This window comes from Theobroma cacao, chromosome 9 (genome assembly GCF_000208745.1).
Source record: "Theobroma cacao cultivar B97-61/B2 chromosome 9, Criollo_cocoa_genome_V2, whole genome shotgun sequence".
Lineage (NCBI taxonomy): Eukaryota > Viridiplantae > Streptophyta > Magnoliopsida > Malvales > Malvaceae > Theobroma > Theobroma cacao.
This window is the reverse complement of record NC_030858.1, coordinates 587,856-708,616: the sequence shown is the minus strand read 5'-3', so window position 1 is coordinate 708,616 and position 120,761 is coordinate 587,856. Positions and strand designations below refer to the sequence as shown.

The 120,761-nt window shown below is 36.6% G+C and overlaps 24 protein-coding genes across 27 annotated transcripts; 14 read left to right on the top strand and 10 right to left on the bottom strand.

Annotated features, from left to right (window-relative positions):
• On the bottom strand, positions 538–4,165 carry LOC18587687 (ubiquitin carboxyl-terminal hydrolase 22). The gene is made up of 3 exons (XM_007011623.2): positions 3,075–4,165; positions 2,388–2,506; positions 538–1,874 (listed from the first exon to the last, which is right to left on the bottom strand). Exons 1-3 carry the CDS (start codon positions 3,836–3,838, stop codon positions 1,096–1,098), a joined length of 1,662 nt encoding a protein of 553 aa, XP_007011685.2. The 5' UTR covers positions 3,839–4,165; the 3' UTR covers positions 538–1,095.
• LOC18587686 (lariat debranching enzyme) lies at positions 4,571–8,276 on the bottom strand. The gene is made up of 9 exons (XM_018127263.1): positions 7,761–8,276; positions 7,465–7,622; positions 7,172–7,293; positions 6,737–6,930; positions 6,413–6,595; positions 6,214–6,332; positions 5,907–6,046; positions 5,397–5,507; positions 4,571–5,012 (listed from the first exon to the last, which is right to left on the bottom strand). The coding sequence occupies exons 1-9, from the start codon at positions 7,881–7,883 to the stop codon at positions 4,918–4,920; spliced, it is 1,245 nt and encodes a 414-aa protein (XP_017982752.1). The 5' UTR covers positions 7,884–8,276; the 3' UTR covers positions 4,571–4,917.
• Positions 8,419–11,023, top strand: LOC18587685 (protein TIC 55, chloroplastic). The gene is made up of 3 exons (XM_007011620.2): positions 8,419–9,047; positions 9,561–9,663; positions 9,767–11,023. Exons 1-3 carry the CDS (start codon positions 8,614–8,616, stop codon positions 10,883–10,885), a joined length of 1,656 nt encoding a protein of 551 aa, XP_007011682.2. The 5' UTR covers positions 8,419–8,613; the 3' UTR covers positions 10,886–11,023.
• On the bottom strand, positions 11,225–21,170 carry LOC18587683 (dynamin-related protein 3A). Its single transcript, XM_007011616.2, has 20 exons — positions 20,647–21,170; positions 20,243–20,525; positions 20,123–20,151; positions 19,902–20,003; positions 19,452–19,520; positions 19,295–19,354; positions 19,068–19,181; positions 18,558–18,606; positions 18,033–18,142; positions 17,821–17,913; positions 17,620–17,712; positions 17,384–17,521; positions 15,365–15,451; positions 14,747–14,842; positions 13,982–14,024; positions 13,097–13,239; positions 12,825–12,968; positions 12,673–12,725; positions 12,111–12,210; positions 11,225–11,848 (listed from the first exon to the last, which is right to left on the bottom strand). The coding sequence occupies exons 1-20, from the start codon at positions 21,028–21,030 to the stop codon at positions 11,633–11,635; spliced, it is 2,406 nt and encodes an 801-aa protein (XP_007011678.2). The 5' UTR covers positions 21,031–21,170; the 3' UTR covers positions 11,225–11,632.
• Positions 22,243–25,249, bottom strand: LOC18587682 (zinc finger CCCH domain-containing protein 22). The gene is made up of 4 exons (XM_007011614.2): positions 25,037–25,249; positions 24,610–24,930; positions 23,825–23,885; positions 22,243–23,351 (listed from the first exon to the last, which is right to left on the bottom strand). The coding sequence occupies exons 1-4, from the start codon at positions 25,160–25,162 to the stop codon at positions 22,360–22,362; spliced, it is 1,500 nt and encodes a 499-aa protein (XP_007011676.2). The 5' UTR covers positions 25,163–25,249; the 3' UTR covers positions 22,243–22,359.
• Positions 25,340–27,323, top strand: LOC18587681. The gene is made up of 5 exons (XM_018127947.1): positions 25,340–25,567; positions 25,668–25,763; positions 25,885–26,010; positions 26,427–26,466; positions 27,030–27,323. Exons 1-5 carry the CDS (start codon positions 25,427–25,429, stop codon positions 27,101–27,103), a joined length of 477 nt encoding a protein of 158 aa, XP_017983436.1. The 5' UTR covers positions 25,340–25,426; the 3' UTR covers positions 27,104–27,323.
• On the bottom strand, positions 27,811–29,893 carry LOC18587680 (chaperone protein DnaJ). The gene is made up of 3 exons (XM_007011612.2): positions 29,290–29,893; positions 28,297–28,446; positions 27,811–28,162 (listed from the first exon to the last, which is right to left on the bottom strand). The coding sequence occupies exons 1-3, from the start codon at positions 29,530–29,532 to the stop codon at positions 28,085–28,087; spliced, it is 471 nt and encodes a 156-aa protein (XP_007011674.2). The 5' UTR covers positions 29,533–29,893; the 3' UTR covers positions 27,811–28,084.
• LOC18587679 (VQ motif-containing protein 31) lies at positions 31,671–32,734 on the top strand. Its single transcript, XM_007011611.2, has one exon. It carries the CDS (start codon positions 31,863–31,865, stop codon positions 32,448–32,450), a length of 588 nt encoding a protein of 195 aa, XP_007011673.2. The 5' UTR covers positions 31,671–31,862; the 3' UTR covers positions 32,451–32,734.
• Positions 38,619–42,926, top strand: LOC18587678 (monogalactosyldiacylglycerol synthase, chloroplastic). The gene is made up of 8 exons (XM_007011610.2): positions 38,619–39,371; positions 39,636–39,808; positions 40,169–40,330; positions 40,412–40,553; positions 40,866–41,090; positions 41,436–41,498; positions 41,578–41,652; positions 42,639–42,926. The coding sequence occupies exons 1-8, from the start codon at positions 38,853–38,855 to the stop codon at positions 42,873–42,875; spliced, it is 1,596 nt and encodes a 531-aa protein (XP_007011672.2). The 5' UTR covers positions 38,619–38,852; the 3' UTR covers positions 42,876–42,926.
• Positions 42,908–46,626, top strand: LOC18587677 (thiamine-repressible mitochondrial transport protein THI74). Of its 2 annotated transcripts, none has more exons than XM_007011609.2 (8): positions 42,908–43,608; positions 44,053–44,448; positions 44,788–44,897; positions 45,229–45,299; positions 45,411–45,512; positions 45,699–45,816; positions 46,051–46,186; positions 46,361–46,626. In XM_007011609.2, exons 1-8 carry the CDS (start codon positions 43,528–43,530, stop codon positions 46,421–46,423), a joined length of 1,077 nt encoding a protein of 358 aa, XP_007011671.1. In that variant the 5' UTR covers positions 42,908–43,527; the 3' UTR covers positions 46,424–46,626. The 2 variants fall into 2 exon arrangements, with proteins under 2 accessions (XP_007011671.1, XP_007011670.1); XM_007011608.2 differs by having other exon boundaries at positions 44,683–44,897.
• LOC18587676 (ER membrane protein complex subunit 4) lies at positions 47,172–50,165 on the top strand. The gene is made up of 6 exons (XM_007011607.2): positions 47,172–47,441; positions 47,525–47,581; positions 48,399–48,552; positions 49,026–49,123; positions 49,258–49,323; positions 49,821–50,165. The coding sequence occupies exons 1-6, from the start codon at positions 47,313–47,315 to the stop codon at positions 49,854–49,856; spliced, it is 540 nt and encodes a 179-aa protein (XP_007011669.2). The 5' UTR covers positions 47,172–47,312; the 3' UTR covers positions 49,857–50,165.
• On the top strand, positions 50,705–51,309 carry LOC18587675 (probable steroid-binding protein 3). The gene has a single exon (XM_007011606.2). It carries the CDS (start codon positions 50,806–50,808, stop codon positions 51,109–51,111), a length of 306 nt encoding a protein of 101 aa, XP_007011668.1. The 5' UTR covers positions 50,705–50,805; the 3' UTR covers positions 51,112–51,309.
• Positions 53,031–55,083, top strand: LOC18587674 (peroxidase 46). The gene is made up of 4 exons (XM_018128395.1): positions 53,031–53,508; positions 53,691–53,870; positions 53,983–54,148; positions 54,451–55,083. The coding sequence occupies exons 1-4, from the start codon at positions 53,272–53,274 to the stop codon at positions 54,861–54,863; spliced, it is 996 nt and encodes a 331-aa protein (XP_017983884.1). The 5' UTR covers positions 53,031–53,271; the 3' UTR covers positions 54,864–55,083.
• On the top strand, positions 55,321–58,369 carry LOC18587673 (putative pentatricopeptide repeat-containing protein At3g25970). Its single transcript, XM_007011604.2, has one exon. The coding sequence runs from the start codon at positions 55,373–55,375 to the stop codon at positions 57,521–57,523; it is 2,151 nt and encodes a 716-aa protein (XP_007011666.2). The 5' UTR covers positions 55,321–55,372; the 3' UTR covers positions 57,524–58,369.
• On the top strand, positions 62,857–66,351 carry LOC18587672 (aspartyl protease family protein At5g10770). Its single transcript, XM_007011603.2, has 3 exons — positions 62,857–63,237; positions 64,758–65,195; positions 65,279–66,351. Exons 1-3 carry the CDS (start codon positions 63,039–63,041, stop codon positions 66,103–66,105), a joined length of 1,464 nt encoding a protein of 487 aa, XP_007011665.2. The 5' UTR covers positions 62,857–63,038; the 3' UTR covers positions 66,106–66,351.
• Positions 67,541–69,606, top strand: LOC18587671 (aspartyl protease family protein At5g10770). Its single transcript, XM_007011599.2, has 3 exons — positions 67,541–67,794; positions 67,991–68,437; positions 68,635–69,606. The coding sequence occupies exons 1-3, from the start codon at positions 67,569–67,571 to the stop codon at positions 69,471–69,473; spliced, it is 1,512 nt and encodes a 503-aa protein (XP_007011661.2). The 5' UTR covers positions 67,541–67,568; the 3' UTR covers positions 69,474–69,606.
• Positions 70,181–71,957, top strand: LOC18587670 (aspartyl protease family protein At5g10770). Its single transcript, XM_007011598.2, has 3 exons — positions 70,181–70,384; positions 70,482–70,904; positions 70,997–71,957. Exons 1-3 carry the CDS (start codon positions 70,225–70,227, stop codon positions 71,821–71,823), a joined length of 1,410 nt encoding a protein of 469 aa, XP_007011660.2. The 5' UTR covers positions 70,181–70,224; the 3' UTR covers positions 71,824–71,957.
• LOC18587669 (aspartyl protease family protein At5g10770) lies at positions 73,865–75,699 on the bottom strand. The gene is made up of 2 exons (XM_018126701.1): positions 75,387–75,699; positions 73,865–75,287 (listed from the first exon to the last, which is right to left on the bottom strand). The coding sequence occupies exons 1-2, from the start codon at positions 75,520–75,522 to the stop codon at positions 74,089–74,091; spliced, it is 1,335 nt and encodes a 444-aa protein (XP_017982190.1). The 5' UTR covers positions 75,523–75,699; the 3' UTR covers positions 73,865–74,088.
• On the bottom strand, positions 79,574–80,935 carry LOC18587668 (protein ENHANCED DISEASE RESISTANCE 2-like). The gene has a single exon (XM_007011596.2). The coding sequence runs from the start codon at positions 80,709–80,711 to the stop codon at positions 79,758–79,760; it is 954 nt and encodes a 317-aa protein (XP_007011658.2). The 5' UTR covers positions 80,712–80,935; the 3' UTR covers positions 79,574–79,757.
• Positions 83,357–85,788, bottom strand: LOC18587666. The gene is made up of 3 exons (XM_007011594.2): positions 85,410–85,788; positions 85,217–85,311; positions 83,357–83,717 (listed from the first exon to the last, which is right to left on the bottom strand). Exons 1-2 carry the CDS (start codon positions 85,500–85,502, stop codon positions 85,252–85,254), a joined length of 153 nt encoding a protein of 50 aa, XP_007011656.2. The 5' UTR covers positions 85,503–85,788; the 3' UTR covers positions 83,357–83,717; positions 85,217–85,251.
• Positions 86,836–93,249, top strand: LOC18587665 (uncharacterized protein slr1919). 3 transcript variants are annotated; one of them, XM_018127606.1, is made up of 14 exons: positions 86,836–87,076; positions 87,388–87,511; positions 87,642–87,888; positions 88,166–88,207; positions 88,631–88,702; positions 88,823–88,958; positions 89,137–89,294; positions 89,602–89,686; positions 90,132–90,334; positions 90,487–90,648; positions 91,183–91,332; positions 91,872–92,132; positions 92,280–92,558; positions 92,797–93,249. In XM_018127606.1, exons 1-14 carry the CDS (start codon positions 87,019–87,021, stop codon positions 93,049–93,051), a joined length of 2,232 nt encoding a protein of 743 aa, XP_017983095.1. In that variant the 5' UTR covers positions 86,836–87,018; the 3' UTR covers positions 93,052–93,249. The 3 variants fall into 3 exon arrangements, with proteins under 3 accessions (XP_017983095.1, XP_007011651.2, XP_007011654.2); XM_007011589.2 differs by having other exon boundaries at positions 86,848–87,076; positions 87,385–87,511; XM_007011592.2 differs by lacking the exon at positions 91,872–92,132 and having other exon boundaries at positions 86,848–87,076; positions 87,385–87,511.
• LOC18587664 (probable protein phosphatase 2C 59) lies at positions 94,953–99,320 on the top strand. The gene is made up of 9 exons (XM_018127605.1): positions 94,953–95,160; positions 95,298–95,596; positions 96,744–96,871; positions 97,515–97,613; positions 97,710–97,868; positions 97,995–98,081; positions 98,206–98,297; positions 98,567–98,641; positions 98,799–99,320. The coding sequence occupies exons 2-9, from the start codon at positions 95,517–95,519 to the stop codon at positions 98,955–98,957; spliced, it is 879 nt and encodes a 292-aa protein (XP_017983094.1). The 5' UTR covers positions 94,953–95,160; positions 95,298–95,516; the 3' UTR covers positions 98,958–99,320.
• LOC18587662 (zinc finger protein CONSTANS-LIKE 4) lies at positions 104,158–105,742 on the bottom strand. Its single transcript, XM_018128194.1, has 2 exons — positions 104,889–105,742; positions 104,158–104,792 (listed from the first exon to the last, which is right to left on the bottom strand). The coding sequence occupies exons 1-2, from the start codon at positions 105,576–105,578 to the stop codon at positions 104,475–104,477; spliced, it is 1,008 nt and encodes a 335-aa protein (XP_017983683.1). The 5' UTR covers positions 105,579–105,742; the 3' UTR covers positions 104,158–104,474.
• LOC18587660 (protein GLUTAMINE DUMPER 5) lies at positions 110,940–111,780 on the bottom strand. Its single transcript, XM_007011584.2, has one exon. It carries the CDS (start codon positions 111,713–111,715, stop codon positions 111,179–111,181), a length of 537 nt encoding a protein of 178 aa, XP_007011646.2. The 5' UTR covers positions 111,716–111,780; the 3' UTR covers positions 110,940–111,178.

Sequence of the window (120,761 nt, the reverse complement as noted above, 5' to 3'; positions counted from 1 at the left end):
ACGTTTGGTTGATTAATCAACATGTCGTTCAAAATTTGTGAAGCAGTTGGCTCCTCGGGTTTGATGACAAAAACCTTGGGAACTTCGTATTAAGATGTCTATAGCAGCAGGATCTGATTATTTTGTTAGTTGGATTGGATTGGTTCAATAACTTTGAATATGGTACTGTGAACTGGCTCAGGATGGAATCTTCCAACTTGTTGAACAAATAATGTTAGACCATGTGTTATTCATTTTTCATTTTATATGGTTGAGTCAAAAGTAAAGTGAGTTGCCCAGCCTGCAATACCATGTGGAGGATCTCGTCTGCATTCATTGAGCTCAAACCATGTCATTTCAGGTAACTACCAAGACATGTTGGCATGGTTGTTTTGGGTTATATTTAATATCAAGAACAGCGGATTTTGTAGGACAAACCTAGTTATTTTGGAAACTTTCTTTGTTTCACATGAGATTGACAGTGAAGCGTTGATATATATATATATATATATAAGAGAACTGTCTAATTTGCAAGTACAAACTTTGGATGAGATAATCTAGCAAGAAATAAGGCATTAAGGCCAATGTAAAACATTTCCCATCTTATCATTAATACTTCTAAAGATGAGTGAAGAACAGTTGATAGAAGAAAAAGAAAAAAGGAAACCATGAAGAATATGGCCTCCAGGAATTATAGCAGACAAGGGTAGATAATGCCGTTAAGTAACTAATTATTCTGTTCATGACTGACCTGCAGTCAAAAAATTCAGAGCAAGAATCTTGTAGAGAGCTTTTGGGAAATGCCATCATGGAAAAGAATTGATTCACTTCCTTTTTGACCGAAATCTGTAGAAGCTTACTGTAAGAACACCCATCAAAAATGGATTGGTATTCGTAGAGATTGCTATATAAACATCTGTCCCAATGATCAGCCTTTTGAACTCAAACCATAAACCTCGGAGAACTTTGGCTTTTTCTCTGGTTTGATTCTGAGAGAAGGCTCTGTCAAAGAATATTGTCGCTTTGATACTCACTGGCTCTTTAGCTGGCCTTGCATGAGTATTCTAAATCACCCACACTGACAAATTTCTGCTGGACTCAACCTAGACATTCACATTAGCAGCAACCAGCAGTAGATACACATGGGTCTCTGCGTGGGGAAATTCGCATGCAACTTAAATCTTCATTTGATTTGTAGTAAAGCATTTTCTGTACATAGAACAACATATAACACTGTGAAGCTCTGACTGTCCCCTCATCAACCTCAGAAATCCAAGCATCATCACATTTGTACCACTGATTCTTTAGGCGCAGGTAAGTCACATAATGGCCTGATTCCAGCATTCCCGAATGAGCAATCATAGCAAAAATCTCATATTCTGCAGAACTATCAGAGTTGTCATATTCAAAGGCAAACAATCTATTTCCAAATCGACTTCTAACAATTGAGGATGACAAATATGGAGTCATGTCCAATGAGAAAGGGAACTGCAAATATTGATCAATTTTCCTTGACATTTTTCTGACTAAAGAGTGCTCAAATCTCTTTATATGTAAACACAACACTAATGGAAGTTTTCTAATAGACAGTTGCTTTGATGAGTCCCGTAGTTCTTGACAATTCTGACAATAAAGTTTCTGGTCAGAACCCAACCTCTCTGCTCTAGTAAACAAATTCAAACAACCTGAAAGAGTAGACAGACCCATCTTCTCATCTGTTTTGATAGGTTTGTTAGCTACGTGTGACGAAGAAAAGTTATTTGCTTCCAAGTCGAGTGAAATATCAATACAAGGATCATAAGTTGTGGAAGTAAATCCACAGGTGATACATGTGACATCAGATCTTAACAATCCAGAGAATGCCCTATGAGCAATGCATTGGCAGTCTCCATCATCTGTGTAAAAGAATAACAGTAACATGAGTAAAATAGAAGAACTGCACTGCAGCATGCAACAAAATTCTGTATCTTTCAATCCCAGATTACAACCATATTTTCAGTTTGAGTGCAATATCTATCAACACCCAAACACTGCTAAGATTCTCAGTATGTTTCTGACATTCATGAGTTACTCCACATAATCTGTGGCAAAAACGAGAACACTTCTACTTATATCTATAGGTATGTTATGATTCTCCAACTCAAGAGTCATAGAATCAATTCTAATTGTCTCCCACCTCTTCAAGATATGCATGTCAACATCAATATCCCAAACTATCTCTGACAACTTATCAAATCTCTTATTCAGCCTCTCGGCTTGGTGCCCTCACTGCATGCATCAGGAGCACAACTATATTTACAACTATCTGTTACCAACATATGAGATAGAGAACCATTACCACCTTTTGACATCATAATCGTACATATGACATGAATTTGAAGCAAAACATCATCTCAGCATCTTATTACCTTTGCTAGAGTTTCTTACTTTGCTCTCCTTCTCATGGATCCCATCTAAAACTGAAATGAAGAACTCATGAGCATCCTGCTCTTCATAACTAGCTAAATTTGACGAATGTTGCCACCAGCTACAAAAACAACACAAATCCATCATAAAAACAGTCGATCCATCTTCAGACATTTAGCAATCAAAAAAAAAAAAGGAAGGGAGAACCAAATAGACCAAACACCACATGCAGATTATCCAAATTGGATCTCAACAAACAGAAACAATTTGTCATTTTCAGCTATAACATAAAGAATTTGATTTAAGACTAATCTTAACAACCCAGAAAACAGAGAAAATGGCAAAGCCTAACCAATATTGAACCAAACTTTCAATTTAATCAAAAGACTTCAATAAAGCAACGAGGGATAGACCTACTTCTGTTCACATTATACTCATTCAATTAGATAGGCAGCTCCCAGCGTTGTAATATTTCACCTCCATTTAGTGTTGGTTTCTATTAGAAGCTGTAAGTTGATTATGAAGTGATTAAAATTTTACAAACAACAGATCTCGGTTAAACACTCCTAATTGCTTAAAGCACAGTATATCTAATGCGAGTCGATTACCAAAATCATTAAGTCACGAAATATAACTATGGAAACATTGCTCAAACACAGGGTGCTGACACACACAGAATAATTTCATACCTGAAAAGAAACTGAGCTGGACTATAAGGGGTGCGATCACCCGAAAACATAGCTGAAGAAATAGCATCAATATCACAGAGCAAGCATAGCTTTTCACCAGATCTTTTCCTGCATTGATCACGGTTGTGCCGATCACTCAAAAAGTAATTCCTCAAAGGAGGAGCATGAAGCAAAGCCTGCAACACGGAATTCATGAAACAAGTACTCCCCAGATTGTTCAATCCCCTCAATCCCAATGGATAACACGATTTTGCTCTCCGATCTCTCATTGAAATCAACTGTTTTGACTTCTTCAAATCTAACTCTATCCCTGAATCTAGTCTCCTTCTCTTGCTTGATCTCCCAGAACACACCTTAAAACCATTACTTTTACCCCCAGGCAAGTCCCTGACTTGTTTAGACACAACAACCTTGTCAAAATCAGGATCATAGACCTGATCACAACACAAGCAACAATAAAGCTCTGATCTGTCGATGTCGAAAGCCACCTCATGGCCGTTCTCAGATTGGGTATGCAAAAGGACGTGGCTTGAACAGGATATCGAAGAGCACATCAAACATTTATAAAGTCTACCTTGATACCCATTACAAAAACTGCATCTGGGTATTGTAGTATCGTGTTTATCAACTCTACTTCTTCCATATGGGGTGGTTTTGAGGCAATTTTGGAGGGAATTATAGCCATTGAAGCCACGTCTGAGCTTGTAATCAGCTAGGTGTTTGCAGGGTTTGATGTTAGTGTACAAAGAGTTTCTTGCGCACATGCTGATATTGATGGAAAGCGGCTTCGAATTGAGATACGAAGCTGAGATTTTTATTAGAATAAAACGGTAAAATAAAATAACCGGTAATAACTATATATGATATATTGACAAGAAAAGAACTTCTGATTTTTCAGGAAACTATTGAAAACGAAAGATTAGAAGAAGAATATCAGATAAGATTTGGAAACTTTGCTGCAGAAATATAAATGGCTCTCAACTTCTTCAGTTTGATTGATGAAATCGAGAGTGGAAACAGGGGACGCGGATTGCAGAAGGTGCTTTGAGCTTCTTTTTGGACTATTATTCTATGTTCTTATTAAAGAAAAATGAATAGTGACCGACAGCTGACCATAAAACTTTCTCTTTTATGGTCAGAACCGACTACAAGACCTGAATGTATAAAAATTAGAGTAAAATAAAACTCATAATATAATGTATATTTCTAACACGATAAATACATAATAATTTCATCATTTACTATTACCGAATAACATTTTAATTTATAATAATTAATCAATCATTAATAGTCATGAGAGTTGATTGAATTTTTTGCGAGAGTTGGAATTTGAATACTTCCAATTACTCTGTTTTTCCTAGGAAAAACAGAATCAGAATTTCATTGCCAGGTTCTATTGAGACTCACCTGCACAGTTTATATGCCCGTGAACAACCTTTTCGTTTATTATCCATTAGAAATGGGGTGACTCTTATTTTGACAGATATCTACCCATGAAACATCTCAATAAGAATTCTTTATCATGGAAAGAGAAAATAGCACTGGACAACTGTTGGGCTGGTTGCAGTGTTAAATGAGAATAACAAACAATAGAAAGTCAGTTACACTAAGTTGGAACAGCAAAGGGGGCATTAGACTAAATTGTCAATTTCAAAAATCGCCAGAGCCTCATGGAATGGCAACATAATGACTGCGCAACCTTCCAACAAAATGAGTAGAATTTCATCAGTCTTAGCACTAGTAAAACCTCTTCATTGGAGAATTCACCAGCCTTAGCAATAGTGAAAACCTCTTCATTGGAGAAACAAGTGCTGTTGGAGTCAAACATTATTCACATTCATGCTTACTGGTTCTCATTGTCAGTTTCTGTATTATCAACTTCTGCAACATCTTCGAATTCATCCTCATCTTCAATGGGAATGTCTTCACTGTAATCATCTAAGGAACCAACATGAAGAATGCTGAACTCATTAATCACCCTAAGAAAATCTAATGGATAGTTTAATCAAACAATACGAGACAAAGTTATCACTTTATGCCACAGTAGATCCACATAGGATCCATGCAGATGCTCAAAAAAGTGGGGACACCCTGAATTCTACCTTCAGTTCAGAAAGTTGTCGAACAGGATGAGTGAAATTGCATTAGCTATATGATAGAGCATTACCCCCATATTGAACATGAGAAGCAAAAGGTATTCCAAGAATCATGTGGATTCTAGATTCGAAATGCACCACAATAAAGGGTGAAGAAAGCCACCAAATACCATATAAAGGGTCAGTGTACCTAAACCAACTGGGACAAATTATAGAAAATTCTTACCCCTGTGAGTCAATGAAGCAGGACCATCCCTGGATTCTGATGCATTATCAAGAACATATGGAAGCTCTAGAAATTCCAAGAACGATACAGTCTGAGGATTGCGGGGATACCCTACCAAAAGGGGGAAGAAACAAGCATTAAAAAGAAATGAAGCACAAATGAATTTCAAAAGTCACAACCATGCTATTTGCAAACCCAAAATCAAAAGGAATGCATGCTAACCAACAACTAATTTAGCTGGAAAAAGAACAAAAATGGATGATAGTGAGTAGGAACAATTGTGATAGTAATATTAAAATGTCCTATCCATAATAGTAAGTGAAAATATGCAAAGATATTTACTAACCGAGTTCTTAAGTTCTAAAATCTAGAAACTGGTATCTAGGAAATTTCTTAATTTCTCTACATGAATGAGAGACTTTGCTATGTTATTAATAGAGGTCCCTTTAGCATCTCATAGAGGAAAAGTATCACCATAAGATTTATAAGAGTGATACACATAAGTTTTACCAGAAAAAGAAGTGTTTGGAACTGGATGGGAGGGATTGTAAGGTGGAACAGTTTGTGAAAATTCACAAGGTTTGGCTCCCCTCTCTTCCAGCCTGCTTCTAACCCATTGACGACAATCTTGCATGTCAAGCTGTGTACTCCTACATATTAGAACAGCAATTGTCAGCCACTGGTTCTTGTAGAGTAATAGGACTTCCAAACAGTCCAATTAAAAGTTGCACATTTTTAAATAATCCACCAGTCCCCCCCTCCCAAGAGAGGAGAGAGTAAGTGGCATGGACAACATAAAAATGTCATATATACACACCCAAAGTTTCCGCGTTTGATGGTCAAAGGGAAGACACTGTTGAATTTCCGTGTTATTGCAAGCCATTCTTCATCATATCGAACCTCATAAGGTCCTGGATCCGATTCAATATCAACAATCTAAAAGATCAGAGAGAGCCAGAATTCATCTATCAGCTTCCAAAAAGACCAGAGGAAAAAGTCAGACTTATGATAGATACCTGTAAGAAATTGCGCCCTGGAAGGCACTTATCAAGTGCAAGAAATTTTGTCACTGAGCCACCACTTTCATGTTGAACAAGAGCGGCAAATTTACAGTGCAAGTGAGCGGAAAACCAATAAGACGGTTTCAGTTTTTCGAGCAACTGAGCAGCAGCCTTGCTTCCAAGAGTTCCTTCTTGAATCTAAGAGATATTTTCCAAGAAGCAACCATGATACGTCAACAAGAAATCTGAATAAGCTTGATATAAGATAATGCAACAAAGGCAGATAATGAAATAATTTCTTTTACATTTATTTATTTCCAGCAAATCAATGATAATTACCTCATCTTTGAAATATTTTTTGCGGCGAACAAGTTCCTTCCAGTTTCCAAAATCAGTGATGCCAAGAGGCCAATCATGTGAAAGAAAAATATCGATCGGTTCCTCTACTTGCATTAGTTTGTGAACATCATACTCACGAATGTGATATACAGACCTGACAGTCCTGTCATTATATGGTGGCCTTTCATGGTGTCCTGCTCAAGGGAAATCTAATTTGCTTTGGTTTGAAAGGTTAATCACCATATATAATAGCAGCAGTATTATCAGTTAAATACGAGAATTATCTTTTAAACTTCTGTAAGAACAAAGACTCAGCTCTAAACAAAGATGCAACATAATAAGTTGATAGGATGCTTACTATCATTGAATACATAATCACTTTTTTGAAGACCTCTAAAACAAATGCAAATAAACAAGTAAACAACTTCAACCAACCTAAATGATAGTGGCGTGCGTTGTAAATTCCAGAAAGTCCACCGATACGGATATTGCCAAACTTGACAACCCCAGCAAGTCCCAAGAAGTATATATTAGGTGCTGCCCATCCCCCATAATACCTATTGGAAATTAAAAAAAAAAAAAAGCCCACACATTTTTATGACACAAAGTAACATTTCAGGGCCTTTTCTAAAAGTAGCAAAACCCCCAATCTAGCATATTTATCAAACTTAAAGACCCAGAAAACATAAAGGAAAGAACTTCGAACCAGCTTGAAAGAGGTGACTTACAATTCCCATAAATAATTGGAAGCTTCATGATTTCCACCGATAAATATGGTGGGAACCGGGGCAACCTCCTCACCCGAATAGTATTTCCAGAATGACTTCATCTCCCTATATTTTGGGGGCACACTAAGAGACTCCATATCTTTTTCATTCCTAACCGCCTAAATCCCACAAGGAAAATTAATCAAAAGACTAAGTTTAATCCCAATTGGGTATTTAAAAATACTAATATTTGTGTTGAAAACAACAATTTCTAGTCAGAATTTAAGCAGAAACTGATTAAATTTAAGTGAAAGAACCTGAAAGTCACCACAGCAGAGGAGGAGGTCGATTTTGATGTTGCGTGTGGTTTCGATGTATTTAATTGTTTCGTAGACCTTGTCAAGGTCTCCATGCATACACCCTTCCACTGCTATCTTCATTCTTTTGGTTGCAGACTGGACAAGGAAGCTGTTTAAGCACAAAACTAACTGCTCTCGTTGTGACTGTCGCGACGTTGAATACACAGACCCGGCCTTTTCGCCTTCTGGTCTAGCTGCTGTTGTGATCGAAAAAAGAAGAAGAGAGAAATGGACCGAGGAGGGGAGGGAAGGGGGAATTTCTGTGAGTCGCGCGGCTTACAGGGAGAATAACGGCATAGACTTAAAAAAAAGGAAAACAGGAAAAGAAATTTTGGGTTTATATCGATGAATGCCTTGGGCTTTTCCATGTCTTGGGCTGTTACCTAGCATTCTCATTCATTTAAACGGGTTTGAGCTTTAAGTGCTGTTGTTACCTATTTTGCTCGAATAAGAACGCAGCACAAGTGTAATTGTGGAAAGAAAAACAATGTTCCAAGGGCTATTAATAGAAAGAGTAGTCGAATAGGCAAAGGAGTCAGTATGGTCCTGCTAAAAAACAAAAAAATTAGCTGAAAATGTAAATATAATGCTACAGGTGTGAAGCTAGTGGAGCCAAGGCTGGGCCTTTTGTCGTCTGTTTGACCTGTGTTTTCTTTGCGGAAAGAGTGTGTGGCTACCATTAGAGCAGCCTTCCCGCAAGCAACAGCCAATATCCAAGTTCATAACACTGTTTCTTGCTTTTCCTAACCAGTTTCCCTCTCTTACTTTTCCTTCTTCCTTCTTCATTTTCCCAAACCAGAATTGCTCTAACATGGCTCTATCTCTGAGTCCATGTCTTCCTCACACCACTTATCTAACTAAGCCGCCTCTTTCCACCTCAAAACTGACAACAGCAAGCATAATCTGGAACTACCCATCAGTTGGTTTCAGACCAGTAAACCTGAGAAACAACCACACAAGGTGCCATGCAGTGACTGATTTGAGGAGTGCACCTCCTGTTGATCAGGGCAAAGGGGAAGGTGATGATGATCATAAGGTTCTCGTGGGTCCATCAGGCGAAGAGGAAACCAGAGGGGATAGGATCGTGGCAGACTATGACTGGACAGAGGAGTGGTACCCACTTTACCTCACCAAGGATGTTCCGGATGATGCTCCCCTTGGTCTCACTGTGTTTGATCAGCAGCTCGTCTTGTACAAAGATGGCAGTGGAGTTCTTCACTGTTATCAAGATCGATGCCCCCACAGGTAATCTTTGCCACTTGTTCTCTAACATTGATTCAGTTTTTAGCTGCCTTTATTGTGACATGAGTTGATCTCTAGAGAACCCGAACTAGGAACCTCTTATTTTAAGTCCTCAGGATTGTTGGTTCTGCACTAAATTTCTGTTATTGCATGTAGTGAGATTTGCATTCTGCATTTCATATGTAAACTACATTTCCATGGAAATTGGTCTATTTTGAATGATACTTGGAATTAGCTTGTGATGGATGATTTTCACAGTACTTGTAATGAATCTGTTTGTTCAATTCCATGAACCTGATATGCTCTTCAGATTTGTCAGTCTTCATTAAGATTTCCAGTTTCAGGATGCATGAACCTACCAATTCCGAACAAGTCTGCTGCTATGTGAAATTCCATGTCTTATCTTAGTGTCCGTGTATGTATGGATGTGCATGCAGTAAGGCATTAGAGTCATTTGAGTTGAAATCTTCAACTCCATATTAGAAAACTGTTGACCTTAGCTCTTCCTGGTTCAAGGTTAGCCAAGCTATCTGAAGGTCAGTTGGTCGATGGAAGACTTGAATGCCTGTACCATGGTTGGCAATTTGAAGGCAGTGGACAATGTGTCAAGATACCGCAGGTCTGCATCTACTTTACATTGTACCTAAGTTCACCTTTTAGGATACAATAATCTTCTTTATTATTCTGATTCATGGATTTTGATAAGCTTAATTCTGCAACAGCTTCCATCTGATGCCAAAATCCCTAGGGCTGCTTGCCTCAAAACATACGAGTTGAAAGAGTCCCAAGGAGTTGTATGGGTATGGATGTCGCACAAGACACCACCAAAACCTGAAAAACTACCATGGTTTGAGAATTTTGCCAGACCAGGGTTTCAAGACACTTCAACCATCCATGAGCTTCCCTATGATCACTCCATTCTCCTCGAGAACCTCATGGATCCTGCACATATCCCAATCTCTCATGATAGGACTGATTGGACTGCAAAACGGGAAGATGCTCAGCCACTGCTTTTCAAGGTAACAGAACGTACCGATAGGGGATTTGCCGGCCGGTGGGGTAAAGAAAAAGATGGATCCATGCCCAACTTCTTACGATTTGATGCACCATGTGTGCTTCAGAATAACAGAGAACTTGTTGATAAAGATGGAGAGAAACACTATTTCACAGGTCTCTTCCTTTGTAGGCCCACTGGACAAGGAAAATCTATGCTTATTGTTAGGTTTGGAGGAACAAAAAGATCTCCATTAGCAAAGCTTTTCCCCGAATGGTATTTCCATCAGAATGCAAGCAAGGTTTTCGAGCAAGATATGGGATTTCTTTCATCCCAGAATGAGGTATTGATAAAGGAAAAGGTTCCTACAAAAGAGTTGTACCTTAATTTAAGGTCCTCAGATACATGGGTTGCTGAATACAGGAAGTGGATGGATAAAGTTGGGCATGGAATGCCTTACCATTTTGGCCACAGCACCATTTCTCCACCCAAAGTACCCGCTGTAGTAGAACATGCACCGGCCGGACTCATTGCTGGAGTTTCAGCATCTTTGCCAGCAAAAGGTGGGATCTCAACAATGCATGCTCCGAATTTGGCCAATCGATATTTTCGCCATTTAATCCATTGCAAGGGCTGCAGCAATGTAGTCAAAGCTTTTACGGCTTGGAAAAATGGCCTTAGTGCAGCTGCCTTAGTGTTCACTGCTTTGGCAATTCTAGCATCCAGCAGACAATGGAAGACATTTCTCCTAGTATCTGCAACGTTGTGCTTGGGTGGAGTCTATGCATGCTCGACTGCCATTGCAATGAACACAACAAACTTCATTAGAGTACACCGGAGACTCTGATTTCAGAACTGGCAAACAGTATCTCATATGATTATAAAAGTCACATCCTTTTATTTCCGATACAAAGTTGCATACGTCCATATGTACTTATAAGATGTAGATGTTGATTTATTGAGATTGCCTTTCGTTCTTCCACAACAGTCCACACTTAATATTTGATTGCATCAAATGGTTGCTGTTTTTTCTTTTCAAAGAATAGAAAGCAAATTCGGCCTCTTTCAGCTGGTACAATCGTGGCTAATAAAGCAGCCAAGGTTGTTACTTGATGCATCTGAATAAGGGGAAGGGTGGGAAAAGAACAGAAAAAGGAATAAAAACAAGATAAAAGCAGAGACCAAATTACTCTGCCAACGCTAACTCGGCTGCACTTGGACAAAAAAAGTACCTTGGACACAAAATTTTGGATAATCTATACAAGGCAATATATCTAGCCTGCTATTTATACACTGTACAACCAGCCCGGATCAAACTCAACAGTCAAATAATACCTTCCCTTTGTGTAGAAAAAGAATATCAAAATAGCAAACCTAATTAGCAAAGTTCACTTTAATGTATGAAACTTCGTAAACGAGGAATAAGCCATCATTAACGGGATACATTGATCACCCTACTCGTGCAAACCTAATGAGCCAAATTTCACTTTAATTTATGAAGCTCTGTAAACCAGGAATAAGCCATCGTTCATGGGATGCATCAATCACCCTACTGGCAGCTAATTCAATCAGTTGGGACATGCATTCCAACCACCTAATAGTTAAGTTTACCACTAGAGTTGAGAGACAATGATGGCTCTTCTGAATATAGCAGTTTCCGAGCTCTGGGCTTACTGGATGATGATAGATAAGATGAACTGTTCCCACTGTTGGTTACATCTGGAAACCTTGGCAACCCAGTACTAACATCAGGACCTGAGTTTGTAGTCCTATGTTGGGACTCCACATCAGAGTCAACTTCACCAAGCATCTAGAACAGGCAAACCGATATTTTCAGTCAAAAAGAGACAAATATGATAAATGAAAGCTCAAGAGTCAACAACTGACAAGAAAAAGATGTAATGCAGGTATCTCAATGTAGATCTCCTCATACTTAAGAAACTAAAAACATATATAATAAGGGAAACAACTTTAAATATTAAAGAAACTTCTTTCAAATCAAAGAAAATGGCTGGCCACATATATATAGAGGTTCCTCCTCAATGATAAACAAAATTAAAGTAACTACAAACCTTAACAGCTTGCCGCAAAACACGCAACATTTCTTGGGCGTACTTTCTTCTTGCAACAACCTCATCCTGCTCCTGTAACAGTTCTTCAAAAAGGTTCTCTCTGCATATTTCACCATACCAGACATGCTAAATTTTCAAACCATTTATACTATGACTTGAACTGGATGCATACCAACATCCCCACTACAAGAACAATCAAATGGGGGGAAAAAAAAGAAAACTACATTCATATGAAATGCCAGGATTTCATTATTTATACTCTGCATGTGAATGCACAAACACATGTACCATGCAGACATTCCTGAAGATTCAAATTTGAAGACTTCAGGTAATCAGAATAATTCCATCATTATCCTCTTTCCTTTCAACACATTTTATTCTCTTAATGAGTTGAAACCTAAACTAGACGCTAGAATTATTTTAGGAGCTCATACCGGAAAATAATGCCAGGCACAACTACTGAGTGACAAAAGAACTTTTTCCATTTTGCCTATTCTTTAAATTGAAAACTAAAACATGATATACTTTAAAACACACCATCAACCAAAAGCAAGAGACATACTTGTACAATATTTGTATAAAAGTGTTATGAAGGTTCCTTTTTGTATGATTGACCTGGCACATTGATAAGAAGGGGAAAAAGATTATTTTTATTTAGATTTATTAGAATAAAAGTTTAAAATTGACCAACTGGACAGGAAAAAAAAGTATTACCAGAAAGTGCATTATAGCTTTTGGTACCAAGTCTTGAATGTTCTTCCGGACTAAATCAAAGTAGGATTGCACGAGTAATTTAGTGATAATGATTTCTGTTGCTTCATTCTCTGACATTTCAAGTGGTCTTAAGATTGAGGGAGGCTGAGAATCAAGGGCAAAGGTAAAGGAACTGAAGTTAAGCTAGATAAATTGCTATGTAGAGCCAAAGCACTCTCCAGTCTCCACTATCTAACTCAAAAAGATACATATCTCTTGAATTGTGTATATACCTCACTCAGTTGGATTGTCGATGACCTCTGTTCTACTTCATGAAGAGTTTCTATGCTAGATCCATTAGCTGGACTCTCTACAGATGATGCCTTGCTCCCAAATATTGATGAAATACCCCAAGTCCTTGCAGATGAACTACCACCTACATAAAAGTTACCAAAGTTAATGTTCATGTAATAAACAGCCTTAGAAACTGCTTATGTCAAGGCCTAAGGCCATCATCTATGTCCACATCATAAACTTGCTCAGAAAATTCAGAAATAAGGGTAAACTTTTTGTGTAACTATACACCAAAGTTTAACTTGGAACCACCCTCTGTTCTCAAAGCTACACATACTATGCTTCAAAAAGAAAAGCTACAAATATTATATTAATGACTTTTTCTTTTAAGTACATAACACAGAGGAAGGGTTAGAAACTCCTTAAGTGACATTAGCTATGAGATGTATCAAATGTAATACAAAATACACCGATCTTATATAATATCTTCTGCCAAGTGGAAGGTTATCATACATATTATACAAATCTATATTGCAAAACGTTCTTAATACACTGAAACATTCTGACACAAACCAATCACAAACACAGAAAAAGAAATTTCATATTTTCTTCTCAAAATATAAAAGAAAAATCACCACAATTTCACCACTGCACCCAAACTTTCCCTTATCATAAAAGATCAGTTAATCAGTCATAATAAGTATCATATGAGAAAGCAAAGAAAAATAAATGAAAGACAAACAAACTTGGGCTGATCTTCACACACGAGCATTTGCTTATTGGTAGGTGCATGATCCCCTTGCCTAGAGAACAGGGTTCGAATCCCCCTTCCCCCCATTAAAAAAAAAAAAAGTTGAACTGATCTGCAAATTAGAGTTAATTACCAGCTGACGCAGGTCTCTCATTATTTGACTGAGGACGATTTCCCTGTCAAAATGCCAGCATAGAATGAGTACTCCCAAGGTAAATGGTAAGCATGACACCCCTTGAAATGAACTTTCTATATTGTGATTTCTATAGTTCTTTCCTCTTTTTCCTCTTCTTTTCGTCAAATGATCCTTGTTAAATTTAACCCAATTCTATCATCAAGATGTCACCGTAGTTTGAACCATAATGCAACAATTGCCCCTAGCTTAAGATTGTTCCTCACAAAAATTAAAGGATCCCCATGTGATATGCAGCACAATGGCATTTTCATATTGCATTAAAAGGGTTTTAATCACATGTACAAACACTGGTAGGCATGATGCATTCAAGTCCAGCACACTAAGGGTACATTCTCATTCAAATACTCTAAAATATATGAACTTGACAAGTTGAGGATATGCACCTCATATGATGAAGGGCTTAGATTGAGACTCTGTTTTAAGACTTCAAGGAGATGAACCTAAGGGCCTGGATGAAGCTTGTTTGTTATGGCGCTCAACAAGAAAATTCACCTATTACCAACTAGGAAAATGGATACCACCATATGTTGGCACTAACAGATAGGAAAACTAATATATCATAAAATAAATGCCTGAAGCTTGGAGAACTTTATGGTTTAGCAATTTCATTTTAGGAAAATTTCCCTTCTTCTTTTTGTTCCTTCCTCCCTAAATGCAGTTGTCTTACCAGAAAAAATAAAATAAAAATTTAAAAACAGACACCTGGTTAGGCGCACCATTCACAACCGGTTTAGCAGCAACAGTCCAGGATAGCTGGCTCCTTTCAGACATAGGTACCCTTTCAATATCCACTCTCTCCTGAATGATACAAAGATGAAGTAAAAAAGGTCTCTATCAGGTAGAAAGTTGACAACTAGACATCTGCATACCCATTCTTTGCTGTAAAAATCATATAATAATGAGAATTGGGAAACCATGTAAGAATCATATAGTTGTAAACATAGATTTGTTGTTATTAAATTCAAATAGATTTTATTACATTGAATCAACCTTAGAGACAGATACCTTACCAATCACCAATCATGTGCTATTCAATTCTGTATAATGGAACAAATGTCACAAGGTAAGCTTTCATAAAATATTTAACTCTCCATCCCTCCACATCCTTCAGATTCAAATTCAAACTTGACTTGTATCTTCCATATTCAGTCTCACATGTGAAACGAATGTTGAAACAAAGAGAGTAACCTAAACCTACAAACTCATGCTAAAGGGGTAAACCTCTACCCCACAGCCATATCAACGCATTCAAAAGTTAAGCTAATTCATTAAACTGCATGTTTCATTGGTTGATTAATTCAATTGATGTTGCAGCTATACCTGTGATGATCTCATCTGCTGCACAGCAAGCTCAACAGCTTTGTTCCCACCAATAAAACTTGGATGTGAAGAATTTATATAATCCATCTGATATTTTAAAAGGATGAAAACACATAAAATTTTATAATCATCAATGATAGAAAAAGTGAAATACATGATAGCCATATAAGACATGGTAGCTTATATCTTAGTAAGTGAATCATAAAAGGGTGTGTAATATAAAATTCAGCATGCCAAACTAGTCAAACTTGTTGACCAACCAAGGCACAGTTCCTTTCTATGAGACACAAAAAAATAAAGGACTAAATTGCTTTCATATCAAATGGAATTAAAAGACCAAAGCAAACTAGTTAAACTTGTTGATCAACCAAGGAACAGTTGCTTTCTATGAGAAACACAAGAATAAAGGACTAAATATCAAATGGAATTAAAAGACCAAAGCAGAAAAATTCATACCCACCAAGAACTGCAAAAGACTAACAGTTGGTGCTAAATTTGCTATGCTAAAGAAGGTGCTAACAGTAGGAATTGGCCATTATTTCCCCTCCCAAATCCCCTCTCAAGGAAAATGCAAATGAATGGCAACTGATTATGTTCAAATATTAACAAAGACATTAAGTGCATGTTTGGCCTAACTTTTTTTCAGCTTATTTACCTCTTAAAAGCAAAAGCCAGGCCAAACATGATCTTTTGAGAAGTTCTTAAAAAAAAAAAAGCTTTTTTATTTTAAGAACAAATTTTTTAAAAAAAGAGCTTAAAAAAAAACTCCAGAGAGGAGCTTTTTCTTCTCTTCTTTTAAAAGCACATTAATTTTTAGGAAATACCCCTCTCTCAATTAATCTCCCTCTCTTCTCTTTCCTTATACAAATTACCATTCTTCAACGTAAATCACGATTTCCCTCTTCTCTACCTCTCTCTACAAAAACTAATAAAAAAATAAAAGACCCAACAACAGAATATCAAAATCTAGAATTTTTTTGTTCTTACAAAGATTAAGAGAAAAAAAACTTAAAATTTAAAACTGCATTCAGATACTATTTAAAGATTTTCCCTCTTTTTCACCAAAAAAAATTTTAATATTAAATACATCGTTTTCTCTTTTCTCTTCTTTTTTAGAAATTGAAGCATCATGGTCCGATTGCTTGTTAGATCAACAAAAAACTAATACTATTGCTACTATACAAGTTTGAAAGTTATTCCTTTTTTTTATTGATTTCTTCGATTTTAACATCTGAAATTATGAATAAACTTGAAGCATTACATTATAGCTTATTAGGTGATTAAAGATGGCATGAATACCCTTTATGATAATTTTAACCGAAATTAGAGCTTACATAATTTATTTTGTTAAACAGTTTGTCAAACAACTTTACCTTAATTCTAAAAGCTATTATTTTTCATAAAAGCTTAATAATAGCTTTTAAGTTAAAAAAAAAAGCTAGGCCAAACAGGCTCTAAGTAGCAAAATACCATAAGAGCATTACCCAAGAAAATTTACATGCAAACAATGACCAATGTGAAACTACACAATCAACAAACAGACCCCAACAAGCTTTTGGATCTCTTAATTCATATAGGGCTGAATCATCAAAACTCAACATTTTGATCAAGCTTTTCAGAAGTTTGTTCCGTTTCTTACTAGTTATCTTTTTGACCCAGTGGATATTTCCATAAAGCATTCACACACACGTCATACACGGAAGCAACTACATGCATATCCACATATCTTCCTAGGTTTTTAGGAATTCCTTACCATGTCATGTTTTTTATGGCACCCATTCTTGATGGCTTCATCTTACACGTGATCAAGTGTTTCAACAAATTCTGGGGTCTAAAATCATTTACTTTCTGTGATTACATAATTGTTTCAATAAAGGCAGTTACATGCTGTAGGATTGCTATTAATTAAGTGCTCCACCACAACCTTTGCCAAGCATATGTCAACCTACATGAACATAGGCACTAATTCTAACATTATTGTAGACATTATATAAAGAAAGGAAATGAGAAATCAATAACCTCCATCTCAATGAGGTTTCCTATCATACTCTCAGCAGGCTTAGCAGCAGCATCTAAAAACTTCCGTACAACTTCATTTACACGCCTTCTTAAAGATGGGAACCTCTGCAATCCATTTGATTCACAAGCCTGGCTGATCTGTTGGAGAAAATTTACTTTATTCATCATATCCGCATATTAAAATCATAATTTCATTATGTTAAAGATCCCAGCACTACAAGCAGCACTGTTCTCACCTTTATCAGTTCATCATAGACAATCCGTAGACATTGATGACAAGGGTCTGACAACTGAGCTATTTGTCTTCTAACCAAAACTTCAAACGGAACCTGAAACCCAATGAAAAACATTCTTGTTAAGATCCACTGATTTCAACAATTGGAAAGTAATAGGAATGAGAGAGAACATGTGTAATCACTAATCACTATTGTACTCACCTCTGGCACAAATAGAACATTTCTTAGACCAGAGGAATTTCTAATGGCATATGCAATATCCTCGTCAGTCAGACTATTACAAGGGTCCATTTCCTACAAAACGCAGTTAGTCACCTGGTCCTTAAAAGGGAAAATTCCACAAAAAACATAACAATAGAGCATCAATCACATCATAACTTCAGAAGAATGAACATATCAAAATCAATCATCACCTCTAAGGGCTTCACAAACATTGACTGAAAAAAGTAGCGGATCCTGGCTCCCCCACACAACTCTTTAGTTGACATGTCTTGACTTTTTCCATCAACCGTAGCAGAAAAATCTTTCCAATAATGAGAACACATAAGAAACTTGCAACAACAGAAAATTTTTTGAAAGAGAAAAGTAATATATAATGAACTTTAACAAAAGATGCCAGCTAAAACTAAAAGACACACAATATACAATCTTGTATGCAATTATTGGTAAGGTATAAAGAAATAATTGCAACAGAGAAAAGTTGGATAACAATTACCACTAACCCCATCCCCCCCCCCCACCCCCACCTCTCCTCCCTCCCCTNNNNCCCCCCCCCCCCCCCCAACCTCTCTCCTCCCCTCCCCATCTTTTACCAAAAGAAGAAGTGACACAAAAGTCCTATATTTTAGACTAAAAAGTTGAATCAAGAATGGAATAGAATACACACATATACGATATGCCAAAATTAGAACTTATAATAAGGAAAATAAAAACCTCACCATCACAGTATCTTCTAAGAATGTCCAATAAAATTGCTCCTTGTTCTGCCTGGATATGGACATGAGAATAATTAGAAAGAATAATTTTAACAAAGCTAACAATCCCAAGAAAAAAAATCCATTTTGTCTAAGAAACATGCTCAGCTTTACTACTGCAAATTCATGAATATGAGGGTATATGGTTAAGAATATTCAAAACAAGAAGCAGCCATCACCAAATGGTAAGGACTATTGCTTAGACCTCAACAATCAGCACCAATAAAATATTTGTTCACTGTCATACAAAGAAAACAAGATATGTGGTAATGTTTAACTCCCCAACGATAACTTAGGCCTCATGTAACTTCTTGAATACATTTTACAGTCTATTAAGCATCCAGCCTAAAATCAAATGGTAATACATGGAGAGGTCAACCAGAAAATAAAGCCACTACACCAAACTCAAACAATGTAAGATAGCACCACTTAACATTGTCCAATAGAAGAGATTGCAACACAGTGACAACTTACCTTTGATTCCACAACTTTTCCATACATCTGCAGCTCTTTCATAACTGCACGCATACGAGAGTTTAGCTCAGCCTTCAAATGTGGGAGATCCCTTCTTATATGCTGCTCTAGGATCTGGAAAGAGACAAATTCATCACATAGAGACAAATATAAGAAGTGCAAAATAAAACTAAAATATATGATTGTCAAAAGAATTAGGGGTTCAATGAATGCGGTCATAAACCAACCTGATTCAGCTTGTTCGCCAATTGAGGAATGCCACAACGATCAGAAACACCATTATACACCTTCAATACATATGTTTCAAGCAAGAGCAAAATGTTCAGATTATCTGTGAAGTAGGTGACCTTGAAGTCAAAATTCTATTTGAGAGATGAAAAATACAGGATGATCATGGAAGAAGCGTTCCTCGTACGCAAGTGCTTCTTGAATGCTACGGTTTTTGTTAATATCCTGTAACAGACAACAAAAACAAATATCACCTCCACCTCACTTATTCAATGAATCTGTAAAGGAAACCAAAAGAAAAAAAAAAGTGACAATAATTAATTTAAAAAGCACTCTGTCTCCCCTTGCATTGCCATTTAGCAACATCCTTACCCAGGTCATACTCATTTTGGAAGTATATTGTTAGTCCTAATCACCAAAAACTGGTTGCTGCAAAGTAGCTAATTCTAAAGTAAATATAAAGGAAAGAATCCACAAAAAGTACTATGAAACAGAAACAAACACATGGGCACACATACACACACATAGTATAGTTATCCAATAACATAGCAGAATTGCAGATAAACCATTCTGAATCTGCCAACTGCAGCCTTTAATAACTTGTACCTCCTGGCAGCGATTTACAACACCAACATAACCAAGTTTAAGTGGAACCACTCTACCAAGCAAAAAGTTACAGGCATTGGTACCCCTATCCATTATATCAAGCTGCACAGAAAGATTGCAACAAATACGTAGTCATTTGGTGAGGACGACAACAATAACAAGGGATGAGAAAGATTAAATCACTCATTAAATTTTACTTGTAAAAGAGGAATAACACAAACCTTGGTGATTACACCAACTGTCCGAGAACCTGAAAATGTATATGTCAGTCCCTTGCAATAGGTATCAAAGCAAAGAACTCATACATACCCAAACATAAAACCACAGATGTCGCAACTTACCAGTTGGATCAGCTAATTTAGCTATCTGTAGCGCATCAGATGTAGCTAAATCAGAATTTGCCGGACTGACAGCCAATATGATACAATTTTCATTGGTGATATATGCCATTAACATTTTTCTAATTCTTGCTTCTATATCACTAGGTTGATCTCCCACAGGAACCTTGGTAATGCCAGGTAAGTCAATAAGTGTCATGTTAAGGACATTCGGGGAGTAAATCTTTAATCGAATCTGACTTTCTGAAACCCCTTTGTTACAACCAGCTTCTCTTTCAGTCTCAGCCTACACAAGGCAGTAACCATTTCCTTATTTGACAATATAGTGAGATTTCAATAAAAATTATCTATATATCAACTCAAAAATAGTCCACAGAACTTGAAAGATAAATGGAGATAAACCGAACCTGAATTTCTCGACGAATTTGGGAAAAATCATAAAAGCGGCGGCCGGGTAAGTGGCGAAACTCACCCCATTCACTGCTTTCGTCACCTGAATTTGGAGGACGGTTCTCTAACATCAAAACCAGTGGTCTTCGAGTACAAATATCGCAGCCCCGAGGCAGGAAATCACGGCCAACTAGAGCCTCGAGCACGCTCGATTTACCGCTGCTCTGGCTGCCAACCACCGCCACCTGCGGTACCGAAATATCGGACAGTTCGGTACCAGAAGAAGCAAGAATGTCTTGAAGCTTGTTGATCACCGGAATCAACGACGACCCGATCGTTGGCGGCGGAGTTCTTGGAAGAGTTGGCATATCGTTGTTTGGGGTCACTACTGCTTCGCCCATTCAAAAGGAAAAAGAAAACAACAAAAAGTGGAAGACCTTTTGCTTTTGGGAGAGTGAAAGAAAGATTTAGAGTCCTGGAGAAGAAGTACCCAACAAAGAAATGAATACAAAGGAGTACTAATTAACGGCAGACGGAGAAATTACTTGGAGAGAAAGGTTTAAAATTATTTTTGTATTTATAATTATTGCTAAATGTATAAAAAATAAATTTTTATAATTTTTTTTAAATTTATTAAAACATTAAAATTGCTTTAAATTAAACACTGCTAAAGTGGTGCCCTGCTTCGCGTGTGAGTGTTGAATTTTTTATTAAAAATAATGTTAAATTTAATAATATTATAAATGAAAATAATAATTAATTTTAAATTTAAAAAATATTATAATAATAGTAATAATAATAAATTAAAAATAATTATTTTAAAAAAATTAATATTTTTAAAATATTTTCTCATGTCTTACTAAGTAAAATCTTTTTATTTAAATAATTTTTTTTGAAAACACTTGATTTTTTTATATTTTCATATATGTTAATATTGACATAATAATATTTTGTTAATTACATAACGAAATAATATTTATATTGAGAAAATGTAATATATTAAAAATAATTATTGATAAGTTACATAATTTATATAAAAATTATTAAAATAAAATAAATATTAATTATACTTATTAAAATTTTTTAAATTTAATTATGTAATAGAAGTTGTTACTGACTTGACTAAAGGACAAAAGAGATTTCAAAACGTGACTTGACTAACTCTCCTGCAAAGTTTGACTGACTCATGGGTTGAGAGACTAAAAACATGTATAGTAATATAGCAACGAGAAAGTTACTTTGAGGTTTTTTTTAAATATGTAGTAGAAGTTGTTATATTTTTATTATTTTTTTATTTTTTAAAATGTAAATAATTTAAAAAATTACTTTATTATTAAAAAAAATATATGCTGAGTATTTTAAATTATTTCACCTCTTTGTATAAAGTCAAAATAATCATATTTTTTACTTTTACATGGTAAAACACATAATTAATTATTTAGTTTTTTTAAATTTTGATACAACTTTTTATATTTTAGAAAAAATATATATTATATATCACTAGAAGACTGGAAGAGCATCAATCTACAAGATTTTTTTTTTTTTTTTTTTGTTAAAAGAAGATTATTCTATGGAAGAACTGGTACCCTAATCTTCTAACACTACACAAATGATTCATGCAAACTGCAAAGGAGAAACAACGGTTTTCTTTTTTTTTTTTTGTGTTGTGTAAAATCTATCACCAAACCATGGATAGTTGTAAGTATATAACAATGTAAGGATATTACATATCAAAACTTTAGCCACTTCTTCTCTTTTTCTTTGCTAACAACTGCATTTGATGCGGATGCATGAACTGCTTCAGCGTCTGCGAGTGCCTTGCGAGTCTCATTTAACTTCCTTGTGGCAGCCTCATAAACAGCTTTTTCCTTTCTGTTCCTGCTCACCATTTCCTCAAGCTTTGCAACACGTAACCTTAGTTCCTTCACCTCATCATCGTAAGCAACCAATGCCTTCCTATCAACTTTCTTCTCCTCTCCGGAGCCTTTATTTTGCTGTTTCTTTGTTGACGCAGCATTTACCGCATCATTATGCATTGCGAGTTGGTTATTGATAAGACTAAAAACATCTGGTCTCGATTCCTCTTCATCTTTTGCAGCTCGAGCTGCTTCGGCGAACTTCTTCTCACGCTTTCTCTTGCCACCCCTGCTTCTTTTCTTCCCTCGTTTCTCTTTACTCTCGTCACTTTCATGAGACTCCAGTGCATGATCAAGACATAGCTTAGCAGGAAGGACTTTAACAGAGATTGGGTCCAACATTCCCTGCCCAGATGCGCCTAAACCCATCCCCTCACGATAACCCATATTGGCCATCATCTTCGAAGCTACACCCCTGGTATGATTTTCCCACTTAGCAAAGATGGTAGTTTCTGTCTGGATACCTCTCTGTAGAGCAGTGCTTTCAAGAAAACCTAAACCCCCCGGGCTCTCCTCTTCATAGTCACTAGAATCAGATTCTTCAGAGCTTAGTTCACTTTCTTCTTCATCAGTCATTTGTGCAAACTCAGACAACATCAGAGCTTCTACCCCAAGCTCTGCAGAGCTTCCATTATCCCGGAAAACAACCTTTCCCATTCTGAGTAGATCATTCCATGATTCAAGTTCAGCTTCCCTCCAGATGCCAACTTTACTATCAGAGAGTGCCCAAATACTGGACCCAACCATCGACGGCTCCCACATGGTTGGGGCATACTTCTTCAGCAAAGATAATGGGACATCAACTCCTGTGAAAGTACAAATGTTAACTCTAAAATATTAGAAGCAACTGCAAGAAAAGACAAAGTGAAAAATGAAGCTAGTGTCCCAGATGCTCTAATAAGAAATGAGGGTGAAAATGCCATGTAAAAGGCTAGGGCTAATAGTCCATGGCTCCATGCCAAAACTAATTTTAAAAAGAACTGGAGTTATAATATACTAAACATAGCCCTTGGAGCATACAACATAGCAGCACCGATCTGTCGTTTAATTCTTATCGTCAAATAAGAGCCAGACACAAATAGCCTATGGCTGAATTGAAAGAGTAGAATGTACATCTAGGATTATCTGTCATTTTACATGTTCTTCATACGGAACAGAAGTCTTAGCTCTCCATCAAGAATGAATAGGGTTTATGTAAAACAACAATTCTTTTTGTCTTTATGATGCTTTCCATAATACAAGGTGGATGTTATCCACACAACAGAAGACTGCAACATACCATGCGATAAGCGGCAATTAGCACCAAATCGACATCGTTGTTGCAGAAAGAACTTGCATATCTGCACTCAGGTGGTCTAGCATTAGTAACTAGACAAAAACAAGTGGATTTTACTTTATAAGATTTATTAGCATCATTTTCAGCACTGGAAAGGTAAACGTTGCTTAGTTAGCAAAAGAGAATAGTTCTTCATTCCTTCACAAAACTACATCCAATTTACAGACAACTACAACAAACAAGCAACATGAGAGAGTAGAAAAACTCACATAGCAATCACAAGACAGCCATCACTGACTACCTCACTCAAATAATACGCGTATGCAGTTCTTGCTTATCAGCTATATCAGCTAGACTAAAAGATATCCTATATTTGCAAGTGCATGACACATAAAAAATCAAGTAGAAGTTTTTCCTTTTAACTTTTCATGGTTGCATGAGAAGACTTGTACTTTACTGTATTCCGAAGGCCACATTATGAAATTCAAACCAATCCATCAACAAAGAAGGAAAACTCATTCTAAAGGTTTTTTAATCCCATTAAATTTCTCTTCAGCACTTTTCTACTGAAATGCTTGCTTCACCAAGGGAACTCCAATGCCCAGGATGGAATAACACATTCCAACCCTCACAACCTTATTGCATCATTTTATGTTTCCCTTTTCAGAAAAATTCATAACTTTCTCAAGTTTCCAAAAGCATTACAATGGAAGATTTACATTTTCAAGTATTAACTTTCCTACAACCAAAAGACATGGTACCAGATAGAAACTCAAGCTTGTACATACCAACATATTTTCTGAAGTGGGTGTGAGGAAAGAAATCTTTGCAGAATCAGAACCGTTCAATGCAACAACTTGACCGTCATACCACCGCCCGTCATTGTAACGAAATCGACATTTCGACCCGACCCGGTAATTTCGTTCCTTCTCCTCCTCCAGTGGTTCCACTTCTACATCACTCGGCTCAAGAGCCTCCGCCTTAACCTCTTCGTCGGCTTGCTTTGAAACATTAAACGCTAAATCAGCTTCTCGAAGTAAACGTGCACGCTTGAGATTCAGAAGCCCCTCCTCTGCCTCTTTGATTGCCACAACAAGCTCCTCGTGAACCTAAACCAATCAAAAAACAAACGAATTCAAAAGAAAATTCAAATTATATATCGCGAGAATCGACGATACATGAGAGGAGAAAACAGGGATGGAAGGAGATGAATACGGCGAGAAGCTCGGGATCGGAGGGGTCAGAAGCGAGAGCATCGTTTAAGGCAGAAAGTGAGTCTCTTTGCTCTTTCAACTGAAGCTCTAGCTGGTTCTCTAGAACTCTCTCTTCCTCGTCCGCCATTGTTGTTCTTTCTCCAGCGTCGGAGTTCGATCAATCAATCGATAAGAAAAAGAAGAGTCTTTGAGGTCGATTCCGCAAATATGTTAAAAAGCAGGTGGTGAAGTGAAATTATGGGAAAGAAAGAAGCCCATAAATTGCACGCTCTTAACAGGCGCGTGAATTTAAAAATAAAAAAGTCCTACACTTTAGTAGCAGGCGGCAAATTTCATAAATTCAAAAGAAGAAAACCCTAATTGGGGTGTGATTGCGGAAGAGAGAGGAAGGATGGGTCATCGGAATCATCAGGAACAAAGCCATCATCAAGCGGCAGATAATTTGGTGAATTTGTTCAGCAAAGCAAACCATGATTTGCTCGTGGTTCATTACAGGCTCGAGAAGGAGTTTCAACAAATTTATCCTGATAATGTAAGCCAAAATTCTACAATTCCCATTCTAGATTTCTAAATTTGCATTATGGGGAAAGTTTTTCAACTCAATTGAGGTACTTATGGAGTGCTGATTGCAGGCGAATCCTATGAAGTTGGTGTCAAGAATAAAGAAGATACAGGAAGAATTATCGAGCTTGACAGAGCAGTGCCGTGAGCTTTTATCTGCCAAACAGGTTTTTCTTTAAATCTAAAGAATCTTCAGAGGGGTTTCGTATTGAAAGTTTAAATTTTTTGAAGTTGAGAGACATGTTGGTATATGGAGTTGACCCTTTGTTTATTGATTTCATTTTTCAGGATTTGATTGATAAGGCTAGGACAACACTGGTTGGGAACAGAAATTTACTCCAGCATATGCAAGCACCAATGGGCATTCCCGTCACCAGTGATTCTGATGATCCGGCATTCGCCAACTTCAACCAGGTTTCCCTCCATTTCTTTCCTCAATTCCAAGCTGTGTCCGTTTAGACATTGTTACTGTTGTAATCAGTGGAAGCATACGGTTATGACATAAGCATGATGGTTACCGGTGATGATATTGTTCAATACTGCTAATGTTTAATGCACAATATGTTAAGGTTGCCTATTTTCCAAGTGGTGTCTAAAGTGGTTGCACCACTTGCCAGCAAGCAACCTAGATCAAACCATTGGTGGGCTCTGCTTAAGATAACACCCATGCTAAGATGTTTTGTGGGTAGTTCACATGGTCTTTATAAAGCCTACAGAAACTTAAATTTGTCATAATGTTATGCACTTCGTTTCTGGCATTTCACATACACTCAAACATATATGATTTAGAAGAAAGCTTTCTCACCACTTTGATGTTTCGCCTCATGCAGATCATTGAGGAGTGGACAGTCCAAGTTCGATCAAGAATAGGTATGTTTGTTGCTTTTCTCAATGATGGCAGATACCATTCTTCATAATATTTTCATTAGAAAAAAAGAGATTATGATGGGGATGTAACATTTCGGATTGGAAAGGTGAGCGTACATGATTGGTTCACTATGTTGGTGGCCTGAAGTTGCTCTAAACGGACACCCAGAAAAAGGCGTTGGGAATTAGAACCTCATTTTTGTTCCCTATAAGATTTGATACGCAGATGGTACAGATTGACTTTTTGTCCATTCTTACTAGTGTATTCTATTGTCTCTTTTCCGAGGAGCTAATCCACCATGAAGTCTATAAAATATTGAGTTCTAAGGGATATTATTGATGGAGTTCCTTGAGCTTGTTTTAATATTTATTACAGGAGTTTCTGAGTGGGACATAAGGCCAAAGTTCTCTTTCCTGTTATTCCTGGACTTTAGGAGTGAGGGTATTTTGGTTAAGGTTCCTAAACCTAACCCTATGTGGGAATAATTTTGAGATACAATCTTGTCTGAAGGAATTGGTTTGCATTAACGTTTTCTTTTCTTGACAATTTTGTAACACTGATGTAGGAGACGAGACACAAGAGTCAAAGTCTGAGGATGTCAACAAATTACTGTTCTCAGCTATTGTTCAAAGCAACTGAACAACTTTCACCAGGGACTCCAGGGATGATGAGTAAAGAAATCCACAATGAGTTGAACATTCTAGTTTTACCAAGAACTTTGTGCTTATGAGGTGTTGTGTATTCATGTTCATTGAGTTGATTCACATGTGAACTGACAAACATTAAATCTTGTATATTCATGTTTTTGTAATGTGAATGTGTCATATTCTTTCATTAGCTCAAATGTTTTTCAGCATTAGATCATTCTCCTTTTCCATTACTGTGATCATTCTCTTCTTAGTTCTTACTGTTGGAACTATGCTCTTCAAATTTCCTTTTTGTTTAAATATGCAAGTAAAATTCTCATTTTCCAAAAATGAATTCCTTCCTTAACAGAAAGCAAGATTGCAATATGTGCGAAGTAAGAATGGTTTATGCAAGCTAATTCATGAACAAAAAGCATGAGCAGGGTTCCCATTTCTTACCAAAATAAAAAAATCTCTGTTTTCGTACAGTAAAGAAAACAAACATACAGAATGAGCAAGGCATTTGTCTTCCCATCAGTTAATTACAAGAGAAGTACAAATTTGTACATAGCAAGGATATACTGCATGTAAAAGGAAATAGCAATTCCAATTTGCAAGACCATTTCAGGCATTGATCAGTCTAACTTGAAGAAATTGTCCGTTAGTGCTCTGCATAATTCACCATTGTTCAATTTTGAAAAGTGATTTCACCTTGCTATGTATAAAAAAGTAAGACTTTCTTCTAGATAAACAATGAATTATTCTACATTCTGACAATTTCAATCAATAAGTAACAACTGTTGTTCTTTCTCTCTTTTGTAAGGAGACAAGATTGTACAAGTACATGAACAAAAAAAATACATGGTATGATTTATACTTTGGAGTCAAAGAAGCTATGCTGTATTCATACTGGACATAGCAAATAAATTTTATGGTGGTTTTGCAGCGTACAACATTTTAACTTGGCAACAGGCAACAACTGAGAAACTATCCACTATTTGGAAATTGGAGGTTCACCCAACCACTTGGCACGAAATCCAGTTCCTTTGCAGTCAGAGCAGCACTTTGATCCCTACAATAACCATGAAAGGAAAAAATGTTTAAGCAAGTTGGGTAGTTGGCTGTATAGCAAGCGCTCTAGCTTGCTAAAGAACGAGGATATGCATAGGTACGTGATATAGAGATGCCTATAGTTTTAATATGTACCTTCCCAGCACAAATTACACAACTGGTATTTCTAGAAGGAACTTGGCAGAGCATATTATCGCCAAGGATAAAGAAGCCTGTACCCCCACACCACTTGCATTCAACGTGCCCCTTGGCTTTGCATGAAGAACAAGCAACTGGCCTTGGTTGCTGTAAAATCATGAAGGATGAAAAGGTTAGGACCCAAAAACTGTAGAGAGTTTGGCTTTTAGCCTTTAATTAGCTCAAGGACTCAACAAGTTCCCAAAAGTGTCTTACAAGAAAGGAATACAATCCTTTTGGTTGAGCATGAACAACTATCCATTTTTCCCCCTGCTAAAGCAGGATGTAATCTCAAAATCCCATCTCAGATGCATTTCAATAGCATCAATATTATCTTAGAACCTCTTTCCTAGAGCATTTCTCTATGGAATGACACTAGAAACAGCGGAAACTGAATGGACCAATGGGAAATTGAACATTCTTGCCATGTCATAGCACATATATATGCTATGTTATATAATTTTTCACATCAACCGAATGAAGTATCAAACCTGGAATTAATGAAACTACAATAGAGTTGGCAAGTACCAGGGAAATGATACAACCAAGTAATTAAATATATACAAAATTAGTAAAGAAAAATATCCACTCCCCAATTTACTCAACCAGAGACTTAATTCAATAAGAAAAGCCATTGATATAGATAAATTTGTTTCCCATTTACATACAGAAATTCTCCAGAATTTAAATATCTAAGTTGCATTCAACATCAACCACCCAATATCACATATTACAAAATTAAAAAATAAATAAATAAACCATTCTACATAAATCCAATCAAATTCAATCCCTTTTAGTTCGAGAAACGCGTTTTAATGCACAAATTTGCAACAAATTTGAAATTCTACCATCATGGAAGCTGAATCATTGATAGAATTGAATTGGGGCACCCAAAACTAATAAGATTTGAAATTCCAGGCCACAAACAATAACATTAAATGAAAATTGTACCTGAGAGATGACCCAAGCTTTTTCCATACGCTTAACGAAATCAGAAGAGCTCTCATAAGAATCAACAGCAGAAGCTCTCACAGACAAACCCCTTGAACCTTTGGACCTTGCAGTCGTCGTTGAACCTTGGGGTACAACCCCAGCACCGAACGCCACTCTATTTGTTGATACAAAGCTCATGTCTTTCTTGTCAATCGACTTGCCCACGATCACCGGGCCGTAACAGCTCGCACAACTCTTCATTTCCACCCCTCTGTTACTACTATTTTCTTCTGCAAAGATGCTAGCTTTTTGTTTATAAAAGAGAAAGAAATAGGTGGGGAATTTGGGTTTCTGGGGATGGGTTTTCTTCCTTGTGGCGCAAAACCAACGAAAGTTTCCCTCGTTTTCAAAGAGAAAGAAAGGAAGAATGAAAAGATAATCTGCGAGCTATAAGCTGTTGGCTAACTATATCTACGGAGGAAGGAAGCGCCCCACGTCTTGTTTGGACCGTGCAGGAAGAAACCAAGAAGAAAAATCAAAACTTGATTTTTGCAATTGTTGGTTGGTTCAAGGCTTGGCCTTTGCCTGTATACAAGCTGAAGACTCCTGTCACATTTTTTTTTTTTGTTAATTCAGGGGTTTATCTCACAAATTCATCACTTTTAACTGACAAAATATACTTATTATAAATAAAATAAAATCTTTTATTTATAAATTCATTTCATCTTTTACTAACTAAAAATTTATAACAAAACAGAAAGGAAAGCATGATTTTCCTTATTCCCATGTCTGAAAAGGAAGACAATAAATTCAATCTAAACAATAAAGCATGATTCAAACAGGACTTGTTTTGATCGACTTTTTCTTCAATTGAATGGTTTATTGGCATTTTCTTCGTTGTGCCATGACAAGTTTTACACTCAAATCTTTTTACATATTTATAAATTTCAAGAGAATATTCAAACTTTATTTTTAAATTCAAAATAAATATATATATATATATAGATAACAGTATCAGGTATTGGGTTGGCCCTACGAGAAGCCCATCAAGCGGCCCATCTTTCCAGGCCATAATGGATCAGCTAAAAAAAACATTTATATAAGGCAATTTGATTAATTCGGTTAAAAATATTATAAAAAAAAATTAATCGAATCGGTCCAAATTCAAGTATCAATTTAGCTTAGATTTTTGAATTCATGAATCTTTAAGTCATTGAAGCCCAACTTTTTTAGTTTCATTTTCTCAAATTATAACATTTTAACAACATCGTAACATTAATAATATTAACAAAAAAAAAAAAGACACAAACATGATAAGATAATATAAGAAAGCAAAATAATAATAATACTTGAGGTGTTAATGAAATTCTTTTGCCTTAATTTGATTACCTCTATTAGATGAAATGGGACTTATCATGCTTACCTTTGGTTAGTCATATTCAAATCCAACCAAAAATCAAAAACTATTAAGTGGAGCAATCATATATATCTAGTTGTCTCTATACACTCTACCTGATCATCAGGTAAGATGCAGTTTTTATGGGGTCTAATCCTCTCTTAGCTTCTTTATATGGCAAGCAAGCAGTACCTGTTCCTATATATTCCTCCAAAGCCTTCTTCCTGATAAGATAGCCAGATTAATTCTCCCTGCCCTTAACAAATGGATTACAAGATATCGTTGTTGGGCATAGGGTTTTTAGTGATAATATGTAGGGGAGGAGGGACAAGAGATGTTAACCTAATTAAGCCAACTTGACAGCAACCACTTACCCTTCCGTACCCAATTTTAACAAAGCAACTTTCAACTGTTTCAAATCATTGTCGTATATATTCATTTAATCTCCTTGTAATCATCAGCTTGATAGTGAAATCCAAATTTGAATATGGGTTTTTTTTTCTATAAATAATATAAAATAATTTTTTTTAAAAAGTCAAGACTCTTGATTTCATTAAAAGAGAAAGAATACAAACAATAGAAATCACTCTGGATCCATCTCGGTATTCAGACACACTTAATAATCATCATCATATGTCTATGATTTCCTTGCAACATTCCATATAATCTTATTTCACCATAGTAATTTTAAGTTTATGTTTGATATATATATATATACTGTCAGTGTATTAACGATGTGAAAATATTTGACCTGCTAATAACATACAGTGATGCATGGGATACATATATATAAACCCATATAGAGTTCTGCTTACAATACCACCAAGTATGAAAGAGACAGGCAATATTATTATTATTATTATTATTATTATTATTCTATGTAGTATATAGTCTTAACTTTTAATTACATCAGATATATTTATTAACAATAATCTGAAATAGCTGTCAAGATCCTGATTAAAAGTAGTATAACTTTGAGATTTGGGTTACAATTTTTCTTCATAAAACAAATTTGCTTGGTGGAAAGAAAGGGAAAGCCCATGCCCTGGTTTTAGCCATACGTATGCCCATACACAAACATTCCATCAAACGTTCTCTTTCTCTTCCTCCCTATATATAAAACAATCAACAAGAAATTTACTTTGTTGTCTTAAGCCAGTTCCCTTTTAGTTCCTGTTCTTGCCAACTGCTTCAAATGGAAAAGCACCTGAACGCCATAGCTTCATCATCACCTGCGACGGCGCCAACGCCGACGACTTTTGTTCAAGCCGACGCAAACACCTTCAGGGACCTGGTCCAAAGGCTTACGGGAGTCGCCAGCGACGTGGAGAAACTCCCTGTTACAATCCCTGGAAGGGTCTGCTCGAAACCTTCCTTACCTGTTGGTGGTGGTGACCCGACAGGGCCACGCCGTCGACCACCTTTCAAGCTCCAAGAACGCAGGCAACACACCATGAGAAAGCTCGAGATCAAGCTTGGTCTCACCACACTACGCAATTCACCTAACAGCCAGCATCAGTACTGTTCTTCTCCAGGCCAAGCTCGCAGGGTCGAGTCGCCGGTTCCCAGTCCGGTGACTCCTCTGGGGTCTGAATCACTCTTCTACTCGAGTCCCGGACCCCTGTCACCATCATCTCCAGTGGTTTCTGAGGAGGAAAAGGCGATTGCCGGGAAGGGCTTTTTCTTGCACCCATCACCATTAAATACCCCTAGAGGAAGCAACCCACCGGAGCTCTTGACACTTTTTCCACTTAGCTCACCGAGTCAGGAGAAACGAGATTAGGGTTCTGTTGTTCTTCACAAAAAACAAACAAAAAAAATGGTAAAAAATTTTTTACGTCGTCTTTCTTCGTCTTGGGGATTAGATCATTTGTGGGTTAAAAGTACTGTTATTGTTCTTGTATCGTTGCATGGTTATCTTTTATTTTTTTTCTCTTTCTCTTCTCCTTTCTATTTTCTCCTAAGATGCCATGAATTTCCCTGAAGATCAAAACGAGACCGACAGTATGGCCACCTTGCCAACCTGATAATGATTGGCATTTATTAATTTTAAATATCATTTCTTGACTTTTTCTTTAATTGGTTGATGAAACTTTGTCCAGACAATCATCACTTCTCAAACTGGTTTATCCTCATTATTAATTTCTTGCACTTTTTCCATCCAAAATTCTCTTCAACCTTAACTTAATGCCATCTTTCTCGAATAAATAACATTCTTCTTTTTACCAATGACAAATTGATTAATCAAATAATTTGTATAATTATCTTAACAATTACTTATTACGTAAGATTAACAGTATGTGAAGATATTGAGTATAAAGTGTGGGATGAAGGGAAATTAATATTTTAGGTAAAATATCTAGACATTTTCAAATTTTGAATATAATAACACGATAATTCATTAATTTGAGAAATAAATATTCTATCCTAAAAGTCTTTAACACTGTTAACAGAAAAAGTGAAAAGATTAAAATATTCTTTTCTCTTTCTCTGAATTTTTTTCTTTTTTCAAACAATTTGACCAACCGACTACGTTCTTTTACACAAGTCGATCACCTTGTGTTCAGATCTGACACTTCTTGACGTCGACGAGTGCTAGATTTAGCGCGACCTCAAGCTCCAAATCACACCTCCTCAAAGAGAGGAGCCTAGATCTAGTTGAAGAACGCTAGATCCGATTGGAGAAGGAAGGTAAGTTTTTTAAAATGAAAAATAAAGGTTTATATAGTGTTATAATTTTTAACAAGAGTAAAATTGTTTAAAAAAATATTACCACGTCAACAAATTAATGAAAACCTTAACGGTTAATTAATGGTTAGACTTATGTATCCAACAACAGATATTTTTTTAAAACGTAGCGTCTATTTCTCAAATTAATATAACTCTGTATAATTTTAATCAAAATTTGAAAAGTGTCTAAATATTGTATCCTAATGTTTTCAATCTTTCGTTGAATGGCTAAATTCCTATTAATTTTGACTTTAATATATATATATATATATATATATATATATATATATATATATATATACTGTTTTGTAGCCAAAGAAATAATGATGAATTCATTAAGTCCTTGGGCTTGCGTCTTAATTTGATATATCATTTATCCACAGAGTTTGCAACTTTGTTCACGCGGTTTTCCCAATTCCTCTCTGCATTATTGGCGTTGAACTTCATACGACCCAAAACGAATTGTATGGTCTAAAGCAAATTTGTTTGGATTCGTATTTTTCCATATTAATTTTCGTCTGTCCAATTATTGCATCTTTTATTCTCCACTTTCTACTTTGGGTTTGACTTAAATTTGGAAAATGGCATTGCGTACACAAACACCATCAACTATTCAAATAGACCCAAAAAAGAAAAAATTCTCTTTCATGAAGAAAAAAATTGTAACAAATCTTTTTACGTAACCAAGTTTCCCTAGTAATCTTGAAAAACAAGATTCGAAACTTAGAATGTTACGCGGATTGAAGGGCAACTAGACGATTATGAGCTAGGGATTGTGTCGGTGTTAAAATGGGATTGTTTTGATATTATAATTCATTGTGTATCCAATCTTCTGTGGAACCAGAAGATCAGAGATTTGATCGGTGTTCTTGTAAATTCCTGATTCTATTCATGCCAATTCAAATACCATTGATTCGAATGATTTACACCTAACAGTGAAAACACGGTATTTTTCCAGTGTGGAACCACACTTGATGCTTACACCATGGCATATCCTAGCTATCACCGCAAATTAAACGTGTGGGTCTTCCTAGACATTGGCGTGATCAGATTGCTTTAGCTTGTGCTCCATATTAATTCTCCTTATAAACTCATCCGAATGTTCAAAATAAATAAATAAATGAAGACAAATTACTGTCAAGACAGATCCTCTTTGGTGCAGCTTCATTATTAGTCAATAACAACCTGTCAAGCAAAGCTGCAAACTGGGTCTCGTCTTTCACATTTTGAAGGGCAAATTACGCCCTTTTTGATAAAGACTCGCAGTATTACATTATATATATATAGTGTATTAAGTCAAGTCATCTCCTAAGAAATATTCGAACCTAGGGCCTTGGCGTTGACGAGAAAGTTGATGCAATTGTGCGTGTCGTATGGGGACTCGAGAGCAACGTGGATTGTTTGCTTTCATTTAGTCTTACAAGTTACAAGGAAGCAATTTGGGTTAACGTGCATGACCAGGATGGGCCATGGTGGTGGTGAAGATCAAGCTTATTTATTTTCCCCTTCTATTTAAAATATTACATATAGAACTAACTAGCTATGTCTCTTTCTTCATCAATAATTATAGTTCTTGACTAAGATTAACAAATCAAATGGGCAGGTTATATGATTAACTTAATCTAGTTCTATCCTTAGCCTTAATTTGCCTTATGGTTTTACTTTTACAATGGGATTTTTGTTTAAATTATGAGGTTGGGGAGAGTTAAAATCTTCAAAATTAGCAAGCTAAGAGAAATAAGAACATTATTTTTGTCGATTCATCTTTAATATATTGAGTTTATTTTTCTAACTATGTTTGAAGGATAAATACAAAATTCCGTTGTTATAACTTTTTCAATATGATTTCGAGGATATGCTTCTCTTTAATTAACATCATTAATGCAAGAGGGGGGATAGTGTGGTGAAACAGTACATTTGGCCCTTCAAGTTTTGAAAAAAGAAAATGTGTCATGTCTGCCAATAAGTGAGTCTTAAGCATAAAAAGTGATTAACGAAACCCCTCCTAACAAAAAAAAAAAAAAAAGCCAGCATACAAGGAGTTTCATCACCCAATCCTCTTTTAACAAGTCTTCCAGGTTCTGATTAATTTGAGGATTATTAGCAGCCTCTAGAAGCCCAAATTTCCATAGACAAGAACATCTAGGTAAGGCGTTTTCTCATCCCTTTGAGGCACACAAAAGTCAAGCAAGATATCAAAATATGCCCCATTGAGAGAAACATCCATGATTGTTAGCTGAACATCAAAGGGCTGGGGTATTCCTTTGTTATTGTCATTCGGACAAGACAACATTTCTGGCTTCCCCACTTTATGATTAAAGCCTTTGACATTAGTTAAAGATAGTGGCCTTGAGCATATGGAAGGAGGGAGGGGGAGGGGGGCTGAGTGATGATGAGAGCATTTTCCCAAAAGCTAGAAGCACTTTCTTGCATGCACTAATTTTGCTTTTTTTGTGTGTGAAAGAAGGAAATTTGAAAATGCCTGAAAAAGTTTTACATGTGTGTGTGTGTGTGCGCACCCTGTAAAATCATTTCCAAGTATGAGAAGAAATTGGACCACTCAAAGATTCATTTACCATTATCATTTTTCTAACCCCACTCGTGCGATATGCTTGTCTTGTTTCTATAAGACATGTCCTATGACCCAGAGCCTAAATCTATTCCTTTTTTTTTATTGCTTGAAGCTCAATGTTTCAAGCATGGATTCTTGCCTTCGATGGTGATGTGATTGGCGTCCTTGCTCTTTTTTTTCTTTTCTTTTTCTCTTTTGGTGTTGTAAGCCAAAGGGATTGTGAGGATGGTAAGGAAAGGAAGAATCTCACTCACTTTAATAATTGAAGGATTTGTTTGTTTGTTTTTTACTTCCAAAGGCAAGAAAATAAACAAAAACCAAAAAACCCAATAATTAGAAATATCATAAAAATCCCTAACACGATAACTTTAGGTTTTTGTTATTCCACAAGCAATTGAATTCGTCTTTCTAAGAATATGTTGGAAAGACAAGCCCAAGATGCAATTCATCTCAATCTCATATGTTTCGTCCTGTAAAGAACAATTGATATAATTGTTTGCATAGTGAATTGCATTCTTAGAGTCATTTTCAATAACCAAAGAATCCAGTCTTGACGTGTAATTAATAAATATGCATACACATTCAATAATTGTTAAGATAACAAACATTCAATAATTGTTGTTACCCATTTCTATCTTTATCTTCAATCACATTTAATGTGTCTACAGTATGTAGCTTAGCTTAGATAATTAAAGTAGAGTATAAAGTTAGAGATCTTAATTAATGATGAGAATTCAACTTCTCTGCCCATTTTTTTTTTGTCAATATTATCTAATACATCAATTACTATTATTTTCCAAATGCATAGAACCATTATTATAAATCATGAGTGTATAGAATCATATTATATCTAGAAAAAGTGCAAAAAAAAAAAACTTAATACCTTCTTGCCCCCTTTTCATACTATTGACTTTTTCTGTTGGAAATCATAATGCCTTGTTTTGAATCTTTGTATAAAAGTTTGACTAATGAAAAGTTGATCATCCATCATTGTGAAAGAATATTATATAAATATATATTATTATAGGATATATTATTCAAGCCCAAAGACACAAAGTCTGGGTCTCTTCGTCAAAGCCCACAACCCTTTTCCACTATATGGCCTGCCCATGGCCAGTGCCTGGTTTCAAGGCAAAACCTCCTCCAAGTTTATGGTTTGGTCGTCTCATGACTCAAACCCATTTTGACAAACGATGTTTCCATTGAATTTTTTCAGATGAACAGGATGAAAGAAAGGTGACATACAAACTGGTAGCATAACAACAACAAATGGAGTTCAAAGAGGCTTTAGCTTTGCAAGCTATGTGGCAAATGACGAAATTTCATATCCAAAACCTTAGTGGGAGTTCCACCAAAGGATCGATTTGGTGGACGGAGAGGACGGTGAGGACGGTGGGGTTCTCGTCGTTATCATGAACAATTGAATGTCACATGCTCGCACAATAATATAGACTAAGTTTGCATGAAATTCACATGCTTAATTGTTTCTTATACATTTCAACAACAAATCTAACATAATTGTTAAAGTTTTTGGCAAACTTTGAATGCGTGTGACTAAAACGAATTGTATATCATTCTTTTGATCATGCTTCATGCTTGTGACTATGGTGATATGAACACCTAGTGGCCGGAGGTTTGGCACCACCTAGGTTTTTTTGTGGTCAACTTGGCAAACTTGAGTCATATTAAAACAAGGATAATGTGAAAGTTGAGTTTCTTTTTATTTACTTATTTTATAATGTGAAAAATATAAAAATAAAAAGAAATGAGAAAAGTGATCTTTCTAATAAAAATAAATAATGAAATCAAGATAGAGAGGAAGTAATCGTTTTTATAAACAAATACTTTTAACTAAAGATAAAAAGAGTAATATTATCCCTATCCCTTAATCATCCTCACTCGTATTAATTAGTTGGCATTTTTAAAAGTAAATTTAGATTTAACCCTCATTTTTTAATTTTTTCTTTATGATTAAATATTGGAAAGGCATGTATCCAACTAACATAGACTCCACCTTTTAATCACATGTTTAGATAATTTTATACATGTGACTATTTTAATACGAAAGCGTAGTTACATGTCAAAATATTTAATCGATTTGTATAGTTTAATTTTAAAATTTAAAATAAATAAATATATGATAACTTAAAAATATAATTAACCCTGATAATAAACTCATAATCAAAGCAAATGAAAAAAATATATGTTGACTTAATCAAATTTCGAGATTATCCATTGGTTCGATTTTAAAATTTTGAATGAGAAAGTATGTAATGATCTAGAAAGATAATGAACCCAAATTGATGATAAGCCCATCAGCTAACGCAAAGCACGTGAAGGAAGATGGTCGGCTCGACCAAGTTTGGGAAACAAAATGGAAAGTGGTCAGGGCCGCCTAACCCCGAAAGACACGTAAATGGGTCAAATGGAATGTGAATGCTCTGTAATGCAAAAGCCGGAACATTTTCTTTTTTTTGGCATAAATTAAATCGTTTGGTTTTGATTATTTTGAGGTGGACTTTGATGTCTGATGTGGCTCGTAGAGTGCGGCGAGGGGGACCAAACATGAAACTTGTGGACGAACCAAACCGGAGCTAACTTGGCAAACCCAAACCCAACCCAAGAAACGTGGGTCTGGTTATTGTCGAAGGCAGAGAGAGAGAGAGAGAGAGAGAGTGAGCAGCAGCAGCAGCAATAAAGCATTTTTGGTTTCGATTCTCGGTATCTACTTACAAAATCCTAACTCTGTGGCTACGGAAACACCATTAGATTTTCATATAAATAGATGAAATTTGGTTCTTATTTGTGATAAGGACTAGTATGGATTAAATTGTTTTTAACTTATTTCTCATCGACTCTGCAACTAGGAAAAAGCTTTCCAAAATGCGAAACCCCTCCGCGGTTACCCAAGAATCGAGCCCTGCTTTCGATCTCGTGACTCAATTCGGTCACTTAGCATTCAACAAGAGTTTTTATAGCTCAAATTCAGATGGGTTCTATTCGTTTAAGCCAAATTACATGTATTTTTCGGGGTTCGGAGGTTCAGTTTCTCAGAGAAGGCGTAGAGTTACAGCTGCTGCTTCACTCAGTTTGGGTGCTCGGAACAGCGTTTCTTCGAGTGTTAGGAGAATCGTGAATGAGTTCAATAGAGTGATTAAATTTCACTGCGATAGAATCCCGATTGGGTTCGCTTCGGTTCGGGTTGGTTCTGAGGATAGCAACGGGTTGAGAGTAGATGGTGGTGGTGGTGTTTTGGAGGTTGAAGGTTTGCCTTTGAATGGAGTTGGAGCTGAGACCCCCAAGAAAGTTTTGATTTTGATGAGTGATACTGGTGGGGGTCATAGAGCCTCCGCTGAAGCTATTAAGGCTGCCTTTTATGAGGAATTTGGAGACGATTATCAGGTCAGTTTCCTTTTATTTGGTGGCAAAGAAAATGTGGACAAAATGCATAAATTAAGAAGGTTTACTTCTTTTATCAGTACTTTTGCAGTGTTAGTGTTGTTTTGATTAACTGGGACTACATTAAAGGAGGTTTATTTCAGTTTTATTTGTCTTTATGTTTGTACAATTCTTCGCAAGTGGTTGAACAATTAGGGGATAAGAATTACTGGGTGCGTATGTTGTTCATTGATCATTGTTATGTATCTTAACAATGGCGTATTGCAGGTATTTGTTACGGATTTGTGGTCTGAACATACGCCCTGGCCATTTAATCAATTACCCAAGAGCTATAACTTCTTGGTGAAACATGGATCATTGTGGAAAATGACGTATTATGGAACTGCTCCACGGGTGGTTCATCAGTCTAATTTTGCTGCAACTTCAACATTCATTGCTAGGTGAGAATTTGTGGTCTTCTTGGTATAGATGCATTTAGATTGTTTTTCTGTAGTGCTAATTATGCTGTGCTTCATAACAAAGCACCATTCAACAAGTTTTTATCAATGACTCTGTCAACTCTTTTGATCTAATGTGAGAAGATATGTGAATGAAACAGAATAAAGATTGTCAGCCTTGCAAGAAATTAGTATATGATTTGTTTTACCATTCTCGTATGACTCAAGTTATTAACTTCTTTTCTTTTCTTTTTGTTTGAGCTTTGATTTTTTTGTGAATGCATAGAGACAGAAGGACATGCATCTGTTTTAGGGCATGTACTTATCTGATTTTGATTTTGTTATTTTGTATTCTTATCGTAGAGAGGTTGCCAAAGGGTTGATGAAATACCAGCCAGACATTATTATCAGCGTACATCCACTGATGCAACATGTTCCACTTCGTATTCTGAGGGCAAAGGGTCTACTAAAGAAGATAGTCTTTACCACAGTGGTCACAGACTTAAGCACCTGTCATCCTACATGGTTAGTTCTGCATCTTAGTTTCATACTTCTCAATCCACTTATTCTTGGTGTAATTTCAGTCATGTATGTAATTTTTTTTAGGTTTCATAAGCTTGTAACAAGATGCTATTGCCCAACAGCAGAAGTAGCAAAAAGGGCATTAAAAGCTGGACTTCAACCATCCCAAATTAAGGTTTATGGCCTTCCAGTGCGACCTTCTTTTGTGAAGCCTGTCCGGCCAAAGGTAATTACCTTTCAAACTAATGAACTATCATATTCTCTATGCCAATCTGACTTTTATTCTTCGATGTAAACTATTGTCGCCAACTTTTGCACACATGGACAAAAGTCTTGATGCTACAAGTTTATTCAATTCAGTTGCCGCAATTAATTTTCCTTTTCACTTTGCAGATTTCTGTTTGACCAATTTTTGTTTCATGTGCTACTGCAATTATGATTGAATTTATTATCTCCATTGAGATCTCTATGTCTGTTCATCTTTCTTTGTCTGATTGGATCAAAGGATACTGAAAAATTTCGTTTTTGATAATTGTAGATTGAGCTGAGGAGAGAATTAGGAATGGATGAGGATCTTCCTGCTGTTTTGCTCATGGGAGGAGGGGAAGGAATGGGGCCCATTGAGGCTACTGCTCGTGCACTTGGAAATGCATTATATGATGAGAACCTTGGGGAGCCACTAGGTCAAATCCTTGTGATTTGTGGCCGCAACAAAAAGCTTGCCAGCAAATTGCTTTCAATTGATTGGAAAATTCCTGTCCAGGTATTGATTGTTCTTCAGTTTTTAATATGTAAGGGTACTTTGGACAGCTACATCTTCTTCTAGACTTCTACTTATAATTCCTATGCACATGCCTTTTTCAAGAACCATGAGAAGACTTTTGTTATATTCTCCTTCAACTAGTGTAAATATATGATAAACTTATTCTAAATTTTTACAGATTTCTATAGCATATGTCTATCTGCATTAAGCATGCCAAACCATTTCCCAACTTTTGTGATAAAAAGAAGGTTCATATAGGCCATATGATGTTCCTTTATATTCGCAGATACATATGCACAGACTTACATGCATATGATATTTTTCTGAAATCGCGCAATCTTATAGGTCAAGGGATTTGTCACTAAAATGGAGGAATGCATGGGTGCTTGCGACTGCATTATTACAAAGGTAACTTTCTGATGGCAGTAATGATATATGGATGCCTGTAATGCATTTTCTTAATCTTGAATGACTTTTGCTTCAATAGGCGGGCCCAGGGACTATTGCTGAGGCTATGATACGAGGTCTTCCTATAATTTTGAATGACTACATTGCTGGGCAGGTAAGTTTTCTTTTTTCTTTCTTTTTTTTTTTTCACTTTTAGATGTAATCATTCTGAAGTAGATTAAAAAAAGGTTGGCTTTTGGGGGGAAAGAGGCAGGTATTCTTCCTAGCTGCATTTTGCAATTATTATCTAGACCATATTTCAATTATCTAAATACTGTACTTCTGTTCTTAGTCTTGCTTAAGATGAGTATCCCTAATTTATCAAATGTAATAAATAAGTTGACTACAGTAAATAGCTAAACTAGGCTAAAACATATTGAAATCTAAAAGGTATTATAATTTTTATATTTCCTGTTTCTTGTGCACCCATATGATTTACTTATCAGCTGTAAGTAAAAAAGGAAAAAGAGAGTGTAAGCAACTAAAGTTTACACAGAAGATGGTCTATAGGTTTTTTTGCCCTGTGTATACTTGAATGTCATATACTTTTTTGAAGCAAATGACATCTAATTTAATGCCATGCCTTAGATGGTATAGATCATCACAATACACAAGGTTGTATTTGTGACTGGAAGAGCCAGTAGCATATGTGCAACTTTGCCTCCTCCTAGAAATCTTTCCTATGGGGTTGGCAAAATTACCTTTGCCAACAGATTCTATATCTCACTCTCTTGAAACTATGTTTTACTGGTACAACTTGCCAGGTGATTTTCTCTATAACTTTCCAGATCTTGTAGGAAAACCGTGTAGTTTGACACACCTTACCTTTATGAGTAGTTTGCTTTAGCCATCGATATGGTATAAGCGGAAGGAGAAATGATGGGAGATCCAGAACAAAATGTTCCTAGTTCTTACACCCCATCCCCAACATTAAATTTCTAACATTTTTCCTCACTTCTGTCTGTACTCTCTAGTCTCTACCTCATAATGTTGGGTTAAATTATATCAGAAGATCAATGTGAGTGTTGAAATATAACTTTTGTATTGGAGTTTTAACTTTTGCCAAGAAAACTTAAGAAAATCTTGTTTTGGCTTTTACAGGAGGTTGGAAATGTTCCTTATGTGGTGGAAAATGGATGTGGGAAATTTTCCAAGTCACCAAAAGAGATAGCTAATATTGTTGCCCAGTGGTTTGGACCCAAAGCAGATGAACTCAAGGCCATGTCACAAAATGCTTTGAAGTTGGCAAGGCCTGAGGCTGTGTTCAAGATTGTCCATGATCTTCATGAGCTTGTTAGACAGAGAAATTTTGTACCCCAATTTTCCTGTACAACATAATTCCAGTGGGAAAAACAAAATCATATGATTTAATCATTCCATTAATTTGCTGAGAAAATATCTGCTGTTTCCTTATCACTACAATGTTCCAGGCAAGGACAAACTGATAAAGCATTAAGATCACAGTCAAGAGAACAGAGTAAGGGGCTACTGCAAGTGTCTTGCCACGTCAAAGGGCTCACGTGTGCTTGGACCATTGACATGGCTCGAGATGAATGGGACCCACAGATCCTGTGACCGCTTCCAGCTCCCCCTTCTTAAAGGTTCCGCGGAGTTAAAACGCCACGTCATCGGCTTCAACCCCCAGATTTTTAACGATCCTTTCGTTGACATGAAACCACTTGTCACTCTCACGGTCTTGTCCTGCTGACTCTAACGGCAAAAACAAAATAAATAAATAAATAAATCCCATTAAAAAGAAAATAAAAAAGAAAAGAAAGCCGATAACTTCAATTGAAGACTTATACCTTGTCATTCACGCACCAGTTGGTTACACTGATTCAAAATTGTCCCCTGATTCAGCTCAAAATATTTGAATGATACAAAAGATATAGCTTTTTAGGATTTGATATAGCAAATTCAAGGCCAATTCAGCTCAATCTTTTTGGATCAAATTTCCAGTGTCTAGCGTTTTGGTTTGGTGTTTTAGGTGATGGGTTGGAGGTATAATGCTGGGTTAGGTTTGATTGGCACCGTTGTGTTTATATGGGTTGCATCTGCAGAGATAACACAGGTTTGTTGTCTATTTATTATGCTCTGTTTTCCTTAAGCTCTCTGGGAATTATTTGGTTACCAAGAAATGTTTGGAATTGAAAAGAAAAACTAAATGAATTGTGTGTTCGAACGTGACAGGAGCTAAATTATTGCTGTGTTTCTTAATGACTATTTCCTGTGATATATAGCTCATTGATTCTCAGTACTCCATGCTTTCTAAGAACATTTTGTTTAAAGTTCTGAAGCTAGGATTCATGTTAGGTCCTTTTGAGTATCTTGATTGATATTTATCTTTGGGTAGTATTGATTGAAGATTAGATATTTCATTTGATTTGCCTCTGTATAAGTAGCATCAAAGAGGTTTGTTCAACTTTTCTTCTTACACAGCTTTCCTGGACATGGTCCTTCTTTTGTTTCTATCTTTATCATAAATTTTTAACTTAAAAGTGATTACTTGTTTCAGAGGATTTTCGCTGAGTACAAACAACCATTTGCACTCACTTACCTTGGTGTGTCTCTTATGGTGGTTTATATACCCATAGCAGTTTTAAAGGATTGGATTTGGAACTTATTTGATGCAAATTTATTTAGAAACCTCTACGAAGGCAGCTCCGTAATTAGCACTTCGATTGGGCCCGATATTTCTCTTAAGATCAATGACTTGCCCCACAGTGCAGAAGCTGACCTCAGAAGCTGCTTGATAACTGACAAGGATCTTAGTGAAAGAGAAGAGGGGCAGCCTCTCAACTCAAGTAATGAGAAAGATGAACCTCAATTGCCTGAACATGGTGGTGGACTGAGTTCATGGGAAATTGCCAAGTGCAGTTTATATCTAACTCCAATATGGTTTATAACTGAGGTAACATCATTTTATCTTAATCTTCCTGTTAGAATCATTGGCTGTCAGGACACATTCGTGAGGGGGCTGATTCAGGTTATACCGAAGCAAGTAGTCTTGGGATATCTTCTTGTGGACATCTGTTGCCTAGTTTGAATTAGTATATAATCTGAGTAATCTGAACTGGATAAGATTGCAAGCATGGTGCATTTATCCGAATGCATGACTAATATATGGTTGCTTTATATCTTGCAGTATTTATCAAACTCTGCTCTGGCAAATACTAGTGTTGCTAGTACAACTGTCCTAACCTCTACTTCAGGGCTCTTTACACTCTTCTTTGGGGCTCTTCTTGGCCAGGATACTATAAATGTTGCAAAAGTGGTTGCTGTATTTATTAGCATGGCAGGTGTTGCCATGACCACGGTCGGCAAAACATGGGCGTCAGATGAAATGCTGAGCGTCTCTGAGTGAGTTGGGTCTTTCTTAGCTAGTTCTACCAAGAATTTATAACATTTCTTTGCCGATACTTCTTTATTCCTTTATAATACATAAAATATACTAGAGATGCATAAATTAATGCTGTGTAATGTTCAGGTTGCTTATAGGAAGCACCCATCAAATTGATGAATATTGAAATGCCTCAGACACTCTTCACATAATCTTTGCATGCTCCTTCTTCGAGAATTACTTATAGGCTATGATTCCTGCAATAGATAATAATGCTGCTATAATGGTTTTTGGGTTTTTCTTTCATGATCATCTTCTTTTATGGAATCATGTTATGTTCATGTTTCCCAGGACTAGAAGGCACTGCATCACAGGAGACATTTTTGGTCTTCTTTCAGCGATTTCATATGGCTTATTTACAGGTAGGATCTCTTGATGTATCTAGAATCAACCATGATTATAATCAATTTTATTTGGTCAGATTGTTTCCGTGCTTTTCTACTCTGTATCCACCTACTGGTCCATTTATGCAGTTCTGCTCAAGAAATCTGCTGGATCAGAAGGAGAGAAGGTTGATGTTCAAAAGTTTTTTGGATACATTGGTCTCTTCACTCTTCTTGGCCTTTGGTGGCTCGGTAAACAATCTATTAATCTCCTTATATTTCAAGTAACTTAAGTGCATGTTTGTTCTCTCGTTTCTCCCAAGATGTGAGGGCTTGCGTTTGCCTGTGCTGCTGGAATCTTCGGTCAAATGCTCATCTTCAGCGTTTGTGCCAACAGTTTTTCTTTCGAATTCACACAGTTCTGTCATCTATGTGCAGTGTGGCCACTTAATGCTGTGGGGATAGAACCTCCATTCTCATTTCCACATTCGGCATCTGTCGGGGAAGTAGTTCTGTTTAATGGCATTGTGGGGAGTGTTCTGTCAGACTACTTCTGGTATGTAGAGCAGCCTCCTTTCACTTCTGAACTAGTTGAATGCCACCATGACTTGAAATCATGAACCCTTTTCCCATCCCCTTAATCCATATCCAAGAACAATGTGAGATTACGGACTTGGCTCATTGCTTGGATAGCTGTTGAACCATAATAACTCGACCCAATCAATCCCAGACATGTTGATGTTGTTGTGAAAATGTGTTTGAAATTTTATTATGTTAACAAATGATGCAGGGCCCTCTCTGTGGTTTGGACAACTCCATTAGTTGCAACACTAGGAATGTCATTGACAATTCCCATAGCGATGTTAGCTGACATGGTTATACACGGCCGTCACTTCTCTGCAGTCTACATCTTCGGCTGCATTCAGGTAGCTTGCTTCTCATGTTCGTTCAAAACCCAGTATGCTGTTCCGTTTTACTCGGGGGAGAAAACAACCGAAAGTTCCTTTCCCGGTGATCAAAACATGGAACTATAATCACTTTTCAGCCCTCAACTATCTTGATCTTCTTTAACTTGTTTTACCACTTTTCTTCCGACACAGGTCTTTGCAGGTTTTGTTCTAGCCAACATTTCGGACAAGTTTTCCGGTAAACCGGAGTTGTAGTAGTCACTCCTGAGTTTCAGAGGAGCTAAACGTTAACAAATAACAATGTAATAGCATGACTGTAGGAGCTTGGATTCCTCGAGTGTTCTTCGTTGTAATTTGACACTATTTACATGAAAAAAAAACACGAACAATACTAGCTTAGCCAAAGATTTTAATTAAAGATAAAATAATAAATTAGAGCTGTTGAATCTTGGATCTTTTCCCTTTAAAAATGTTCTTTTATTACAAAGATTTGATGAAGTTTACTTTTTATCAATCTTAGAATTAAGTAAAATATTAAAGATCAATAATAAAAGTTTTTTACTTTGGTATTTACGTGTGAGTAATACTCGGTTCAAAACAAAATAATGATTAATTGACGGAATTTAGTTAATTTGGATCCCTTTTTGAATATTAATGGGTTAAAAGGATGTTTTGTTCGATTATTTTAGTTGATTTTTAGCATTCAAATTTATTATCAAATTATTTAAAATTCATGATTAATAATATATTTTTTCATTAATATTATTAATGTTTATAAAATTTATCTCGAAATATTTTAAATATATATTTATATAAAAAATTATTAATATATCTAAAAATATACATCAAAAAATGAAATAACAATTAAACTTATCGAAATAAATCGATTTTGATTTTTATTATAATTCAATTAATTTTGATTAATTTTTATTACAATTTGATTAATTTAATTTTTAAAATTTTTTAATCTGAAGTCAAATCCAAAATGAAGTAGCCCAAGCCCAGTACCAAACCCGCAACGCAACGCAACCGGTCTGGTAGGGGGCTCTCTCCCTTTCGCCTTTCGGTAATCTTAACTGATATAAGAGCTGCTGTAGCAGTGTCCGTCACGTACAAATAAACAAAATAGAAAAGACAGACAAAGATGGAGAAGGGAAAAGGAGTGATGGGGTCCGGCCGGAGATGGGCCGTTGATTTCTCCGACAATTCAACGGCTCCTTCCTCTCGTGACATCCCCGATCCTCCCGGCTTCTCTCGTGCCTCTATGGATCAGGTTCCCCTCTTTCTTTTCTTTTTATTTTCTTCTTAAATGAATTATCTCTCAATTTTATTAGGTTAAACTTTGTATTTTGGCAGGACGATTCGGCTGTCAGTCGCCAAAAGAAGGATGCTGAAGCCAATTGGAAAGCTCAGGTACCTCCCCCACCTTTTTTTTTTTCTTTTAATTTTCAAATCTGTGTTTTAATTTTCCATATAGTCTACTTGGTATCAGAGAAAAGTAAGGAGATGATCAATTAAGGAATTAAATTGATTTCCTTTTGGATCTTAAAGACTTGAAGTTTTCAACTTTGTGAAGATATATGGGTTGATTATGGAGAATTTGGACTACTCTCTAATGAATTTAACTGAGAAATTACCATTGCAGATCGTGAATAAGTGTAATAGATGTATAGGCATATGAATTCGTCGAATAATGTGCAACAAAGAACGTTTGGAATTGAGTTTCAGCATCTGAGTTTTATCTAGTAAGACATGGCGGATTCGCCTGACATTCACTGATAAGTGTATATGAGAGTTCATTTATACAGTTATATCCAATGCAAATGTTATTCGTAAAAGAACGTGTATAGGTCTGGGGCAAAGCAGCAAGCCAGAAGCTATTTTGACCAGAATGCATGGATCATCAATGTTGTGTCTTTCATGTATGTGCGACCCTAAATTGCATTTGAGTTTAGCTACTTTAGAGTACATCGAGGTGAGGGGAAAGCAGAGATGTCTTCTCTTGGTGCATGGTTGAGGTCTAGTGATTGATTGATGCATCATATTGAGATAGTAGTTGTTGGGAAGATTGAGTATATCCTTGAATTTGTTATCAGGTTTAGGTGTTCCTTTAGGTAATAGTTAAGTTTTGGCAATTAGGTTCATAAGGCAAAAACAGACATATATTACTACAAGATGTAACTGATCAAAATATGTTATTTAAGATGATATTTCTTTTATTTTTGAACAGAAAGCTTGGGAAGTGGCACAAGCACCTTTTAAGAATTTGCTAATGATGGGCTTCATGATGTGGATGGCTGGAAGTACAGTGCATCTATTTAGCATTGGTATCACTTTTTCAGCACTTTGGCAACCTATTAGTGCTCTTCAAGGGGTTGGGAAGGGTAAGCTGACCTCTAGTATTAAATTTTCTCTTATCCTGTATTTTTGGCTTATTGTTGTCTTTTCTTATGTTCTTTATCCTTCATGACTTGTTGTATTTACTTTGTATTCAAGATAGTGGTGAAACAGTCAAAAGTAGAAAGATTAAGGTGGGTAAGATACCCTAATTGAGAATGAAATACTTATAACCATAAGGTACTAATGAATGCCACTTAAGTATTCAAAAGAAACCTATCTAATTTGCTTCTATAGAATCTTCAATGTTTTTGTCTCCATATATGCTTGGCATTTTTCTCCCTTTCTGTCTAGGCTCGATAGCTGATTTCCCTCTTGTAAAGTATATAAGATACATAAGAAAGGCAACCTGCATCCGTCCAAATGCCCCCAAAGGCTAGATTTTATTTTTTTCAGATGTTAGGGTTGTGCAAGTTCCACTTAAAAGTTGATTCATTCAAATTTCACTTTGATTTTGCAGTTTTTGAGCCTTACAAAGACAAGAAAGTAGATCTTCTTGGGCCTAAGTTGCTTTTCATTGCCCTTAATTTGGGTGGTTTAGCACTTGGTGTTTGGAAGGTGAGATGCAGTTTCCTTTTCTTCACTTCCTAATGGATTTTCACCTCTAAAGATTATTAGACAGAAAGAAAGGGGACAAAACCTAAGTTATCTAATATTTGCATATTCCTCTTTGATTTCTTTGGTCTTGGCAGCTTAACACTTTGGGGCTTCTTCCAACACATGCATCAGACTGGGTGTCATCCTTACCCCCTGCTCAGGTTGATCGGTTCTTCCTTTTTCCTTCTTGCAAAGTTTATGTTCAGTTCAGTTCTTGTTCCTAAAGAATTCAGGACAATTTGGCAATAGGATTTTAAGTGAAAAAGAAGGGGGAGGGGAAGGGGCAGGACTAATGAAATATTTCATCAAATCAAAAGTAACATCTGATGATGTTGGATTTGGCAGATAAGAATAAGGCTATGCAAGTGCTAGTGGCTCTGGATTTATGAAAATTCCATAATTAACATCTCAAACCATCTTAAGCAATTATCATTTGATATTTCCTGTGATTATTTCATTATAAATTTCATTTTAGTGGGGAGAGAAGGTGCTCACTAATGCCTTTTAATCCATGTGCCTAAACTTAATAAAACTGTTCATATAGTATTTAACTTATGTGGATACAATTTTCATGAAACTGTGTCTAATGCTGTCTCTTATCAATGGTTTTATATGGATCATTTGACTAATTCTAGCTTTAAATTGATCAAATTCTCAGGAGGTAGAATATTCAGGTGGGGGTATTCCTCTGTGATAAACACGGTTTGTTCATCTTCGATTCTCTGACCAATTTCTGGAGGTGGCAAGCGGAAGTAACTTATGAACACTGGCGGAACTTGGAAGTTTATATTGATTTCTTTTCAAGATAGAGAACACCACCACCTTAGATTTTATCTTAAAATTTTATGAACTGTGTAGCTGTAGTATGGCATGATTAAGAGACTTAGCTTTGTTTGTATTTCAGATGAGTTGCTAGTGGATTAACATCCAAAATCTAAAATTATGTTCAAGGTAACAATTTTTTTTCTTGTTATTGGGGTGATATAATTCTTCTTTCTCCAAACCACAAGATTGGGCAATTTTTGAGGATTCTGAATCTTTGCAAATTCAACAGTTTACTTAGTTTTAGTTAGGAATTAGTTATATCCTTGATGGCCATTGAATTATTTCGGTCAAATAAAATGATTGTACCAAGGACGCTCGCGCCCTGTCTCGGTCTCTCTGCCACCATGTTGGCAAGTTTAAGTTTAGTCCCATGCGGTGCTAACGTCGTGAAAGAATGCTATTATCGAAATAATTATTGTACCAACAAAAAAAATTCTGTAAGAGGATAATTTTGCCTTTTCATTTTATTTTTGGTTGGGATAAGAGGATGGCAATCAAATATGTTTATTATTATTTGATAATTATATATTTCAGCGTCTTCGTTGAATTATTTAATTAATTAATTTATTTATTGTATTGATGTTAATATCTTGTCATTCGAATCATATATTTTTCTAATTGTTAAGAATTTTAAGATATTTTAAAATGAATTCTATTTTAATATTATTGTAAAATTAAATGAGCATAAACGAGACACGTGTCAAGCTTGACTCGAGTATATCGGTAACCAAAACCAAAGCAAACTAGGAGCAGCAAAAGCACTCTGGTCTCCTTCCTCTGGTTTCAGCTTCGTGGTCTGCACACCTACCGAACCTTCAATGGATTTGACACCCCAGCAGCTTAGCCAATTTAACGGCACGGACCCATCAAAGCCCATCTACCTTGCAGTCAAAGGCGTTATCTACGACGTCACCGCCGGCAAATCCTTCTACGGTCCTGGCGGCGCCTACGCCTTGTTCGCAGGCAAAGACGCCAGCAGAGCACTTGGAAAGATGAGCAAGAACGAAGAAGATGTCTGCCCCAATATCGATGGCCTCTCCGATAAGGAGATCGATGTCCTTAACGATTGGGTCAAGAAATTCGAAGCTAAGTACCCCGTTGTTGGCCGCGTTGTTGTCTTTTGAATTTGCAGCCTCTCGTTTCAGATCACTTTTTGCTATGGGAATCTATCTGCTACTTTTATGTGCTTAATGTTTTTCTGTCGATTTCTTAGCTTATGGGAATCTTAGTATCTGCTACTTTACCTTGTACTTGGTATTTTACTAATTCAGAATGTTTCAAAGTTAAATACTAATATATGTTAAAAGCTGTTTGATTGTGTTTGTCGCTGCTTGCCAAGTTTGCTTCTTGGTCTTTAATGGTGATGCTTGCATTACTTTGGGTTAGTGAACATGTATAAAGTTCTTGCATTGCCCTTAAAGTTGGGTGCTTTAAGGCCTAAGGGCGTTGAGTTAGAAGAGTTAGAGAAGGTGCATAAATCAATTAAGAAAATTCATTTGGATCTTGTGACATTCCTTGGTTTACCTCTCCAGGATGGTGAAACTTGGTTTTGCTAGTCTTAACAGGATCCTCTGATCTCTAGGTATCTATTATTTCGATCAAATGTGGCATCCTTGTTTGACAAAGATAACAACAGCAAGTACTCCTAGAAAGTGATTATACTGGAAGTGGCGAATTCTCTGCTAAATAGCAGGGGTTAGTGTTCTTAAGCTCAAAGCTTTTAGCATTTTGAAGACCAGATTTAATCCTCTGGTTCAGTTCTTTTGTGGTTTCACTTCCGAATGACTCCATTTTTCCTGTTAGGAAGTACTAAAAGCATAATACTAGCAAAGAATGGTCGTATCTTTCAGTCTATACGCTTGTATTTACAGCAGCTGTGGCGGAGCTGTGTTGTCATGGTCAAGATTATCCGAGAAATGAAAATTTTCACTAGTCTTTTTGTTGGATAACCAAGTAATTTCTCATACCTGGTTTAATATCCTGCAAGAAAGATGGCAAAGAGGAACTGATCCATATCCTCTGGTAATTCATAGAATTCCAACTTGGGGAATTATCTATTATTTTCTGCCAAGGGTATGATGCAAACAGAAGAAAAAATCTGCCCCAGCTCCTTTTTCCCCCCGAATCAGTGGCACATGCCTCCACCTCGATTGAATCGTGCTGCTCGACCAGTCCCAATCGATGGATTATATTCTACAGAGAGCTTCCAATGGTTGCCAAATCTAGGGAGATGCAAAATCAGTTGCACCATGCTTACCATCCTTATGTAAGATACTGCCAGCAAATTGTCAGCAGTTGAAATTTCTCTCTGGAGCCCACCCTTTCATGATGCTAACACTGCGAAACGGGGGAGGAAGAACTGGTTACAGGTTAAAATTTTACCAACGAACTTAGAATTTATTTCAACTTTAAACCAATTTTGGATGGAATCCTCCAAACTATTGATTTTCTAAAACATGATAATTATCCATTTATTTCCAGTGGTATTAAGAGCTTTGAATTTTAGGAAGTGTAATCCAGGAAACTGATCTGTTCATGAAAATAGTACCATCAGTTTAGGAATCGGCCAATCAAGCAATGTTTGTGGTGGTCACCGACACTCCTTTTGCAGTCGTTTTTGGTTAATCCAATCTCCAATTTACTTCTGCATTGAGATCCTTTGTAAACAGTACTTCTTTCTTTGCTTGAGATCCAAACCCACTCTCCCAATCCAGCTCATTTTCTCAATCTGTCTTCCATTGTTTGAGACTTCGAGCATGTATGAGAGACTAAAACGTGTAGAAGAAACTTGGCTAGATGGAGGGTGCAATGCATACATTTTTCTGTTTAAATCTTCAAACCAGAAACAGTGCTTGCAGGATAGTGATATCAACTTATCAACTGTACAGGCTGTTACGAGAACGGAAATCTTGTATTTCACACTGTACACGCCGTTATGAGAATAGAAATCTTATAAATCTTATAGTGTTGTACAGTATCGTGTTCACAAATTATTAACTACTATAATTGTTTAGTTTTGGTATCTTTTATTTCGGAGAATGCCTGGAGGAAGTTGCAATGGTCTTAAATGATCCTCTGAAGGAGCTTGGCGAGACGTTACTAAATGCATCATCTACCCATCTGACAGCAGCTAATCCCATAAATGCAGCTTTAAATAGAGGAAATTCATGGAGCATGACAACGTTCGGCCAGTTGACCGCCACTTACTCGAAATGTATCAGTATGAAGGACCAAAGGCCAACGCAGTAATAGTTGTGCACTTACGCTAGACAATCAGGGCCTCGATGGAGACGAAAATTACAGTCTTTTCCTCAACATCTAATCTCTGCACTCTTCTCATACTTGTCGTGTTCTCTTTTGCTGTTTCTCCTTCCCACGCTAGCCTCTCTTTCAACTTCTATGCAGTTTCATGTCCAGGTGCAGAGTTCATGGTTAGCAACACAGTGAGATCAGCTTCCTCTGCCGATCCAACCATCCCTGGGAAACTACTGCGCCTGTTGTTCCATGACTGTTTCGTGGAGGTCAGTCCAATATTGCTTAAAAAAACCTCGTCACCTTGAAAGTTTCTTTTTTTTTTTTTGGTTTAGGAGAAGATGGATTCGAAATTTACTTTTTAAGCAAGGATCATGCACCAATCAATAAATCAAATGGTCTACTGCCTTATAACCTTGAAAGTTGCATGATGTATTTTTCTCATGTTCAGGGTTGTGATTCGTCAGTACTATTACAAGGAAATGGGACAGAGCGAACTGATCCAGCTAACACCTCTCTCGGAGGGTTTTCAGTTATTGATTCAGCTAAAAGGGTGCTCGAAATTTTCTGTCCAGGAACTGTTTCTTGTGCTGATATTATTGCTTTGGCTGCAAGAGATGCAGTTGCAATTGTAAAATCTCGAGTCCCCATCTTCATTTTTTACTCTTTAAATCACTGTTCCCTTGACTTCCTTCCTCACCGTCTTTCGGTTAAGTGATTAATCATGGTGATCCTGGAAACAGGCTGGTGGACCTTCAGTTCAGATTCCAACAGGAAGGAGAGATGGCAGGATATCCAACGCTGCAAATGTCAGGCCCAATATTGTAGATACAAGTTTTACCATGGATGAGATGACAAAGCTCTTCAGCTCTAAAGGCTTGTCTCTGGATGACCTGGTTACGCTATCAGGTATTTAAATAATGAAACCTGTTGCAAGCAGCACAAATTTATGTCAATAGCCGTTATCCCCTTTCTTTCTTCCCTCTTTATTAAATTATAAATGCAGACATAAACTAATATCTTGATATATATATCTAACCAAAGACAAAAGACTATATACTCTTTAAATTTTGCTGAAAAGTTTTCTTAGTTTGGGATCTGAAGAATGGAAAAATGGCACCGACACTTGAAACTGTAAGATAAAAAAAGACGTGACTGCTGCTTTCTGTTTCTGCTAGATGCTTTAATGGCTTCATGCTTTGGCTTTACAGGTGCTCATACAATAGGACTAGCTCACTGTAATGCATTCAGCGATCGATTCCGACAGGACTCCAAGGGAAAGCTGACGCTGATTGACACATCCTTGGACAGTACCTACGCAGAAGAGCTTATGAAAAAGTGTCCAGCAGGTGCAAGCACATCTACCACTGTCAGCAATGATCCCGAGACAGCCTTGGCGTTCGATAATCAGTACTATACCAATCTCTTGGCCCACAGAGGGTTGTTTCAGTCAGATTCTGTTCTTGTAAAGGATGGAAGAACGAGGAAACAAGTGGAAGCTTTTGCAAACGATCAGGAAAGCTTTTTCCGGAGTTGGGGGGAGTCATTCTTGAAGCTCACAACCATCGGAGTGAAGACAGATGATGAAGGGGAAATCCGGCAGTCTTGTTCATTTGCTCATTAATGGGTGAAGATATAAACCCAAAAAAAAAAAAAAACTTTGGGTATTGTTCAGCATGCATCAAAACGATATTATTCGTCTTACTGTACAAATAATGGCTCTTATGCTTGTAACAGTGTCTATATACGTATAGTGTTCATACAGTGTCAGGTTACATATGTTAATTTGATGTTGGTTTCGTCTAGACTTATATATATTGGAGAAATCTAATCATTTCCTGGAACTAGTTCGATCAAATTAAAAGGAATTCCTTCTTCTTCTGTTAAAATGAATCTAACTCGGCAGGGAACAGAGAAAAGAGCAGGATTAATTCACACCATAATCACATCCAGAGCAAAGTTAAAGGACATGATCTGGCCCGAGTAAGAAAGAGTCGGTCGCTGCAGTGCAGGCCCAAAAGGCCAAAATAAAGCCTAAAGCTCGAAGGGCTGTTTGACCCATAAAAGGACCTTGTCTCTGCTCTGTCCGCTTGAGGAACAGTTTATCGGTAAGAACAAAACAGTTACCCATGTATGAAGAGGCCGTTGAACTCACTCCTCGAGAGCTCTGCTTACGCGTTTTACAAGGTTTTGACAACCCATTGTTGCGCTATCAAGTTGGGGACTCTCGCCGATGTTTACACTGCCAACAAAATCTTAAACGCATATGCAAGATGCAAAGAGTTACATATTGCTCGCAAGTTGTTCGCCGAAGTTCTCCACAGAGACATCGTTTCTTGGAACACGATGATTGCTGGGTATGTAAATTGTGGGAACTTGGAGACTGCATTCGAAATTGTGAAAGACATGAAAAGATGCGGTTTTGATTTCGATGGCTATACCTTTGGGAGTTTACTTAAGGGTGTGGCTTCCGCTTATAGACTTGAGGTTGGCCAACAGCTACACTCGATGATTGTTAAGATGGGGTATGAGGAAAATGTGTATGCAGGGAGTGCTATTTTGGATATGTATGCCAAGTGTGAGAAGGTTGGAGATGCTTACATGGTATTTGAATGCTTACCAGAACCTAATTCTGTCTCATGGAATGCTTTGATTGCTGGCTTTTCACAAATGGGTGATCGTAGCACTGTATTTTGGCTTTTAGATTGCATGGAGAAGGAGGGAGTGAAGGTTGACGATGGCACGTACGCTCCACTTCTTACTTTGCTTGATGATATTGAGTTTTATAAGCTGACAATTCAAATTCATGGCAAGATTATAAAACGTGGGCTGGCATGTGATAATACTGTGTGCAATGCGATGATAACTTCATATTCAGAGTGTGGTTCAATAGGAGATGCTAGAAAAGTGTTTGATGATGCAGTTGGCATGCGTGATTTGGTAACGTGGAATTCCATGCTAGCTGCTTACTTGGTTCATGAGAAAGAAGAACTTGGATTTAAACTTTTTCTGGATATGCAAAGATTGGGATTTGAACCAGACATCTATACTTACACTAGTATCCTTAGTGCTTGTTTTGAAAAAGCACACAAAAGTCATGGAAAATCTGTGCATGCAGTAGTTATTAAGAGAGGATTGGAATACTCTGTGCCTATCTCCAATGCCCTGATAGCAATGTATCTCAAGTCAAATAGTACTTCCATGGAAGAAGCTTTGAGTTTATTTGAATCCATGGAATTGAAGGATCGTGTCTCTTGGAATTCCATTTTGACTGGTTTTTCCCAGATTGGATTGAGTGAAGATGCCTTGAACTTTTTTGGGAAAATGAGAGGTTTCATTGTGGAGATTGACCACTATGCCCTTTCTGCTGTCCTAAGATCTTGCTCAGATTTGGCAACACTTCAATTAGGTCGGCAGGTTCATGTCTTGGCAATTAAATTAGGCTTTGAGACAAATGATTTTGTGGCAAGTGCATTGATTTTTATGTACTCCAAGTGCGGGATTATTCAAGATGCTCGAAAATCCTTTGAAGAGACTCCCAAAGACAGCTCAATTGCTTGGAATTCAATAATTTTTGGGTATGCACAAAATGGGCAGGGCAATGATGCCCTTGACCTGTTCTTTCTGATGAGAGACACAAAGGTGAGGCTTGATCATATAACATTTGTTGCAGTTCTAACTGCATGCAGTCATATTGGTCTTGTAGAAGAAGGCTTGAATTTTCTAAAATCAATGGAATCTGATTATGGAATTCCACCACGTATGGAGCATTATGCTTGTGCAGTAGATCTATTTGGGCGGGCTGGGCGATTAGATGAGGCAAAACCCTTAATTGAATCAATGCCATTTAAACCTGATGCAATGGTGTGGAAGACTTTGTTGGGTGCCTGTAGAGTTTGTGGTGACATTGAATTAGCTGCCCAGGTGGCAAGCCATCTGCTAGACCTAGAGCCTGAAGAGCACTGCACTTACATTATACTCTCTAACATGTATGGACATCTGAGGAGATGGGGTGAAAAAGCTAGTGTAACGAGGTTGATGCGGGAGAGGGGAGTTAAAAAGGTTCCTGGTTGGAGTTGGATAGAGATTAAGAATCAGGTGCATGCTTTCAATGCTGAAGATCAATCGCATCCTCATTGTAAAGAGATATATCAAATGTTAGGGGGATTGATGGAGGAAATCACATGGTTAGATGCTGACACAGGTCTAGATGCTTTGACATCTGATTTTGATGAGACATATGGATGCTGTGATGTAAAGCTGCTGAGTGCAGGGAATTTCTGAAGGATGCCCAAGAAAAAAGGAACCTCTTGCTTATTCATCTTTAACTCAAATATTGGCTATAAGTTACAGCTGTCTCTGGCCAGAAAATTTGGTGACTTATAGTTGCCATTATCCAAGCAGTTCTTCTAGTTCAATATGTCCTGCTCATTAGATACTCATTAGTATTTTTCCATTGGGGCCATGCTAGAGTTCAGCTTCATGTGCTCAAAGTGTGCGATAAAGTACTTAATAGGACAACCAGGAAAGTGATGAGGAAGTGCTGATGAATCTGCAATAGAAGGAACTTGTGGTGTTGCATGAGTATCTTGGCCTGTTTTCATGTGATTCTTTGTTCCGCAACTGAAGAATGATCCCATTCTTTCTCCTTTTGTTCTTGAACTAGGTGTGAAGACCAATCTGCTGGGGTGAGTTCTTATATTCCTTTGGGAAGACCAATGTTTTTACAAGTTAAATTGTTTTGAGATGCTGCATTCATGTATTTCATTAGCCAGTGTCATTAAGATCCCCACTAATTAAGGAAGAATTAAGGGAAAAGATCCTTAGTTTTGGCCTAGTTATGGTTAATGTACTGGCAAAGCAATGGCAAATTGTTACTAAAAGTGGTTGCAGTACTGGGGAAAAGAAGGCAAATGAATACGAAGGTTTTGAGCAATTCCACATCATGAAAAGGACCACCAATTGAAGTGTTGAAGCTTGAGAAGAATGATTACTTCATTGCCTTTGCTTAGGCGCCGTAGGGCCAAAGACATGATTCAAATATAAACTTTTAACCTTTCATAGTTTGTGATTAGGGACATTGTATACTTTCTTATGTTCAGTAGTTCATGATCCGATTATTTTGCTGAATTCCTATGCTTTTCATCTTTTTTTAAAGTTCTTGTTGCACAGTCACAGTCAAAGCCACTGTCTTTCTTACTTATGGAAGAGAAAGTAAGGATAACTCTATTACGTAAAGTTATCTTATTGTATTTTAAGTGATAAAATAACTAAATTTTTTGAGTTTAGGTAAAATTTTTAATAATTTTTTTAATTAATTAATACGTGATTGAGCTAGTTTATTTCAAGTTATTTTAGTTGATTTATATGGTAAAAATACCTACTTTTAATCATGACTGATTTAGTTCCTATGCTTTTAAGGTTTTCAAAAGGGAAAAGATCAAGTGATAAGAAATTACATAAATTAGTTAAATGCAGATTTCACCGAGCATGTTACAGTATTTCAGACATAAGTTGAGTTACAAAAGTTCAATCAACGTTATTCTTGAACTACCAAAAAACTAAGAGAAAGGGTACAACTTTTATATTTATCACTTGACTTAATTCTAATAAGGGCATGGTCAAAATCGCATAAGAAGCCGAAAGACTGCTGCAGACTACATATAGCAGCACAGCATGTTTGGAGCCGCAGCGAGTTTTCATTTTTGGCTGCAGCGCCAAACTCAGCAGCAAATTGAAGTCTCAAAACATAAAGTTTGGCACCGCGGCCAGATTCCATTACGGCCGCAACGCCAATTTCAGCAACAACAAGTGCCTAAGACAGAAAGTTTGGCGTCGCGACAAGAATCCATTCTGGCCGCAGTGCTAACACAAACTCTTTAAATCCTGATCATCCAATTTTTCCATCAGGTGGCTAAGATTGGGGATATCAAAAGGGGTCTTTTTAGGGCTAAAAAAAGGGGAGATTCGGAGCAGCTTTCAGCAAAGAAAAAAAAAGGCGGCTTTCTATAAAAAAAAGAGAATTAATATAAGTATAAGAAGGAGAATTAAATCCAAATGAAAAGTAGAGTAATTTCACAATTTTAAGCTTTATTTCACTGATCCTTTGGCAATTATTAGCATTAATTCATTAGTTTAGCTTTGTTTTTTTAATTTCAGTTTTAATTAATTTTCAAATTAAATTGATTTGGATAAGATTAAGTTGTCAAATTTTAATATAGCAAGAATTTAGATATAATTTTTTATGGAAACAATATCTGACTCACTGGACCATATGCGATGTTTTTGGTAAATTGAGAAAATTTTTAAGGTAAATATCTTAGTCATTTAGCAAGCAACAAGTAGATGAAGACACTCCTACATGCCTATTGGCTTTGGCTTCTTGGCACCCACTTCCTTCCTGGAGAGTGATAGCATGTTTCTGGCATGAAATTTTCACAATTACTAATGACAATGATGGGCAACAAAATCTTCAATGCATTGCATATCTAGTATGAATGGATTCTGCCATTGGTTTCACTATAAGTAGAAAAGACAAAACATTACGGTATTTTGTAATGGGAAATGTAGGTGGCTAAGTAGAAAGAGCAATCTTGTTGTGTGAACTTGAGGAAATATTTTAAAAGTTTTGTGGACTTTGAGGATTCTGTGATGGATTTTCAAGGACAAAGGAATTTCAATACCCAGAACCCCCCATGATGGGATGCGCCTTACCCACTAGATAAATGGTCTCTTTTAATATTGGAAAGTGAGGAGAAAAATGTATGCTCCTTTTTCTTAGTAGCCAATCACCTACTTTCATTCAATTCCCACTGAAACTTGAGTGCTGATTTTTGTATACTCCTAATCCTACGCCTACCCTACCTTTCAAGGCATACTCATAGATATTTTTATTCCTATTTTTTATAGTTGGGATGCATAGAGTATATGGAGGATTGGAAGTAGATATACCGCACTAAACTCCCTCAGTTCAGTTTTTTTCCAATGCCAAATCATGGCCAAAAAAGAAAAAGCCATTGCCAAATCAGAGCATGAACATCTCTATTCACTTTCTTTTCTTTGCTCCAATCCATGGAAGTTAAATTGTCTAAAATGCAATTATAATTGGTAGTTATTGAAGAGCTTGCATAACAGAAAACTGCAGATGAATTGAACCCACACCTAACTCCCTTTTTGTTTTCCTTTTTTCTTGTTACTTAATCAAGTGTGATATTAAAAAATGAAAAATGGGGCCTGGACAAAGAGTAAAATGGACCCAGTCAGCAAAAAAAAAAATAATATGGAAACTTTGAAATTTGTGTATGATGATAAGTCCTTAACCCATCAATCTCTCACTTCCTTTGGGGACAGAAAGATTCCAGCTTTCATCCACCACCCACTAGCAAAGGTTGGCTGGCTTATATCCAAAGAGGATTGCCAATGATCAAAATCCCTCTTTGCCGTAAGAACAAGGTACGAACAATTGTTCGTACCATACTGAAGATCCTACTGCCTCAATTCTTACTAGGCACTGATAATGTTGTGCAGAAACTTTGAATATTCATGGAATTTCCTAGTAATTTCAATTGGAATAATGGATTTATCTTCCCTTTTGAATAAAAATTTTCAACATCCCTTTACTATCTCGTTTGATGTTCTTTTCATAATTTCACATCACATATTTCGATCGAAAATTTAATTTTTTAATATAAAAAATTTATTAAACACGTAAAAACAAAATTATGAAAAAAAACATCGAGCAAGTATCAATCAAGACAAAGAATTTTTGTCGTTCTCTTTAGCCCTCCCCCTCCCAAAAAGAATGGAGCTAATTCTTGTCATGACAGAAATATCATCTGTAATAACTATGGCTAGGATATCTCTTTCCAACAATTTATGCTCATCTCTTCAGGAAAAACCTGAGGACAGAAGAAATTTCATAGATTTGGTATTTATCACTCCTTTTTTGTCCAATGAAGAAAAAAGGTTATCAGTCTAATCTATTGAGTGTAGCAAAACATACTTTCTTATGATAAATTATAATCTTTGGACAGGTTAAGTAGCACTGTCACTGGCCATTATTTTAAGGTTTCTTTGAGATCTGACGTGGACTCCTCAATTATTTGTTAGGTGCATGTTTTGGTTTGGCTATTGCCCATTTTAGCATTAGTGCTTGGGATTTCCATTGGCAGCCAGCAGGCAACTATATCAAAACTAGCACTAAAAGAGATACTAAACCAAGAATTCTTACTTGATCCGGTCGAGTGGCAATTACATCAAAACTTCCACTAAATCAAGAATTCTTACTTGATCGGGGTCGAGTAATGTAAGATATCAATTATAAATATTGGCAGCCATCATGCAATTATGTCAAAACTTCCATTATAAGAGATATTATTTTTATTTTTTTTTTTGTTAGTGAAGAATCATTTCATTACATTTACAATCAATGTAGATATATGACATCCATTTGTGGAAATCCTTAAAGTAAGTATGAGATTCGAATTGAAATATAAAAGGATATGCATTAGATTTAGGGATAATGGACAATCATGCGCTATAAAAATCAACTCTGTTTCAATTTCTATTCAATTATTTTTATCATAATTACTTAAAATTTTGCGGTTCATTAAATATAAACCCTTCTCGAATTCCACAGTATTGCTCCTTCATTTTCTAAAAACTCATTGATCAATATTAGAGCCTTAATAAGGTAAGGAGTCGAGATTGAATTTTAAGTAATTTTAGTAACCTCACGCATTGAAATAAAAAAAAATACAATTACTAAAAGATGAAGAAAAGAATAAAGCAAAATGAGTGACTTCAGAGCTTGATCATGGTCCTATAAAGCATAAACAAGTTGTTTGCTTGAAATTTTTTTAGATCACGTACCATGACCTAAAGCTTCGGCTCTTCCCAATTCGCTTCATTAAGAAATTCATAATACAAAAAAAAATAAAAATAAAAATACGAACGAATTTTTTTTATTCTAAAATCGATATATTAATTAGAATCTATTATTATTCATGCAACACGACAGAAAAAAAAAGTTAAAAGGAATGCTAATAAAGGCAATTGAATTTTGGGGTCCTAGCCAAAGCACACAGCTGTTATTTGAAAAGGAAATTTCTTTGTTTTCCCATTACGAACACGAAACACCATCAGGGTATGTCCAAAAAAGGAACACAACAAATAACAATACTTTGCTTCCAAACTATGACAATGGCCAAAAACTTTTGTCTTGTCACAGTTCATTTCCAAGAATCTCTAATGGCTTTTAGGTTGTAGCACAAGGGACCCAATTTTCTTGTAAGCATCACGCAGACCTTACATACTATAAACCTGTCTGTGGATTACAATTCCAGGGTTCATATTGCTGCCGTGAAGAAGTTTGCTGATTTGATGTAGCACAGATTGGAAGCAAAGATACCAATCCTGAACAGCATACAGCTTTAAGCTCAAGTGGGGAATAAGCATGTTGTTGCTTTGTTATAACTTGGAAGTCTGAGGATATCTATGGTTTCTTTTGTTAAAACTTACAAGTGACAAGAACAATAATACTCGAACAAACTTTTAACTCCATGTACCACAAATTTTTTTAACTTGTATTCGTGTATATAACATTAAAAAAGTCCATTGGTGGGCAACGTGTTGATTGACTATTGGTGGTGTATTGCCAAACCAGTAGACGGTGCCGTGTGAGAATGGGTGATCCATCGTGTCTTTACTCTCATACCTTACATAGGGTAAGCATGTTATATAATGGAGAGTGCTTGGAAGCTGAGAAAAAATAGTTATCGAGTGAAATTGAGTTAGGAGCATGGGCGCCATTACCATTTCCTCCACCTTGCTCTCTTCTAATCTTCTTCTTCTTCTTCTTCTTCTTCTTCTATCCCTTAAGCAGGGGTATGTCTTGGGACGAAGGGAAGCTCCGGCAGACAGCCACCAACTTCAGCATAGCCATACCGTCCATGTCAGCTCTCTACTACCCTCCTCTGTTTGCAGCCCTTCTGCCAAAGGTTAATTTCCTCCCTCCCCCCCCCCTCTTCTCTCTCTCTCTCTCTCCCCCTCACACACACACACACACACACACACAACAAAGNCCCCTTCCTCCTCTCTCTCTCTCTCTCCCCCTCACACACACACACACACACACACACACAAAAGCAAACCAGGCCTGTTGATTTTCTTAGTATTATATTCTAAATGATTATTCTATTATTGCCTATGTTATCTGCGTTGGGATTCATGTTATTAGCATTTTTGGTTAAGCTTATGACTAAACTCATGTCATCATGTGTGCTGCCGCCCTGAACTCTCTCATAGCAGAAAACATTTGCCAATGGTGAGAAACACAGTAGCAAGTTAGCTAGCTTTCCTTTTCTTCCTCCCAATCCCATACAATGCGTAGCTGTTGAAGGTTATTTAAGTAATCTCGAGAAGAAAATATACTGACTAATCACGAAAGTTGACTTACTAGGAATAAGCACATATATATTTGAGAATTTAAGAGTTTACCTAGACAATCTGTTGACCCAAAATTCTCTGCCTAATAATGATGACTTGTCTTAATAGTAAACAAAGATTTTTTTTTTTTTAAAGATTTTAAGTTCAAATTTCATTGTATGTAGATTTCATTTAATGTAATATAAGATATTTATAAAAATTATTTGATCATAATTAAAATTTCTTGTAATTATAACTTCATTAATACTAAAAAGATATCCTCAAAACTTTATCTTTTCCGACATCCATAAAGTATTGTAGCAAAGTTTGGTCATAAAACACTATCAAAAGAATATATATTCACCACCCGTAGCTTGTGGCAGGACAATGGCTAAGGTCATGTGTGGTTGGTGGTTTGATGATTGAAAGATAGACCTTTTGAGGGGGTTTGGCCTGCCCTCTTGTCCATGATTTCAAAAATAAACACTATAGTAATGTCATTAGAAGAACATTTGGAACTAAAAGTTTGGTATTTTTTTAATATTTTTTACCTTAAATAGTCACTACTATATATATTCCAACATTTCTCCAGTACTTTTCCAAGTTGTTTATGGGTGTTTGGCAGCCACGAATTTGAGGAATATTGGGTTTTCTTTTTCTTTCTTTTTTTTTTAAATAATTGAAAGTTTTCGTGAATATAAAAGAAACATATTTATATAAGAATCACTTGTACAATAAGAAATAATCTTGATTCAATCTTTAGCTTATTGCATTGTCTGGGAGTCACTTGCACTTTTTAAATAACCAATGAACAACAAAGATGTGAAACCAATATTAATCCAAAGTCTTTTCCATCATTAAAATTAATTAAATAAGGGCATTAAAAAAATTTATTCCCATCAAGGAATAAACTTCTTGACCCACTGCGTGTCTTGGGGTCTCCCACTCAAACTTAACCTTGTTCTTCCCAAATTTTGGAAAAAAAAACCCACCTTTCCAATCAAAGCGTTTGAGTTGTAAATCGTTTATCTTCCTGTTTTAGTAGTGGTTAATTTTCCTAAGACTTTATCGTATTGGAATTCAATTTTTTCAGCTTTGGACAAAAAGTCATCTTTACAAGTTGTCCACAAGCACGGCCCATGCTCTCAGCTCCATCAAGATAAAGCCAATATTCCAACTCACGCCGAGGTGCTCCTCCAGGACGAAGCCCGAGTCAAGTCTATTCACTCGAGACTTGGCAGGAAGCCGGGATCCAGCGATGTGGATGAGACAGATGCCGCCCAGCTCCCCGCCAAGGATGGTAGTGTGGTGGGCTCGGGCAATTACATAGTCACAGTGGGTCTTGGCACCCCAAAGAAAGGTTTATCTCTCGTGTTTGATACTGGAAGTGACATCACATGGACGCAATGCCAGCCTTGTGCAAAATCTTGTTATAAACAGCGGGACCCAATTTTTGCACCTTCACAGTCCTCGACATATTCCAACATTTCATGCACCTCGACAGCGTGCAGTTCACTGACTTCTGCCACAGGTAATTGATTTACTTTGGTCACAGATTGTCCGAACCGGTCGAATCACTAAATTACCTTTACTGAACGAATACTTTGTTTTCAGGTAACTCACCTGGCTGCGCATCATCAGCTTGTGTCTATGGCATCCAATATGGGGACTCGTCTTTCTCAGTTGGATTCTTTGCTAAAGAGAAGCTCACCTTGACACCAACAGATGAGTTCGATAACTTTCTATTCGGTTGCGGCCAGAACAACCAAGGTCTTTTTGGTGGCTCAGCCGGTTTGCTAGGACTTGGCCGAGATCAATTGTCTTTGCCATCACAAACCGCCTCAAAATACAAGAAATTCTTCTCCTACTGCTTGCCGTCATCTGCCAGCTCAGATGGTTTCCTCGCTTTTGGCTACGGTGGTGGAGTCTCAAAATCCGTGAAGTTCACCACATTGTCCACAGTCTCCCAAGGGGAATCCTTTTACGGCATCGACATCACTGGAATAAGCGTCGGCGGCCAAAAACTATCGATCTCAGCATCCCTTTTCACCACCGCCGGCACCATCATTGACTCCGGAACCGTCATCACGCGGTTGCCACCGACTGCCTACGCGGCACTGAGGTCTTCATTCCGACAGAAGATGACCCAATACCCAAGGGCACAAGCACTTGCAATCCTGGACACATGCTATGACTTCAGCAAATATTCCTCAGTCTCCATTCCTAAGATAAGCTTCTTCTTCAGCGGGGGTGTTGAGGTCCCAATCGACGCCAAGGGAATTCTGTACGCTAACAGTATTTCCCAGGTGTGCCTGGCGTTCGCCGGAAACAGTGATGACACTGATATTGGGATCGTCGGGAATACACAGCAGCAGACATTGCAAGTGGTTTACGATGGCGCTGGAGGGAGGATTGGGTTTGCTACAGGGGCCTGTTCCTAAGTTTTTTTTGAGCTAATTTGAGAAGAAAAAACCTCGAGTTAGCTGTTGAATCATAATCCATATGATAGCAAGAATGGGTTAAGATTGAAATAATCGATAAAAAAAATAGTGAAACTCAAGAACTATGTATCCAAATTCAGGGGAAGTAACAAATCAAAGTGTTTGCTGCAACCCATCATGTACGGTGATAAGCTTAGGCTTGGATTCCAAAGGCAATGTTAAAACCTTGAAATCATATATAATTAAGACACCTTTCCTTAAAAGGAACAAAAAAACAAAATTATGAGCAAGTTTTAAGGGATAAACAGTTCTGAATTTTATCAGGATTTTTGGGTTAGAACCCCAACCCTGCAGGACTGCTGCCTCTTGAACCAGCAGGGAACAAGCCCAAGGTTCCACAAAATAGGAAATAAGTTTTGATTTTCATATATATAAGTTAAGGTAAATATAGGAAAGAAAATTTATAATCAATAAGAGTCAAATTTAACTCAAAAATTTTAAAATTTTATGTAAAATTAAAATCAAACACCATTATATAAGATAGACAGAATATCTGTATTAAATATCATTCTGATTCTGTAAAATTTTCGAATTTAATCTGGGATGATTTCATTCCCTTTACCTTAATTACTCCCTTCTTTCAATCCTTAGGTCAAAACCAAACAAGTCTTATAGTAAATTCCCGTGTGAATTAAACAATCATTTCTTTATAATGTGAAAGTGATCATCTCCCATATGAAATCTACCACTTTTTTGGTACAATACGATAAGCCCACGCTGTTTCTTTTCAGAATTCTTTCAACACACTTACATAGCCAATGATTTGTCCAAAGCCCAGATCTGAAAGATATCTAATGGGCATTCATCGGAGTTCAGTCTTCGCATTGGAAGCCATCAGTCGAAACAGGTTTTAGTGTGTTGTGTTGGGTTGACGTTTTGCTTGGTGGGAGTTCCTCCTCCAATACCCAATTGGCAAGTTCACCACTCAGTGAATAATTAAATACTCAGGTTTATATTTGGGTTTTGGTCGAGCTCCTCCTTGAATAGAAAAAAATCCATTAATCGATTCGTTATATTTCCAATTCAAATAAAAAGTCAGTATTTTATTATATTTTAATGTACTCGGATTTCACGTTTCCAAATTCATCTACTAAATAAAGTATGTCACGGAACTAAAATTCTTTTAAAAATGTTTCAACCACTGATTAATGGATCTTACTCATGATTATCTTTGACAACAATCCTATGTGCAACTTATCTTGCTTCCAGTCATTTTAGTTCTTTGTGTTGGAAATTTGAGCATGACCCAAAGAACAAAATACAAAACAGTCCCGTTTGGAAATTTTGTAAGAACAAGCACAAAAATGTACTAGGATGTACCCAAAAAAGACAAAAATGAATTAGGAATAACTGTGCAAGACTCTATATAAAGGAGACCAAGCAATGTTTATTTCCAAGTATATATGAAACATCAGAAAGAAATTTCATCAATGGCCACAGCCAAGATTTTCCCAAACTCGTTTGCATTCCTCCTGTCTGCTTCTCTCGTCTCTCTCCTGCTTCTGAGTTATGCCTTCCAAGGAGCAAAGAGTAGAATGGAGTACAGCAGCGAGGATCTTCAGCATGCTCATCATGTTCTTCACGTTAGCTCTCTACTGCCATCAGCCCTTTGCAACTCATCTACCCAAGGTTTATTAATAAAATCATAGCTGGTGATGAATTGACTAGCTATGTTAGTTCAAATTAAGTAATCTGATTTTGTAGTAAAAACTTTTTAATATGATCTAATTGAAAGTTAAATCAAATATCGAATCAAACAAGATGATTTTTCAATTTGTTTGATTGTTTCTTAAACTTAATTTATGTGTATTTAACTCAGTTTCAGCTCTCCACCAAAAGAAATCATCGTTACAAGTTGTCCACAAGCATGGACCTTGCTCTCAGCACCATCAAGACAAAGCGACAAAAACTCCCAGGAACGCGGAGACCCTCTTCCAGGATCAAGCCCGAGTGAGATACATTCGGTCCAGACTGGCCAAGAACTCAGCAGTATCCAGCGATGTGAAGGAGACTGATGCCGCCAATCTCCCTGCCAAGGATGGTAGCGTGGTGGGCTCGGGGGATTACGTAGTCACCGTGGGTCTTGGCTCCCCAAAGAAACAACTCTCTCTCATATTTGATACAGGAAGCGACATCACCTGGACACAGTGTCAGCCTTGCGATGTATATTGCTATGATCAGATGGAAACGATATTTGACCCCTCGAAATCCTCGACATATTCCAACATTTCATGTGACTCGGCAGTCTGCAATTCACTGTTATCTGCAACAGGTATATTAATCTGAAATTTGGTAAGGTCAAATTTGGATGAAAATTGCTTGAGATATATCAGAAGCTGGCAAAACTTGGCAATTGTCCTCGCAGGATTAGCTAAATTGGAGAATAAGTTCAAATCTCTATACTTAGAGATTCACATTTTGAAGTTTACTGTTATAAATTGATTATCACGTGAAAGCAAATGTTAGCAGGTAACTCACTTGATTGCTCATCATCGGCATGTGTATATGGCATTCAATACGGAGACTCCTCTTCCTCGGTTGGATTGTTTGCCAAGGAAAGGCTAACCTTAACATCAACAGATGTGTTCGACGGCATTCTTTTCGGTTGTGGCCAAAACAACCAAGGTACTTTCGCTGGCGCAGCCGGTTTGCTAGGACTTGGCCGAGATAATCTATCTTTGCCTTCACAAACCGCCAGGAAATACAATAAGTTTTTCTCCTACTGCTTGCCATCGTCCCCCAGCTTAACAGGTTTCCTCACTTTCGGCAAAGATAGTGGTAAGGGCAGCTCTAAATCCGTAAAATTCACTCCATTATCCACAGCCGCAGGCCTCCAGGATTCATCATTTTACGGCCTTGACATTACTGGAATCAGCGTTGGTGGCCGAAGGCTATCGATTCGAGCATCAGTTTTCACCGCTGCTGGTGCAATCATCGACTCCGGGACGGTCATCACTCGCTTGCCACCGACTGCCTATGCAGCTCTGAGGTCTGCGTTTCGACAAAGAATGAGCCAATACCCGATGACTGACGCACTTTCAATCCTTGACACATGCTATGATTTTAGCAATTACAAATCCGTCGCCGTACCAAAGATAAGCCTCTTCTTCAGCGGAAACGTTGAGGTGAAAATCACCCCGGTGGGGACAATGTACTCTGAGACTGTGTCGCAGGTATGCCTAGCGTTTGCTCCAAATGATGATGACGGTGAAGTGGCGATTTTTGGGAATACGCAGCAAAAGACAGTGCAAGTGGTACACGATGGCGCTGGACGAAGGATTGGATTTTCTGCTGGGGGATGCCGGTAATCAAGTTTGTCTATCTGATTCAGAAGAGTAATCCTCAATCTAGACTCTTCATCATATGGTATATACATATGGTGTAAGATTGAATAACTGTTATTGGAGAAAGCTATCTTTCAGTATCGCTGCAGTTCATCTATAATTATAACCTTTGTCTTAATTGTGGTGAAAATAAAAAAAATAATATCAAATATTTAAAGACGAGAGAAGTATATAAATACCATTTTTCTATATAGTGGGATGATGCCTAGTGCATAAGCCACATTAAAAAGTAACAATAGTTTTCTACAAAGCCAATCATTTTCTATCCATTGAGTGGCTGATACACATCAACCACCAATATCAAATCCTCGCAAAAAGATAATCTTCAGTTTCATTATCCTCTCCTTTTCCACTTTATAATCAAGGTTTTATTATAAAATAGTCACATGATATAAACAATCAGCTAGTGCAGAAAGAGTATATGAAACATTAAAATAGTCACATGACAAACACGAGCAATTTGTCTGTGCCTAGGGATGCACCTTCTTTCTTCGAAGAAATGGAATTATAATGATTATCTTCACTATGGGTTATAAGTGGCACTTTTTTTCTTCCACTATGAAACTCCATCGTGCTTGAAGAATGACCAAAGCATAGAGGCAAGACTTTGACTAGTAGTTGCTTTCTAACATTGATTCTATATAAGGGTAACCAAGCAGCAATAGTTTCCCAATTCCAATTGTGAAACATTACACAGAGAGAGAGCTTTAAGTCGATGGCTGCTCTCGTCTTTTTATTGCTTCTGTACTCTTCAAAAAATAGCTATGCCTTTCAGGAAAAAATGAGTACCCTGGAAACTGAGCTTCTTCGTCATAGTCATGTTTCTCAGATAAGTTCCCTGCTGCCATCAACTGTATGCAACTCATCCACCAAAGGTATAACAAATCTTAAGGCTAATTCCTACAGAATTAACATAACATCTCTTGCTATCACGATTTAGCTAGTTTAACTATATATATATATATATTTCAGTTATGAACAGAAAGTCATCACTCGAAGTAGTACACAAGCATGGCCCGTGCTTTCAGTCGAGCCAGGACAGAGCAAAGGTTCCCTCTCACGCTGAAATTCTGAGTCAAGACCAGTCCAGGGTAGATTCAATCCACTCCAGGCTTTCCATGAATTCCATGGAGGAGATGGATGTTGTTACACTTCCAACCAAGAAAGGAATCTCGGTCGGCACAGGCAACTACCTTGTCACTGTGAGCTTTGGCACGCCAGGGAAAAAATATGCTCTCATATTTGACACCGGTAGTCACTTCACTTGGACCCAGTGTGAGCCATGCGCAGGGTTTTGCCATGACCAAGTCGAACCAATATTCGACCCTTCAAAATCAAGGTCATATGCCAACATTTCCTGTCGCGCAGCAACATGCAATCAGATTTCTGCAGAAGGTAAAAGTTAATGTAAATCATCAAACTTCATCAAATTCAAATTTTTGAAATCTTTGAATTAAAATTTTTTAAAATCTGCAATATAAATGTAGGTATGCAGCAGGATTGTTCTTCCTCGACATGTGTGTACGGTATCTCTTATGGTGACTCGTCGTCTTCAGCAGGCTTTTTGGCCAAAGAAAAGTTAAGAATTTCGCGGTCAGATGTGTTCCCAGGCTACTTATTTGGTTGCGGCCAACAGAACCAATTTCTAAGAGGGAACCGTGTATCTGGGCTCATAGGGCTTGGGCGAGGCAAGTTTTCCTTTGTAACACAAACTGCCAGGAAATATAAAAAAATCTTTTCCCACTGTTTACCATCAGATGATAGCTTAACGGGGTACCTTACCTTTGGTGGAACCAAACTCCCAAAGACCATCAAGTTCACACCAATGTCAAAATCATTCCGGAATACACCATTTTACGGCCTTGACATCATCGGAATAAACGTCGGCGGCCAAAGGGTACCCATCAAAAGCTCAGTTTTCACCACTGCTGGTGCGATTATTGACTCTGGAACTGTAATCACTCGCCTCCCTCCTACAGCATATTCTCAACTCAAATCGTCGTTTCAGAAATATATGACCAGCTATCCAAGGGCACCCGCGCTCTCAATCCTTGACACGTGCTATGACTTTAGCGGTTCTGATGTTATTATAACGCCTACGATCAGCATAGTCTTCAATGGCGGTGTTGAGGTGGATATCGACTTCAGCGGGATTTTCTACATTAGAAAAGTATCGCAAGCGTGTCTGGCCTTCGCCGCAAACAAGGATGCTAGGGATGTGGCCATTTTTGGAAATGTTCAGCAGAAGACATATGAGGTGGTCTATGATGATGTTAAAGGAAGGGTTGGGTTTGCACCCCGTGGTTGTAACTAAGATAAGCAACCAGGGGAGCTAGGAAGACAATCTTCGTTTATCATGGCATTATTGTGATAATGCAGAGTCGTTTAATAAGTCTTACTAAATAAAATAAGAACGTTTAAACTTGCAAAGCAAGATTGCAATAGATTCATCTTAAGTAGTCTAATAATGTGGTAATGAAGGCTTCAATTTCCTGCGTTACCCATGCTTGAACTTGTCAGCTAAGCAGCAAATCTCTTTCCTTCTACAACTATCTGTCTTCAGTCTTCTAGTCAAAATGTTTGTGAAAGAAATCAATAAAGAAGATAAAAAGATTCTTATCTTTGGCAAGCATCAGTGTAGTAGCCATACATAGTCAAGTTGCAGACTAGGCAGAAATAGATGCAACTTAGAGAGCTGTACAAGATATGTACTCCATGTACCATGTTTAAATATAAAATGAAGTGATTCAGATTATAATGGTTGAATCAGCATAAAAAAGATCTTCACAGAAGCTCCATAGATCATCTGTTGGCCATGTGTAGCTGCAACTACGGACACTATCTCTTAGAATTCCATCTTGTAGCTCATGGAGTACGTTTAGAGTTCATAATTGGTGAATAGAATATTGGTCAAGCCTTGTGTAAAATTGTTGCTAGCGAAAGCCAAGCAGAATCTGTCACTTATTTCCTTGTCAGGACAGATAACAGCAGATGGGTCCAGATCAACTTCAACTGAAATTTCCAAAATGTAGTACCATGCTTAGTGATGTCATATACCACATCCCTGGTAGCACAAGTCCAGTAGCTGTGGTGATGGTGAGGCCGGGGCTGCTTGAGATACTAGAGAATATTCACTTTGCCCAAGGCCTAGCAACCCTGCTGCCTAAAGAAATCATCGCTGTTATTTTGGTCACAACCAAAGACAAAGCTTGGGAGCTTATCAGAGTGCGAAAGGATAATTGTTTCCATTGCATAATAGCCACTTGAATAGGATTTGTCGGGTCATGATCACAAGTGGAAAAATTGCACGCAGCATTTGAGAAAGTTGAAGATCCCAAAGGTAGTTTTGCTGGGCAGAACATTGTTGGCACTGCATCCAAGTGATCCCACTTCCTGCATCCAGAATCCACACAAAATCCTGTTTTGGACTGCCAAAACCAACTATGGAAACATGATTACCAGCGCCAAGGGAATGTGGTCGCCCCCAACTGGCACCTTGGTCCCTATCCCAGATCATCTATTTTGAGTTTATGCCATTGAGATAGCGAACTTGATTCATCTTGGAGAAAATTTTGGTGAGAACTGGGAGATGAATTCTCTCGTCCAAGTTGTGAGCAGGGTTCATACCTTGAGCTGTTTTTCTGCTATGTGGAGAACTGAAAAATGGATTGTTACAATACAAACTTTTGTGATAAAAATATTAAAACTAAAATTCAATCTATAACTAGTTCGCAAAAATGGCTAGAGCTTTGTCATTAGTTGAAATACCTAAAATGCTTAGCCAACCATATATGATGCTTTAGAGACTGCAGACTACATATAACGGAACATTGCACAAGAAGCATAGCTAAACTTCAGCGCCAAATTTTTAAAACCAACATCAGAGAAGAAGAGCAGCTTGAAGTAGACCTTGGTGACTGCATTTCCTCAGCATGCTGATGGTCTGCTGTTCCTTTTGAAACCAGTAACTTATCTGAATAATACTAAAGAAAAATACCAGCAAAGATTAGGAGAGAAGGCAAGAGGTTGTGACTTGTGATTTGTGAAAAGATGGGAAGCTGCCATGGATCACACAATGCACAGATTAATTGTTTTGACAGCTTCTTGCATTGGTTTGATACTTTATAACAAGCATGCACGTATTCCTTTTTTCTAGTATAAATGCCAAGGACTTTTTCTGGCTCCAAAAAATGCCAATGGTTGACTCAAGAAAAAGCAACACACCCAGTACTAGGATTCTCCAATTACAATTTATTACTTGATTTCAGCCTTAATTTCCATAATTTGCCAAATCTTTGGGGCATTAACCACAAACTTACCAAGTACTAAATTGAATACAGTAATTTTTCTTAACATAGATGTTAAGTAGAAACTTGTATTGATTCAAGATATTAAGAGGAAAAAGATTGATTCCACCTAAGCAATTGCTTGCTAATTTAGGGGCATTACATTCATGACATGATGGAACTGGATTTATACATTTAAAACCCAACAACTAAAAGAAATAAAGGAGCGCGCAGTTGCCTCTCTTATTGTCATTTCATCAGCTCAGACTCCTGTATGAAAATGTTGGATGTCATTAGCAATTACCAGGCTCAATTCCTACCTTCCTGTCTTGAATGTTATAGAGTACGTTGAGCTTCTGCAGTTGCTCACTACCGATGATTGTGAGGTCATCTGCTCCAGCGAACGCCAAGCAAACTCGAGACGAGTTTTCTCTTCTCCAAGTAACTGCTATTTGGTCCAAATTTACATCTAAATTTTCAAAATGTAGCACCATTTTTGGTATTGTATAATTGTAATGCCCCTGCAGGTCATAGCATGTATCCAGTATTCCATCAGAAGAAGCAACAGGATAGTTCGACATCAATTCTTTAAATTCCGAGCTAAGCTTTGAATAGACTGACGAAGGTAGACGAGAAATGACAGTTCCTGAATCTATTATGGTCCTGGGTGATGATACAGAAGGCATTTCCAATCTTTGTTTGCCTATTGTTATGGCAATAAGATTTACATAGTAAAGGCTTGGGTTCCCTGGGTTAGTTAGAAGCGGTGTGTAAGTACCAGAATTCTGGCAATTTTCAAGAGCTTCCTTGCCAAAATACACATACCCTGCTGAGTTTTCAGCCGTGGGAAGACAATGACAGAAAACCTTGTCAAAAGTGGTTGCAGTTTGGGACACCAAAGAGTAAACACCGAATGGTTCAGAAGTGCTAGTGCTGCCCTGTCCTAAGGCTAGTATCCCAGATGCTTCACCAAAGCTTTCACTATAATTTTGAGCGCAAAGAAAAGCAAAGTTAGGAACATGAAAGGGCCCTATGGCAAGCGTATCAAGCACAAAAAATCCAGAGGAGTAAGATTTGTCATAGTATGACTGGCTATAATTACACGATGGCCAACACGGCGCCTTCAAGTAAGTTGAGGAAGAAGAAGGATAATAGATCTTTTCCTGTTGTTCAGGACAGCGACCCTGCAAACAAGGTTGGCAGCGTACCCAGGTTGCGTAACTCCCCGTGTCTAAAATCAAGTTAAAAGTCCTTGCGGGCGTGCCGAGACGAACTTCGATGATATAATTGCCAGCACCTACAGAGTGGCCAAAAGGGGGGTCATGCGCCCGTTTCCTAAGATTTGTCCCCCGATTATATATTCCAGAATAGACATCCTTAACCCTGCGTTCGTCTTGGACAGGAAGCCCGCTGGAAGTGGCGGATGATTTCTTACGGCCAGATGGTGAGGAGGGCCCAAATCGATGGAATACCTTCAAACCTCGTGCAGGACCTGAAAGATGGAATGTTTACTGTTGAGGGATTTTTTTCTTTGCACCAGTAATTTGCCAAGATGGATAAGGAAATAAAGAACAAAGGTAGAAAGAGTAACCTGGAAGGGCAGGCGACTTCTGTTTCTCCACCACTCCGGTACCATAAACAAATGGCTTGTTCGCATGAAAAGAGAAAAACAGGATATAGCAGAAGAAAATATGGCCAATGGCCATCAATGCTGAGGAACCGGTCATATTACTTATGATTGCAGCAGGTTCCAGTTGCGTATATTATCTTATTCTACTCGGAACAAGCATTTATATAAAGAGAGATCAAACCATTTGCAGGAGACACCAAGAAAATTCTTTGAAAGGAAAGTTCTATTGATTTCTTGCTCTCTAGTCATGGATCGCGCCGAAGACTTCAAGGTTAATACACGCAAGTCTTCGTGCAAAAATAAGTAAACCCTTTACCAGTCTCTGCAACGTAGCAATTACGTCCAGATTATGAATTTCCATCACTGTTTGAGTTCTTTTTATAGGTTAATTTTTTAGCCACTCGAAGTTGGGAAAATCTTATCAGTTTTGTCTTAAATCTCCAGTAAGTTCAACCGAATCCCGGTTGTGATACTCTGGTGTATGCTACTGGAATCATTGACTCCTTGTCGGGTATTTGCCCCTTGAATCACGTCTAGCTGACCAGTTCTCTCGTTTACCGACCCACACGTCTATTATCAAGTCTGGCCCCAGTAAAGAAATCCTTTTGTGATTAATCTTCCTAACCTGCTCTGTTCCTCATATATAGTTCAAGGAGTTACAAGATATTCTGGACCAAAAATGGGGATTTTTTTTTTTGAAAATTAGAATAATTTCATTGATTGAAAGGGTAAGCCCTTTACAAAAGGAAACAGAGTATACTGACTCAGTCCTCGTACTCTGTTTTCAGCCTGGCTTACAAAAATGGGGATTACACTCGAAACTTCTTCTTCTGAGAATTTGGAGGAAGTCAAATTATGTAAACATGAGTAATCTGGACGCCAACAACCAGTCTCATCCTTCTGCTTTCTGAAGTAACAAACACGGGGAAGACCTACCCGTTGTTTTTGGCCACCAGAGAAATTTGTAAGGGAAAAGAAAAAAGGAAATAAAATTTTCTTGCTAAATATATTGTGATGAATAACTTTAGGGTTTTGTGTCCAAATCAAGCGTTTGGATTCAAATGGTGAGAGAGTAAACTGTGTGTTTATTTTGAAAACATATTCTGAACTTCACTTTCTTCAGCACTGCCCATGTTCTCAAATGGAGGTCCTGCTCCTGCTATAGTTTGGACTTAATGCTGCACACTCTGGCGAATAATCATGGTTTTCTGGACGCGCCTGCATTTAGATCTCTCTTCCTATCCAGCAGGGTATGGAAAAACAGCAGATTCTTGGGCATGCACATGTTCCTTAACAACAGGATCACTTCCCATGTCGGGTTCATTTGAAAATGAATATATACTAAAGTCCATCAACTTGACTGCCAGCTCTCTCTATCTATTTTCTGTGGTCTGTATTCATAAGCCCAATACAACCCACCTCTACTAGTCTACGGAATCCATGAATAAGTGTAGATATTGCACATCTTAGGAAGTTAACTTTTAGAGAGAATATAATGACACCTTAACATAGTGACACAGGTTCAATTCAGAGTCGATTCCGATGTCACGCTAAGCACTCCAATGGATTAAATAGGTAAGTAGTCCGACATCAAAAACTGAGTGAGAGAAAATATTATGGAATCTTGCGTTAATGCTATCATTTAGGATCTACTGACTAGAAGCACTCTCCAAATATGGACCATACCATCCATGGGGGCTACGGCCATGCCTATCATTCAAGGAAAAACAAACAAACCAAAAAGAGCATAATCCAAAAACAGTTGTCTGGTTTCAATCATCCGTCCTTCTAGCTAGCCATACTCCAAGTGTCAACTGGATTCTCGTGATGCAAGTGGATCTGTATATCATCCCTTTGCTGCCAAAATCTGCCTTCCTAGCACTGAGAGTATGGATAATTTTGCACTGACATCAAAAGAAAACGGTTAGGAGAGTCACCTAAAGGCCCTCCAATGCTATGGGATGAAAATTAAGGTGAAAAGCATCAACTTGTGCAAACTATGCTGATCTGATTTAGTTTGAAATACACCAATTTTCTGCTTTACCAAAAGTTCTTAGCCCCACATCATTATGAGTTTGGGCAGCCTTTGTTTCAGGGCCAAAAGAAACAACATGTTACCAATCAGAACAAAAAAAAGAAGATAAACAAATGCTGCCATCCCAAATATTCCGACGCAGCTGTCTGTTTACACATGAAGTTGTCGGGTCTTGTTAAACTGGAGGCACCATGATTCCAAATTCCCAATATCAAAAAGTGAAAAGTCATAATTATGTTTTTTTTTTAAAAAAAAAAAAGGATTTGGGTTCAGAATCAAGACGAAGAAGAAGGAATCATGACACCCCAAGAACAACAACACATAGTTTTCTCTTTCTGGCTGGCTGTACGCCCGTACCTTAAAGGGCAAAGCTAGTTCTGTCTTCTTCATCACGACTGCAAAAGCATAAAGGTGATCCAAGTAAGGAAAATTGGATGGAGTGCACCAGGGAAAGAGAAAAAAAAAATAAACTCAACCTTTATTGGGTATTCTTGGAGTGAACAAGCCATTTTAATAGTATATTTATAAGGCCTAACGACTGTATATGAACATCATTGATTCATTTATAGAAGGCGTTATTAGCTAGAATCTCGAAGGGAAGCTGGCAAAGCAGATCATGTTCGATTCTTAGATTTAATCAAGAAAGCACGAGCCAATAAATAACACCAGCCCTTAAACGGCATTATTGATAATTAAAAGCGAGACAAGAATTGGTATTTTATAATTGAATATCTTACATTATTCCATCTTATTAAATAAGGTTAAAGTGTTTTACAATTAGATTCGAGTGAAATTTAAGTAAAAATTCCATTATATAAATTCGAGTAAAATTTAGATAGTAATTGTAATAACCGAAAGGCAGAGAGAGATAGGCATTAACAATGGTACGAACCAACTGCTCCCACAAAATGGTATTGAATTACCATGTTCGTTTTATAACAGCAAAATGCATGCATGAAATAAACAAATAGAATCTGTCGGCAATGCATGAGATCGGTAAAGAGAATCCCTGACAAAGAAATTCAAGGCAAGGAAGTCTAATGTAGACACATCAAAGAGCAATGAGAAAGTTGAGAAACGAATAAATACACAGAGTTTTCGTCCTCTTCTGCCTCGGAATCAATGAAAGTCAACAAATGCCGACAGCAATATAAATAGAATTAAAGAGGGAGCTTTGAATTTCTTATTCTGATTTCTTGAAATCATAAATCAATTTTGATAACTTTATTTTTAATTAAAAAAAATGAGATTCGCATCTTGTTTTGTAATTTTTTAAGTAAAAAATTATGTATTGATTAATAAATTAAATATTTGATAAAATTTAATAAAATGAATTAATTTTATACAAATATTCGATCAAATAGTTATGATTTGAATATTTTAAATACGAATATGAAATACATTTAGCTAAAAATTTTAATATTTATTATAAATTCTAAAAAATTTTGTATATTATTTTTAAAATATCGATTATCTGAATTGATTATATCAATTTTTGAATATTATCTAATACCCCATACCCTAAACCCGATTTGTCAAAAACCTTGAACTAAGTACATACCATTAAAATTGTTCCGTGACAAATTTAAACAAAGAATTTTGACGTTAAAAGAAAAGAAACAAACGTTTATGTATTAAAGAAAATAATGAGAAAATGTCTAAGTTCAAGCTCAAAAATCCATGTATGAAATCTAATTTTGGGTACCCGAACTGATTTTGTCAGTTAAGATTCGTTCATGGGGAGTCAAAGGATTATGATGGAAACATCATCGGCCTTTTTTTCATCTTTGGCAGTAACTGCGGCGGAGCCACCGTCCTAATCCAACTTCACTGACAATTTTTTTTCCCACCTAAATCTTAACATTGGCCGGCAGTGACCAAAAAGGGAAACCCCATCCCGGCGTCCACACCCGTCGTGGCCAACGCAAACAAAAATATCAAATATCCCCCACGATAGAAAGCAACCACAAGCAAGTGCCCAAAAGCAACGCCAAAGCGACAACGACAGCCAAACATCGCTTTCATTTATCAACAATCCCTTCCTTTCGGCCCCTTCTTTTCCATTTCGTTACTCATTAACAGAAGAATGGAAATTAAAGGCAAGAAAGATGGATTGAAAACGAAGAAAAGAGATGGAAAATCCGAGCACATTGTTATTTGTTATCCACTTTATTATCTACAACCATCAATCCCCTCCAGAAAAGAGAATCCAATTCATATGATAAAAGAGAAATGATTAAATTTAAAATTGAGAAAAAAAAAGGGGTGAGGGGGCGTTAAGATTAACCTTCGTCACATCATATCTGATTATCATCTTCATCACCGGACTTATGGTGATTAACCTTAGAACAACCCATCCCACGCGCCGCCGCTGTCTGAATCGGTGGCGTAAGTGGGTCAATCAAAGTGGCCGACGACATCTCCATCTGGCAAACCCTGACCGCACCGATCAACTTCTCCGGCAACTCATTCTCGGTCTGCCCTTCCACCACAAATCCCATATCGATTGTTACGCTCGTCACGTATCCCAATGCGAGATGCAAAATCGCGTTAGCGATTGCCGAGCTCGCGATATCCACGTCAATTTCAAGATAGTTAGCTCCTCTATGATAATTACACGTTAAAGCTTTACCTAGCAAGCACGCCGCGTAATTGCCCACAGCCTTTTTGACGATCCACGGTCCTTTGACGATCCTGTTGACGATCTTGAACCGTTGGTTCCTGAAGGCATCGTCGCCGTTGATGAACCGGTAAAGCAACGAACCAGAAGGGATAGGATCCTCCGCGGCGAAATAAAAAACAGCGCTATAATGATCTTTCCCTGGGACCTGGAGATTGATGGCGAAAATGAAGCTTTTCATGGATTTGCCTTGGGACTGAGCTTTACTGAGCGCGTGAGAAACACGGTTGTCGGGACGGGAGAGCACGTCGTCGAGCTTGGAAGTGGACTTGAGCCAGTCCATACCAAGGGGAACGAGCAGATAGTCGCCGGCAGGCGATTTTTGTCGTTTGGTCAGGTAGTTTTTAGAACGGAGAGAGAAATGATCACCGGGGGGTGATGCCCAACCGTTAGTTCCTTTATCAAGGTCGACGTGCCGCAAGGATCCACCGTTAATTGACTCAGCGATCCAAACGGGGATTGATGATGCTGTAGTCGTAGTAGTAGTAGTAGTAGCTGTTGAACCCGATCTGGAGTATTGGCTGGCGGATTCCGCGGCGGAAGCCCGGTGTTTTTGCTTCGTCGGGCACATGATATCCTCTTCTATTTCCTCCTCTCTTCTCTTTTTATTTATTCTTTTTTTCTTCTTCCGGTTTGTTCTCCGCCTCTTTAATAAGAAGACAAAATTTAATCAGGCAAAGAGAGGAAGGTTGGTGTACTTTGTAGAGTGAGAAGAGTGGGGGAGGGCAGACGGGGGCGAATCGGCGTGGTGTGATAAAGGGTAGAGGACATGTGCCCCTGACTTTCCACCAAACTACGACAGAGCCACCATATTTCTGAACCTTCGGGGTTTTTTTTATATTATTTTTATGAATTTGGATTAAAAATTATGGATTTAATGTATTTTACATCAAAATTTAAATTATTTATAATATAAATGTTAAATATTTTTTAATATTAAAAATTAAAAAAGACATTATTTCATATATCTCAAAGAAAATGAAAAAAATAAAAATATTTTTATAATATAAATATATATATTTGATGCGTGATTAGTGTTATAAAATCACATCATAAATGTATAAAAGTGAAAAATAAAAAAAATATTTTTAAAAATATTTTTTTTACTTTTCAATTTTTAATTGTATTTATTATTGATGTGAGAGTATTTGACTCATTAATAGTGTATAAAATATATACCTTACTAGTGCATTAAATATAAACTTTTTTTCATATTATAAATTAATATTATAATCCTTTCATTTTGTAATTTTGTAGAGTAGATCAATTAAACAAGTTTAATTAAGGAAACAACAGCCGTAATTTTGGTCCACCCTAGCCCTCGGTGTTAGAAAGTCAAATGCACCTTGACTTTTTTTTTTTCAATTACACATGTGAATATAGTATGGGTAATGTTTTTTTTTATCTTTTGGTTTTAAAAAATAGTTTTTAAAGATGCACGCGGAAGAGATTTTCTTTCATATTAATAGTTTGATTATGTAATTAAGGACACTAAAACCATTCACTATCTTATCAAAATCATCATTCTATAGTTAGAAACACCAATTGATGGGATTATGGATTATTTCAATATCAATGAATTACCATAATTTTTCTTTCATTGATATCTTTTTTATTTCATTTTTCTATAATTGACGTATAATCATGAGTTATCGAATTAGATGAATAATTAAAAATATTATTGTGATTGTTATTGCAATAAGGGCTTTGTTTAACTAAATTAAACCGTCAAAGGTATATGGTTAGGTTACTGGAGAAGTGGGAGTAGGTGAGTCAAAATTCAAATCAAATATTATCTCTCATATCTTTTTGTAGATTTGACAATTGTATTTTAATCACATCATATAAACATTAAATATTAATAATTATATAAATAAAATATAATTAATTAATCATATTAAAATTTTAAATATATATATAAATATATTTAATAAATATATATTCGTTTAATCAACTTCTCGTATCTATATATTTAATATCATATTTTTTTAGTTTTAAGTCTTTATTTATTTTTTTATAAAAATTAAAATAAAATTTTTAAGGCCAAAGAAAGGGCGAATGGCAATTAGGTAATTGGATGATTAAAGATTGGGAAGAACGAAACGGGAAAATGGAGCGAGGAAAGGAAAGATGGGAGGATAAATTGACGACATTGTTTGACTTCATCGAGGTTGACGATGGAGATAGCGACACGTGGGAAAACCGTCGACATTTTGAAGAAAAAATACATTGATGATGGGAAGTGGTTTGGTCAGGCGAACGGTAACGGATGCAACGCAATGTCACCTTGTGGCTTTCACTGTCACGACACGCGGCAACATGTGATCACAACTCACGTCAATCGAATAAAGGTCTGATTTTTTTTCCTTTTTTTTATAATTTTTGGGAGAAATGATGCTAATTAACAACTCATTAACTGCTAATCACAATAATTAGCTTTGTGCAGGAGACCATGATAGAGTCGGTTGGCTTATAATTAGTCACTTTATTTTGATTGTAATAATTGGTCATAAATTTCTTGGCATGTTATGGTAATATCTTTGTTCTCTAGTGAGTGGAGGCACAAGACATGATGACGATGGCTTTTCCTTTGCTTCCTTGAGAGTAAATGGGATGCCGTGCCTGCAAGATTGAATTTGATAGGGTTCGGTTTTAAAATTTTAAAACACACGAGTTAATCGGACAAGAAGAGTTACTTCTGAATTTCTTTCTATGAACAGTGCATTGTTTCCGTACCTAGATTCCTGGACAAAACTTGCTGGTTTTATGAGGGAGTTCTCGACCAAGCAAGAAGAGTGAGAATTTTGGTAAGCATATGGCACGAGGAATGCGCATCACATTTCCAAGCATTTAATTAGTGGAAATCTACTTACCACGTTTGTACGCTATAGAAGAAGGAAGAGGAGATGGTTTGTCTAACTTATGCTGCTAAAAGTTGCACCATGAACAACGTAGGCTAATCATATGAAGACATCTAATTGCATCAGATAAAAAAATCACAGCTAAAGACTCATAGCCTTATACAACTAGATCCTTTCCAACATAATCGAGTATATACAATGCCAATCTAAATGTTGATTGTCTTTAGGCCGGTGCAGAGATATGACAATGCAACACCAGAAATACATGCATGCATATATTGCACGAGCAATCGCAGAAGACTTATTGCCTATGCTATGTATCAAATGGAGAACAGCAGATGCAGCCGTTATAATATAAAGTGCAATCGGAACAGAAAACCCCCAATATGATTTATGTAATCATGTTGTTGAAAATACTTTTCCCAAATAAGAAAGGTCAGAAATTCAACAATCATGTCCCCTGGCTAACGGAAAGAACATGAACAACAGTGACCACATAGTCACCGATATCTTACATAGTAACAAAGATAATCCAATTCAACTGGTCAGCAGAAAGGCAAAAGTCCAGAACCTCTAGAACAACAATGTACAAACATGGACCACGCAACAAATCTGATGTTCAATAAAGCATGAGTTACATGATGGGTTCACAAAACTTCTTATAATCTTTTATAAATCTGTCTCTACATAGAATCGAATCCAGCATTAAGAACCTCCTGCAAAAGAGAAAGACATAGTTTGGTTTCTTGAGAATATGAAACAGGGGGAGAGACTAGAATCTCATCTCATTTCTACAACATAAGATGACATTTGAACTATATTCAAGTAGCAAATCATATCAAAATGTAATTGAAACTGCTTATCATGATAAAGCAGCTAAACAGACTAATTACACGATATCTAAGCCACATATGACATACTGAACCTAATGTCCTTGATGATTGGATTAATTAAAAGACAACAAGATGTACATGCATAGAAACGTTAACCAGAAGGGTAGAAGTAGCAATAGAAACAAACACAGCTAGAAAAAGCAGGAAACTAGCTAATTGGAGTGCCACAACCAACTTAATTAAAGAAGGCAATACAGTAATTTAGAATCTGCATTGACATATAGATAAAGACCTATATCTGTGCAATGGACATTATTAAGATAAAAAGGTCACTCCTTTTATCTTCTTACCCTACCCAAATGGGGGTGGCATGTATATGCTAGTCCCCTTTACAAGCAGTTTTTAACATATTGAACTGAGGTCTTCTGCTTTCCACACTCCCTGTGTACTTGCGAATCAATATTTCAGAAAATTTTCTGTCTTAAAACCAGAAGGGTTAAATGACATGCACAATTATCGTTCAAGTCATCATAAATCCAATAGTTAACTTCATTGGAATAGGTCATCATTAATGTAAAATGATGGACATTAAATTTGGTAGACATCAAGTTTTCCGAACAATGAAACTGATTCTTTTCCCATTGTGCAACACTAAAGCTTGTATTCAATAGTATTCTTTACCCATTAGACATTTTTGGCTAGTATTGCTATTTAACTAGGCCATAAAAAAAGAACAGCCACCAGCATTTCCAGACAACATAAATATTAGCTAAATCAAGACAGTCACCATATCTGTGCTCACCTGAAAACTCCTAGGTGTTTTAGACAAAGGCATTTGAGACAATACAAGATCACACATATGATCTAGAAGAATTTTTGCATCCACACACTAGTCTATAATGCACCACAATGCAAACCTTCTAGTACTGCAAAACCAAATTAAACCTCCAAATCGAAAAAAATTCAAGACTTATAACCACAGTTTTAAAAATATTATGACCCCAGTTGTCATCATATCCAATAAATATTTTTTTTGAGCCTCTTCTCATCTCTCATCTCTCATCTCAAAACAATAACATAAACCAGAAAGGAATAAGGTCAGGGTGGGGGATTTAATAGGACTTCAAACAAAATGAGCAAATTTTTTTTTTTTTTTTTATGTATGAACATAGCAAGACTTGTCGAAACAAAAGACAGACAGGTGAGAAAGCTTGAAATTTTCATATTAAAGTTTCAAAAGAAATCTATTTTGATTTCTACCCACACTTCTCCAGATATGGAAAGCACAAAGGAGCAGATTTTCCCCTAACCCAAATTCACTTAACATCACGGAATCAGTAAAGAGACAATGAATTTAAAAAAAAAAAAACAGTTTGACGAACCTAGTACTCTCCAATTTTCCAATGTAATGTATAGCTTAGTGCGCCTTTCTTCTTTGGGGCTGTTTGTCGGTAGCTAGTCTGAAAATCCAGTAAACCTGTAACAAGAAAAAAACAACAAATCAAATATCTAATTTGCAGACAATAACAATCAGAAAGAAAGGGTAAAATGTGAAAAGTGAAGTGAAAGACTTGCCAAAGCGAAGACATGAGCAGCTATCAAGAGAACCACCAACAAGGGTACCAAATCCAGGAACCATGGGCGCAAAGATTGCGCTTCCTTGACCATTTGACTTGCTGAAAGAGATGAGACCGGAAAATTTAGAGGGAGGATCTTTCTGATAAGCCCTGAAGCCAGGGTTTTTCGAGTTTCTATGCGGCGGGGCGATGAGCCTGAGAAGCACTGAACCAGTAACTGCAGTTTGATCCGGTGGGTGGGTGGGTTTTCTTCGATTGATCGGGGCCCGATTGTAGCTTTGGGAATTGGCCTACAACAAATTTCTCCTATTCAAGAGTCAAGACAGATTTTTCTTTTTCTTTCTCCTTTTCCCTTTTTCTTTTGTTGAGAAAAATAATATCAACCAGTTTATTTATAAAAAGTGATAATTGCAAGTACTATTAGGTTTTTACTTTATATTAATTTGTTTAATTAGTTTCCTTATATATATATATATATTGATTATAATTGAATTTTTACGTTGTAACTTTAACTTCATCAAAAAATAATAATACTCTCTTTGCTATATACTTTTTTTTGAGTAATTATTTTTTTCAAAAGTTTCACCATCTATATTAATGGTTGCAATTATTCATGATTCATAATAATAATAATAATAATAATAATAATAATAATAACTTGTTGGGATTTATTGGAGGGAAAATGTGGCATCAAATATCAATACTTTCCATCTCATGTATTTATGGTAGCTTTTAAAGCATAGAGGTGTCAATAACATGAGTCATGCTCATACATTTTTTCATGAGAGACAATGCTTGTTGGATATTATTATCTTATTGCAAATTGTAAACCATTTAGATATCATATGATAACGTTCTCATCAATTACAAAAACTATATAAATTATTATTCATAATAAGTGTTTATGTTATTACATTTATAATAATAGCATAAGATTTTTTTTCTTTCCTCAATCTATAAGGATAGAATACAAGGGATAAATATTTGGTTAGTTCGATCTTAACATTTGGAAAATCGAGTTAATCAATTTTTCATATAAAAATAACTTAAATTGATTTATTTTTGTCGGTTTAATAAATTATTTTGATTTTATAGAAATATTTTGAAATATATTATTAATAATTGATTTTTTTATTGATTTGATTGTAAATTTAAAACTTAAAAAATCAATCGAAATAATCAAAATGAATTAAATCTCCTAATCGATTAATGCCAAAATCGAAAAAAATTCATCCAAATTAATTGAAGACAATCAATTTTGCTTGGAACCCATTAATACTCACTCCTACAATGTATAATTGTTTTATCGATGGGCCTCGAGTTAGGCTTAGCCCAAATCCAGCCCAATCTAAATCCATTACATGCGAGTTGGGCCGGCTGTCTGCGTTAAGTGTATTGTGTTGAGAGTGTCGACTAATAGAGTTGAGAGAGGCCGTTGGTGTACGGTTGATGCGCCATGTAGACTTGTAACGTGGCAAAATTTCGGCAGTCGGAAGCAGAATCTGCGTCGCGAAGGTTCGTTCAAAGACGCATTTTCACGAACAAATTGTCAGCACGAGTTAATCTCCCAAATGGGTGCATGACCTTCCTTTGTATGATTCGACCCGATGAGGAATGTCTTCGCCACTCTCAACCGTTGCCGCCGTCTCGCATTGCTCTCCACGGGTACCATTTTTCCCTTCTTTTTTCCACCCGTTGTTCTCTCAATTTGAATGGCAATAATTTGAGTTGCTACTGCTGCACTGAGCTTAATTTCCTTTGATGTTATGATTATTTTGGTTTTGTTTCTGGGAAAAAAAATTAACCATGTTTTTCTAGTAGTGTTAGAGCACGGACTAGTCTAATACTTGGTCGGATCATTTATGTTTGCAACGGAAACGAAGAGGACATTTCACCGTCGTTGTTTATTTAGTATTGGTTCTGTGATGTGAATGTTGCTGTTTGTGTTATTTGGTAACCGATGCTTCTTGCAGCAGTACACCATGACAGACCTGTGGGAACCATCCTGCGTCATTCTGTTTCTCTGGAAGCTCAGGTAGATATTGGAATTGCGGGATCGCAGGATACTTGGCACTCGTCATGCTTGCTGCGACGATATCAGTAAGTGCCTGGATATTTACCACTTATCGTTATGCTTGGAATTTGGTTAGATAGGTACTGATAAATAAAATGTGGGAGCCACTCTAATAAATGTTTATTGCGATTTAGCCTGTAAAGTTTTTTCATGCAGGTTTTCTAGGGGTTTCTTCAGTGTGCATGGGGAGAGCCCTTCTGCGGAGTACGCAAAGTTGAGGAAAGAATCATTGGAAAGTGAATTCGGGCATATCGTTGGAACACACAGCTCAAAAAGTGTTTCTGTTGTCTATCGGTTTGGCCCATTTTTGGCTTTGTATAGAGCAGCAATCATTTCATTTCATGTATTGAAGTTGACCATTTGGCAATTCTTTTTTCGAGACGTGAAAAAGCGTGCTGCCAAGGTATTATAAGAACTTTATTCTTCAACATGTTTTATTGAACAACTTGAATTGCTTCTGTTATGCATCCATATGCACCCAATATGAAAGCATACAAAAACACTCGATCCTTGGCACAATCTGGCTAACTGTGTACTAGGAGTTTAGAAGTTTTTAACATAGCAATTTCATGTTATTTGGCTCATTTTTTTTTGTTGAAATTATCATATCTTTCATTTGACTAAGTTTTCTTTATGGTTTTGGTCACAATAAGCTTATTGCAATTTTTACACTATTGCAGTTCCGTGAGGTGCTAATTCGCTTGGGTCCTTTCTATATTAAGGCAAGTTGCTTTATTTTTTCTTTATCATTTTCTTTATTTTATTGAATTTGTTTGTTAAGTTGCTTATCGGACTTTGTTTATTTTAGTTTCAAAGTTTTACAAAATTTAGTAACTTTACTGGTCAGTTCTGCTTTTTGTTTAGTTCGAATCAGATGCATGAAAATTTCTATTATGGGTCTGAACTCAGAATATTAATGGGGAGCGAGAAGATTCAATGGTTGCTCCTAGACATTAGGGGATAGAGAGGCATGCTTATATTTGTTCAATTGTTTGTTTTTGTCTCCAAACAAACTCTTTGCATTTTACTTCTGGAAGCAAAAATCAATGAGCAAAAGAAAACCAAGCTGAGTCCTACTTATTTTATTTCCCGTAATCCTCGTGGGTGAAACTTATAATTTTACCTACTTTTATTTGTGTATACAGCTTGGGCAGGCTCTGAGCACTAGACCAGATATATTGCCACCTGTGTATTGCCAAGAGCTTGCTAAGTTGCAGGTATACAAGCATTCCTTCATCAAAAGGCATTAGATTATGGGTCATGTTGTTGAGATTTATGACTAATTAACATTGATCTGTGATTTTCTTTCTGATTTGAGTCTTTTTTATTAATGCCAGGATCAAATTCCTCCATTTCCCACCCATACTGCAATAAAATCTATTGAAACCGAACTGGGTGTTCCAGTTTCAGAAATTTTTTCTGATATAAGCCCAGAGCCTATTGCAGCAGCATCTTTAGGACAGGTGTATAAAGGTTGACAAGCAGTTTTCTGAAAGGGAAAACAATATATCTGTTCTTTTTTTTTTTTTTTTCCCTCATATCATTTTCTCCTGTCAAAGATATTCCAGCTTTCGATATAGCATCTGTTAAAGGTCTATATTTTGGGGAATACTTAAGCTGAATGTTTGCTTCATTGCTTCATGTCTTGCAGCTCATCTTCATTCTGGAGAACTTGTAGCTGTTAAAGTACAGAGGCCTGGTATGTCACTCTTGTTGACCCTTGATGCTCTGTTATTCCATATGATTGGGGGCCAATTGAAACGATTTGCAAAAGCTCGCAAAGACCTGTTAGTAGCTGTGAATGAAGTGGTGAGTCTTCCATGTTTAGAGTGTGTAAATATGCCAATCATGTTTTATGCATTTTTTTTTGAAAGGCATCTTATATGCATTTTCTACCATCAGTTATATTATATGCATTGGTAAATGATATGCTTATATTTTGATCTTTGTAAAAGTAGGTTCTTAGTATTTGGATTCTGTGATTCTTGCAATAATTCAGCTTACATTATTCATTTTCATATTGTTTTTGTATGAAACCTGCATTTGTACCATCATCTTTTCATTGATGAGATTGTACATGCTTATGGACATCTTCAGGTCTCTCTTAAATGAACAGGTAAGGCACATGTTTGATGAAATTGATTACATCTTGGAGGCAAGAAATGCTGAACGCTTTGCCTCTCTTTATGGTGGCTATCCTAGTAAGTATTTATAATTGCTTATGAATTCTAAAGTCTATATAAAGTAATTTAAAGGTTACCAACTGATATGGGATTTATCAATTTGTTAGGCTTCTTCTAGAGTAGAAATATTAAAGGGGTTAACTTGTGAGCTGTACATGACCTGGGATCTTCTTTGATGTTTCGTTTTCTTGTAGAGTTGTTTTAGTTTTCTTGCCTAGTATTGTGTTATGGGGAGTTTGAGTTGACACTGGAAAGCTTCACATTAAAGGAAAGAACAATTTCAAGGATAGATATTTTTCTTGGGAGTGTAGTTTATAGTGAAAAAAATGTTATATGATATCCTTCTATTACATCAAATTGTTGCCACTGCCTGCTGTTGTATTTGATGCTTTTAGTTTCATTTTTTTGTTCACTTGTCCTTAAGGTGGTTATTTATAGTCATACATATTCCTTATGAGTACAGGTAATGGCCAAACTTATAATCAAAATGCTAAAGATGGGAATACCATCAAAAACAAAAAGGCAAAGGGAATAAAAGTGCCAAAAATATATTGGGACCTGACACGGAAAGGTGTGCTTACAATGGAATGGGTAGATGGCATTAAGCTTACAGATGAAATTGGCCTGAAGAAGGCACGCCTAAACCGAAGGGAACTGATTGACCAGGTAATGTAATTCCGGTGAGATTCATAATGAAAAATTTTCCTTCTTGTTTAATTTCAGCTTGTGGTCACACAGTAGCCATTACTTTTGCACCTGATATATGGTCTACCTGTGTCTATATAATCTGATTTTATCCTCCTTTGACGGGTTGTTAGGGAGTATACTGCTCTTTGAGACAATTGCTTGAGGTGGGATTTTTCCACGCTGACCCACATCCAGGAAACCTTTTTGCTATTAGTAGTGGCTCCCTTGCATATCTTGACTTTGGGATGATGGGGGATATCCCTCGCCATTATCGTGTAGGGCTTATTCAAGTGGTAAGAGCTGTTCTATTGATAATTATACCAGGGCACTGCTTTAAATTTTGTCATATGTAGTCATGATAGGTCTTCTAAGCAATTTGTTAGTATTCAAAATATGGTTTTTCTGGATACATTGAGATTATTACATGCATCATTGAACAGGAATTGGTGCATAAGTTTGCATGAAGATAATAACATTTCAAAACTGAAATTTCGTCTTTTTCCTCTAACTATGAGTACCAAACTCTCTTTTTGAAGATGAACAGGGGTATTTTATTTTAGTAGGAGTAGGAAAAAAATAATGGAAATGAATAAAGTAATGGTTATTCTTGGAAAAATTACAGTTAACTATTAACCTAGGCTCTAAATAGTCTTCTCCTGGTTACTATTCCATGCTCATGTCATATTCCTCCTTTGGCATCTTTGATACTTTTAGCATGTTTTTTATTTTATGCATTCTTAATTTGTCTTTTTTGCATGATGGTGCTGGGCTTTGATGGTTATTTCCCTGAAGTTGTGTTTGTGTTGACAAGTTCTTGTTTCTTTCAGCTTGTGCACTTCGTGAATCGTGACTCTCTGGGTTTGGCAAATGACTTTCTTTCTTTGGGATTTATTCCTGAAGGAGTTGATATACAATCAGTGGCAGATGCATTGCAGGCATCTTTTGGGGATGGAACTCGACAATCTCGAGACTTCCAGGTGTTTGCTTGCTTTACCTTCTGTTCGGATTTGCTATATTTCTCTCTTTAATTCTTATTAGTACAACATAGGCATAATAAGCACTTCAAAATGCCATCTCTGTTGTTAAATTAGTAGTTCTACAAGTTTGTCTGTTTAAATGTTTCTTGTTATTTTTGTTTGATTTAATGAGGGAAAATTGACAGTTATGGAAAGAGATCTGTATCAAAGATTGTATGCTGCTTCTCAAACATAACTACCTTGTTATGTTACATAATTAAGGCAAAGTATTTAATTTTGTATTGTCTTATGATGAAACATGAACTACTGTTTCTACTTTCCAGCAAATGGTTTGCAGCATGAGACTCATTTGAGTGTCAAATCTCTCTAAAATCTAGATGTGTTAGCATCCTTTTAAATCTGAAAAGTTGGCATGATAGCTCCTGGGAGACTCTTTGTTTTTAATGGTCACTTGTCTGCATATTATAAATTCCGTCTTTACTATTTTCAGAAGCAAAAGCATGACACCTGCAATTTCTTTATATTATTTTGGATTTCAGAGTATAATGAACCAGTTATATGATGTCATGTACGGTTTTAACTTCTCCCTTCCCCCGGATTATGCTCTGGTGGTAAGAGCTCTTGGTTCGCTAGAAGGAACAGCAAAAGCTCTTGATCCTGATTTTAAAGTTATTGAGAGTGCATATCCCTTTGTGATTGGGAGGCTTTTGGAAGATCCAAATCCTGATATGAGAAAAATTTTAAGGGAACTTCTCATCTGTAATAATGGATCCATTAGGTGGAATCGCCTAGAGCGCTTGGTAGGCCTTCTCTCTTTGTTTCTACATTATGCAGACTAGTCCATATTTACATTGAAATTGCATCTGCTAATATATGAAGACAATTTTCTGTTTTGAGTTCACTATTTTGCCTCATTCCCTTCATTAATGGGGTTCAACTTGTATCAGGTAGCAGCAATATCAGAACAGGCTTCTGAATCATCCAAGGAGCCTCCAAACTTTGAAGAGAATGATTCACATCCCTTGGAATGGAAGTCATTTGATATCCGTGCTGTTGTTGCTGCCACAGAAGATCTTCTGCTTTTCATTCTATCTGAGCAGGGTCTAATGGTGCGGGTTTTCCTCCTGCGGGATATAATTAGAGCAGCGGATAGTTTTCTACAGGATGAAGTTTTGGGTTGTAGGCTAGATGCTGAAAGTAAAGCAAGAAAAACTTCAGAATCTGAGGTTTGTGATGTCTTCTTGATTTATCCCACAAGCTAAAAGGGTAAAAGTAGCTTTATTAACTTAAAACAATTTACTTGATCAGAAAATTTTTCCTCGTGCTAATTATTTGTAGTTACGCCGATTATCACACATCAGTTGTCCAGTACACATCATCAATTCACTGGATGAATGAATATGCAAATTTGCTGAACATATTGCTGGGGGTAGATTTCTTATGTATTTGCTTTAAATTTTGCAGGATCAAGCAACTATTACAAGAGTTGTTAACGGGTTTCGCTCTCTCCATCAAGCCATAAAGTTGGCCCCAGAGGTGTGGACAGCAATGTTCATCCGCATGGCTTTGAAGCCAGAAACCCATGGCTTTTCTCTGGACATCATATCGGCCTTGCTCAAGCACCTCAGCAACAAATTTCCAGAGACTTTTTGGGTTTGTATGTCTACACTAATCCGCAAGTTTGCCAAAAACCATGGACCTAACGATCATATTAGATGATATTTTTTTCCCCTTATACAACCAAATTTTACAGTTTGATAGCAGAAATTTTAGTTTGGGTTCAAAATTTTTGAGCTGCCATCTGAGTGATTAAGTTTTAGCCTACTTCATGGTAATGGTATCGTTTAAATAGGTGTTTGCGGATATTTGACCCGATTATATAAAGTATGGGTATCTTGTATTGGGATTTTGATATCAGTTTGGGTAGGAAATTTAGTATATAGTATTTATTTATTATGACGTACAAAAATAAAAAGGTTAAAAAATATTAAATTTATTTATTAATGAAGCGTTTATATTTGACTATGAAATATGCTAACTGTGTATCAAATAAAGGAATATAAATAATTGGGATGGGATGAAGCAAAAGGCTGGAATCGATTTCATTTATTGCATATGACTTATCCTATTCAGACGCTACAATTCCCATGATTTGAGGCAAGGGGTATCGAAGAAAACATAGAATAATGAGATGAGTTTGCCAGATTTGACAGCATCATTTATTAATTTTATTTAATCGAAACTCAACTACACGAAACTTATAGAAGAACGATTAACAGCAAACGTAGCCTTTATTGTTTGATGAGATGAGTGGTTTCAGCGATGGAGCTGATTGATTGATCTTTAATTGTACACATGTATTTGGATTGATTTGCAAACAAGATTAATGAGAGAAAAAAAGAAAATTAAAGATAATATCAGATTATGAAATGATTTCGTATAGAATTGGCTAAAAAGCATATGCTGACGTCCATCTTGATCTTTTTTGCATTACTTGCATCTCTTCACGATATTATTATTATTATTTATTTATTTTGATTTAATGTTCAGTCGTTAAATAATGTATAAAATTTTAGAGTTTAATGAAATTTGTTTAAATGGATAATTATGAGTTAGAATAATAAAAATAAAGCAAACGGTTTAACGATTCAAATAGTATATAACAAACCAATTACCTTATTGCTTATCCAAAAACAAAAACCGATTACTTTATTATAACCAAATTTCATTTTTCAACCGTTAAATTCAAACTAATTTTATTATAAATTAGTTGTTATATGATCACATCAGTTACAACATAAATACCAACTAGATAATGTTGTTACGTGGTTACATCTATGCCACATAAACAAAAAGTGTTAATTGATATTAAATTTAATAATTATTAATTTTTCATTAAAATCAATGATTTGTATAACTATAAATCAAAAAATAAAAATTTAGACAATTTCGAAACTTTTTTTATTATCTGCGTGAAGAAAAAGTCTTGTTATTGATTAAACATGAACATGTTTGAAACCACTGATTATAAGAACGTTGAATAGTTTTTGTCTCCTCATTTTTTAATTATAAAAATAAATTAGTAAAAAAATGTAATCTAAAATTGGTCAGAAATCATTGAACATGTCAAACATTACTTAAATTTATTCCACTCATTTGTTGACATGTTTAAACTTTTATTTTTTATTTTTTAAAGTAACGTTGTCAATAAATCATAAATATTTTTTAATTGTGAATATTTATTTTTAAATTTATTCATTAATTAATAGTATATGAATATTAGATACTAATACTAACAATAATTCAAAAGGAGAAAAAAATTACTCAACCTCAATTAAAAAAAGAAACAAAGTGAAAAACCGAAAAGAGATAAAGAGCAAAAATACTATATACCTTAGATAAAACGAAGGGTGGTACACCTCCTTCTGCATGTGCGACGCGTGTTGGGTTCAACCACCTAATAAAGAAGACTTGGTTGACTTGGTCGTATCGTAAGCTTGGCCCTCGGCTTTCTCTTCGGCGCCGCGTGTGAACCAAACAACTCCACCCCCGTTTTCTAGCATCACCAATTTTATTTTTTCCTTTTTATTTCATCATTAATTAAATTAAATTATTAATTTGTTTATCTTTGTTTTTTGGTGTTTCAATCGGGCTGCTTACAACAAACCAAAAACCGAACTGAAACCAAACTTGGAACAGAAAGATCAGCAGCCTCTGGTTTGAGTTTTCCTTCTTCTCTCTCTAAAACCGTTTCTTCTCTTTTGAAAGTCTCGTCTTTTTTCCTTCCAATCTCTCATGGCATTTCCTTTCCTATCCCTTCTCCTTCAGGTAACTCCTGCATTTATTGCCTTCGATATGTTCCGTTTGTTTGTTTAGGCTTTGATTAGCATGTTATGCATGAGATTGAGATCTTAAGATCTATTCGTTTGAGTTTGGATCTGAAATTTTTTGAATTTTCATTTCAGGTTAAGATTGATTCGATTTTGAGATGATCCTGGAAACGTGAAGACTGTTTTTGGTTTCATTAGCTTGCCAAAATTACTAAATTAGGCTATTCTTTTTTTGTTATCTATCAATATCTTCAGCTAAAATATAGAGGTTATCGAGTAGGCTTGTGTTTTTGTTATTTCCTGATTTGGATACAAGTGATAAGAGGTGGAAAATTTGAAAGCTCGAGCGATAGTATGGGCTATCTGAATTCCGTGTTGCAATCTTCAACCCAGGTTCATGCTGAAGATGGACCGGTCAGCGGCGGAGGCCTTAGGTTGCTGCCTTTCTTCTTCTTCTTCTTCTATTTTCATCAATCTTTTGGTTAGATCTAGAATTTCTTTGGAATGATACTTTTTTATAGGTTTGGAAGTTACTCTTTTACTTTTTTTCTTTTTCAAATTCCATGTGGTTGTGTTTTGGTTTGCATGTCCTGTCCAATTTTTATGCATATATTCTGAATTTGTTGTTATTTATTTTGTATGAAATTTGGAAATATCTGTTAATACTACTAGCTTTTCATTAAAAATTGAACCATCTCCTTTAATATTTGGAATTCGTGATGTATCTGTTGTTTAATTGCCTTTAGACAAAGATCTCTGCTAATTTGGATGGTTTGCTTTGAGGTGAACCTTAAAACACATCTCAATTAGATAGGGCCTGTGGCTGTCCATTGATATCACTGAGCAAAACCAAATAAAAAGAAAATAGAGGGAAGGGAAATAAATAAATTATGCAATTAATGCATGCTTAACCTCCATAAATTTGGAAAGTTCTGACATTTGTTCTCAATTTTGGAGCAGCTTGTCATGTGTTAAATTCTTGTGGATCTTTTCCTTTTAATGATTTGCCACTGCATAATGTGGGAGCAAACTGTGCCAAAATCTTCAATTTGTCGTTTTCAATGCATGCGACCATTTCTCAGTTGTCATCATGGGGAATGAAGTCACTCATGTTTGTTCCATTATTTATGGGTCAGGATTAATAAAATTTTGTCGTATTGCCGATATTACTCTGGCTAGAACGGATTATTATTTTTTTTTCTGTTTTGCTTAGGATCTGACTTCCTTAATCTCGGCAAGGCAGTTTTTGGACCTTTCTAGCTTTGCACTAAGTTAGTTGCATCTCTTGCCTTGAAAATTTACTGCATGGTTTTGTCATGTGATTTAGGTCATGCAGCTTATAAAGATAGAAAATCTAAATTCTTGTTAAATCTTCATATGGAAATGAATTAAGGAGTAGAAATGCATGAAGAAATATCTTTTGAAAGTGCGGAAGCTATTATATTAAAAGCTACTTAAATATGTTGTGCTTAAATTTGATGATAATGAGGAATCAATGTTATTCAGTTTGCATCTTTTCTTAAATAATGGAATGTTTCGGAAGATGACTAAATCCAAGTGTCCCATGTTTTCTGGCAACAGTCAGAATGGAAAGTTCAGCTACGGCTATGCTAGCTCTCCAGGGAAAAGGTCTTCGATGGAAGATTTTTATGAGACAAGGATTGATGGTGTTGATGGAGAGATAGTTGGTCTTTTTGGAGTCTTTGATGGTATGTTTCTCTCTTTCTCTCTTGCACACATGCATGAACATGCAAACAACCTTACTAACTATTGGTTTATGTATACTTCACATGAACCAATTATGGGTAAGTACATTTTGTAACGTCTGTGGTGATTATTATTTGTGTGGTAAGAGTCTTGTATAATTTATATATGTTTTCCATGCTGTATCCTTTCTTCATTGCATAATCTCTTTTCTGTTTTAAAATTATGTGTTTTGTTCCTTAATCTAGCTCTAATCCCTTTGCTTAAGTATATAAGGTTGCTAGACAGTTATAGTAGAACATATACCAACTTATATAATAATACACTGTAGTTCCAACTTAGAGAATGTATCTGAAAGGATTTCGTGCAGATTCTGGTAGTTGTTATCTGCTCCAATGTGGTAGCAGTATATGAAGCCATTTATCAAGGGCTGTTATTGGCTCAGGATGGGGCATTACTGTGGTAAACTATAAATTCTATGCTGAGGTGGTTTGTACTGTTAAAATTTGCTGTAGAATTAAATATTTTCTTTTACAATGCATCATTAAAAATCATATTTTTTTAGTAATGTAAAAACAATTCATTGCTCGCTAGTAATGCTTAGTTAGAAATTGTTTAACCTAATCTTAACAAGCACGGTTATTTCAGGCCATGGAGGTGCTCGGGCAGCTGAATATGTGAAGCAAAACCTTTTCAGTAATTTGATCAGGCATCCAAAGTTCATATCTGACACCAAATCGGCTATAGGTTATTCGCTTTATAACTGTGTCATACAACTGTGTTTTTTTCTAGTTGGTTGTTCATTCATCAGCCTAACTTGTGTTTTAAATTTCCAACCTCCAGCTGATGCCTACAACCATACAGACTCTGAATTTTTAAAATCAGAAAATAATCAGAATAGGGATGCTGGATCAACTGCTTCTACGGCTATACTCGTTGGTGACCGTTTGCTAGTTGCAAATGTTGGGGATTCCCGAGCTGTTATCTGCAGAGGAGGCAATGGTAAGATTAATCATTTTCTTTTTGTTTTCTTTCCTTTTTATTCATTTAATTCATGACACCACGCATGAAGTTGATTGCTAAAATGATTATTTATACCTGACTTTTCTATGATATCTCTTCTTACAGCTATTGCCGTGTCTCGCGATCACAAGCCAGATCAAACTGATGAGAGACAACGGATTGAGGATGCAGGAGGATTTGTCATGTGGGCTGGTGCGGTTTCACATCTAGCCATTTCTCATTCCTCCTCTTACCTTCCCTTCTTTATTTTCTGTTTAACCATTGCTACAATGTGTTGAATTTCTTCCTTTTATTATGAGTGGAATCATCTTTGTAGGAACTTGGAGAGTAGGAGGTGTTCTTGCCGTTTCTCGTGCATTTGGGGACAGGCTCTTGAAGCAGTATGTTGTTGCTGATCCAGAAATTCAGGTCTGGTTGAGAACTTGATGAAATATGCCAAGTGCCTGAGATGTCATTGTACATCTTAATTAAGTTAGAACCTTGTAATACATATTCCCAGCATGAAAACTTTGCAAGTAGCCTTGCTTGTTGGAGCTTTCCTGGTATCTTGAGAAATCTCTATAAGATCCTACTTGAGAGATGATTATATGAGTATTACATTTTCATTGCTACTAGTATTTCTTTTCTACCTGTTCTTTAAGCATTCTGTAACTCTGATATTTCTTTGGAGCTTGCAGGAGGAAAAGATTGACAGCTCTCTCGAGTTCCTTATTCTTGCAAGTGATGGACTGTGGGATGTTGTTTCAAATGAGGTATGAAACAATTTTTTTACTTTGTGCCTCTATCTTACTGTTATCCTGGAATCCAACAATGTTTCTGTTGAGCTTAGAAGTAGTTTGACGAAAACTGACAGCTTTTTGTGATTATCATAGTTAGCAACTTTCATAACTGCTGCTTTATCTTCCTCAGGAAGCTGTGGCAATGATAAAGCCAATACAGGATCCCGAGCAGGCTGCAAAGCGGCTGATGCAAGAGGCATACCAGAGAGGTAGTGCAGATAATATCACCTGCGTTGTCGTCCGTTTCTTGGCCAATCAAGGGGGTTCCTCTCGTAGTCTTCCGGCTTAAGCATCCCCTCCCAGTATGGTTTTAGGTTTTGGTTCTCTAGCTGTTGGAAAAGTAAGGTGAAATAAACTTAAATAGTAATAGCTAGTCGTAGAAAACTATAGCAGCAAGGTAATGTGTAAGGATAGAAACACGAAGGAACAAAATGCGTCAGGCTGCTAACGTTTTATCACATCTTTTCAGCCTCTAGAATAGAAACACTGCATCCAAAGTGTAGCTTCTCTACTTCCAGTCTCGCACATAGTCAGAACCGAATGTGTGCACGTGTGAATTTGTAAAGAGTCTCCAGACTAAGTACACTTCTGTATGTTGTAAATGTAGTAAACAAACGTGCTTGTTTTTATTGCTAGTTCACGTTCTTCGCTTTGTGATGTTCCTTTCAAAGCATTACATGATCCATAGGGTCCTTTACCGGCTGTAACTATGGTGTCATAGTCAAATCTCTGAGCTTTGGAGTCAAAGTTAAAAACATCAGAGAGGCGAAAGCCAATGCGCATCAATGCTTGCTTGGAAGAGTCACACAGGATGTCTCACTTGGACCATTTCTTTGCTGGTTTCTTTCAAGCCCTGTCGGAAACAAAAACTTTGGCAGACATAGAACTTGATATGACAATTTGAATCAAAACTGTCTGAATAATATGATTTGGGTAAAATATTTAGATTTTTTAAAATTTTAATTAAAATTATGCAAAAGTCGAATAATTCTAAAGTTAAACATTTCGTTTCATAAAAAATCTGTTGCTGAACTTATAAGTTCAATTGTTAAAATTTCTTTAATTTATTAAGGTGATAATATTTTTAGGCAATTTTTTCATCGAACGTGTTAAAAATTACAACATTATATAAATTTTTATTTTTCATTTGTCATTTTTTTCGTTCTTTAAAAAAAACTCACTTTCTTCTCTAGCAAGATTCGGCCGAATCTGACGTTCTTCGATCAGATCTGACCGGATCTAGCATGCTCCCTGCTGAGGGAGCTTTCACACTCTCTCAAGGGAGCGCCAGAGCTCCCCTCTGAGGGAGCTCTCGCACTCTTTTCGCAGAGGGCCAGTTCTGGTGCGGAGGGGGTTAGATTTCGGAGCTTCAGATCTTGCATTTCAAATCGCGTCAAATCTGACGCTCTTCGACGTCGAAGAGTGCTAGATTTGATCATGGGTCGACATAAGAGAACGTCGCCGGCCGATGATTGTTTGAAAAAAGAGAAAAGGTGAGAGAAAGAGGAACGGGTATTTGTCCTGTTAATTTTTTTTTATTAGCAATGTTAAGATTTTGAGGATTTAATGTATTTTGTCAAATTTTTTTTGAAAAGCAGAATTCATTCATAAAGTAAACAAAGCTACGTCTAAAAGGAGGAGAAAACCTCAGGAAAAGCTGCACAATCACAAAAAATCAATTCTGCAGCAACAAGACCAACCCCAGCCTTCCCCAGAAAAACAGCATATACATCCCCCATCAAACAAAAAGCGGTTAGCAAACTTCAATCAAACAGGCAGAGGTGATCTTGTCAAACACAAAAACCAGAACCACCCACAGAACTAAAATTCGTACTAAGAATCAGCAAAAGAAAAGAGTCTATGCTGAACTCACAAGTCAAGGTTTTCTTGTGTTGAGCACACAAGAGACTAAAGTATCTTATTTATCATAGAATCTGTGCACTTAGCCAAGGCTTTCCGGATGAGTAGTGACCATACAAGGACCTGGATCTCCAGTGTCATTCCCATAGACTCTTAATATGTATTTTGTCAAACTAATAAACCTTCCTTTAATTTTAATCAAAATTTAAGGATATCTTGCTAGTTTATCCATAGGATTTTGATCTCCCTTTCACCCAAAAACTAAGAATTATGCAAAGTTCTGTGCCTAAATGGTAGTAAGGAGCTGAGTCATCAATTATAAACCCAAATCGCTATACCACAAACAGAAGTGCGCAAGCATTGCAGACAAGCAAAAAGACTCGGATCATCAAGATGAGTCAACAAGGCAAGTAAGCCATTTTGTACGACGAGCGAACCTTGATGTTTTTCATCATCATCGTCCTCCTTTTTGTCAAAATCAAAGTCAAAACGAAGGGGTAAAGCAAAAACTTTCATATGGCAGAGACGAACACCTTTAAAAAAAAAAAATTAGACACGAGCGAAGAGGAGCTCAGAGCATCAAGAAGAGTGTCGACAAGGCAATATTCTGCCATTACGTACGACGAGCGAACCTTGATAGCTTCATCATCGCCCTCTGTTTTTCCAACGAAAAGAAAGAATTCAAAATTCATTTCATATGTCTAACAAGACATAAAAGAAAGAGCAATGGTGGCTAGGCAATGAGAAGGGTTGTATTTAAAAGATGAAAAGGTGTGTTTATTTTTATTTTTTATAGGAAATAATGGGTATTTAAAATGTGATTAGGTGCCTTGATGCCCAAGGCTTGTAGACCTTGAATTGTTTAAAAGAAAGAATTCACTTGCTTTTCTTGACCTTTCGGCTGAGATCAAGCTGAAACCACTTACCAAACTTTTACAGCATGTTTGGTACAAGGAATAATTTAGTTATTTTTTATCTATTCTAATAATTTTTTCTTTATCTTTATTTGGTAAGTAAAGTTGTAAGGAACAACTATTATTTAGTATTAATTATTTCTTAAAATGGGATAAAATTTAAATTTAACTAAACTTAAGTTTTTTTATAGTATTTGTTATTTCATGATTGAAGGAATAACTTTAAAATCTAATAAGATTAAAATACCCTTTATAATTTAAAATATTATAACCCTAAATCTACAAATATTTTTTTCTCATTTTTTTTCTTTTTTCTCTCCCTTTTCGCTTTCTTGCCACTCTTATTCTCTCTCTAACTTGCACTCATCACCAGAGACTGCGACGGCAGTTTCACGATTGAATATGGTCAAAAAGCGTCGATCTAATACTTTTTGACAAGATTCAATCGAAGAGTTGCCGAATCTGGATCCAAGGCTTGATTTGACCGTGAGAAGCACCGGATCTAAGTGCTTCTCGACCAGATCTTCAAGGTCGGATCTAACACTCCACAGTCATATCCAGTCGTGGGAAGCATCGATCTGGCACCTTAGTGGCCAGATTCGGCCACATGGTGCGCTACATCGGTGATTCATTACACCGATCACATTTCCAGTGGTCGACTCATAGAGAAAAAGAAAGAAAAAAGAAAAAAAATAAAATAAAAAGAAAAATTTATTCATAAATTATAAAAAATTAATAATTTATATATAATTTAAACATTATTAATATTAATATAATTAAAATATTAAAATATTAATACTTTATTTATTAATTATTAATATATTAACTTTTTAATTAGTATAAATAAAAATAAAAAAATGCAAATAAAGAAAAAAAATAAAAAACTATACAAATATTTTAATAATAAAACTATTAACTTTTAAATTTTTTAAATTTTAATGAAAATAAAAATTAAATAATTAAAAAAATTTACTTGTATTTGTCTTTAAATATAAAGTTTACTAAATTATGAAAAGAGTATTTTGTTGTTTTAAAAAATAAATATTATTATAATAAAAATTTTTAGTTTTTAATTATATATTATAAATATTAATATTTTAAATTTGGAAATTAATTAAAATTTTAATATTTTAATCATAATAATATTAAATTATAAATAAAAAATTAATAATTAAATTATACATAAATATTAATTTTTAAAAAATAAAATAAAAATAAATAATCATATATATATATAATAAAAGATATTTTTATTTTTTAATTTTTTTTTCAAAATTATTATTATCAACCAAATACTGTAATAACTCATAATAATTATTCTTGTCTTATTCCATTCGTCGTATCAAATTACGTAATAACTATTTTATTATATTTTTATTTTATTTTATTATCAAATAATAATTATTTTATTTTATTTTTATCTATTTTACGAATAAAACTAAGCTAATAGCTGTTACAACAGTTCAATTATTGTCTCAGTATTACTATCAACGCCAAAACCAAAACCAAAACCATGCAGGCATTAAACAGTATTGTTTCAAGTTACGACAACAACGTTGGGTCATTTTGTTTCATGGAAGAGAATTGGGGTCTTGTCCAATGAGTTAACTCAGCCCAATAATGTGCCAGTTGGTGGTTGTGGGCTGTCGAAAGGGAAGATGCTTTAACATCTTTCCACCTGGGCTACCAGGAGTGGATAATGCTCCATGGAGTTTGGATTCCATTAAGCAAAGCATCATTCTCAAAATTTTATACCCTGGACTAAATCTTAAAATTAGTAATAATAATAATAATACTTCTGATTGATGCTGACGTTCACCAATAAGTCATAGAGATTTTGATATGAAAGCACTGACCACTATGAAAATGAAGCTGAAACATGGAACAAGTCATAACGTGGAAGGCACCTTCAGATCGACCAGGTTCCTCTCTCCAAGTCCAAATCCCACTCATTACAGATCCATCTCCTACATCTCATAACCTTTCAAAAGAATCAAAAACTACTTTACCAATCCATCAGCAGCCCCGTTACCATCTGGTCCTCACTCAAACTTCATTGACACTGTCTTTGCTCTGGTAGTAAGGAAGGAGAAGGGGACAGAAAGTGGTAGTAGAATAAAAATGCAAAAAAGGGTTAAAGAGAACAATTTATACTAGTATCAGTAAGTAATATGTGATTGGTTTTAATTCAATCATCTCGTTGTTTTCCCTACTTAATCATAAACTGATTGTATTTGAAGAGTACGGGATGTGTAAATCAAACTTATTTTCCCTTCCTTTACTGCTTATTTCCTTTCTAATTTAATGAAGAGATAACTTTGTCCCCCCACCTTTTCTTTCCACCCTGTTTCCTCCATTTCTCTTTTCCTTTTACTAAAGTCAGTATCAAGACAAATGAAACACCTTCCATCCCATGAAAGGGAAGAAGAAGAAGAAGAAGAGTAAACAAATGAAACTCTGCTGAACTTAAATTTGGTCAAAAAACCCTGAATATGATATTTCTAAGCCTTACCTAGCCAATTGAAGAATTTTCAGCTTAAAAAAGGGGTTGGAGATGAAGCAAGCAATACCCTTTGACTATACGTCTGCTAATTATGAATTAATTATTCACATGATAATACATCTTATCACATTGAAAGCCAATGGCATGGCAGATTTTGATACCATCCCACGAATTAACCAAGATCGTCATCATCACCAATGGAAAGCAGAGGAAGCAAAAGATAAACAAGTGATTGCTACATAAATAAAAACTTGTACAAAATCAACGGTCCAGATTCCATTGTTGCTCGGATTACAAGATTACAACACCTTCTTCACCTACTTATATACAGGAAACAACACATAAACAGCCAAAATCCTTTCCCTGATAAAACCTCAGGACAGAAGGAGCGAAAGACAGAGAGAGAGAGAGGGAGAGAAAGATGAACAAAGTGAAAGACTTGATAATTAAAAACCCAAAATTTAACAATAAAAATAATATTACTACAGCAGAAGGGGAGAGGTGGGCGGAGGGGGGTTAAACTGATTGTTTAAAACGAGGGTACGACTCCGAATCCATACATGTTACGGCGGTCGGCTTCGACTTCGATGTCACTGCGCTTGGCGAACCTTCCTTTGATCCTAGGCCGCATCTCTGCGTAAGCTTTCCTGGAGGCGTAGCGGATCGTCTTCTCGAACTTTCTGTTCTTTCTCTTCTCCCTGTACCTCAGCACCCTGGCTTCTCTGTCGGCCGATGAAAGCTGCACCGTCTGATGGGTTGACTCCGCTCCTCTCCCGTACGGGTTTGATATGTCCGTCATCGCACTACCATCTGGCACCACCCCTACATCCAAAGACGACGATGATACCTGCAAAACAAAAAAAAAAAATCAAACTTAAATGCTACTTTCATGTTTGAAATGATAGTACTACTTGTAATTTCAAAGCTGCTGTGATTTGCTTACGCTGTGGCTGACACAGTGAGCGTTGTAGCCATAAGCGAAGGGTTTGGATCCGGTGAAGTCCAAGTCGAAGCAGTGATCGTTAACCATCGGAGCTTGGACGCTCTTGCTTTGGACAGGAACGACTCCGTCGGTCCCAGAGCTGTTTTGCTCTTGTGCTTCCATTTTCGGATCCACATGCCCGTAATCAAGATCCAGATACGGGTCCATCTCCGAGAACACGTACTGGCCGGTGTTCACGTCCGGGCTCTCCACAGCTTTATGGTTAGGGTTGGGAAGCAGCCACGAGGCCGCCTCCGCTTCCTCCCTGCTGACGTCCGCGTCTCCGTCCACTTCCGAAATATAACGCTCGTCCAGGAAGTTAACAACTCCGTTGGGCTTGACGGCAGGTACCGAATTAACAGAGTCATAGAAAGGGGTCACCGGGACGCGCTCGTGCCTGCGCGCGAGCGGGTTCGCAGAGTGGATATCTCGGTCGCATGTGACGCAGAGAGCCGCCGCATCGGCCTTGCAGGTCACGTGAGCCGGTGCTTGCTCGCACACCTCGCACACCCAGACCCGAGAGTGACGCGACGCCAGCTTGTTGGCGGCGTGGATTTTGGAGTCGCAGTTGGAGCAGAGAAACGCCGAGTCAGCCCGGCAGAACAGAGTTGCCGTCGCTGATTTGCACGAGTCACACAACTTGGACGCCATTTCCACAACCCCACCTCAGTTAAACCAACAAACAAAGCTTCCCTCTCTCTGTCTCTCTCTTCGCTTCTCCCTCTCAGCCTCTGGAGTTTGAGTGTTTGAGTTTGGTTCCTTCGTTTTGTAATTTTGCTGCGTGAAGTGAAGCTTTGGCCTTTTGGCTAAGCTGTGCGATGACGATGCGCTTGTGGGGGAGTGGAGTCTATCTAGTGGGCCAGGGGTGATCTAGGACATAACCAATGGGATAGGAACACGTGGGCGAGGCTTAGCCGAAATAAAAGGATTGTATTTGGGGTTGAAAAACGGGAGGGACGAAAGGAGAGACTTGTCTTTTTCCATTTCAATCGGCTTTAGGGGTAGGGATGGGGGGAGAGGTGGACCCCACCGAAGAAAGGGGCTTTTTTGGTTTTTGGGTGCATGAAAAAAACAGTAAATGGGGGCAGCTGGTGGTCCCCGCTTGGGTTTCAAGTTGAGGTTCTAGAGGGATCTGTTCATAAACTCGATTGGTTTGATATTAAAATTTTAAAAATTAAATTAATTCAATTTTATAAAAAAGAGGGGTCAAATTTATCGAATTATGTTTTAAAATTAAGTGAGTTTAAATAAGTTTATATTAACTCTATAGTCTGTCAGTTTGATGGATTTGGTCGATTTAAACGAATTCCTTAAATTCTTTTTCTCGGAATGATTGGTTGGGGACAGATGAGGTGCCATTAACAGCACTGTTTTTCCCAATTTTAGGGGTGCAAAGAAAGAAAGTGATTGATTAAATTCATTCTTCTTTTTTAGTAATTAAGATGTAAATATGGAATATACAAAATTATAACATTAATTTACTTTTTCTTTTTTGAATTGATCCTGCTTGGGGTCGTCCACCTACCTTACTTAGACAAATCTCCAATATTTGGGGCTTAGAGAACATTACATTAAGATGTTTGAAAACAAATGAAAAAATTACTAATTAATATCCTCTTCCAATTCGTCTTAAACTCGAATATAAAATATCGGAACCCGTAAGTTTAGATACTCGAGCATTTAATACCCATTGTGGTAACGGGGTCTACGAACACATAATAAGAGAAGAAAAAAGATTGAATTGATATGGAAGTTATGTATGGTACAAATGGCATATCTCATGTTGAGGTCATGCGACCAACACAGAAAGCTCTAATTACTTGGAAAACAACTCCCCACCAATTCTTCTGGAATTATTGCTTTGTGTGTTTCCATGAATAACTGCGCTGTAATCCTATATTCACTGTTTTGATCAGTTTACTCTTTCTTACCTGGTCGGTGCTACTGCTCCTGACATTACAAAAAGTTGGATTAGAATTAGAATTAGAATTAGATAAACTGCAAAAGCTCACGTTTAAAATCAGATGAAGCGCCGTCCAAGTAATCACAACCTTGTTGTCCCAATTAGATCCTGGAGATTAATTTCCATACATAATTAAAGAACATCAAGGTTTGTAAAGAGAGAGGGAACGTGATTTGCACACTGATGGTTGGAAGTCATTTTCCAACCCACAGCCTTACCATATCCCTGTAATTGTGAAAGGCTATATCATGCAGAGGTCATGAAACTTTTTTCCAACTTTTGTGAGTTTTCCCCCACCCACGCCTGGTAGGGCTCTCTTTGTCTTGTTCAAAGGGCAGTCAGTTCTACCTTATCTTTCTCTCTGTTCAGTGATTATTCTCACTTTTGCAGATGATGCGTGCAAAACACAAGAGTCAAGAGTCAAGACACAACCTCCCTGTGCAATGCATTAATTAACTTTAAATCTGTACAGAGCTTGGCCCATCGAATGTGATAAACATGCTTCTTCCCAAGACTAGAGGACAGAGCCCACTTATGATACGTTAAAAGGAAAAGACAGGCGGAAAGGGGAAGCCCATCATCTCGCTGATGAAAAGCTAAAAGGGGCTTGAAAATGGAGTTGGAAAAAAGTTTTGAGGACAACCCCTTGTTGTTCCATTTTTTCTTTTTAAACACTATTTATCAATCAAGATTCTAATATGTTGGAATTGTAAAAACCTTGACCTGTTATGAAAGACCATAAGAAAATGATGTTAAACCCATGCAAACTAAATGCTCATCAATTGTAGGGATGTTTTACAGATGGATTGAAAATCTTATTCTTCTCTACATCAAATGCATAGGGATGTTTCCTATAGAAATTGAAGCTAAATAACAGTTACCTGATGCAGGTCTGGCTACCTGTTAGAAAAAGGGCAGGTTAAACTGAGCTAAATCATCGGCACATAATAAGATAACTCATAAGTCATCTACATTCATTTGACCATGCCTCAGCTACAACTCTTGGGGTGCGTACTTTCTTTGTATTCATCAAGTTACAGACATGAAGCCTTAAAACTGCAGTTGGTATTTTACTATTACTGTTCCACTACGCTTTGTGCCAATACTAGATAAGTTGTTGAGCAGGCAAACCAGATAACTGAAGGGATCAAACCGAATTGCAATGGTTTTCAATGGTTCGATCAATTAAATTGAACGCCATGTGTATAAGTGACTAGGCAAGCTTGAATGTCAATTCCAAATTTTAACTCTGTAATTGAGGAAGCGAACAAAATAAACATAGAACTCGAAAGTCGATTGATTAAAACCAAACAGGCTCAATCATTCGGACATGTTTTAAGTTAATACACTTTATTAGGTATTTGGTTTCGTCTGTCCAATGTTGCAACAACAAGTCTGGTTATCGATGCATCCCCCATTGACACTTTCACCATACGTCTCGACGCAGCTTTGCACGCATGCTTCATGCGAGCAATTGGGGAGATGGATCGGAGATGTCCTGCATGGTTGATCAGCGGCTGCTTCACCTGTTTTCCGATCCCAGAAAAAGCAAAGAGAGTTAAAAGAACAAGTTCAGACCGTAGTGGAAAGGACGGCAAAGAAATGGGGAAACAGTGGGGGTGTTTCTATTACCATTTCCTGGTGATACGATGAGGAAAAACACTAGTAGGAGAGGGAGATAGGAGTGCTTCATGTTTGCCAAATGCTACCACCTCGACTGTCTGCTTTGACACTCAAAAAACACTTCTATAGGCAAAGATTTGATGTGGTTCTGTCTGAAAATTAATAGTGCTAGCTGTCCATTTTTGCAGTTGTTATCTCGTGTCAAAACTTTTCAATAGTCATCAACATTTATGATTACGCCCTAAATAGGACGGAAAGAAAGCTCATCACCTTCCTGTCCTTACTCCTTGCATGCAATTTGGCAGTAGACAGTTGGATGCTTATTAGACTAATGGCTGTACGTTAAAAGAAAATGGGTTAAATATATTGCAACAAAAACCCTTGAATTAAGATAATTTCTTTAACAAATCTTTCATTTTTTATTTGTACTTAACCAAATTCTCAACCTTAACTATATTAACGGATATTTTTTGTTCACATGACATAACGCAAGCAACTGATATGATCAACGTATTTGACCATGTCAACTCCCACGTATCCACGTAATATTGGCTTGCTAAGCCATATGTGACATGTGCATAAAATGCCAACCGATATTGAGTTTTAACGATAATAATTAATTTTTTGTGAAGATTAAGAGCTTGTTTACCATACAAATCAAGATTTAAAATGTTTAATTGAAAAAAATTGACCATAATGCATAGATTTTTTTAACTATTTAATTCAAAAAGAATTTCCCATCTCGTTAATGTTGATTTTGGTGATATTGTGAATACCATCATAATTCACAGGAAAAAGGGGGGAAAAAACATAGCACTGGTACTCTATAAACTAAGGCTTAGGGCCTTCAAATACAGTAACTCAGTATGGGCTAAATGAGCCCAATTAAAACCCATTGGACATGGCTCATGCCCTCAAGGCAATTCAGTAGTGCTAAACCATGAGCCCAAAGAATGGCCCATCTCAAAAACAGAAAAAGAAAAGATCGCAATACTACTACCAAATATTGGGAATTAAGGCAGGCTAGGGGCAGGGAATAAACAATTTTTATAAATAAAAAAAACAGGGTTTAACAATTGTCATCTTATATCCAACAAGAACATGATGTTAATAATAGATATTGAACCAAATAGATGCATAAATTGTTATCATGTTTAGTATTAGTAAAGAATATGATTTTGTTTTACCAAAAGGCGTTTTAGTAAGTACTATCATCTTTTATCAATAAGGATGGCAATCAACTATCTAACGATAGTGTTTATCTATTTCTAATTCCGGTAAGATTCGAATAATAATTTTTAAATTTTAATTGATTATTTATAAGATTTAGATATCCTCACAAATAATAAAAATTCAGACGAAAATCATATTGATTATCATTCTTAGCTATTAAACAAAATGTATCTAATTAAAATCACTGTGACTAAATTAAACTATTGAAAAACCTTCTATGCTTTTTCTCAATTGTTAAGCTTCCAATGAAGCAAATAGTAGGTTTCAACTTTCGAGAGAGTTAAAAATTAATGTTGTGTTATGAATTTCATATTAATAAAAAATAAATAAATTTTAATTTTATAAATAAAAATATTTATTTATTTAATAAATATATTTTTTATATTAAAAAATAAATTCGATTTATGGCGAGTTATATTAGATCAAAGTGTTGGGCGTCCGCTTGCACCTTGGTCGGCCTGCTAAAATATCTCGACTTTAAATGTGTTGGAAATCGTAATAAACAAAAAGGGGAAGGGTGGGTGGAATTTAAAGAAGCAAATGCTGGGGTCGCGTCGCCGCGCTGCTCAGACAACCTAGCCTACTTGAGTTCACGCTTGGCTTTTTATTTTTCATGCATTAAACTTGTTAATGGAAGCCAAACTACGCGTTAAAGGTCAGCACGTGTCCCCTGGCTTCCTGCTCAAGAAATATAGCAAAAAACTGCAGGCTTCCACACTTTCTCGATCAATGTTCCCTCCTGGGTTTTCCCCACAAGTCATCTGATGACAGCTTCCGGGCAGCAGAGAAACCAGAAAGAATATGTCCTTTGAGTCATTTTCTTTCCTTTATTCGTCCATTAGTACTTTAAAATTGAATTTGATAATTTCATTAACGAAAGATGATTCCATTCAAATTTTATATCATATCTTGTGTTAGCAAGCGGCTCAAAACTGTTGGATTTAGTGCAAGGACACATGGGGAATTAGAGAATTTGATTAAAACCCATTGCTTTGTACTTTTTGCTCTTTGTTTCTCACCCAGTTTGTGCCTGTTGGGGCTTGGGACTCGCGAGCAAGTGCATCCAGATTGTTCAGTAATTATTATTTTGCCTTTGTTGTTATGATGACTCAGGCAGAAGGCTGGTTCGGCGAACTGTAAAATGCATTGGAAATTTGATGGCAGAAGAAGTTATAAGCTGTAATCAATTGGGATTTGGGAAGAAAACTCTCTCTGCGTCTAATTTATCTTCTCAGCAAAATTTACATTTTCCCGACTACCAGAATTGGAACATTAACTTCTCAGGATTTGAGAAGGCAAAACCCCAAAAACATCAAACCAACAAGGAAGAAATCAAAACAGAGAAAATTCTCTCACTCTCTGCAAAGAGAGGTCAAAATGAAAAAGGAAATAAAAAGCAAAGCAGCTAAGAGCTATGAGCTATGAGCTATGCTCACTGGTTTTGGTTTTGATATTGGATTTGTTGGCTCTCATGGTTCTCAGGGTTTTCTGTTACTGTTGGCAATTGTTCATGATCATCACCCATCTCTTCTTTCACTTTCTCACCACTTTCAGCTTTCTCCGATCCTTCTTTGTCCTCAACCTTTCCATTTTTATCACCGAAAGAGGAAGCTTTAGTGGACACAGGGGTAGCCAAGAACGTGGGCTTCTCCTCACCAGCCATTATCACCAAAATCTTCTCCTCGTAAACCTTCACCTGCTTGTTAGAATCACCCTGATCTTTCTCACCACTTTCAACATCTCCTTCGGCACCTCCTTCACTGTTGTTATCCAAACGACCAGACAGTCGCCAGTAGGAGCAAGCTAAGATCAAGAGAGCAAAAGCAATGAGACCCAGCATCGCTGCTAGCCCTCCAAAGAGGTAGGGCACAGGAGAGTGCCATGGAGAGCGTGGTTGCGCCATTGCTGGTGGTGACAATGAGGCTTTTGCTCCTGTTTTCATTGCGTTAAACCTGCTAACAGGTCTCATCTACGTGTTTCTTTTTTGGTTAATAGAGAAGGTGGTGGGTTGGTTTGGGCAGAGCGAAAGCAGGTGAGGACGGTTATTTATAAGGAGGGAAAAGTCAGGAAGAGGGACGAGTAATTTCTGCCTTTTTGATTAAGGTCACGGACTTGGCCCTGTGTACGTTGTTTTTCTTTCTTTAGTTTATGGTCTGTACTTTGTAACAACGATGGCCAGGTGCAATTGGCTGTTGGCTCAGATCCTCAGCATCCGGGGTACTGACCCCAATAGACCATGGTGCGTTCTGGTCGGGCCCAGAGCTACTGGACCCATTGGTCATGTGGGTCCGCAGGAACCACCAATGGCAGCTCTGTATCATGGGAGTATATAGCATATTAGGCATCAGCATTTTTCTTTCAAAAAATTTGTATTGGTGTTTTTCCAATAAGATTTACACCAAGCTTAAAAAGTGTGTTATATATCTAACCTGATGTGAAAGCTTGTGGATTCTGATTCTAACATTTCATTTCAAATTTTTAAAGAGTGCCCACTTTTTTTCTAGGTTTAGAATTGACCTTGTCTCCCCTTTGCTCTAATTAATTACAGTCATTTTACATGAAATAAGAGGCAATAATTAGTTAAATCAGAAAAGAACTTTGCATTATGCAGCAATGGGCCTAACCAGATTCATGTTAATCCCAAGGGATTGATGCCTTCCAGCGCCAACTTCCACATCAATGACATGAATGGGATCAAAGTGACAAATCCCATGCTTGTTTTAAGTTGGAATCAAGAACCGATTTGGATCTAATCCAATGTTGCTGCTACTTGCGACACAGAATTGAAATTGTTTTGATTTTCACTTTGATTGTGAAACAATATTCTTTTGCGCCAAATTATAGTATCAATCCTGGCATCTTGACTTCATTGTTGATGACACCGATGATACTCGGAAGATTGTGATCACTTGTAAATCGACACTTCCTCGATCAAGCCAATATGTCTAATGATCACAGTCTTCTAATGTCATGTCTCCAAAGAATGTTGGCCATTAACTTTCTTGTTAAGCCTAGGGTCAACTCGTATTTGCAGGTGTTGAAGCTAAGAGTGGAATGCTTCCAAAGCAACAATAAAAAAACCCCAAATTTAATTGATTAATTAGTACACCATAAAAAAGTTTATCCATTATCGGCATATTGAATATATATAGGATGGCGTCATATGAAGACACCCTTTGTTGTTTTAGTGAGAGTGGAGGCATGGAAAAATGATTTCAAGTAGACATCAGTATCATAATAGGAGAAAAGGAGTTTTCAATTCAAATCCTCCACCAAGGTGGCCGGAAAAGAATGTTCTTGTTTGTGCTGTAAGCCTGTAACACCTTGCCTTTGAAACAATTAACCCATGGGATGTAATTAAGAGGGCGGTAATTGGGTGGATATATTGGTCGGGGTCCATATTTCTTAGGGAACAGTTAAAACGCACTGAGTTGCATTGCTGATGATGGAGAAGAATAGCTAAAATCGACCACAATCATTTAATAAAGATAATAATGCATAAGCCTTGTGGGTAAAGTAGCAACAATGTGTTGTGGCTTTCCATTCATTTGGTCAATTTGCTTTGTGATTTGATCCCATGGTGTCTTGCTTAAAATATCACCGCCGCCAAACTTGTCTCCATCGACATCTAACTTCTTTATGTTCCAATACCCCCCCTACAAATTCAACCACGATTGCTTTCAGTTAATGTAAGTATCGACTGCAATATTTAACCAGGCAGAAAGAAGGTTTCTCATGGGATAAAAAATCTGGTGAAAATTTATCAGAACGGGATAAAAACCTGGAGCAAGTAGCAAGATGTGTCTGCAAGCATGCTGCTGCCATACTGCAGCCTGTAATTTTTATCATCTTAAGAGGGCCCAACAAGTCTACACAGGGAGATAGTAATGATAGGAATCCCAATTCGGACCACATCTCTAGAGGAAAGTCCTGGCTTTTTTGGGAGACTATACGTAGGGTATGGATAGTGTATTTGTGTAGAGTCCAAAAGGCAAAAGCTGCAGCAGTGTTGTGGATATCAGGTCATGCATGTAGAAATTTAAAATCAGATACAAAAGCTGCACTTTCAAAGTTGGGAGTAAAGGCGCAGGTCAGGGGTCTGTTGGCTCTTGGCTAGCTGGAGTATCTTTAGCTCTAGTGGTAGCCAGGAAATAGGAGACGGCTTTGCGAGATGCCACCGCCCCTTTTACAATGAGTTAGAAAGAATCAAATAGAGCAATTAGCTTCTTCTTCTTTTGGAAGTTGCAGATTCTGACAGATTTTTTTTTGCTATCATAATTAAACCCCGGAAATGATTTTTCACCACACAAAATGTGAATTCTACAAGTACTTGTTTGTGTGATTCAAAACGAGTCAATGGCATGTGACTCCTTGTGCGAGATTGTTGAGTGCAAAACACCATAGCCCTTCAAAAGTCAACGGTCAGATGATCATTGGGTTTGGGGAGCGTTGGGGCATTTGCCCATTCTTTGACCGGTTTTGAGTCTTAACCTACCCCAGGGCATGACCACCGCCAGCCAGGGAATGGCTCGCTCTGGTTGGTCATTAAATGAATCACAGGAAACAGGTTAACCCGTGAAATCTAGTTTGGACAACAATCGCACGGAGCCCTCTAAAATCTGCTTTAGCTTTTGCACTTCCGTTTCTATTCGTCCATCATTCTGACAATGATCTTGCATTGACGAATATCTGGAGGCATCAGAATTCAGATTCCGCATTAACCATTCACAGAGAAGATGATCAGTAAGCCTTGAATGTATTGGCCTACAATTTTATTATTTAAATTAACCTTCCGGCTTTCTTCCCTTCGTGGAGCTGTTGTCCTTGACTCATGACAGCAATCCCAACAAAAATTCTGGTAATGGCGTCTCCATGCCTATCTGTTCTCCGTACATTAGCTCAACTGTTCAAAATGGAGTACCAACTTTTCGGTACCTTATCAAGGCGATGTTTAGTATCATCCTAGGTTCGAACTTGGGAACTATTGAAGACAATAATAGAAGTACTACATCAAATGTAACGTCAAATAATAAGTTTGAGTACTACAATTTCATGTTTGTAATTGTTCACTTTGACCTACATTTAAATAGGATTAATTGAATACTTAACTCAAACGCGTTGGATAATAAAATCACGATTAATCATTTTAACATTTTTCTTGAAACATATTTTATTTTATTTGATAGGTACGATACTTGTGACACTATGAATAAATAATCCAAATTTATTTAATGGATGAGGTATAATATTGTATTATACTCTTTTCTATATCAAGTATATTAAAATTAGTGTATCGTACATGTTGGAGTTTGTCGGATTTGAATTAGTATTGGTTTCTAAGTTATAACAAAGCAATGAAAATATATAATCTGAAAAGAGTTGGTATCACTGGGTAACAGTAGAAGCCAGAAGGGGAGCCCCAGCTAGAAGAGCTCAGGTGGGAAATCAGTCGGATGGGACCCGAAGAACTTTGGGAAGTATGCTAGTTTAAGGACGACGAAGGGGTCTTTGGTGCACTAGCAAAAGACCACGAAGCTCTCGGTCTGTCTGTCTCTCTCGGCTAGCTCTCGACTTCCCACCCGCACCACCACCATCAAGCGCTTTATGCTTTTGCATGCCACCCGGCTCTTCCGCCCCAGGCAGGTCCCATTGCTCTCGGACTTTGGCGCTTTGCATTTGGCCACACCACCCTCTCTGATTGTTGGGTGAATTCATAGCTAATCATCGAGGGTCCGAACAGTGAGCGAGGGGTCACCGCACTTTGTCTTGTCTCTATGGGTCCCTTAATCATGCACAGCTGTTTACTTTTTCCTCTGTAGGTCCTTCATTTTCCATCACCCTCCACTTCCCTTCCCCCAATCAAGCAGCGGGTACTGCAATTGCAAGGACTTTTGGCTCTGTCTGATATGTGGTTCCCCAGCTTATGTTGCTTGCTTCACGTTTACTCTTGGTGTCTTTGATATATAGTTTATGCCCAAGAGTTCTTTTATCTGAAGATAGTAGAATTCGAATCCTATTTGTCAACAGAAACATATATCAATTATTGATCTAAATCTCCCATATAAAGTTAAAATTTTAAAGTAGAAATCATGCACCAGCCTCTGAAAAATAATGTTCGGAAGCAATTCCAAATAACTAAGAATGCAGGCAATCACTTATGTTACAAGCTGTCTTTACTTTGCAGACCCATCAGGGGGTAAAGTAACTTGTTTGCATGCATATCCCGGAGTTCCTTTTGCTTTAGCTTGCTTTTGTCCCTTTGTCTCTGAATGGAACAATAATGCAGCTTCCTGATATTCATAACATAAACTTTTGCTTTCCCTTTTGTTTTGTTTTTTTCTTTCGGTAGAAAAATGTTTTCTAAAGCCCCTCTTGCCCAAAATCGAGGTTGGTTGTCTACATTCTTTGATCTTATTTTTCTTCTTCAAAGGGTATATATGTATATAAAAGATATTAACTTTTGCTTAATTGTAATTTAATTAGTCGTATTAGTCCTCTATCATATATTGGAGATATTCTTTTCAGACGGATTTTTGGCAAAATTCTATGAAAAAATACCTATTTTTGATAGTGCTCTCACTTTATCTCAATTTTCCCATGCAAAAGTTTTCAACTAATGGCTTGGCAAATGGTATCCAACTCGTTTCATGTTAACTTTTCATGTCAATTACTTTACAATTTCTAGTTAATTTTTAAGTGGCTTTTGCTTAGGCATGAACTAATTTATCAACCCAATTATGTATTAGTCTTCTTTTTAATCATATCTCTGCTTAAACAATGCTCTCTCCCTATCTACACTTGTCTGTATCGATTTTTTTGATGCTTCCACATTCTGCCCTTTTTTTTAAGCATTTATAAATCAATTGTTATTCGTTTCTTTTGCACCCAAAAGCCACTTGTACCTGGAAAAATTCGCCCCTAACTTTTTCTTATTCTTTTGATTAAATTTGATGGTGTCGTCACCTTTCTTTTTGACATCTTGATAATCAGATTCCAACTATTTTTGTACTTAAACCCTTCTTTCTAAATTAACCATAATCTTTGTTTTACTCTGATGATATTCCCAATCATAATCAGAGGCTGTACCATTGTTAAAGGTCAATGAGAAGGCACAAGAAAATTATGCTCCACTTAGCCAGTTGATATCATCTAATGAAATCACATGATAAGCTTTGGAATTACTACTACCCAAATATCCAGATCATTATTTTACAGGTGATATGTCACCATTGGTGCACACAATATCTGTAGATTTTGGTGTGAAAAGTTTACTAATCACATTTGCAGATTTTCCCCCTTTTTTTTTTTTTTCTAACTGATATAAGAAGCCTTAAAGATGGTTAACATCCTATTTAGATAAGCAGTTTGAGATAAGCTAATATCCCATTTAGAGTAGTAATATTTTATTGATATCAGAACCTGATACAATTCCTGATAATCCGCAATAAGAAAATCATGAAGCAGAATTGAAGTAAAGAACAAATCTTTATCTTCGATCTGTACTACATGGCCACCAAGTATAAAACATCTCAATAATTGATTCACTTTCTTTTCCCTTTACTACAAAATATACTGTTGGGAGAGTGATGAGCTGAATCAGTTCCCAATCTAGATTTATCAGCTGCTTTCTGTCGTTCGTGAAGCTTAAATTAATGTCAACAGGGCACATATCCGTTCTTTTGTTCTTCTTAATTAATTAACATGATAAAGAAACCATGGTAGTACTAATGAAGTACTCTTTATATTGTAGGAAATGTTGGCATGGTGCTAAATATAATGATAAAAAATTAGACAGTGCCCAAAGTGGTGGATAGGGCACTTGGATTGGGTCATATTTAATCAAAGGTTAGCGTCCAAACTAATCTATTAAATTTGGACTTCTCTAAAGGATATAGGTGTTGGAATCTTTTTTCAAAGCAGAAAATGGAGGAAAAAAGAAAGAGCGAAAGAAAGAAAGAAGGAAAAGATCGAATACATGTTCGGTTGCCAACCCACTCGAATGGGATCCGAGACATGGCTTCCCCCCTCTCTCTGGATAGGGTTAGCTGCACCAAAACCAGAGGCAGCCACATAATCTTTTTAGACGAAATAAATCTTGATTTTGGGGTTTCATTTACGTAAATTGTTTTAAGCATACATATCCTGAAAGCCTCCAGGAATTCCCATCTGCATCCTGGGAGAAAAACAGGATGCAGGTTCTCAAGTTGAGAACGAACTTACTTACACATCTGTTCCTGTTTACTTTAATTGCAGGTTAATTAATGTTGAGTTAAAAGATTTGACTTTGTGACAGTGAGAATCTCTTGACGGGAAATGACATGCGAAAATGTGCATGGCGCACTGCTGCTGCATATTTCTTTATTCTTTTAGTGGCTATTCATCTTTTTAATTTCACCACCCTGCCGTGCCGTTGCTATCAGAACTGATTAAAGCTTTCTGGCCACGATGCCACCCTGCCTGCCATGGAGCTCGATCGTGGCTTTATGCTTCACCTCGTCATTTCCCTTTAGTTCTTACAAGTGCATGCAGGCCACTTGATTTTCGTTTCTGTTTAAACTTGTCACGAATCCAAGGGAGAACCTTCCATGGGAACCTTCGTATCCTTAAAAGGGCTAGTAAAATTCTTGCATGATTAGAGAGGTAACGTGCCAATGCCGGGCAACTTTAGGCAAAGAGCAATAATTTAACCTCTATTTTTATTCTTGGAGTTGTTGACGCCGGGATGTTATGAAAGACACCAATTGTGACGAGATTGAAAACTCCACTAAGATGAATCACTAATCTTGGTAAGGTTGAAAACTCCATTAAGGTGAAAAATAGTCAAAATTTCACTTTGGTTGGCTAGATCAAAGATACTAAAACTTCTTACTCTTTAAAAAGAGCGTAGAGAAATAAGCAATCCTGCTTAAAAAAAATTATTTATTAACTCTCAACTCTAAATGTCTCATAACTAAGCCTAAGGGTCCTATTTATAGTATTATAAGTCAAAATCCTAATAAAACTCTACTCCTAGTTATCTAATACAATTAAAATAATTAATAAAAAATTCAAATAAAATAGGTGTTCTATTCCTAAATAGAACATGACTATCATAATTAAATACTAATTCTTAAAAGTATTAAAATAAAAATAAGAAAAGAATCCTAATCTAAATAAAATAAAGAAAATAAATCATAAATCAACTAAATTAGCAAAAACTAAATACAATCCTAGACGCTCCTGCGTCATTCTCCTTGGGTCAGAAAAACTCGGCTCTAACGAGTAGGTCTGGACATACTCCATGTTGATGTCTAGATCCATATATTGTCATAGTCCATACCAACCATTTGATCAATTCATCCATTATTTTGAAGATTGTTTTTCATTCATCTCCAAGTCGTATTCGAATTTGTTGATATCCTTTCTTCAAATCGATCTTCAAAAACACTCTAGAGCCAATGAACATGTCATCCAATCGAGGGATAGGAAAATCATACTTAACTGTAGTCTTGTTAACAGAATGGTTGTCCACAAAGCTTCTCGATAAGTTTCCCGAACTTTGGTTGACCAATTTTGTTTGACCATATATGGGTGAATATACTTCATTCTCCTTGGAGACTAATAAAAGACATAAATGGTTTGACTCACAATAAGCTTTGTTTAAGCCAGACATAGTGATAAGTGTTTTATTTTCCTCTTGTCTCTTTGGTCGGTCTTCTGGCTTTAATGGAGTCAGCATAATTTTTACTCCATTCTTGATGAAGGAATAAGTATTCTTGTATCCATCATTGTGAGCTCGATGATCGTATTGCCAAGGGCATCCTAACAACAAGTGACATGCGTCCATTGGAATAACATCACTCCAAACTTCATCTTCATACTTACTTCAAATAGAGAATTGAACACAACAACGCTTTGTTACCTTAACTTCGTTTCCTTTTCTCAGCCATTGTAGCTTGTAAGGATGATGATGTACTTTAGTTGGAAGTTTCAACTTTTCCACAATGTAGTTGGCAACAACATTCTCACAACTTCCACTATCAATAATAACATTACAAACTTTCCCTTGGAATGTGCACCTTGTATAGAATATGTTGTGACGAAGCCAACTTTCATCTTCAGTCATCACAGCAGTGTTAAGGTTATGACGAACAATAAGAGCTTCTCCATGGTCAGCAGAAACTTCTTCTATCTCTTCGTCATCATACTCATCATAGACTGGTTCTAATTTTTCTCAATTCACATAATATTCTTCTTTAGAGGAGGAATTTTGATGAAACGGGTTAGTGTCATTCTCTTCATCACTAGAGCTGTTATTGTTAATTTGAGCATCACGTCTTGTGAGTTGCTCTTGTAATTCTTGAATTTACCGACGTAGTTCTGCAATCTTAATCTCGTGATCATCTCTTTGACAATTTTGATGTCTTGGTGGCATTTTATTGTATGGTGATGACGATGTGGTGGTGTAGAGAAAAAAATGATGATATAACTATAAAGCAATAAATAAAATTACCCGAACAGGGAGTATAAAAACTCGATACCAAACTGCAATAAATAAAATGATCTTCCCGCTCTGATACCAAACTGATGCCGGGGCGTTGTAAAGGCATCTGAGCGTTATGAAAAATACCAATTGTGGCGAGGTTGAAAACCCCACTAAGGTGAATCACCAATCTTGGCAAGGTTGAAAACCTCACTAAAGTGAAAAATAGTCAAAATCCCACTTTGGTTGGTTAGGCCAAAGATACTAAAACCTCTTACTCTTTAAAAAGAGCCTAGAGAAATAAGCACTCTTACTTAAACAAATATTATTTATTAACTCTCAACTCTGAATGTCTCATAACTAAGCCTAAGGGTCCTATTTATAGTATTATAGGCCCAAATCTTAATAAAACTTTACTCCTAATTATCAAATACAATTAGAATAATTAATAAGAGATTTAAATAAAATAGGTGTTCTATTCCTAAATAGAACATGACTATCCTAATTAAATACTAATTTTTAAAAGTATTAAAATAAAAATAAGAAATGAATC

Bases quoted from the DNA above. Each gene is read 5' to 3' on its own strand.
- LOC18587680 (XM_007011612.2), bottom strand. From the start codon at position 29,532: ATGAAGAGTTGTGCGAGCTGTTACGGCCCGGTGATCGTGGGCAAGTCG. The intron at 28,447-29,289 runs GTACAATTTTCA...ATGATTTTACAG, and splicing joins AAGCTTGGGTCATCTCTCAG to CAACCAAGGCCAGTTGCTTG. The intron at 28,163-28,296 runs GTACATATTAAA...TGGTTATTGTAG, and splicing joins GTGTAATTTGTGCTGGGAAG to GGATCAAAGTGCTGCTCTGA.
- LOC18587675 (XM_007011606.2), top strand. From the start codon at position 50,806: ATGGATTTGACACCCCAGCAGCTTAGCCAATTTAACGGCACGGACCCA.
- LOC18587668 (XM_007011596.2), bottom strand. From the start codon at position 80,711: ATGTGCCCGACGAAGCAAAAACACCGGGCTTCCGCCGCGGAATCCGCC.
- LOC18587685 (XM_007011620.2), top strand. From the start codon at position 8,614: ATGGCTCTATCTCTGAGTCCATGTCTTCCTCACACCACTTATCTAACT. The intron at 9,048-9,560 runs GTAATCTTTGCC...TCCTGGTTCAAG, and splicing joins CAAGATCGATGCCCCCACAG to GTTAGCCAAGCTATCTGAAG. The intron at 9,664-9,766 runs GTCTGCATCTAC...ATTCTGCAACAG, and splicing joins AATGTGTCAAGATACCGCAG to CTTCCATCTGATGCCAAAAT.
- LOC18587678 (XM_007011610.2), top strand. From the start codon at position 38,853: ATGCGAAACCCCTCCGCGGTTACCCAAGAATCGAGCCCTGCTTTCGAT. The intron at 39,372-39,635 runs GTCAGTTTCCTT...GGCGTATTGCAG, and splicing joins AATTTGGAGACGATTATCAG to GTATTTGTTACGGATTTGTG. The intron at 41,653-42,638 runs GTAAGTTTTCTT...TGGCTTTTACAG, and splicing joins ATGACTACATTGCTGGGCAG to GAGGTTGGAAATGTTCCTTA.
- LOC18587669 (XM_018126701.1), bottom strand. From the start codon at position 75,522: ATGACCGGTTCCTCAGCATTGATGGCCATTGGCCATATTTTCTTCTGC. The intron at 75,288-75,386 runs GTTACTCTTTCT...TCCATCTTTCAG, and splicing joins GAAGTCGCCTGCCCTTCCAG to GTCCTGCACGAGGTTTGAAG.
- LOC18587666 (XM_007011594.2), bottom strand. From the start codon at position 85,502: ATGGTCAAGGAAGCGCAATCTTTGCGCCCATGGTTCCTGGATTTGGTA. The intron at 85,312-85,409 runs GCAAGTCTTTCA...TTCTTGTTACAG, and splicing joins CTGCTCATGTCTTCGCTTTG to GTTTACTGGATTTTCAGACT.
- LOC18587687 (XM_007011623.2), bottom strand. From the start codon at position 3,838: ATGTGCGCAAGAAACTCTTTGTACACTAACATCAAACCCTGCAAACAC. The intron at 2,507-3,074 runs GTATGAAATTAT...TTGTTTTTGTAG, and splicing joins CCAGCTCAGTTTCTTTTCAG to CTGGTGGCAACATTCGTCAA. The intron at 1,875-2,387 runs GTAATAAGATGC...TCTTTTACACAG, and splicing joins AGTAAGAAACTCTAGCAAAG to ATGATGGAGACTGCCAATGC.
- LOC18587660 (XM_007011584.2), bottom strand. From the start codon at position 111,715: ATGAGACCTGTTAGCAGGTTTAACGCAATGAAAACAGGAGCAAAAGCC.
- LOC18587676 (XM_007011607.2), top strand. From the start codon at position 47,313: ATGGAGAAGGGAAAAGGAGTGATGGGGTCCGGCCGGAGATGGGCCGTT. The intron at 47,582-48,398 runs GTACCTCCCCCA...ATTTTTGAACAG, and splicing joins AAGCCAATTGGAAAGCTCAG to AAAGCTTGGGAAGTGGCACA. The intron at 49,124-49,257 runs GTGAGATGCAGT...TGGTCTTGGCAG, and splicing joins TAGCACTTGGTGTTTGGAAG to CTTAACACTTTGGGGCTTCT.
- LOC18587679 (XM_007011611.2), top strand. From the start codon at position 31,863: ATGGAAAAGCACCTGAACGCCATAGCTTCATCATCACCTGCGACGGCG.
- LOC18587673 (XM_007011604.2), top strand. From the start codon at position 55,373: ATGAAGAGGCCGTTGAACTCACTCCTCGAGAGCTCTGCTTACGCGTTT.
- LOC18587671 (XM_007011599.2), top strand. From the start codon at position 67,569: ATGAAACATCAGAAAGAAATTTCATCAATGGCCACAGCCAAGATTTTC. The intron at 67,795-67,990 runs GTTTATTAATAA...ACTCAGTTTCAG, and splicing joins TTGCAACTCATCTACCCAAG to CTCTCCACCAAAAGAAATCA. The intron at 68,438-68,634 runs GTATATTAATCT...AAATGTTAGCAG, and splicing joins TTCACTGTTATCTGCAACAG to GTAACTCACTTGATTGCTCA.
- LOC18587662 (XM_018128194.1), bottom strand. From the start codon at position 105,578: ATGGCGTCCAAGTTGTGTGACTCGTGCAAATCAGCGACGGCAACTCTG. The intron at 104,793-104,888 runs GTAAGCAAATCA...TTTGTTTTGCAG, and splicing joins CTCACTGTGTCAGCCACAGC to GTATCATCGTCGTCTTTGGA.
- LOC18587682 (XM_007011614.2), bottom strand. From the start codon at position 25,162: ATGGCGGACGAGGAAGAGAGAGTTCTAGAGAACCAGCTAGAGCTTCAG. The intron at 24,931-25,036 runs GTATTCATCTCC...TGATTGGTTTAG, and splicing joins CCGATCCCGAGCTTCTCGCC to GTTCACGAGGAGCTTGTTGT. The intron at 23,886-24,609 runs GTATGTACAAGC...ACCTGAGTGCAG, and splicing joins CCACTTCAGAAAATATGTTG to ATATGCAAGTTCTTTCTGCA.
- LOC18587672 (XM_007011603.2), top strand. From the start codon at position 63,039: ATGGGCGCCATTACCATTTCCTCCACCTTGCTCTCTTCTAATCTTCTT. The intron at 63,238-64,757 runs GTTAATTTCCTC...CAATTTTTTCAG, and splicing joins TTGCAGCCCTTCTGCCAAAG to CTTTGGACAAAAAGTCATCT. The intron at 65,196-65,278 runs GTAATTGATTTA...CTTTGTTTTCAG, and splicing joins TTCACTGACTTCTGCCACAG to GTAACTCACCTGGCTGCGCA.
- LOC18587681 (XM_018127947.1), top strand. From the start codon at position 25,427: ATGGGTCATCGGAATCATCAGGAACAAAGCCATCATCAAGCGGCAGAT. The intron at 26,011-26,426 runs GTTTCCCTCCAT...CGCCTCATGCAG, and splicing joins CATTCGCCAACTTCAACCAG to ATCATTGAGGAGTGGACAGT. The intron at 26,467-27,029 runs GTATGTTTGTTG...ACACTGATGTAG, and splicing joins CCAAGTTCGATCAAGAATAG to GAGACGAGACACAAGAGTCA.
- LOC18587683 (XM_007011616.2), bottom strand. From the start codon at position 21,030: ATGGGCGAAGCAGTAGTGACCCCAAACAACGATATGCCAACTCTTCCA. The intron at 19,355-19,451 runs GTATTTTTCATC...TATGTATTGAAG, and splicing joins GCTTCTTCCATGATCATCCT to GTGTATAATGGTGTTTCTGA. The intron at 19,182-19,294 runs GTTGGTTTATGA...GTCTCTTTCCAG, and splicing joins TGGCGAACAAGCTGAATCAG to ATCCTAGAGCAGCATATAAG.
- LOC18587665 (XM_007011589.2), top strand. From the start codon at position 87,019: ATGAGGAATGTCTTCGCCACTCTCAACCGTTGCCGCCGTCTCGCATTG. The intron at 90,335-90,486 runs GTAATGTAATTC...ACGGGTTGTTAG, and splicing joins GAAGGGAACTGATTGACCAG to GGAGTATACTGCTCTTTGAG. The intron at 90,649-91,182 runs GTAAGAGCTGTT...TGTTTCTTTCAG, and splicing joins GTGTAGGGCTTATTCAAGTG to CTTGTGCACTTCGTGAATCG.
- LOC18587664 (XM_018127605.1), top strand. From the start codon at position 95,517: ATGGGCTATCTGAATTCCGTGTTGCAATCTTCAACCCAGGTTCATGCT. The intron at 95,597-96,743 runs GTTGCTGCCTTT...TTCTGGCAACAG, and splicing joins GTCAGCGGCGGAGGCCTTAG to TCAGAATGGAAAGTTCAGCT. The intron at 96,872-97,514 runs GTATGTTTCTCT...CGGTTATTTCAG, and splicing joins TCTTTTTGGAGTCTTTGATG to GCCATGGAGGTGCTCGGGCA.
- LOC18587670 (XM_007011598.2), top strand. From the start codon at position 70,225: ATGGCTGCTCTCGTCTTTTTATTGCTTCTGTACTCTTCAAAAAATAGC. The intron at 70,385-70,481 runs GTATAACAAATC...TATATATTTCAG, and splicing joins ATGCAACTCATCCACCAAAG to TTATGAACAGAAAGTCATCA. The intron at 70,905-70,996 runs GTAAAAGTTAAT...ATATAAATGTAG, and splicing joins CAATCAGATTTCTGCAGAAG to GTATGCAGCAGGATTGTTCT.
- LOC18587674 (XM_018128395.1), top strand. From the start codon at position 53,272: ATGGAGACGAAAATTACAGTCTTTTCCTCAACATCTAATCTCTGCACT. The intron at 53,509-53,690 runs GTCAGTCCAATA...TCTCATGTTCAG, and splicing joins TCCATGACTGTTTCGTGGAG to GGTTGTGATTCGTCAGTACT. The intron at 54,149-54,450 runs GTATTTAAATAA...TTGGCTTTACAG, and splicing joins TGACCTGGTTACGCTATCAG to GTGCTCATACAATAGGACTA.
- LOC18587677 (XM_007011608.2), top strand. From the start codon at position 43,528: ATGGGTTGGAGGTATAATGCTGGGTTAGGTTTGATTGGCACCGTTGTG. The intron at 44,449-44,682 runs GTAACATCATTT...TATATCTTGCAG, and splicing joins CAATATGGTTTATAACTGAG to TATTTATCAAACTCTGCTCT. The intron at 44,898-45,228 runs GTGAGTTGGGTC...CATGTTTCCCAG, and splicing joins GAAATGCTGAGCGTCTCTGA to GACTAGAAGGCACTGCATCA.
- LOC18587686 (XM_018127263.1), bottom strand. From the start codon at position 7,883: ATGAAGATAGCAGTGGAAGGGTGTATGCATGGAGACCTTGACAAGGTC. The intron at 6,931-7,171 runs GTTGGTTGAAGT...TCCCTTGAGCAG, and splicing joins CGCACGCCACTATCATTTAG to GACACCATGAAAGGCCACCA. The intron at 6,596-6,736 runs GTAATTATCATT...AATATCTCTTAG, and splicing joins AAAAATATTTCAAAGATGAG to ATTCAAGAAGGAACTCTTGG.